This window comes from Sarcophilus harrisii, chromosome 4 (assembly GCF_902635505.1).
Source record: "Sarcophilus harrisii chromosome 4, mSarHar1.11, whole genome shotgun sequence".
NCBI lineage: Eukaryota > Metazoa > Chordata > Mammalia > Dasyuromorphia > Dasyuridae > Sarcophilus > Sarcophilus harrisii.
In genome coordinates this window covers 18,271,447-18,415,625 of record NC_045429.1, presented here as the reverse complement: position 1 = coordinate 18,415,625, position 144,179 = coordinate 18,271,447, and the positions used below count along the sequence as shown (strand labels likewise).

Genomic DNA, 144,179 nt, shown 5'->3' with positions numbered 1-144,179 from the left:
TATATAGAGAACTGACTCAATTTTATAAGAATATAAAACATTCTCAAATTGAAAAATGGTCAAAGGTTATAAACAATTTTCAGATGAAGAAATTAAAACCATTTCTAGTCATATGAAAAAATGCTCTAAATCATTATTGATCAGAGAAATGCAAATTGGAGACAACTCTAAGGTACCACTACACACCTTTCAGATTGGCCAAGATGCCAGGAAAAAATAATGATGAATATTGGAGGGGATGTGGGAAAACTGGGACACTAATGCATTGCTGGTGGAGTTGTGAACTGATTCTATCATTCTGGAGAACAATATGGAACTATGCCCAAAGGACTATCAAACTGTGTATATACCCTTTGATCCATCAGTGTCTTTACTGGACCTGTATCCCAAAGATATCATAAAGGAGGGAAAGGGACCCACATGTGCAGAAATGTTTGTGGCAGCCCTTTGTGTGGTAGCAAGGAATTGGAAACTGAGTGGGTGCCCATCAATTGGAGAATGGCTGAATAAATTATGGTGTATGAATGTTATGTGATATTATTTTTCTGTAAAAAATGATATGTTTAACACTTCCCAGTTGTGTGATCCTGGGCAAGTCACATAACTCCAATTGCCTCAGCAAAAAAAGAAAAGAGAAGAGAAGAGAAGAGAAGAGAAGAGAAGAGAAGAGAAGAGAAGAAAAGAGAAGAGAAGAGAAGAGAAGAGAAGAGAAGAGAAAAGAAAAGAAAAGAAAAGAAAAGAAAAGAAAAGAAAAGAAAAGAAAAGAAAAGAAAAGAAAAGAAAAGAAAAGAAAAGAAAAGAAAAACGACCAGCAGGATTATTTCATAGAGGGCTGGAGAGACTTACACGAACTTATGCTGAGGGAAGTGAGAACCAGGAGATCAGTGTATACGGCAACAAGAAGACTGTACAATGATCTATTCTGATCGAAATCCAGGTCAAAACTATTTTTACAATTTAAAAAAAAAGTTGTTTTAATTCTAATCTCACCTGAGAAATTTACTAGTTGTGTGCTATGAATTAAATCACTTGACCTCAGTTTCCCCATGATGATAGTGCACACTTCCCCGAGTTGTGAGGATCAAATGAGATATCTGTAAAGTACTTTGAAAAATTTTAATGCTCTATAAATGCTATTTTTAAGAAAATTCCAATAGTAAATATCAATAAATATAACTTCTATGAACAAAAGTTAAGATAAGTAAAAAATAAAGCAAAAGATAAATATAACTCACATAAACAAAAACTTTGGCGGATCCTCAATAAATTCTAAAAGTATAATAGGGGCCCAAGACCAAAATGTCTGAGAAGAAAACTGGCTCAGAGTGACCAAGAAATATGTCCACAGTCACACAGCAGATATGTATCCTTAGGGTCTTTCCTTCCACTACACCCACTGTTGACCAGCGTCTGACTATAGGGAAGGAACCCAGGCTTAGCAAAGTCCAGTCTCGGCCTTGTCAGACTCCCTTATTGATTAAGACTGCCATTTTATATGCATCTCCCTGGCCTTTCTCTCCAAGGCAGAGAGCATCTCGGATAAATAAATTCATCTCCCGGCCTGGCGTTCTTTGTCCTGATAGAACCCTGGTAAATGAAAGCTCTGTTCCCCAAGCCCCTTTTTCCAGCATAGACCACAGCAAATAATCCTTACTTTCCCCCTACCCCTTCTGCAATTAAGCCTCCCAATTAACTGTGAGAGGATGCCCATTAGTAACCTGTTGATGAAAGAGCTACATTTTCATTAGCTAAAAGCCCCTGGCTGGGGAGCAGCCAGGGAAGAGAGAGGGCCCAGCTTTCTCCTTCTCATCAGTTCCCTATTGGTCTTTATTCACTAATAATGACCGATCAATCTCTTCCAGGCTGGAGGGGAGAGAAAAATCAAAGAATAAGGTCTCCTTTGCTGCCACAAATGTTTAAAGGAACACTCGGAGAGGGGGAGAAAAATCACTCCTGCTCCTGAGGGGATGAAATAATGGTGCATTTCCAAGGAAATCTGAAGCTGTTTTGTAATACATCAGCCGATGAGCGGATACACGTTCATTTGTCAAAAAAAAGAAGTCAGAACTGATCAACTCTTCGGCTCCCATCAACCTGAGAGCTGAGAGGCAAGAGTAAGGGACGGGAGGCCAGAACTCTGAGCCTTTCCTGACTCTTCAGTGGACAGAGCCTTGGATTTGAAGTCCCAGGCCCCAAATTTCAACGCTGACTCCGCTCCTCACCATTTGGGTGGCCAAGGCTTTTGTGGGCTCTGATCCTTGGTTTCTTTAGTCATTAAAGAATGAGATCCTCATTCTTTACAATAAGCAGAGAAGGACTTGGTTCTCTGAGGAACTTTGGTCCTGTAATCTGTGCTTGATCCCCAGCTCCGTCCCATGATTTCTCCTCATCTAGTTAAATGGAAGAATGGTACTAGATGGCTCCAGACTCCCATCTGTCCTGGCATTTCCTGATCCCATCCCATCACTGATTTCAACAACAAATGTCTCTTGGGGCTTGGAGTCAGAGACTTTATGTCCTGGTCCCACCTCCACCATCAGCTCTCATCTGGGGCCTTGAAGAAAGCCTTTCTCCCCTTCTGTGGAGATTATATTGTTGTGGCCTTTCACAACATGTCCATGACAACGGTATCCCCCAGCCAACCTCAGGGATTTGGGGGAAGGATGAATGAGATTATTTTTATGAAACAGCTTCAAAAAGTTCCAAATACTGTCAAAATTAACAAGAAGGCTTTTTGTTACCTACTCAGTGTCAGAAATGGGAGAGCCCATTTAGTTTGGCCCCTCTGTTTGTCTTTGAAATAGGGATCACAATAGCTCCTATCTCTCTGGTTGTTGTAAAAATCGAACAAGATCCTAATTGTACAGTGCTTAGTACATAGGAAGATCTGCATAAATATTATTAGTCAATCATTTTACAGTCATGTCTGACTCTTCCTGACCCCATAGTGGGATATTCTTGTCATTTCCTTCTCTGGCTCATTTTACAAATTAGGAATCAAGGCAAATAGGGATAAGTGACTTGCCTGAGGTAACACAGCTAATAAATGTCTGGGGTAGAATTTGAACTCGGGCTCAATGCACTATGCATTATGGCACCACCTAATGTCCTTTTGCAAAAATTTGGCACCTACTGAATTCTGAGGGAAAATGACAGGCTACCAGATTTAGATAAGCATACCTTGTTTGTTGAGTTCTGTATTATGACAATGAATAGTTATTGAAATTTTTACAAATTGAATGTTTTTAGCAACCCTGAATGGCTTGAGCAAATCTATTGACATGGTTATTCTTTTTTTAATATATTTTATTTTTGTGACACCATGTGCTCATACCATGTCTTTATGTCACATTTTGGTCTTTCTCACAATGTTTCAGACATCTTCAGTATTATTATATCTTTGTAGGAAAGCTATGATGGGTGATCTTTGATGTTCCCATTGGAACTGTTTTGAGGTACCACAAAACTCGCCCATACAAAATGGTGACCTTAATCAATAAACACCATATGTGTTCTGACTGCTCCAGCAATCTGCCCGTGCCCCCTCTCTCTCCCTCTGTTCTCTGAGGTACAACAATATTGAAATGAAGCCAATTAATAGCTCTCCAATGGCCTCTAAGTGTTCAAATGAAAGAAAAAGTCAGTTGAAGCTATGAACTTCATTGTTGTCTTATTTATTTTATTAAAGCTTTTTATTTTCAAAGCATACGCATGGATAATTTTCTCAACATTGACCCTTGCAAAACCTTGTATTCTAATTAATCCCCCCTTCCCCTCACTCCTTCCCCTAAATGACAAGTTATCCAATATAGGCTAAACATGTGCAATTCTTCTATACTTAATTCCACAATGATCATGCTGCACAAGAAAAATCAGATCAAAAAGGAAAAATGAGAAAAAATAAAAAGCAAGCAAGCATTGTTGTCTTATTTTAAGAAATTGCCCCAGCCAGCTCAGCCTTCAACAACTACCACCCATCAATCAGCAGACAGCAGCATCGAGGCACGACCCTCCACCGGCAAAAAGATTTGGATTCACTGAAGTCCCAGATGACAATTAGCATCTTTTCACAATAAAGTATTTTAATTAAGTAATTTTATTTTTATCTATATAAATTATATATATAATATATAATATTATTGCATATTATATATAATAATAATATATAATAAAGTAATTTTAATTAATTAAATCCATTGCCTTTTTAGACATAATTCTACTGCACACTTACTATGAGTATAGTGTCAACACAACTTTTAGACGCACTGGAAAACCAAAAAGTGTGTGGATTCACTTCATTGCGATATTCATTGTTTGAAACCAAATCTGCAATCTCCCAGCATTCCAAAAACTAGTAACCTCATAAAGTCGCTCATCCCCAGGCGAAGAAGAGAGACCTCAGAGCGTCCTTGTTTGCTAACAGGATTAATATTTTCACATGCACGAGATCCTTTGAGGAGCGATTGTGTGGGCGACATGTGGCCTAAAAGGCTTCAAGGATTGGCCCTCAGAAGAGCTGGGCCCCGAGGCCCATCCCTGCGTCCTGAGAGCCTGGAAACAAGGCTGGGCTTCTGGTCTGTGAATCAGCTGCTCCTGCTCCCTACTGCCCCACCCCGACATATTCTGCAGGTCCATGGTCACTGGGAGGGAGGAAGGGGGTTAAAGACAAATATAATCTTTTTAGCTTGGGTTAATATCTGTCAAAGTGGGAAAATCATATTCGCACTATCTCCATCACAGATAAATCTATGTCATATCTATATGTTGTGAGGAAAATGCATCATACAAACCTACAGGAGTCTCAGATATCATTGTCATCATAAAATATTAGTAGATAAAGCACTGGTCCTGACATGAGAAGGACCCGAATTTAAATATGATGTCAGACATTTACTAGTTGTGTGACCCTGGACAAGCCACTTAATTTCACACACACACACACACACACACACACACACACATCAAAAAGCCAGTTGTTAAACATTTAACAACATGCCCTTCCATGTAATCCAACCTATCCCAAGTAGGATTCCCCTTTGCAATCTCCCCAACCCCTTCTGAAGAGATCCAGGCTTCTCTCCTATAGCTCCACCATATTCGCTTGTATCCTCCTGCCCAATGTTACTCCTGAACATCCAGGAGAGAAGGGTCCCTTTCCCCACATTAACCGAGGTCCCCCAGGAAGATCACTTTATAACACAGAATGTCAGAGCCGAGAGGGACCAAAGAAAGAGCATGGACTGCCAGAGCCTAATGTTTAAAGGCTGGAACTGGGAAGAGTCTTGGAGACCCCACTCCTCCATTTTACAAAGGTTCCTGTTAGAATTTTGGCAGCACTATAAAGTTTACTTTACATAGTATAATCACATATGTTCCTCCCCATATATATAACCCCATGAAGTAGATGCTATCATTATCTCCATTTTACAGATGGGGAAATAGAGGCAGAGCAGGGTAAGGGATATGCCTGGGGTCACACAATTTCTGAGGCAAGATTTGAACTTAGCTTCCAATGTCCAAGTTCAGTACTCTATCCACTGTGCCCCTTAATTGTCTCATGAGGGCCTTGAACTCAGAGAGGAAAAGCAGCTTTCCCAAGCTCCCACAGTGCAATATTGCAGGATCAGGATGAGAGCCAAGGTAGCCAGACCATTTTCCACTGGTCCCACAGATTCAGCTTCATGTTTTTAATGTACAAGGAGTCAGAGGACTGAACATCTTCCAAGAGGCAAGCAAAGCTGAAACGTTCTGAAGAGATCTGAGCGCCCTACAATCTTCTCTGTGTTTGGCTGGATGTTTCGTTATGGAGTTCTTTCTTTCTTTCTTCCTTTCTTTTTTTAACTAAGGAGAACAACTGGTACACATTAGGAATCAAAAGCGAGGATCTACAGGGGGTCCTTAATTACGAATTAAAAACAAAGCAATTTCTAGGGTAGCATTTCCCCCAAGTCTCGTGGCTTTCTAACACTGCAGAAATACCCTTTCGACTCCTATTATCCTCTAAAAGACCCATAACTAGCACATGGGGAAGGGATCTTGGTCCCACGGCACCAATATGGAGCATGAGGGAGATGACGCTTCCTTCCCACAGCGACAAACCTTCTCTCCCTGGGAGGATCCTCAGGAGGTAGGCAGCACGCCTCCTCGGGCCTCTGGTCCAGGGCCTCCTTCCTCATGGCGCCCGTTTCCTAGGGTTGAGCCTTGGGATGTTGGGGAGGATGGCGACCCCCTCGTCTGCCCCCCAAGTTGCCATCTTCATCTGTATCTCTAAACCCTTCCTTCCCTGTCTCCTTTTCCTCCTCCTCCTCCTCCTGAATTTTTCCCGACACAATTTTTACCAGTTATGGCTCTGCCTCCAAAAAATTCATTTATAAAGCCCCACGTAGGACAGCTTTGAAAGTTACATGATGAATTTATTAAATGCTCAAAGAGAAAGGGAGGCTCTCCAGAACAGAGATTAGCACGTCTTGTCTTGCCGACGTGAAAGGAACATATAAAAAGAGCTCTTTTTAGTTACTATTAAGGTCAGAATTTCCAAAACAGAGTAAAATTATAATTAAGAAAAATATGATTAAAGTTAAACTATAGTAACCAGGTAACACACCCTGAATTCAAGCACCTTGACTGAGGATTCTCAGAGAACACTCCCATTGTTGGTCCTTCCAGAGTATCCCATAGATTCAAGGATAGAGTAATCAACCCTGTAGCCGCTCACATCAATTAAGTAGTCAGCAATGATTCCCTAATCAACAAGGGTTTATGGAGTGATACACTCCTCAGTTTCCATCTCTAGGTCTATGATCGCATCCCCTTGGATCAACAACACTCTCTGGAGCACCCACCAGGTGTCGGAGCACTCAGTGCGGGGGCCGGAGGGCAGGCCAAAAAGCCCCAAATTTGAACCTATACTGAACCTATACCCCACTTCTGAGCCCCAGCTGTGTGACTTTGGACAAGGCATTATTTAGGTTGCTTTTCTTTTATCTGCATCATATACCCATTAATCTCAACGTGTCCAGGCCTGAACTCATTGCCTTTCTCCCCAAATAACCTCCCTTCCAGCAGCAGTACCACGGTCCTCCCAGTCCCAGACTCACAACTTAATGTCATCCTGGCCTCCCAGCTCTCTCTGGCCAAGGCCTGCCAGTGTCATCTCCTCAATGTCCCTCTAATGCGCCTCCCTCTCTTTTCTGACTTCGGCTCTGCCCTTATTATTTTACACCTGTATTATTGCAATAACCATTGGTGGGTCACCTGCCTCAGTTTCTCCCCACATTTTCTGGTCAGCCACTAAAGTGATTTCCTAAAACTCAAGTCTAATCATGTCACTCTCCTTCTCAACCAACTCCCGTGGCTCCCTACTGCCTCCAGGAGCAAACACAAAGTGCTCTTTTCATAACTTAGCCCCTCCTACCTGTCCATTCTTCTTACACCTGATTCCCTAACATGGGCTCTTTGAACTAATGTTACTGCCTGCTGGCCCTTCTTTTGCACATGACCCATCATTTCCCAGTGCTGTTCCCTTTTAAGTGATCGCCTTCAATGCCAGAAACTTCCTCCCTCCTTCTCTCCACCTCCTAATTTCTCTGCTTCCTCCAAGTGATAGGTGAATCACCCTTCATCAAGAAGCCCGTCCTGATTTCTTTTAATGCTGGCATAAAATGCCAGTAGAACTATCCATTATTTTCAATTTATCTTTTCATAATAGAGCGTCCCTAAAGTCTTAGTGCAGTTTTAAGTTTTAAGAGCCTCAGAAATATAAATACCAGCAGTTTACAAAGAATGTCATTTTCAAGATTAAGTATTCAAATTTCTTGTTAACTTATTGTGAATTCTGAATAATCAAATATACATGAATTCTGAAGAATATATGATAATATTTAAAATAATAAATAATATATATTCTGAACAATATAATATGGGTAAATTCTGAATAACATATAACAATATAATATATAATGATATGTAATATATATAATTATGAATTCTGGATACTCTAATATGTGTGGATTTTGAATAATATAATAATTAATAACAAATTCTTGATAATATAGGATAAATTATGATCATGTCATGGATTAGGGATAATGCTGTGAATTCTGAATCTATAATAATAAATATTTACATTGTAAATTCTGAAAAATATTTTTTTAATTTTAATATCAACAAGATGGAATACCATTGTTAGATACTGTCTGTGGGGCAGTTTCTGGCTGACCCTTTCTCAGACTCAGAGAGGTGGAAAAGGTTTTCTTGCTCGGCCACTTCTGTTACTGATCCGAGCTTATGGGATCCCAGAACGGTCACAGGCATCCATATCTTGGGGTTTGGATGATTGGAAGGATAGGATTAAAACTGGAATCAAATTTTAAGGCACTTCAAAATGTTTGTGGCCGCCCTCTTTGTAGTGGCCAGAAACTGGAAACCGAGTGGATGCCCATCAATTGGAGAATAGCTGGGTAAATTATGGTATATGAATATTATGGAATATTATTGTTCTGTAAGAAAGGACCAGTGGGATGATTTCAGAGAGGCCTGGAGAGGCTCACATGAACTGATGCTGAGGGAAATGAGCAGGACCAGAAGATCATTATACACTTCAACAACGATACTGTATGAGGATGTATTCTGATGGAAGTGGATTTCTTCGACAAAGAGAAGATCTAACTCTGTTCCAATTAATTGATCAATGATGGACAGAAGCAGCTACACCCAGAGAAGGAACACTGGGAAATGAATGTAAACTGTATTTTTGTTTTTCTTCCCGGGTTATTTTTACCTTCTGAATCCAATTCTCCCTGTGCAACAAGAGAACTATATGGATCTGCACACATATATTGTATCTAAGATATACTTTAACATGTTTAACATGCATAAGACTGCCTGACGTCTAGGGAGGGAGTGGAGGAAGGGAGGGGAAAAGGTGGAACAGAAGTGTTTGCAAGGGTCAATGTTGAAAAATTATCCATGTATATGTTCTGTCAATAAAAAGTTATAATTTTTTTTAAAAAATCTCAAATGGGGTCAAAAAGTGTTGGAGTGGATTAAAGGGCAAAACTATGTATATGTGCATAAAAAAATAAAAGGAGATTTGCCTCAAAAAAAAAAAAAAAAGGAAAGTATCTTTGGCTCTGTGCATGAAAACTGTCTATCAATTTTAGCTTAATAATGGAATACTTCCAAATGGGAATGTCCTATCATAAGCAAAAATGGTATGGCCACTCACTGGGGACTGCGTAAAGAGAATTCCTACTTTCAGTCAGAGGGGGATTAAATGATCCCTGATTTCTTTCTTATAGTTTTATTGAAGTCTGTTGTGTCAATAGTCATGTCCCAATGTAGCCCATTATCACCTTTGGTGGTGAGCTTTTCTTGGTCCCCACAGCTGCTAGATATGTCTCTTCTGAGATTACCTTTCATCCATTTTGTATGTATCTTCTATGCAATTATTTACTTAGTCACATGTTCTGTCTCCCATTAGAATGTGAGTCCCCCGAGTGTAGGGTGCCATTTTGGCTTTCTTTAAATGACCCAATGGACCTCAATTTGAATCCTTCCTTGGACATTTATCATCTGTAGGACTCTAGGCAAACCATTTAATCACTATAAGCTCAGTTTCTTTATCTGTAAAATGGAGATTATAATAATAATAGCACCTACTTTCCAAGTTTGTTGTAAAACTTAGCATTCTATAAACATTATCTATGCTAAGTAGCAGGAGAATCCCCTAAGCTTAGCACAGTCTCTAGTCCACAGGATGTACATAGTCACTGTCTATCGACTGACTGATAGGACTTCCCTTCTAACACAAGAAATAACAGCTAAGGAGAACCAATGATGGCATCTGATAAAGGGGAGGATATTTCTCATTCATGGACCTCCTACCTTCCTACTGAGAGGAGTCATCCAGTGGGTTTCGGGTGCTCATTACAATGGATCAGAGTTGCCTTTGACTGTCTTTTTGTCATATACTTTTTCTCATGGCTCATTCTAGTCCAGAAGAGAAAGAAGAGGATGGAGAAGCTGGGGATGGAGACATCTCACAGAAGGAAAAGGTGGGGAGAAGTGAATGATCAGAAGTATCCCATGCAGCTGGATAAATGTGGCAGCATGAGGGCCGAGGGAACGAGCTGGGCCAACTTCTCGATTTTCCGGACTGTGGCCAGCCTTACCCTCAGACCCCACCTCCACCCTCGGGTCCCTCATCTCTGAGACAGGCAGAAGCCCTCGTTGGCTTTAGCCGTTCTCCTTCCCAGTCTTGGAAGGCACTGGCTTTGGGGAAAGATTGGGATCTCGGGCCACCTGACAGTTATAAATGATGCGTGTGGCCCTCCTGACAGCGGCTCAGCCCGTGACGGATGAGCCACTGTCCTGAGGAGCTAAGCCCATGTATTTAGCAAATGACAACACAGCGATGCTGATCGAACCTGCCAGCATGGGCAGCGGGGGGGACGGGGGGGGGGGGGGGGGGGGGGGGGGGGGGGGGGCAAATACAAGTTTCCTAGAGTAAATGTGTTTGATGGAGAGATGGTCTTGAAGGACACTGTTTGGATTCAAAACCATTTGTGCCCAAATGGCCATTTCATTCTAGGAGAGAGTTCTGCTCTTCCCAAGCTTTCGGTGCCCTGGAAGACCCCGGCCTTCCGAAAAGAAAGGATGCAGGGTGCATGAGAGCTGACCTTACTCTGTTCAATTCAGCAAATCTTTGTGGAGGGCCTACCCCGTGCTAGGCACTGGGAGAGACCCAAAGATCACCAGGGAAGCAATGTAGGGGTACAGTGAAAAAAAGCACTAGATTGGGAAGCAAGGAACCAGATTCTAGTGCTAATTCTGCTATTTACTACCTGTGGGACCATAGGAAAGTCACTTATATACTCTCTCTACCTCAATTTCCAAATCATAAAAAGGAGGAGGGTAAGGAGAAGTGGGTTAGTGGACTAAAATTGGAGTTCCTAACCTGGTACCAATGCATGGATAGATTTCTGGGAGCCCGTGAACTTGAACAGGGAGATAATGGTATCCCTATTGGCATCAGCTGTTGGTTTCCTTTGTAATCCTATGGATTTTATTTAATGCATCTAAAACTACAACTCCAAGAAACAGTCCATAGATTTCAGCAAATTGATCACCAAAAGGTCTAGACATAAAAAGCTCAAGAAACCTTGGAGCTCCCTCAGGTCCTCTCTAAGGTCTCAATGACTACACTCAGTTCTAAATCCTTGGCTCTGAGGTCCATCCCATGTTCACAGGATGTTGGATTGGGGGCTAGAAGGGTAATTTTAAGAGCCATTTGATCCAGGCCTATGCTATTCTGGACAAGTCTCGAGGCCGCCATTTCCATACCAGTTCTGGAACATTAAGTTTGACGTCAAAGAAAGGCTGCAATCTTGGTTGAAAGCACAGTAAACATTTGGATGTTCTCTTAATGTCTCTAAAATGCCAGTAGAACTAGCCTTTAGTGATCCCTTGCTCTTACCATATGACCAGAGCATTTTCTTTTGGATCATCCATTTCCCTGATGACCCCCCTTCTTTCAATCACTCCACAATCAACAAGCAGATACGAAATCCCTACTAAGTGCCAGACACATTATAAATCTGCCTGTGGATTTCAGCTTAAGAAGGATTCTTCTAGTCACTGTACTAGGTGCCAAAAACACAAAGAACAAAACACTCTCTACTCACAAAGAGCTGACATTACAACAGGGAGACAACAAATCCACACGTCACTTCAGCTCTCCAATCTGCTCCCCCTTCCATACCAGACATCTTGCTCCTTGGAGGACAAATCCACCCAGAGGTTATTCTCTGATTGGTGAGTCCCCCAAAATCACAACATGAGGAGTTCCAGATATAATGATCATCACCTCCCCGCCCCAGCCTACTTTCTCCTCTTCTGCCTTCCAGCTCCCCTCTGCATTTTGTCTCTTTTTAGAATGTAAGCTCTTCAAGCACAGGAAATGACTTGATTTCGTGTTTCTGTATGAGCAGCTCTTAGCATAGGAACTGATCCCATAATAAATGTTTCCTCCACCTATCTATTATCCATCTCTCTAAATGCATACAGAATAAAGGAAAACAATTACCTACCAATATAAGGTAGCTTGGCAGGGAAGACTCTCTCCCGGGTGATTCCTTATTCAAAATGAGGTACAACCTACTCTATACCAATCCAAGTCTTCATTGCCCTTTGGGTGATTTCAACTTTCATTCCTAGGGGTCTGGGGTTCCATATGTAATTAGACATCCTTGAAAGGATGCCGGCAACCCATTAAGGTGTTCAGTCAACAAAAAGCAAATTCAACTAACATCTAATGCTATAACTGGGAGCAGTGTCCCCTAAGTGGATCCAGAGAGAGCTCCAGCCCTTACAGAGCCCATGGGCCAACAGTTTATAGTCTCACATTTATAATCAGGCAAGCAGTTAACAAGCCTTTTTTCAAGTGCTTACTGTGTATCAGGCCCTGTGCTAGAAGCTGAAGATACAAAGAAGGTAAACTAATCCCTGCCCTCATGGAGTTTACAATCTACCCAGATACATCAGAGTTGGATCCAAGATAGAAGAAAAGTACTTCTGCAGCTGGGGAAACTGGGAAATTTCATTAATTAATAATAATAATCCCATTTCAATAACTCTTCAAGATGGATCGAGCCCTTTCTTCACAGCAACCCTGTGAGAAAGGAAATGAAAGTTCCCATTTTAATGCTCCATGGTTCCAATGGATCTCCAATCTCTTGGTATGAGCTCTCCCTTCACTGATACAGATCACAGCCCATCTCTAAATTTCATGTCCACAAGTTTGCCCCAGGGGATCCTCCACACACCGGGACCTTCCTTGAGGTTCTCCACACTTCAAGGACATCACCTGGGTGTACCAGCTGCACCTAGTTCCATTTCTCACTGGAGCAACCATCCCGTGAACAAGTTCATTTAAAAATTATATGATATATGACAAGTGCATATGTCACCTTTTTAAAAAGTGCTCTGTGAAGTCTGAGGGGTTTAATTGATATCCACTGGTGATGATTGATGATCACCTAATAGGTGACTTCCCCAACTCATTTACATTTTAACGGCAGACAATGAGTTTACCCAAAGGGATGAACATCTAATCAAAGGATTTCAGGTACAACTAGAGGCTCCTGGGGGAGGTATCTGGCCCAGCAAGAGAGAGGGAGGAGGGAAGACTACAACAGGCCTTCCCAAGACCCTTAACATGGCATTATGGGGGCAACCCCCTACGTCACTCACTGTGGGACCAGACACTCGGACATTTCTAAGCCTGAATCCCAGGTTCATCTCTCCCAGTGAATCTCTGGGAAGGCAAACCACTGGGCTTTCATTTGCTTATTTATAAAAAGAAAGAGGATAGGAATCTCAATATCCCGTTCCTTCTCTAAGTCTCCGTTCTATGTGCTAGTCTGTTTTTCTGGCTTTTAACACCCTCAGTGGAGCACTCTCTACCACAAAGTTCCTCCCAGCTTTCCTATTCTATGGTTTTCTATTGTTCCAGGACCAAAATTAAAATTTCAAATTATCCAAAGCTTTATTTTATGCTTCTGCATAAGGACACAGAGCCTAGAATTCATTTGTTCCACTTGGGTGTTTAACCAAATGGGCCAAGGAGCACGGGCTAAGAGATTTAAAGGGGTAGAGGACGCTAAAGGACATCAAGTTGAACCTCCTAGTTTTACAGAGGAGGGAACAGATGAGGTATAAAAGGGGTTAAAGGATTTGCCCTAAATTACACAGAAAATATCAAAGGTAAGATTCAAATCCAGATCTTGCTGATGCCAGATCCTCTATTCTACCCATTATCCCACCCTGCCTCTCATGTGTGCGACAGAGTAACTAACAGGAAGGATCTGAGAAGCCAGACTGGAGAGCCTGGGTCCTGTAGTCTCTGCCCCTGACCCTGTCCCTGAGCTCACCTTGAATCATCCTCATCCCCATAATAAGTCCCCAGTGATAAAATAGCCTCTCCCTGGCAGATGAGGAGGTGGAGGTCTGGCTACCAGAGGATTAATGAGACAGGATTTGTAAAGACCATTAAGAGTCTGGAGGCAATCAAGGCTCTCTGAGGAAATCAAAATATTATCTAGGGTGGACCACACCTCCCTCCGTTCAAAGTGCCAGTCAATACCCCCCCAGCCCAACCCCCACCCCAAACCTTGCTGCTTTGCCTTAGCAGATAAGTCTTAGTAATCTACCTTACTTTCATTTGTATTGAGAACTTGCCCAGCTCCCTGGAGAAAAGGTCCAAGAGATAATGCATAATTCTTTGTTTTTAGCATTAAAGTGACTTAGGATCAAAGTGCTCAGAGATGCAGGAAATCTTATAGATCACCAAGTGAAACCCCCTCATTTTACAGATGGAGAAACTGAGGAATAAAAAAGATTAGTGACTTGCCCTCTCTTTTTTCCTTTGTATTTTTCATACAACTCCCAATTGCTGTAGTTGTTGAGTCAAGTCTGACTCTCTGTGCCCTGATTTGGGGTTTTCTTGGCAAAGATACTAGTGTGGTTTGCAGGTTCATTTTACAGATGGGGAAACTGAGGCAAACAGGGTTCAGGGACTTGCCCAGGGTCACACATCTAGTAAGTGTCGGAGGCTGGATTTGAACTTATGAAGAGGAATCTTTGACTCTAGGACTTGTGCTTTTTTCACTACAGTGCCCCCTAGCTGCCCTGCCTGGCATACAATAGTAGAGGGTTAATAAATGCTTATTGGATTTAATTGAGTTGAACTGGACTAGACTGGGCTGAAATGAACTAAATTAGATTGAATTCAACTAAATTGGACTGGACTGGACTGAATTGACTGGAATTAAATCGCTCAAGTTTACCCTGGTTGTGAGCAGCAGGCCTGGGATTCAGAGCCAGGGCCAGTAATTCCAAATCCAGCCATTTGTCCAGAGTCCTGCAATCCCACAGGAAAAGGGAGAGCCCGGGGGGTTGTCCTGAGAATCACCTTTCAGCTCTCAAAGCTTTCTCCGTCCCTGAAGGTCAAGTCTCCACAAGGAAATCTGGGCTCCGTCCCAGCTCAGTCACAAAGTCACCGCATGACCTTACAAAAATCACACTGAGTTTGATGCTGGGAAAAAACCTTTGGATAGGCTGAGATCTGGCCAAAAGTGGAAGGGGCTTCCTGGGTGAGCAGTGAACTCTCCTTCCTCGGGGAGCTTCAAATCTGGATATCCATGGGGGCTTTTTGGATCAGAAGGCCAGAGGTCCCTGCATAAAACCTGTGTTTCTTATGTTGATTGGATCAAATAAAGCTTCATTTTCCTCATTTATAAATGCATAATATCATGTATCTAGAGCTGGAAGGAATCTCAAGGGCCGCTGGTCCAATTCCCTCATTTTGCAGGTTGGAGAACTGAGGCTTAGTAGATAATCACCCAAGTAGAAGCACTGAAGGTAGGATTTGAATACAAGATTCTTGATTCTAAAGTCAGTCTGGCTCTTTTGAGTCCTAACTTTCCTCCAGATTGGAAATTTCTTTCATTCTAGGATTGTATTTTCCTCATGATGATTTTGAGTCAGAAGGGGTTCTTAGCGGTTACTCAGTCAATCCCACCCACCATTTACAGATAGGTATTGTCCAAGGCATCCTTTCTACCCTTTTGGTCTCCTGGGCTTGTAACCTTAGCATCCTCCTCCTCCTTCTGTCTCCTTGTTTCCTTCTCCATCATCCCACTCATCCATTTCCTTGTCACATCTTAACATTTCTCCCCAAGTCTGCCCTCTGCCCTCCATTCAGATTCCCATTCCCTCAGTGTAGAGACTCATCGCCACTCACCTAGACGGGCGTCAAGGGCTCCAGACTGGTCAACCTGTCTCAAGTCTCTCAGTGCTCCAGTGTCTTCCCTATGCTGCTGCCAAAGGAGTTAGACCTGATCAGAGACTCCCTCACTTAATTGGCCCCATTGGCTCCCATTGCCTGGAAAACAAAATATAAGCTCCTCCTTTTAATTTTTAAATCCCTACATGTTATAGTCTATGAATGTTATGGAATATTATTGTTCTATAAGAAATGACCAGCAGGATGATTTCAGAAAGGCCTGGAGAGACTGACAGGAACTGATGCTGAGGGAAGTGACAGAACCAGGAGATCATTATATGCGGCAACATCAATACCATATGATGATCAATTCTGATGAACGTGGCTCTTCTCAACAATGAGATGATTCAGGCCAGTTTCAATGATCTCATGATGAAGAGTCATCTGTACCCAAAGAGAGGCTGTGGGAACTGAGTGTGGATCATAATATGGCACTCTCACTCTTTTTGTTGTTCACTTGCATTTTTTTTTTGTTTTGTCTTATTTTACAGATGAGGAAAGTGAGGCAAAGAGATTTAAGTGACTGAGGCCAGATTTGAACTCAGAGAAATCTTCCTAACTTCAGGCCCAGCACTGGACACTCAGAGATGGAAAAGATTGGCAGATGGCAATGTCACATCTGAGGCACAAAGAGAAAGTCAGTGGAGATGACCTTACAGGTAGGAAGAATAGTAATACAGGAATAGATGAACAAGAGTGGAATTGAAATAATTGAAATGAAATTGTTATTAAAAATAAGAATAATAATTGAAATAATTCAATTATTAAATAACATTTAATACTTATCAAATAACTAATCAATAATATTGATTAAATAATAATCAGTTATCAATTATTAAATCATTAAGTCCAAAGAATTAAATTATTAAATAATTAATTATTGATAACAGTAATGATCAGTGAGTGATATAATATAATAACATTAGAAAGAGCGACATAATGAAGCTGGGAGGGAGGAATCTACATTTTATCCTAGTGGTAAGAGAAAAACAATGGATCTTATGGAATACACGGGAGATATGGTCAGATCTATGCTTAAGACAATCCCTTTGGCAGCCTTCTGGGGGACGGATTGGAAGATGGAGAGACTCGAAGCACAGAGACCAATTCAGAAGCCACACTGATAGTCTGGCCAAGAGGTAACGGTCACTGTGCACGTAGGGAAAAAGGGGTGGAATGTAGTGGAAGTAAAAAGTGACGAGATCCGGCAGCTGGTGGGAACTGATGGACAACCAACGCCCCGCTCCTTAACATTGAACAGGTCAGGAAATAATCCCGTCACCCCCAGCTGTTCCCCTTAGCAGACCCAAGAGCTCTGCTGGGAAGTGATCGTTGAAACGTTCAAAAGCATCCCCACGTTGCCATTTTCCAAAGGCCTGAGAGTTGGGCGATTCGCAGAAGATGGAGAATGAAAGGTCTGGGGAAGAGAAGAGGGCTCCGTCCGTGACCCCAAAGCCGCCCTCCACGCCTACAAGAGCCGACTTTGGATCGAAAGGCCGGCTCCGTTTCCTATTTCACCCTCCACGAATTTACAGCTGCTTGTGTTGTAGGGATTAGAGAGGAAAAAAGATATAAATAAAAAATCCTTCCGCCCCGAGGCAGAACAATGGCAACCCGGGGTGGCTGGGGAGGCGCTTGGTCTAGTGGTTTGAGAAATAATGAAGGTGACATTTAGGAGGTGGTCTCTGCCTTCCTGCCACCCAAACCTCATAATTAGTTTAGCTGCGGCGGTTCTAGCTGAACTTTGCAGCGCCGTCAAAGGGAAGCGGGGTGTTTCCTTCCTTGGTGGCTTATTACAGATTTGGGGGCTCTCTCCTCTCCTCCCCCCACGTTCACCTGAAAGCGTGTGTCTGTCCTGACTGTGGCAGCTGAAATGCCAGCCAAGCCCGGGATCATAATTAGTTCTGTCGGCTAGTGGGGGGAAAGGTGAGAAATACAAACGATCCGGGAATGGGGGGAGGGCGACAGAGAAGGCTGCTTAAAGGTAAGCCCAGAAGTGATGAGGGTGACAACTGAACTCTGTGTGTGTGAGAGAGAGAGAGAGAGAGAAAGGGGGGGGGGAAGAGAGAGACAGAGAGAGACAGAAAAAGAGAGAGACAATCATACGACAGAGACAGAGACAGAGAGACACAGAGACAGAGACAGAGAGACACAGAGACACAGAGACAGAGAGACACAGAGACAGAGACAGAGAGACAGACAAAGACAGAAAAAGAGAGAGAGAATCAGACAGACACAGAGAGAGACAGAGACAGAGAGACAGAGACAAAGAGACACAGAGAGAGAGAGACAGAGAGACAGAGACAGAAAAAGAGAGAGACAATCAGACAGAGACAGAGAGAGAAAGAGAGACAGATAGACAGAGAGACAGAGAGGGACAGAGAGAGACAGAGAGACACAGAGAGAGACAGACAAAGAGAGACAGAGACAAGTAGTAAAGATCCTAGATTCTGCAGCTCAAGTCCCCCCTTGCCAGCTGTATGACCTTAGGCAAGTCATGATGGGGAGGGAAGGGAACCAAAGTAAGAGTCAGAAGACCTGGATTCTAGTTCATTCCTGCCATTCATTAGCTACATGCTTTTGAGTGACTGGGGGTACTAGGAAGGAGCCCTGGACACTTTTTATGGTAGCAAAGAACTGAGAATAAGGGAGGTGTCCATAGGTTGGGAAATGGTCACATAAGACATGGTACAGAAATGTAACAGACGCCAGCCCGGAAGTCAGGAGGACCTAAGTTCAAATCTGGCCTCAGATACTTAATGCGTCCTGGGTATGTGACCCTGGGCAAGTCACTTAATCCCAATTGTCTCAGGAAAAAAAATGTAATAGAATATTACCACAAGTCAGAAATGACACACATGTTGGACAAATCACTTGAGATTTCTCATTTTCTTATTTGAACAATAAAGAGACTCTGGGGTCCTTTCACTTTATGATACTATGAATATGAAGAATTTGAATAACATGGAAAGGCCGGCATGATCAGGAGCACAGGCAAACAAATTAAATCCAGAAAAAAAGCAGGGTGGATGGTGACCACATGTAAAGAGAAAGAAGGGAAGAAATGCATTGGAGTTCCATAAAATTATGATGGTCAAGCTTGGCCCTGGACAAGAGATGAAAACGTGGGCTTCCCTCTTTTGAGCAGAGAAGTGAGGGATGATGGGTTTGTAATACCTCATACCCAGTCAAGTCAAGTCATTGCACTGTCTGGTGCTTTAAAGCACTGGTCATTGTTTTAAGGTTGGCCAAGCACTTTTCAAACATTAACTTATTTAATCTTCATGACAAGCCTGTAAGGTGGGAGCTATTAATATGCCCATTTTACAGATGAGACAACTGAGGCATGACTTGTTCAAGTCACACCACTAGTAAGAATCTGAGGCTGGATTTGAATTCACATCTTCCTATTTCCAAGTCTAGCACTCTACCCCATGGACTTCCTAGCCACTATTTGTAAATGAATATAATGTTGCTCATGTACTTCTACCCTGTTAAACAAATATTGGACTACCTGCCATCTAGGGGAGGGCATGGGGGAAGGAGGGAAAGATTGGAACACAAAGTTTTGCAAGGGTTAATGTCAAAGAATTATCCACACATATGTTTTGAAAAATAAAAGCTTTAAAAATATTTTTTTAATTTAAAAAAATAAAATAAAAAAGAAATAAAAAAGAAAAAGAAAAAGTTTTAATAAAAAAAGAAATTAAAAAAAAATAATATAATGTTGCTGTTGTACTTTTTTTTGTTTTTAAAACCTTTCTATGGTAAAAAATATTAGCTACAAATATTCTTCCTATTATGGGGAAGACATTTGGTAATTAATATGCACATACATACATACATATATGGTTAATATATACACGGATATATGTCTGCACATGCACAGCGATGGGAGGGTGGAGGATTCACTGCCCACCATCCTGTCCCAATTAGGGTTCCAGAAAATAAGAGGCAGATCAAAAGGTGCCAGACCTCCTGTAACACCGCGTCCAGGGCCTAGCTTCCCTTTGCAAGGTGTGAACAAGCTTCCTCCTGATTGAATCTTCCACATCTTATTAGTGGCGATTCTTAAAAGGCCAAAAAGCACCAGTTCTGCAGACAGTCCAGGCTTGGAACAAATGTGTAGCCTGTGGCTCCCGCATCTGTAGGAGATGACAGGCCCAAAGCTGGGGAGGGGAAGTTTCTCTCCTTTCCCCCACTGTCCATGACTCCCATTAGGGGCATGTTCATTATTTTGGGAGTTATTTAAAGCACCTGAGGCTTTAAGACCAATATGGCAAATCAGGAGTGACTTTAAGGTAATCGTTAAGTTGGGCAGAGGCTGCCCTCCGGGATGGTGGAAAGTAAAAATACTGAGGAAATCCCAGGTCGTGTTCAATACCCACTCCCGCCTCTGCGCTCAAAGCACTTTGAACTGATGGGAATCAGGTGATTTTGATGAAGTAGTCTGGGCAGATCCTCCTAAATCATTCATTCACTCATTCATTTATTCAGCAAATACGTAAGGAATATTCACGGAGAGCCCACAGCTGTACAAGGCGGTTTCCAGGCTTCTGACATGGTGAAACTCTGCTCTTGCCTCTTCCCTTCCCTGCTTGTCCCAGACAAGTAACTACAGAGCATTTGAGTTCCGCAGGTTACTGAGCCAATTGCACAGTGCTCTCCAGGGTGATGTGACCTAGTCCCAAATAGCTCCAAGGGGAGCTCAGGGACTGTTTGGGAAAGGACCCACTAATTTGTGTCTGTCTGTGGTCACTGGGAAGGAACGAAGATGCCAATCGCAGGATTAACTTCTAAGAGTAACAAACTCTCGCCGGCCTCCATGGAACCATTTAGTAAATGACTCATCCAGTTGCCCACAAGCGTAAGTGGAAAGAGTTAATTCACCTTCCTAGCAGGGGATGCACCAGTGGGAGCTAATTAATCCTCGGGCTGGATCAGCAGGAGAGCCCAGGCGTGTTAGTCTTGTCTTAATGAAGGGATGCCGAGGCCCAGCAAGGGTGACTAGCTCCCGCAGCATCTCCCGGGAGAGGAGCCGTTGACAGCTTCGAGGCCGGATCCAAACCGTGATTTTTCTGTGAAGCGCGGAAGCCGAGGGCGATGTGGGCAGGACCATCCAAAGGTCAAAGGGAAGAAGGCAGAAGCAGGGGGAGAGGCTGGAGCCGGCAAATGGCTCCTGGTCCCATCAGCCTAAGGAAGGAGGACTATTTGAGGGGGGATCTCTAACTCACAGAACGTCTTGGGTCTGTTACAAGCTGGTGGATGGCAGAGGAAGCGATCTGCTCCTACTTTCGCCATCCCTCTGACTCGGACCACTGCTGTGGGGTGGCTCAACCAGGGAAAGAAACGGGCCCAGGGTGAGCTGGATAGCTTTTGCCAGTGTAAACTCTCACAACGGGTGGACAGTTCAAAATTCAGGGCTCAGCACATCACTGACTGGGACCCGGAACTGATGTAGGGATCCTAAACCCTCCCATCTCCCCAACCCCAGGATAACTTAGTGAAGGGAGCCTCTGCTTCCAGCCTGGGCCCAGAAAACACAGACTCCGAGGAAAGGGGAGGCAGGTCCCCTGGAGACGCGGGGTCCTGTCATCCTGCAAGATGCTCCCTGGACTTGGAGCTAGAAGATTTATATTCAAGCCCAATATGGAAACTTTTTCATTGTGTGACTACGAACGAGTCGATTCATCTCCTCAGCCTTAGTGTCAGAGTCCAAGAGAGGACATATGGTAAGAGAGTTGTGGACAGTTAGAAAGACAGATGTGCTTGGACTATGGACTCCAGCTTCACCTCTGACCCTTCCTCACCATGGGAATCTGAGCGAGTCAGGCTTGGGGAACCTCATTTTCCTCTTCTGCAAAATGGGAAGAAATAAAAGCTCTCACGGCTCAGGGTGGTTGAGGCCCAAATGAAATGAAAGTTTAGGCCATAAAGTGCCAATCTCAGATAAAAGCAGTAGAAATAGGGATGGGGCTCAGGCTGTGATTTCACTGAAATGGTAACATCCAAGTGAGGGAATCTCTCTTATCCCTTATAGATCTGGTCTGTACATGTTTATTTTTAGGTAATCTCCCCATTAGAGAAGGTCAGCACCTTCTCTACACATGTGGTCCCACTAGAGAATTGCTTAGGGCTCTGAGTAATGAGGTGACTTGCCAGGGCCATACAACCATTATGGGTCCAAGACAGGAATTGAATCCAGCCTTTTCTGGCTTCAAGGATGGCTCTCAATCTCTTGGTTTCCACTGCTTCCAGGAGTAGTTATGGGAACCATCCAATAGGGGTCACATTTATTCCCATCATCTTCCTCAGCTTTACCTGGTCCTCCTCAGATGCATTAGGACATATGGTCTCCAAGACTGGGTGAAATATATCCTTGGGCGCTGAGATAAAAAGTTCTGACTTAGGGTCAGATAATGGACTGGATGCCTGTAGATCTAAGACCAGCCTACCGAAGTTCACAGAGGTTGGCCACAGACCACACAACAACCCTCACCACATCATCCAGCTACTAAATTGTGGGGGGATTGTGGGACGGCAAGCAGCGTCTAGCAGAGCACTGAGTATGTCACTTTTCAATAAAAAGCATTATCGATAAACTAAGTCTTCTAGAGACATGAACTTTATGATTGGGTTGAGATTTTTAGGTCCCTGGAAAAAATAACCTTATAGTCATTCAGTCAATAGTACGTATGGCATCTACTATGGCTGGCATTGTGTTAAGTGCTGGAGATATATATTAAAATAAAATAAAATAAAAAAGGCAAAAAACAGGGGGAGAGGCTGGAGCCGGCGAATGGCTCCTGGTCCCATCAGCCTAAGGAAGGAGGACTATTTGAGGGGGGATCTCTAACCCACAGAACGTCTTGAGTCTGTGGAGCCAGATCCACTAGGAGCAGATCGCTTCCTCTGCCATCCACCAGCTCGTAACAGACCCAAGACGTTCTGTGGGTTAGAGATCCCCCCTCAAATAGTCCTCCTTCCTTAGGCTGATGGGACCAGGAGCCATTCGCCGGCTCCAGCCTCTCCCCTTATTTACTGGGGAAGACAACCTGAAAATAACTATATATAAATATAACATGCAAATATATAAAAATGACTAAATACAAACGCAATCTATAAATTAGGGATAATACCTTAGGATGAACAAATTCTAAACAATAATTTTTAGAACTAGATAAGGTCTCAAAGGGCATCCTGTTCAACCCTACCTGTGGCGTTAATCCCCTCATGAATATACCAACAGTGCTCATCTAGCTTCCAATGAAGATTAACATTTATGGGGAACTCACGTTATCACCACCATCATCATCGTGATAACGTAACAATAATAAAAATAGAGATGTCGATCGCTTGGAAGCTTGAAAAAATGCTTTCCCTATAACATGTCTCATGAAGCAGACTGGTCTGTTTTTGAAAAGTCAAAATCACGCTTTTAAATGCACAAACTAAAATCCACAGGATTACAACAGAAAGCAGTTCTAGTGTAATGTTCATTTTGTGCAGCACAAAGCATCTACAAGGGCACAAGTGACAGAAAGAATTAATAACCAGGGTTAGAAAACTCTGCCAAGGATTAAACTTTTGAAGAAAGTGAATGAGAGGCAGCCGGGGTAAGGGAAAAAAAGCCAGCCCCAAATGATGAGTGACACCCCCTCCCCTGAGGATGGGAGCGGGATCCAGCGGAGAACGGCTGCACAGTGACCTCTCGGAGGGTCTCTTCATTACTCACGCAGCTCACATTCAACGTGAGTCTGAGGACAACACGGCTCAGCCAGGAAACAATTCTCTGGAGCCTCCCGACCCAATACAGATCAATGTTGCTATAGGGGAAAGAGAGAAATTTAATTACCTCTAGCCCAAGTGGCCTTTCCGAGGGCTGGCTGGGGGCTCCAGGGTGAGGGCAGGGGCTCAGCCACAGAGTGGCGCGGGGCTGGGAAGGGCCAGCGTTTGGCCGGGATTGAGACAACACGAGAGGAACGCGGAGAGTCCCTCCGAGAACCGCCCAAGTGCGTCTCTGTCAGGGGCAGAGGCTGCTGCTGACCCAGAGGCCCCGGGAAGTTTGGAGGAGTAGGAGCGGAGCGGGAAGCTCATCTTGCACTTCACGTGTTCACGGGAGCATCAGCACAGGCCGGCTTCTGGGCCGTGTATTCAGGGAGCCCAGGTTAAGGCTGGACTAACAGGAGCTGCCACTGGTAAGCAAGGCTTTGTGAAGCACTTTCCCCAAACAACTGCAAGGTGGCAGCTCAGCCTCCATCCGACCAGGAGTGAATGGAAGCCCAGACTGTGCACCCAAGTCAAGAGCCCAGAGCTGGGCCTGGAGACGGGCTCAGAACTGGGCCTTCTAATCTCCCTCCAGACCTTAGCCCTTAGACCTTAGCGTGGTTTGTGGGTAAAGTGTGGGAAAACTTCTGTTCAAATCTCACTCCTGACACTTCATTGGGCAACAAATACTTGTCAAGCGTCTCCTTTGTCTGGGCTCAGGCGCTGGAGCTACGAGAACCATAATGGATAATCCTTCAGGAGCTACTTGTATAGCTGTTCTTCTGGAGGATCACCTGCTGCCTTCCTTGAGCCTATAGAAAAGGAGGATCACCATGCTAATTATCCAGCGAGGGAGCACAATATCTAGAGAAAGCCTTTATAAATGGCTTTATCAGCTTGTCCCTGGGTCCCTCCGAGTATTCCTCACCGGCCAGCAAAGGGAGCTCACTTGCTCCTCTTCCAGTCTAGCCAAACCCAAGCTTTGACAAGCGTACCAAGTTTCGGTTAATTCTCTCTGGTCGTATGGAAAATTAATCTTGGTGATAAAATGAAACATTGCCCGAAATGTTCAGAGGTAAACTGTTATCTCTAGTTGGTTCACAACATCCTGCCCCACATGGGCTTCTCTCTTTCAATTAACTGTATTCCAAGGATTGTATCCATTATGTTCAATTCACCGTATTTATAGGATTCAATGTCTTCACTGTCACTTTCAGTAATTTATCAGATATAGAATAAAATGTTACTGTGGATATTTCAGAACATATTGGACCTATCTGCCTTTGACTTCCTCAGTACATCCACACAGTGGCCGGATCATGAGGTAAAGGCTATTAGAAGGTTTCCACTCATTCCTCACACATTTCCTAATGGACTTCCAGAAGTCCCAGCTGCCCCAGTCACCAATCAGCATTCTAGTCATCCTCCAGCCCTTCCAACAATAGTTGTTTCATCCTTTGTCATCTTTGCCATTTACATAATGTAAGGTAAAGCCGGAGCTGTTTTCTCTTACTATTAGCTGTGAGTGTTTTCATGTGGTCATTTATATTTTCACTTCTCCCTCTGAAAACTCTGCACATCCTTTGACTAGTTACCCATTAAGGAATAGGTTTCGGTATCATTTGGGCTGTCAACTCCACACATATTTCAGGTATCAGCCTTTTATCAGTTAAATAGGATGCAAATCCATATTCTCATTCTATCATTTCTCTTCTATCTTCATTGATTTTTTCCTCCAGCAGCTTTTAAATTTTGTTTAGTCAAAATCATCTTTTATCTTTTATGATCTCCTCTATTCCTTGTTTAATTAAAAATTGGCCCCTGGCCATTATTGTGAAAGGTGCACTTCTATTTTTAAATAGCAAAGTACTGAATGACAAAAAAGAAAATAAACCAACGACTCCTGTGTGAAGGCAAACAGCTGCTAAACCTCCTCCCTCCGCCCTCCCAGACTTCTAAGTTTTGTTCCAAGGAATCCTGGCCATATGTCCCCAAGGATCAGGGAAAGGAATGAGGGAAGGGCTATTCATACCGGCTCTCAGGGTGGTGGACGAGAACCAAGACAAATCGCAAAAGAGAATGAAAGAAATCATTCTCTCCCCAGCTCAGCTGTCCAGGGACAGCCTTCCTCACCCCTCATGGTCTGCCCCAGGATCAGAACTCCCTTTTCCGTACCGACCTCTGATCGCTTCACTCTGGGGCTTTGTGGCTTTAGGCCACATTCTTAGGGCCTCCATTTGGGCCTTCCTGCGCTTTCCTGCCTCTCCCATGTTCCTTAAGGAAACTCCATGAGGCCCATCTCCTATCAAGTAGAACACAGGTGGTCACTCCCTCCCTGACTCCTCAGAAAGGCCGAGAGTCCTTAGGGGAGATGGAGCCGAACCAGACACTGTCAGCAGGTTCCCCCTGGGCTGAAGGGTCTAACACCTTGCCCAGAGTTCCCCCACTGCCTGCGGCCTCTACAGAAGCCAGGAAGTTAGGAAACAGAAGGTCAGGAAGCCAGTGAAAGACACAGCTCACAGATCAAGTCTCCTTTGTTCCTACCTTGAGACTTCCAGCCTTTTATGAGTGAAAGCTCACAGAAGAGGAGGAGGAAGATGGTGAAGAGGAGGAAGAGAGAAAAGGGGAAGGGGAGGAGGAGGAGGAAATCAGAGCTTTGTGCATCAGAAAGTGTTCTGCTAGTCAATATCTGGCTCTCGGCTCTCTGGCTCTCTCCTTCTCCTCCTCTATTTTTTCCTGTTTTATTCTCTCATTCTCTCTACTTCTTTCCTCTCTCTCAACATCTCTGTTTCTTTACCATTCTGTTTCTTCACTTCCCTCTCCCTCCTCCTTCTCTCTCCTCTTTCTCTCTGTCTCTGTCTCTGTCTGTCTCGTTGTCTCTGTTTATGTCTCTGTCTCTCTCCCTGTCCCTGTCCCTATCCCTCCCTCCATTCTTCCCTCCCTCTCTTTACCTCCCTCTCTCTCCTTCCCCTTCCTTCCTCTCTCCCTCTCTCCTCCTCTTTCCTTCTCTCCTTCTCTCTTTCCCTCTCTCCTTCTCTTTTTCCCTCTCTCACTCTCTTCCTCTCTGTCTCTCTCTTTGTGTTTGTCTCTGTGTGTGTTTCTGTCTGTCTCCCTCTGTGTCTGTGGGTGTGTCTCTCTCTCTTTCCATGTCTTTCTTTCTCTCTCTCTCTCTCTCTCTCTCTCTCTCTCTCTCTCTCTCTCTCTCTCTCTCTCTCTCTCTCTCTCTCTTTCTCTCTCTCTGTCTGTCTGTCTCTCTGCTACCATGGATTCAGCAGCCAGCCTATCATGTCTAAGAAGCAGGTGACTCATACCTGGAGCTGTAGCCCTGCTCTCTTACCATTTAGAGACAGTAAGGTTCAGTGGAAGGAGAATTCGATCTGGATCCGAGGCCCCGGTCCCAATGAAAGGCTCGCCCCCATTGACCTCTGAGCTCCTTCCACTTCTAAACCTGTTGTCTCATAACCCTCTGCTCTTCAGCCCACTCTTGGCTCGAGCTGGATCTTCCTTAGCCATCCCGGGCTCAACATTTCCCAGAGACCTCCTTGCCTTTAAAGCCCCCCCTCCTCCTGACTTCCCATTTCTCCTGAGACCCCGATGTTGCCAGGGGCCGTCTGCCCTGTGACGCTGGCTCTGATTTGAGCAGCCCCAGCACTTGGGGCAGTGTTCCCCAACACTTAGAGACCGTGTTCCCGCTCAGCAAACACACATGAAGGCTCCCACCGTTGGAACTTCCAGGAAGACCAATGCCCCCGGCCTCTGCCTGCCACCAGTGGCTCAATAACGGCGTTCACTATAAATCAGAGACCTTCTTTATCAAGAGCACAGGAGCACCTGGGACCGATTTCGGCCCGTCGTGACATTAATCATCGGCGCTTCTTGGAGAAGGATGATGGGTGAAGCTCAGAAGGGATCATTCAGATGCTCCCAGATCACTGACCAGATAACCAGAGTTGCAGGAGAAGTGGGGCTGGAAGTTGTAAAAGCCCCTGGAAACCCATCCTCCTGCGGCTCAACTTTGGATACTTGGCAGGGCTTGGCGATGCAGAGAGGAAGCCATAAAAGGGAGAAGCTTTCCGGGGCATCCGGCCAGGAGGAGGACGTTCAGGACGCTGGGGGCTACATCTCAGGGAAGAGAAATAAACAGGAACCGTCCTCTCCGTGCTGGACAAACTCCAGAAGCAAAATGCTACTGGAGGCTGTGTCTTGACAGCTTCCTCCAACCCCCCCCCCCCCACTTTAATCAACTCCTTGAGAGAAGAGTAACCTTCCTCTGTGCATTGTCATCTTCAGGGAGAGATGCAGCTTCCTCTGCTGACCTGGAGCTACCTCCCACAAACTCCCCCCTTAAAAGATTCTGAGGGGCAGCTAGATGACGCAGTGGGAGAGCACCAGCCCTGGAATTAAGAAGACGTGAGTTCAAATCCAGCCTCGGACACTTAATACATTCTAGCTGTGTGACCCTGGAAAAAAGGAAGGAAAGAAGGAAGGAAGGGAGGGAGGGAGGGAGGGAGGGAAAGAGGGAAGGAAGGAGAAAGGGAGGAAGGGAGGAAGGGTTGAAAGAAGAAAAGAAAGAAAGAAAAAGGAGGAAAGGAGGGAAGGGAAGGAAGGGAAAGAGAGGAAGAGAGGGAGGGAAGAAAAAAACATTAATTAAACTTTTTTTCATTGGAGGAACAGAGGCCATCAGAGTCATGTGGGTACTATGATGTACCGTTTAAAATATACTTTTAAACCCCAGCTGAACATCACAGATTCGCGGTTCCACCTTCTTTGCTTTGGGGAATCCTAGCATTTGTGGATGTCTGTCAAGCTGGTAACTTTCTTCATTAGGCAGCAGCAAGGGAAGGCCATGTCCTCCCTGCCCCTCCGCCTCTGGGCCATTTTCTCGCTCCCATTTCCCTGAGGACATTCCCAGCTTGGCACCAAAGCACACACCTTGCCTGGCAGTGAGCCCCCGCCAGCTCTGCGCCGCCCAGGTGGAGCTCTCGTGCCCTTTGGCTCGCCCACAGTCTCGATTGTGATAGATGATGATGATATTCAGCCATGTGCCATCATATGGCGAGCACCGGCGGAGGCATTAAATGGGTCTTGGCAGCAGGAAGCAATTGGGGAACACTGAATCTAATGCCCAGATTCCCTGCTCTCCTTTTTTTCCTGTTCAATTCCTTCCTATTCAATTCTGAGCCCAAATTTTCCATTTCTAATATCTGCCGGTACTGAAGGACTGACTCAATGGGATCTCTTATCAGCTGTGTATCATAATCTGAGCAATATGTATTCTTATTTTTAAAAATCCCTTGTTTTTTTTATCAAGACTGAATATAATGCAATTTTATGAGCAAATTTGGTCTTAGATTCAAATTGATAAATGTACCTTTTTTTCTTTCATGGGCAATTGAAGGCTCTTCCCAACAAAAGTCTTCCCTATAAAAAAGAGTTAAAGTTAATTGAGGGGGAAAATCTGCCACATGAACCATATCAAACTGCCCATGTCTCATCCTGTGCCCAAAGTCCATTACCTCTCTGCCGACTATACTCCATCATCAGGCCTCTGGAAGCAATATGGATCCTTCCTCCAGTCGCTTTTCCTACATGTATTATCCAAACTCTTGAATGGCCATGGATGTCACTGAAAAGACCCGAAGGATATGATCAGAGGCTCAGTGCAATTAGCACAATGTCATCTGCGAAACAAGAACAGCTGGAAAACTCATCATCAATAGCCTACATGTGTTGGTACAGAAAATAAAGTTTAAACCACCAAAGGCATTCATCTTGAAGAGAAAACAAGCTCCCAACGTACAGCATTTCCCATGGGTGCGGTCCCTGGATCTCCATCACTAAGCAATGCTGGGATTCAGAAGCTCATCACCTGGAAATAGCCATTTTCATACGAATGCATGTGGACATTCTGGCTCTCTTCCCATGTTTTCTGAGGAACAAAAGAGAGGCAGGGAGGGATTCAAGAAGTTAGGATCGTGCAGTGGTTAAAGTTCTACATTTGGACCCTGAGTTTGAATCCTAGCTCTGACACTGACTACAAGTATGATTGTAAGCGAATCATCGAGTGACTCTGAGCTTCAGTTTCCCCATCTGTCAAATGAGGATTTGGGTTCCTTCTCACTCTAGTTCTGTTTTATATGAATGACTATGTCAGGTTTCTCCATAAAGACATAGACATAGAGAAATGCATGTTAAAAAAAAATTAACTGATTTTACTACACACACAGCAAACTGACAAAGATGGCAAAAGATGGAGTTCATCTTTGTAGGAGGGACAGTGGAAAGCCAGGCTTCCTGCTGGTGGGGCTGAGAAGTAGTCGGAGCATCCTGAAAGCCAATGTGAATTATGCTAAAAATCTCACTCCCATAGTCCTAGAAAGCCAAAGCCAGGAAATTCCCATATACACCAAAATATTCTTTGCAGCACTTTTTGGGGTAGTAAAGAACCAGAAACAAGATAGGTGACTACCAAGTGGGGAATGACCAAAAGAAATGATGGATGTGAATGGAATGGAACACTAGTGTATCATAAGAAACAACAAATAAAGAAAATTCAAGGAATCAAAAGAAACACGGTAACAGATGTAAAATGAAATGAGCAGAACCAGGAACAGAATAATGCCAGTGACTGCAACAATGGCAATGGTAAGAATAAAAAGAAGATTGAATGATGTGTCATTATAATATTAAGCTTGACTCTAGGGAAAAGGGGGGAAATGCACACTCTTCCTTTCATTGGTGAAGGAGGAACTTTGGATGCAGAATGGCACAGATACTGTCAGGTACAGTTGGTTTTTCTAAAGTGTTTTTTGTCCCCGTTTTCATTTTTGTTAAAAGAGAAGGAAGACAGACACTTAATACTTCCTAGCTGTGTGACCCTGGGCAAGTCACTTAACCCCAATTGCCTGAGGGGAGAGAGAGAGAGAGAGAGAGAGAGAGAGAGAGAGAGAGAGAGAGAGAGAGAGAGAGAGAAGAGTTTATGGGCAGCGAAAAGTGGAGGAATATACTTGAAAATGATGGTGATGGAAAAACAAAAGACAAGTATAAGACATCCATGGTAAGAGAAGCATTAGAAGCAGAGAGCTGAGGTTGCAGAAAAGGATGAGACTTAGAAGATCTATGTATTCTTAGGGCCGAACTAATAGTGATAATTAACATTGACACAGCATCTACTATGAGATGGGCAATATACTAATTGCTATAATTACCATTTCATTTGATCCTCATACAACCCTAGGATATAGGTGCTGTTGTTATTTCCATTTTAGAGATGAGAAAACTGAGGCATAGAAAGTTTGAGAAACTTGGCCAGGATCACACAGCTAGTGTCTAAGGATGGATTTGAACTCAGGCCTTCCGGATTCTAAGCCCAGAATTCTATCCATTGTACTGCCTAGTTAGAACCACTGGCTGGAAGGTCCAAAGAGACAATGTTTGGCTATTCTCTATCTTGAACACTGAGCCCAAGTTTGTGGCTTTCTATTGTATAATGAATGAATGGATGGATGGATGGAAATAGTCTTTATTAATTGCCTCTATGTACCAAATACTATGCTGAGCACTGGAAGTGCCAACAGAAACACAAGTCAGAACTGGGCCTTATCTCCCAAAGGGATCTTAAAGGAGGGAAAGGGACCCACATGTGCAAGAATGTTTGTGTCAGCCCGGCTTGTAGTGGCCAAAAACTGGAAACTGATGGATGCCCATCAATTGGAGAATGGTTGGGTAAATTGTGGTATATGAATGTTATGGAATATTATTGTTCTGTAAAAAATGACCAACAGGAGGATTTCAGAGAAGCCTGGAGAGACTTACATGAAATGATGCTGAGTGAAATGAGCAGATCCAGGAGATCATTATCCAAACAAGAAGACTATGTGATGATCAGTTCTGATGAACGTGGCCCTCTTCAACAGTGAGATGATTGAGGCCAGTTCCAATTGTTCAGTGATGAAGAGAGTACACCCAGAGAGAGAACCATGGGAACTGAGTGTGGACCACAACACAGCATTTCCACTCTTTCTGTTGTTATTTCCTAGCATTTTGTTTTCCTTCTCAGGTTTTTTTCTTTCTTTCTTTCTTCCTTGAGCAGCAAGATAACTGTATAAATATGTATACATATATTGTATCTTAAATACAATATATGTATACATATTTATACAGTTAAAGATATACTTTAACATATTTAACATGTATTGGTCTACCTGCCATCTGGGGGAGGGGATGGGAGGAAGGAGGGGAAAAGTTGGAACAGAAGGTTTTGCAAGGGTCAGTGTTGAAAAATTACCCATGCGTATAACTTGTAAATAAAAAGGTATAATAAAAATCAGTCAATCAATTAAATCATAAACAAACTTGGGCTGCAACTCAGGAAAAAAAAAGGAAAAACAAGTCAGTCTCTGCCCTAAGAAGCTGGGGGAAGGTGGGGAGACGTAGATGATGATGGATTTCTTTAATGTAACTTACACTAACAAAATCATACCTATTTCTCATGCTGCCTGAGGAGTCCAGGGAGCAGGGATCTACCTTCCTCAATCTCTAGTGGTTGCAGACCTGCAGATAGCATCTTGCTTAGGGCTGATTCCCTGGACAATGGCAGAAGAGGAAAGGGGCTAAGCTAGAAGCAGGGTTAGGGGTCTGGGGGCCATGAATCTGCCTGGGTCTCTTGGGTTCTGGGTCCAGGGCCTTCTCCTTCAGCAGCTGAGAGGAAAGGGTATATCAGTGTTGATTTGCCTCCTCCCATCTCTCCAACTGGGCAAGGTACCTTGCTGCTTCCTGACTGTCTGCATTTCTTCTCTGTGTTTAGTATTTCTAATTTGCAGTCACTCTAGGACATCTGCAGGATTTCACCATGTGCTGACTAGCCCTTCTTTCCTCCGCTGGCTCTCTCCATCAAGATAATTTTTGTTATCATAGCTGACATTTACACCATACATTACTTTAAAGTTCACAAAACATTTTGCATATGTAAGGGAGGAAAGTTCACTTCCCCACTTCAGCTTATGTAATCACAGAAGGCCCAGAACATATTTACAAAGTGTAAAAGAAGTGATGAGGAGTTTTCTTACAACCCCACAATAACGTGTGAATAAGTTCCTTAATCAACTGAGAGCAGTTTAAAGCCTTGGCCACTGGATGAAGGCAGCCGACACCGCTCGGGAAACATATTATGATTTTCTGAGAGAAATCAGTCCTATCCCTTTGGTCTATAAATAAAAGAAAGTGTTTTAGCAGTTAAGGAGTTATGGAGAAAGTTTTGTAAAGAGTATGCATCAAAGAGCAACAAGGAGGAATCACAGCATGAACAGCACTAGATCGATAAGAGACACTGCATCCATGAAGAGAGTATTATTATATTATTATTAAATATTAATAATATTTATTATTAAATAATTAGATATTGAAAAAAAATTATCAACCAAGGGAGAAAGCAATGACTGAAAGTAGGACTGACTGAGAGAGGTACACACCCTGACACCCCAACACAAAGACTCTAGGATGTAAGAAAAGACTTTCAGGTTGGCAGGACCAGGAGCTGCAAGTTGCCTCTTCCACATATGTCTATTACACAGACATCTAACTACCATTCTTGGGAAATTGGGGTTTCAGCCCCATTTTCCTGCGGTGATGAGTGAATGTGTCCCAGATTTATGTCTTGTGACTTTCTATTCATACTATTTCATCTTAGTAAATACCTTTGCCAAGACCTAATTGAGATTACTGGCTGATTGTTAACAAGAAACACACCAGTGGGGGCTCATATACTCAATAACAAGAATAGCCATCAAAAAACAAAACATAACAAAGGCTACCATCCAGAGTCTTACTCCTAGAGTCCACAGAGGCTGCCAATATGGGCGGCCTTGTCTCTGAATACAAGCACAAGTTGGGAAGAACTGGGAATTTAGGGTCCTACACATATATTAACTGATTTGACCTCCTCACCTCTCTGAAAGTCAGTCACCATTATGTCAACAGCAGCACAGATTCAAAGCTGGAGGGGGCCTCTTCTAGCTCAATTTTAAGATAAAGAAAGTGTAAGAGTTAAGTAACGACCAAGACCAATCTCAAAGTCAAGAAATAAACTTTAAATCCATCTTTCTTTCCACTGCAAAATGCAGCCTCCCCATTCTAAAGAGGATGAAAGATATCGAGTTATTTGTGTCCGGTCACACAGCCATCAATAGCTGGGGCTGGATCCATCACCAATAATCCCAATTCTCAAACTGGCACTTTATCCATGACCCCTGGGATGCTCCGTGAGCCGTCTCCCTCATGATTTCATTTTATTTTGGTACCATCTCTCTCCTGCCCCAAGGACTCCAACAATAGCATCAATTCTGGAAAACTGCACCCCATGCTAACAAAAAACTCTAGATTTGGCTTGTTCTAAACACAACATGATTATATTGTTTCCACTTTTTAAAACATTTTATACTACAAATTCTCTTAAAACTAACACAGCAGGAGAAAAGAAACTGTTTTGGGGAAAAATACATAAACATGGCTCTTTTTTGGTTCTGTAAAAACAAGTTTTGAAAAAAGCCTTCTGCCAATAGTATCCCCAAATAGACTATCATTGCTAATGTACACAAATACTTGCTCCTTGGCTATTCTGCTTAAACATGTGGGTTGTAACTTTAAAAATAAAAAAAAATCTCAATCGGAGCCAAGCTGATTTTCACCATGTTGGGCTGAGTAGGGTGTTTGTTTTCTGGGGGCGGCCGGGGGCACTGATGGGGTTTCCTTCCCAGTAATTAAGTCAAGGAAATTTCTCACTGCACATTAAAGAGCACTCCAGGCCCAAATAAAATACATTTTATGAGATGATTAACAGGATTTTATCCTTCAAATGTATGAATATGCTTAAAATGGACATTTTTATTGCTCATCATAAAATATTATTAAGATCACTGCTTTTACGCTAAGGGGGGAAAAAGCTACCAGACCTGAGTCTCAGGGGAGGGGAGAACAAAGACTGAGCTCTGGTTCTCCCCTCTCTGAGTGGGATGTTAGCAATGACAGAGAAGATCCTTACTCACGGTGGGACCTGGATCATGGCACTCAACTAGAGCCTCAGTTTCCTCTTATATAAAATGAAAGACTTGGATGAGATGACCCCTCCGGTCGCTTCCAGCTCTGAAGATAACGGTTCTCAAACATTAGTGGCTGAGAGAGCCCAAGTTATGTGTGGTTTTAAAGTACAGTGTATGGACTTAAACATCAGGAGGTGTGAGTTCAAATCCTGCCTCAGAAAGCTCTGAGCTTAGGTGACCCTGGGTAATGACTTCACCTCTCAATCTCCATTTTCTCCTTGTGTGATGTGGTGATTCTCTGATCATTACAGAAAAATATGAATTAATATCAAATCTCTTTGGGACTATTGAGTGGGCAAAAACAAGCAAAAACTGTAAAGAGAAATATGGCTGAACAAATTGTGGCATCCGAACATTATGCAACATTATTATGCCATAAGTAATTATCAACTTGAGGAAATTTCAGAAAAACATGCAAATCAATTTATATAAAGTGATGCAGAGAGAAAACCCAGAATGGGAACAACATGCGATAATAATGGTATCCAAGATGGCATGAAAGGCATTGATAAGAGATTTCTTGCAATGACCTGGGAAATGAGCGTTCCTCCTCTTCACAGAGAGAGGCAGGGTTATGGGGGTGGAGGGCTACTTCCCTGGCAGCTAAGGTGGCTTTGATTGGCTGGTTTTGCTTTCTATTTCCTTTGTTATAAGGAATACTCTGATGTCAGCAAGAGGAGATGGGGAAGTGAATGTATACTAGAATCTAAAAGCATGACCAAAGCCTAAAAAAATAAAAATAAAAAACTTAAAGGAACTGTCTTCTGGTCTGAATCAAACTAAAAAAACATTATTAAAGCTTTTTATTTTCAAAACATATGCATGGATAATTTTTCAACATTAATTCTTGCAAAACCTTGTTTCCAATTTTCCCCCATTATTCCCACTCCCTCCCCTATATATATCCAATATATATTAAACATGGCAATAATATGTTAAATCCAATAAATATATATGCATATGTAAATATGCATACATATTTATACAATTATCTTGCTGCACAAGAAAAATCAGATCAAAAAGGAAAAAAAATGAGAAAAAATAAAACACAAGCAAACAACAACAAAAGGAGTAAGACAGCTATGTTGTGGTCCACATTCAGTCCCCATAGTCCTCTCTCTGGGTGCAAATGGCTTTTCAATCACAAGACCAGTGAACTGGTTTGAATCATCACATTGCTGAAGAGAGCCACGTCCATCAGAATTGATCATCACATAGTCTTCTTGTTGCCTTGTATAATGATCTCCTGGATCTGCTCACTTCCCTCAGCATCAGTTCCTGTAAGTCTCTCCAGGCCTTTCTGAAATTCTCCTGCTGGTCATTTCTTACCGAACAATAATATTCCATAACATTCATGTACCACAATTTATTCATCCATTCTCCACCTGATGGGCATCCACTCAGTTTCCAATTCCTTGCCACTACAAAAGGGCTGCCACAAACATTTTTGCACATGTGGGTCCCTTTCCCTCCTTTAAGATCTCTTTGGGATATAAGCCAGCAGAAACACTGCTGGGTCAAAGTGTAATGTGTGTTTTGACAACTTTTTGGGCATAGTTCCAAATTGCTCTCCAGAATGGTTGGGTCCATTCACAACTCTACCAACAATGCATCAGTGTCCCAGTTTTCCCACATCCCCTCCAGCATTCATCACTATCTTTTCCTGTCATCTTAGCCAATCTGAGAGGTGTATAGTGGTATCTCAGAGTTGTCTTAATTTGCATTTCTCTGATCAATAGTGATTCAGGCATTTTTTCATATGACTAGAAATGGTTTAATTTCATCTGAAAATTATTTGTTCACATCCTTTGACCATTTATCAATTAGAGAATGACTTGAATTCTTAGAAACTTGAATCAATTATCTACATGTTTTAGACATGAGACCTTTAACAGAATATTTGAAAGTAAAAATGCTTTCCCAGTTTATTGCTTCCCTTCTAATCTTGTCTGCATTAGTTTAGTTTATACAAAACCTTTTTAACTTAATTTAACTTAATCAAAACTATCTTTTTTGTGTTCAACAATGAACTCCAGTTATTCTTTGGACACAAATTCCTTCCTTCTCCACAGATCTGAGAGGTAAACTATCCTATGTTCTTCTAATTTGTTTATATCACTCTTTATGTCTAGATCATGAACTCATATTGACCTTATTGTGGTATACAATGTTAGGGGTGAATCAATGCCTAGTTTCTGCCATACTAGTTTCCAATTTTCCCATTAGTTTTTCTCAAATAGTGAGTTCTTATCCCCAAAGCTGGGGGTCTTCAGATTTGTCAAAACAAAGTTTGGTTACTATAGTTATTGACTATTTTTTTTGTCCTAGGAACCTAACCTATTCCACTGATTGATCATTCTATTTCTTAGCCAGTACCAAATGGTTTTGATGACCGCTGCTTTGTAATATAGTTTTACATCTGGCACAGCTAGGACACCTTCATTTACATTTTTTTTTCATTAATTCCCTTGAAATTCTTGATCTTTTGTTTTTCCCGTTGAACTTTGTTATTTTTTTCAAGATCTGTCAAACAATTTCTTGGGAGTTTGATTGGTATATCACTGAATAAGGAGATTAATCTAAATAGTATTATCATTTTTAGTATATTTGCTCAGACTACCCATGAGCATTTGATATTTTTCCAATTGATTAGATCTGACTTTATTTGTGTGGAAACTTTTATAATTGTGTTCATTTAGTTCCTGACTCTGCCTTGGCAGACTCTCAAATATTTTATCTTACCGACAGTTATTTTGAATGGAATTTCTCTTTGTAAATCTTGCTATTGGACTTTGTTCGTAATACATAAAAATGCTAATGATTTATGTGGGTTTATTTTGTATCCTGCAACTTTGCTAAAGTTGTGAATTGTTGCTAATAGGTTTTTAGTTGATTCTCTAGGGTTCTTTAAGTATATCATCATATCATCTGTAAAGAGTGATCATTTGGTTTCCTCGTTACCTACTCTAATTCCTTTAATCTCTTTTTCTTCTCTTATTGCCAAAGCTAGCATTTCTAATACAATATTGAATAGTAAGGTGATAGAGGGCAACCTGGTTTCACCCCTGATCTTACTGGGAATGGGTCTAGTATGTCCCCATTACATGTGATGCTTGCTGATGGTTTGAAATAGATGCTTCTGGTCATTTTAAGAAAAACTCAATTCATTCCTATACTCTTGTGTTTTATATAGGAATGGATGTTGGATTTTATAAAATGCTTTTTCCCCATCTATTGAGATAATCACATGACTTTTGTTATTTTGGCTATTGATAGTCAATTATGCTAATAGTTTCCCTAATATTGAACCAGCCCTGCATTCCTGGTATAAATCCTACTTGATCATAGTGTATTATCCTGGGGGTGACTTTCTGTAATTTCTTTGCTAATATTTTAAGATTTTTGCAAAAATATTCATTAGAGAAATTGGTCTATAATTTTCTTTCTCTATTTTCATCCTACCTGGTTTAAGTATCAGCACCATATCTGTCATAAAAGGAATCTGGTAGGACTCTTTTCCTATTTTTTTCAAATAATTTGCATAGTATTGGAATTAATTGTTCTTTAAATCTTTGGTAGAATTCACATGTAAATCCATCTGGACCTGGAGATGTTTTCTTATGGAGTTGATTAATAGCTTGTTCTATTTCTTTTCCTAAAATGGGACTATTTAAGTAATTCATTTCCTCTTCTGTTAATCTGAGCAATCTATATTTTTGTATTCCTCCACTTCACTCAGATTATCAAACTTATTGACATATAATTGGGCAAAATAACTCCTAATTATTGATCCAATTTCCTTTTCATTGGTGGAAAGTTCTCCCTTTTAATTTTTGAGAGTAACAATTTGATTTTCTTCTTTCCTTTTCCTAATCAAATTAACTAAAGATTTATCTATTTTGTTTTTTTTTCATAAAACCAACTCTTAGTTTTATTAATTCAATAGTTTTCTTACTTTCAGTTTTATTAATGTCCCTTTTTATTTTCAGAATTTCAAATTTAGTATTTGTTTTTTTTCCTAGTTTTTAGTTGCAAGCCCAATTCATCTGTCTTCTCTGTCTCTATTTTATGCACATAAGCATCTAGAGATGTAAGATTTTCCCTAATAACTGCTAACAAATTTTGGTATGTTGTCTCATTGTTGTAATTCTCTTGGATGAAATTATTGTGTCTATAATTTGTTGTTTCGCCAATTCATTCTTTAGGATTAGTTTCCAATGAATTTTTGGTCTATTTCCCCCTGGCTTTTTATTGTATGCAATTTTTATTGCATCATGATCTGAGAAAAATGCATTTATTATTTCTGCATTTCATTTTGAGGTTTTTAATGCCCTGATACATGGTCAATTTTTGTATAGGTTCCATGGGACTGCCAAGAAAAAAGTATATTCCTTTCTGTCTCCATTCAATTTTCTCCAAAGGTCTATCATCCCTAACTTTTCTAGGATTCTATTTGCCTCCTTAACTTCTTTCTTATTTATTTTGTGGTTCGATTTATCTAGTTCTGAGAGAGCAAGGTTGAGATCCCCCACTAATATAGTTTTGCTGCCAAATTCTTCTTGAAGCTCTCTTAACTTCTCTAGGAATTTGGATGCTATACTACTTGGTGCATATATGCTTAGTATTGATATTACTTCATTATCTATGCTATCTTTAAGTAGGATGTAGTCAAACTCAAAATTAAAGTTTATACACAAAGCGATTTTCTTCCCTTTCAAAATAAGTCAAGGAGCTACAAATAGAGGTTTTCAGATTCAATCCAAAAAAACCCAATTATTAAGAAGCTACTCTGCTAGAAAATAAAAAGTCACAATCTGGTGGGGAAAATATGTGTCTTTAAAATACAGATGGAACAATCACCAAAATGAATCATTCTCTAGGACAGAAGAAAGTATAAACAAGTTCATAATGGTAGAAATATAAAATACTACATGAATCATGAAAATAGTAGGTAAAAATAATCATCTACAAGGAAAATCCAACAAAAGAGGTAAAGCCCATAGAGACCTAAGAGAATGGTTGTTGAATAATGCTCAAGTAAAGGGCTAAATAACAAAAACAGGAAATTATATTCAAATTAAAAAAAAACAGGAAATTATATTCAAGACAACAATATAAGAAGAGTAGAACAACATTCACAGTAACAGCTAAACTATTAGGGGTTATAATTCAAACAGTCATAACAGAAAATAGGAGGGCAAGCAAAATAACAGGATAGAGAGGAATCAAAGAATCTATTTCATTGTTTTTTTTTTCATAAAACCAATTCTTAGTTTTATTTATTAATTCAATGGTTTTCTTACTTTCAATTTTCCTGGAATCCTGGAAGAAATGGCATGTGAATTACATTTCTCATTTTCTCATGAATAATTCTTTGGCTTTTTTCCCAAATTCTGGGATGAAAAGAGGAATGCTTATGTAGCATCTTCTCTGGGACTACTCCCTAAATTTGCAGGTAAACCCCATTTGGGGTCCCTAGAGGATCACTATTACTTCTCATGGTTCTAGGGGTAATACCCAACATCTGGGTTTCTAACATCATATTCATGGATAATCAGTCAATGATTCAAATAGCTCTTAACAAAGATCTTTTCTGAAATCATTATGGTAAGAAGAATTGTTAGGAAACATGCTTCCCTCCTCCCAAGATCCACAGGGAAGACTAGGCTCAAAGTCAGAGGACATTGGTGGTAAGACACGTTGACCTCTGGTACTTTATAGCATGGTATGGTACAAAGGATCATGCTTCTCAGGGCTGACTTCCTCCTCGGGTGACAGTCCTGATCTGAGCCCAGTTGTCCTCAGTTTACCAATTTGTCTCTGATTGGATATGTTGTCTCCTTCTAGTTCTGATGGGAAATGACAGATTAAGACAGAAATAGAGAAAAAGTCTGCCCTACTGCTGCTACAAACCCCAAGCAATCCTCAAGGATTGGAGTCCTTGACTCTTGGATTCGAGAGTACGACACCGCCAAATGGCTTCATCATCTGACTGGCAGATTCCAATCTGGTTGGCTCTTTTTATCTATGTGCTCTCAACTAGACACAAAATGCTTTCAACTGCCATTATCCAAAGCTCAGAGAACTCACCATTCTTTCAAATTAAGAGTTCTTTCACATTTAACAGGTTATAGGAAAGCTCTTTAACACCTGGTTGACTGGTGATACCAGTAAAGCATTTGTAACTATTTTTATTATTGTAGCTTATGAGCCCCCGTTGGTATGCTTCTCATTAGCAATCAGCCAATAGTCTCAATTAGATCTTAGGAAAGGCATTTACTAAGAAAGTATAGTATGAATAAAAAGTTTCAAAATATAAATCTGGGATACGGTCTCCTACGCATTCACTCACTGCCATGGGGGGAGTGGGCTGAAACTTAAGAGTACAACAATGACCAGACCCAAGTGTAAGACACACATGCGATAGCATAATTCCCAGGAAGGGACCAGGATTACGCCACTAACATTTCTATGCAAGTCACTACGAACAAACTACTTCCTTCCTTTGACTAATTTGCCAATCTGCAAAATGAAGAGTGGTCCTGGAAACACAGCAGATGCCCTTCCATGGGGGAACAATCAGTGACAGCTATGAAGAACTCAGAGAAGCACAGTGACTAAAACAGTGTAAATGGGGAGGAAAAATAATCTGAAACTGGATACTTTGTGATGATAATGATTCAGTGAGAACACAGCAGACCCCAGGTATGGAACAGGTACATAAACTGTCTTGGGTCAGCCTTGCTGATTTTTGATCTGAGGTGGGGAAAGAAAAGCTTATTAAAAATGACGATATTAAAAAATTCAAAAGATATTAATTTTCTAAAAAATAAAGTTCTGGACCAGCTGTGTCACCCAGTGGGCAGAATACTGAACTTGAGACAGGAGGAGAAACCTGCATCACATCCTGCCTCTGACACTTACAACTGAGTCATAAGTTAATTCATGTCTCTGAACTCATTTCTTCATCTGTCAAATGCAGAAAACAGTATTATTGTTACCTACTGTTGTAAAACCAAATGAGAAAAGGTATGTAAAGTGCCTTGAAAATTTCAAAGCACTAAATGATGTTGACGATGACAAGTGGTGGTAATTTAGTGACTCTTACTGAAGATGGAAACAGAGGTTTGGGATCCTCATAAAGTCCTATGATTTGTATGTAATTCAGCCTCTCTTATTTGTATGTGTTGGAACAAGAGAAGCTGGTTCCTTTAGATCTGAAATATTTATATCATTACCATTCGAATTTTTCAAAATAAGAAGGGGGAGGGACATACCCTACAAATGAATGGATGAATTAATGAAAGGAAAGAAAGGAAAGGAATTTATTTATTAGGTGCTTATTATATATCAAGCACCACCCTAAATCCTGCGAATACCAAAAACAAAAAATAGACAGAGATCCTGGCCACAGGGACCTCCCATTCTCGTTAGTTCAGAGTACAAGTTTATTAAGGTCAAATTCATTTCATGCTATTTTTGCCAGTTTTAGAGAGAAGTTAGAGACTGGTTATGAATAGATCATCAGTGTAATGTCCAGGCTAGCTCTCTGGAGGATCTCAGTACCAGCCCAAGTCCTTGATCCTAGTGAAAAGGGACTCTTGTGGATGGTCAAGCATGGAGTGATTTATTCCAAATTCTCTCAGCCTTATATACTTAATACCCTTATATAACTATAGCACACCGTGCACATGGGACCATATAAACAACATGCTATTATGTGTGGATGACTCTTTGCCACTTGGTATCACTCTTTGCCACTTGGTATCACTGCTTTAATTACAACACAGGTTGTCACAACCCCCTGAGTTCTCAGGAAGACTCCAAGTCTGTAGGGAGATATGGGGAGGTGAACCAGACACTCAGCAGGATTCCCCACTATCTTTGGCCCTCTACATTATGATTTCTTTCCCTCGATACAAAGATAGCAGTTTCACACAAATACTTATCTAAAGCTTTATGTTTTAGATTTTTTAAACAATTTTTAAAACAATTGTGAAATATTAGGATCCCAAGCCTGAAGTGATTTTAAAGATGATATATTCCAACTCCTACATGCTATAAATGGAAAACTAAACCCTAGAGAGTGAGTTCCTAGAGTTCCTACCCTGGAAGAATAATGAACGGTGAGCACTCCAAACACTTTTATGCCCCCCCTTCCAGCTTCCTACCTCTAGCTCTGGGAATAGCGATTAAATCAGTTTCTGGAAAGGCTACATCCTTCAGTGACAGTTTGGTCTGGTTAATAACTAGAACCTTTTTGACCACCCCTTCTATGTGTGTAGACTCTCTCCATTAGAATGTAAGCTCCTTGAGAGCTTATGTATGTATATATGTATGTATGCCCAGTGCCAGATATATCATAGGAACTTAATGTTTGTTCATTCATTCATTCAAAAGATTTGCCCAGGATCAGACATGTAGGAAGCACAAGAGATGAAATTAAAATGTAGAACCGCAATCCAATGCACTTCTAATCCAACCTCACACCATGCTGAAATAATTCATATTTATACAACATTTTGCCCTTTCAAAGGATCAAATGAGATTAGTATGTTAAGTTCTTTGCAAAACCTAGAAAGAACCATGCATATTGGTCAGGAGAATTTGGTTTTTCTTTTCAAAATAAGAAGGGGAGGGGTGGGGCCTTTGATTTAATTTTTTTTGTTGTTAAAGAGCTAGATAGCTTATGGATAGTTATGGAGGCAAGACAGCACAGCAGGCGGAGCACTGCTCTTTGAATCAATAATACTTGAATTCAAATTCTGCCTCAATTAGCCATTTACCAGCTATGTGATCCAGGGCAGGTCAGTTTGTCTTTTTGTTTCAGTTTCTTCATCTGTAAAACGAGAGAGAAAGAGAGAGAGAGGGAGAGACAGACAGACAGAGAGAGAGAGTCTTTCTTTTGGATTGGGCCCTCGCTGGAGTCTATGCTGAGCCTTGTGATTTCTGGTCAAAGGATACGGTCATTTTACTCACTCAGATACTTTATTTTTAATACCATTTTACCCTCATATGAAGTGCACTTCCACCAGCTACTTCTCTGGAGCTATTTCTTCTTGTTTAAACAGTGGTCAAACTGCTCACTTCCCAAGGTGGAAGGAGAGAAGCTCTTGGTAAGTAGGGATGCGAGGGAGTTGCAACAATTCCTGCTAACCCCCTGCAAAATGCTTCCCACAATTTCTAGGTGACTGACCCACAGTCCTCCAGCAGTCGTGCAAAGCTGGGACTTCGGCTCCAAGCTCAGGACTCTTTCCACCAGATATGGGGCCAGAGGCCATCTCTTCCCTGGACACTCAGGACATGAATATGAATGAGACTGAGCAGGGGCCTTGTCTTGAGGCATCTTAGTCTGGCCCTCAGACCAGTTTTCTGAGCCAGGCTGCTCGCTACCATGGTTTGTCACTAACTCTAAATGTACAATTTTGATCCCAGACAGCACGGCAAGCTCAAATGTGTGAGAGGGAATGGAAAAGAGTGTGAAACAAAGCTTTCTACTTTTCTTTTTTTTTAATTTTTACCATTGTGTACAACTATGAGGTAGTTTCTTTAAAGGTCTATCCATCATTCTTTATGGCAATCACTATCAATGTAAAATGAACAACAAACCACGGTCAAGAGAAGAAACTAGCATTTATTAAGTACCTACTATGTGCCGGGCACTGTGCTAAACACTTTATAAATATCTCTTTTAATCTTTACTACAATCCTATGAGATAGATGCTATTATTAGTCCCATTTTACAGTTGAGGAAAGTGAGGCAGACAGTAAGTGAATCTGCTCAGGATCACACAACCAATAAACATCTGAGGCGGGAGTTAAAGTCAAGCACGCCTGACTCCAGGCCCAGTGTTCTGCACAAACACACCACCCAGCTGCCAATCTCACAGGCAGCTGTCTCTTCCCTAATTAGCCTCTAGTTACCCTTGACCTTACCTTTCTCTTCCTTATGGGAGGGGCTACCTTTGCTTTGCTGAATAGGGTTAGCCAGTTTGTCTCTCCCACCATCCTCAATCACATCATAATTCTTCCTTTATCATTCTCCTCACCAGTCTCTGACTATGAGTGACAGGAGAATGATTTTTGGGGACCCTAGGGATACCATCCAGGTCTCAGCTGGAGGAAGGCATTGGGCCAGGACTGGGAAAGCTGTCACCTTATGCGTCACCTTAGCTCCAACACCCCAAAATCCACTGGCTTTTTAAGGGGTTTTGCTTTGTTTTCCCGCATCCACAATTTCCTCAGTCTGGAACGATCTCATGAGGAACTCCCTCCAGCAAGGTGGACCAACAAGGCCTCTGCGTCTCAGAGCTGCCCAAAGCACTGAGCATTTACAGTCTGGCCTCTGGTCACATGGCCAGCATGTGTCAGAGAACCACACAAGGCCTCTGGAGACCCTGAGGCTCCCTCTCTTATCTGCAAGGCCATGCTGCCGCCCAGCCATTGGTCTTTAAGGTCTACAGGTGCAACAACAGGAAGTATTCATCTAAATATGAAACCTGCAAGATGTTAACCTCACACAACATTTTAAACCGTAAATGCAAATAAATAAAATAAATAATAAAATGCAAAATGCAAATCAATAAAACCTGCAAGATGTTAACAACACGCAACATCTTAAACCGTAAATGCAAATAAATAAGTAATAAAATACAAAATGCAAATGAATAAAACCTGCAAGATGTTAACAACATGCAACATCTTAAACCGTGAATGCAAAGACATTTTATCAGCACACCAGCCATCTTCACAGCCCACCTTCTCACCCACTTGTTCGCCTTCTGTTGGCATCCAACATGGCTCCTGCCCTGGGGCCAGTCCCGTTGGTGAGAGTTCACTGTGACCTCCCCCACCACGGCAGGCTACACTCTGAGGACAGTAAGCAATGTGATACTACTTTCCTATAAAGGAATCGACTACCAATTGTCCTAGAATCGATCCACGATCTCTGTGAAGTCTCCAACCAAAATGTTCTTCCTTGTCTACCATCCCCTACGTGTTCCTTCTCCTTTTACACTATAAGCTCCCTGAAGCCAAGACCTGGCTTAATTTCTTGCAAGTGTATCTCCAGCCCTTAGCTCAGGATCACAGAACACTTACTAAATGTGTGGTTCTTTCCTAAACTCCAAGCAGAAAAACAACATTTTGGTTACATATATTATTAGTTAACATTTAGGAGTTTTGCTCAGAAGGTCAACCTGAAGTACTTTTCTTTCTGACATCTGGAGAAGATACCTACATTGTCTGCAGACTGAACGCCAGAATTGTGAGCGATGGTGGGACAGAAGGGGAAAAATACGAGTCCTCAGCTGTAAAATTCTGCCATGAGATGCACAGGGAAGTCTAACGGCACACTTTCCAGCTCGCCTCCAGGCAGTGTTCTGTAAACACTTTACAAGCCGAGCACCTCTCACCTAAACTCCCGCTGCTACAACAGGAGGAATGGAGTTGCCGAGAATGGTCCATCGGAGCCTCCGCCCCGCAAGGGCCGCCTTGCATTTGGATCAAGAAATACCTGACAAGCCTCACACAGTCAATCCCGAGATCTATAAATAGACTTTGCAGCTGTCATCCCCACATGCTGATAAATATTTTGCGACTAAAGGAATTGAACAAAGTCAGGACGAGAACTGAATGAGATTTCATAGGACTGGCCTGAGCCCTTCCCACCCCCATCCCCAGTGAACCCTTGAGATGAAGGGTTTTTGGATGGAATTTGTGGGGTGGAAAAGGGTCTGAGGAGGAAGCCTACATCCAACATAACAGTCCCAGAAGTTCTGTCATAAACATTTTGGAAGACTCACAATCTATTATAATGAAACTTTTGCCTCTATGTATGTTAAAGAGCAAATTATGAAATGAATGAAAGACTACGCACTTACCTTTTAGCCTCCATGATCTTCAGTCTCTTCTCAAAGGACCAATATTTAAGCTTAAATTGGACTAGATCCTCTGTCTTAACTTCTGTGACGAGTCCATCTTTCAAATGTAATGAACCAAGTCAACCAAGTCAAGCATTCAGGAAGGCAAAAAGCATAAAACTTAAACTATCTTTAGATACGCTTTCTTTATTGAAGGTATTAAAAATAGAATCAAATATTTTTAAGATTCAGGAACAAAAGTTTCAATATCTATTAAAGGATTTTTAGTAATGCTAGGAGTCCACATGATTTAAACTAGCAGAGTCTTTTTTTTCATTTTATACTGATTTTTTTAAAATAGTGATATATGAAAACAAATATTGCTATGTTCTTCATACAGGCTCTCACATAAAATTTATATCAACTGCCAGTTCTTTTGTCAACCATAAATGTTAATGGAATTGTCTCTTTTTTCTGAATTAGAAGAGAGTCCAATTTATGCTTTTTAACTAATGCTCCAGTGATGTTTTGGTCTTCTTCCTCTGTCACTTCCATAAGATGCTTCACCCTAAGCCTGAAAAGCGTCCGAGGATCTGGTCCAGAAAGCGGTGGGCAGTTACAACTCTCTCTGATTTTAATGGCCTAGGAGGAAAGAGATGGAAACAATGAAATATTTTATTTGGGCCTTTGTTTCAATAATCAGTTCCTAATATACTATACACAAGAGTCTCACAGACTTCCATATTCCGCTATACCTTTTGTAATAAAGACACAAAGGAAACAAAAAAAGTCATGCATAAAATACCATATGTAATTATCTTCTCGTAATCTTCCAGTTCACCTCAATAATACAATTTGAAATAAATCAGTAGCTGCAAATAAGGCAGAAAATGATCTTTTAGAATAAATAAGCTCTCCATGAATACTCTCAAATTTCTAGCCAGACTGCAGATATTTGCTAAAGAAATGACACTCTAACCTTTGTATTCAAATAAAAATCATATAATAAAAACCAGATCCTAGGGGTCTTTTTAATCTTTTCTATTAAACACATGAAGAAAGTTATGTTATTAAACTATTCCTTAAGTATACTCTATTAACTCAGCAGTCTTTTTTTCTTTCTTTTTTGGGCCTAATCCCGAGTATGAATTTGACACAATCTGAGTATGAAGACTTCCTCTACCATTGTTGACAACAGCAGTTCTGCATTTGTCACCGAAAGCACTGTGAGATTAAGTAATCATACCGAGTAGTAGTAGCAGTAACAGCAGCAAACATTTATATAATTATAGTATATTTCGTGCCTGCACTGTGCTAAATGATTTACAAATATTTTCATTTGATCCTTCCGGGAGGTACATTATACAGATGAGGAAACTGAGGCAGACAGAAATGAAGTGAGTTGCCCAGGTCACACAGTCAGTCTGCTACAGTAGGAATCTGAACCCAGATTTTGCCAGCTGATGTCATGTTGCCTTTCACAATGAAAACTGGAGATAACATTACTTAAGGGCCCAAATGGAGCAAAGATAAAAGGTCCCAACTGCAAGGATGTTAGGGGGTAAGGAGCAAGCCCATTTCTATAAGGCGCATATGGGGCAATCCCACAAATCCAGTATTCACAACGTCAGCGCTCCTTTCATTTTCACACTTGGAATATTAACCAGTCGGTTTTCAAACACGGCTTAATGTATGCCTCACTACTCCAAAAAGAGCGCCGGGTTTGACCCAAAACAAATTTTAAAAGCAAAAACACCTCATCTATTTTGAAAAGGTTTATAAATAGTGTAGTAGATTTCAAAAGGAAAGCTTTTTAGAACGCAAAGCTTAAGTTAGCGTTGGCTACATTTGGCCTTCTAACAATCACTTTCATAAATCTCCACTTGGGGAGTGATATTTTTTCCCTCCCTCCTTCCCTCCCTCACTTCTGGCCCTCACGAAAACCTGAACAATCTCACAACTTGCTCTAAAAGGCTCTCCCTTGGATTTCCCATTTTCACAGTAAATATGAGCAAGTAGGCATTTGTCCATCCTGACTCGTTGTTCTGTGAATCCTCGCGCGAAAGCGGGACCCCTTCCCTCCAACATCACACTGCTGGCTTGGCGTTCCATCAATGCCCACACTGCTATTGCTAATTACAGATCACAAATTTCCTCCCTTTCTAGAGCACAGCGAAAGCTACTGAAGAACTGCATTAATGTCAAGTGCCATTATTCCAGGCAAGTTGAAATCCCCAAATCCTTTCTATAAAAAAAAAAACAAAAAACTAGTAATCCTCTTAAACTCATTTAGCACTTTGAAATCTCCAGTCTTGTCTGCTTAATGCCAATCTTCCAATAAGGAAGTTTTCTAATGGCTCGGTTTTGACGGGCGGCCTCCTTGCCCATCTTACCTTCTGCATCCTCACCAACTCAACATTTCTAGTACTTCAAAGACCGAGACTTGAACCCCTCCCACACTGTTGGGTGAATGGCCGCCCTGAGTCACGTGTAGGTGACAAAACATCACCCGAGACCCCGCAGCAGTAGTGAGGGAAGGACTCGGATGAAGTTGGAACTTTATCTGTCCTTTCCAAATGGACCGGAACCAACCAAGCCCCAACTCTGCCAGCCCAGACTGCAGAAATCCCGATCGGTTCCCAGATACCACAAGGTATCGGACCAGGGAAGGTTCCCAGTGCCCACTGAGAGTCACCAAGATCTCCTAGGGAGGGAGGAGAGCTTTGGGAAGATCCCTCTGGTGGCTGAATGGAAGATGGATTGGGGGGGAGGGGGCCTTGGGGCAGGCAGACCCCTCCTCATCACTGCAATAATAATGTGCGGTGATGAGGGCCTGCAGGGGAAGGGGGGTGAGGGTGCAGTGCTGGGGCCAGGCCTGAAGAAATCTAAAAGAACATTCAAGGAGTCTGAGATAGTCTACCCCCCTTCTTAGCCCTGGGATTCCCCCCTCCCTCTTTCTTGGCTGGGCAGTCTAGCTGTCAGCCAGTGAGTTAACGAGCATTCCCCGAGCAATAACTAGGTGCCAGGCCCTGAGCTAAGGGCCCCAGCTCTCAATGAGCTCCTCGTCTAATGGAAGGACCACGGGCAACAAGCAAGGACACACAGGAGAAGCTGCCAGGTGAAGGTGCTAGAATTAAGGGGAATGAGGAAAGAACAGGACCCAGGTGGAGGCAGGGAGAGGTGGGAGGACGGCAGCCAGGGGACCGGTCAAGCCTTCCAGAGATCACAGACACAGGAGATGGTGCATCAAAGGGACGGCGGCCTCTGTGGCCACGGGAGGGAAGAGGAATAAGCCGTGGAAACAACAGTTAGGGGGACGGTGAGAGTGCAAGGGCACCCGAGGGCAGACACTCCCCACCATCAGGTGCTGTTGGCCCAGACTCCCCTGCAGCACAGGATGTGCCCTCACGCTCCGGGACACCGGGCCATTGCCCTTTGGCCTTCCCCCTGAGGGAAGCCCAATGCCCCCTGCACACTTAAGGCCACAGCCTATGGAAGCACCCCCATGTCCCTGTAAATGCTCTAAGAATGACGCTACAGACACCGGCAAGGATGGAACCATTTGTACTGCCCAAAGCCCCAGGGCCCTAGTGAGGAAGAGCAGAGTTCAAATCTAGACTCAGACACGTCACAACTCAGGTTTGCCCTAATTTCCTTATCTGCAAATTGGAAACGATACTAGCACTTGGTTCCCAGGGTGGTGAAGCGCTTAGCCCGGCGCCCGGCATCTGGAAGCCTGGCCGCTTCCTTCTCCCTCTATCATTCTTAGGAGCACATCCATCCCAAAGCTCCTGTTCCATCCTGTGTCCTTTTTCCAGCAGTTTCCTCCCCATCACCCTTTGTCTTTAATCTTTCCCTCTCCCCAGGCCCGTGCTTTAGAAAACCTCCCTGAATCCACCCCTCCTACCAGATACCTCCCACAACTCTTCTCCCTTTAGTCACTCAGTTCCCCGACCAGGCTGTGGGTTACTAAGTAGCAAACATTTCCAGTGTAAAAGATTTCTTTGGGGCAGCTAGATGATGCAGTGGATAGAGCACTGGCCCCGTGGTCAGGAGGACCTGAGTTCAAATCCAGCCTCAGACACCTGATGATTCCTGTGTGATCCTAGGCAAGTCATCTAACCCTGATTGCCTTGGAAAGGAAGAAAGGAGGAGACTTTTAGTCCAAGTCACTTCTCTTAAGTTTAACAAAAACCAGCACTGAAAGATCGCCCAATGATATTTTCAATCAAACACTTTGAATATTCAAGAATGGGCACTAAGAAATAGCTCTTTCACCACCAGCATCACAAGCATTTAAGAAAGTGTCTGCTTGTGAGCATCGGTGTTGTAAGTAAGCACTGTGGGAAGTGAGCTAAACTTTCTTGGAAAAGAATAAACTGTAACCAGATAAAATGCAAGAAAGAAGTTACCTGAATGCCACGGAGGATTCATGAGAGATTTAAAGGTTTCTTCTAAAAACAGAAACTAAGATATTTCAGGGGAGAAAAAAAATCATCTTAGTGTTTAAAAGTGTGTTTCTTTAAAAACACACGTGTGTGTGTGTGTATATATGTATACACATTATATATATCATTCCCTTGGTCCCCTTTTTTCCCCCAAGGCAATTTTTGCTAATAGCTTATTATTCATTTCCTCCTCAAGCAGGTCCTATCACCCCTCCTATAACGTTGTTCTAAGGAGCATTTAGACAACGCTGCTGTCAGGCTCGGTGCCTTTAAGTCGATTCCAAGGCCAATTCAATTACAGCAGCTGCTATGATATTTACCTTTACCCCAACACTCTACATGTCCAACAAAATGAAATTCTGTAAGGTGAACACTGTATGTTTGTGTATATTGGCAATACCCACATTTTACTTAAATGTTTAACACTCTCGTATTTGCTACTCATGAGATGTGTAATATTCATGATTTATGAATTCGCTTTGTCCAATTACAAATGCATAAGAATGATTTACACTGGAGTTCAAAGCCCTTGCCTTCTGAAAGCATATAGGACTCAAAATGAAACGAGATTAAAATGAATCTATTTAAATACTTACAGAAAGTGTTTGGCTATATAAAGATTGAGCACATTACATTTAGACTTTGAGATACAAATTTCATACAAATAAAGATGTCACCAAGATTTCCTAAAATATGAAGAGATATTATGTTTGCAATAATCCCAAAACTAATAAATTATAATAAAATGGTTTTCTGTATTATTCTAATATTCTTTTTTTTTCCCTATCTGAAATCCCACATTCCGAATGCTTCCAGTTTGAAAGAAGGAATTGTGCATTTCTGCCCTGGGTTACTATACAAGTTTCCTTATTTATTTCGCAACTCCCCACATTTCATGTTAAAACAACTCTCACAGGGAAAAGCCAAATAATATCTCTCTTTCAAGGACGAATTATAGTCTACATTTCAAATTTAAAGTCTGAACAGTGTCACTATGGAGCATAATTTTAAAACTGTCATACTATCAAACATCAACAGGTTGATACAGCATCTGTTCCCCAATTCTGCACCCAAGTTGTTATGGTAACCAGAATGCATATGCTATGTATGTCTCCTAAATTTAACAGATTATTCCAAGTAAATAAAATTAACATGATCATTGGTTAATTATCTTCAAATAATATTCTCAGTACAAACCTATATTTACCTTTTTAAATAGCTAATGGATCACTGCATTATGTTTAATACTAGATGGTTAGACTTCTTTCATGGAAGTATTTGGCCAAAAAATAACAAACTCAAACTCTCCATTAATTTATATGTAACTGTTTTTTAGATTTACTAAAAAAAAAAAAAAAAAAAAAAAAAATTAACATATTCTCATAATAATATATAAACAATATGTGCCCAAAATAAATAAGCATTGGGACTTCTGGGTATCCAGGACCAAACTGTTTTGAAGAGTAAATCATCCTGGCACAGGGTTGGAGAGGAAGAACTGGGCTAAAGAACAAGTTCTGTATTCAATATGTCCCATTTGGGGTGAAAGCAAGCTCTCCAAGCACTCAGGGATATAGTATCAGCACCTGGGAAACAGCCCTATGGCACCTCACAACGTCAGCCCCAGATACATCTGCATCATCTTCACAGGGTTGGACCAAAATATGGACAAATCACCCATGAAAAATCTCTAAAGAGAGAAGCAGAGGGGCTGCTGAAGAGAATGGGGGAAGAAGGCTCGTAGGGAACAAGAGAAGGATCAGAATGTGAGAAGAAAAGCCTGCAGAGTCAGCAAAGTTGGGCAGCAGGGAAGGCAAAGGCAAAAGAAGGTGTCATTGGCTCCAAAGTCAAACGGATCTGTTACTTGTTCCTTCTTCACCAATAAAATTCCCACTCATTCTAAAGTGCAGCCTAAGATCCACCTCCTCCAGGATTCGCTTAGAGCTTTCACTTTGTATCAGCTCCCTAAACAATTTTATTTTATGCTTATCTAATGGCTCATCAGGTAAGTTGGGGATCTGTGCTCTGTCACTACATAAGCTTCTATCCGATGGTGACTTGAGAGCAAGAACCATGTCTTCTTTTGGGGGAAGGATTTTTTTTGGAGAGGGAGGGGAAGCATCATTTCTTACATGATGCTTAGCAGATGCGAAGGTTCACTGCTCAGTATTTTTTATTCTTGAGCCCTGTGTTCAGTCCAAGGAAGAATGCTTAAGTATTCTTAAGCATTCATATTTAAGCTCCATAACGGCACACCAAAAAATTAAGATTTTCAACGCCATAGACTTTTATAAATCGTCAGATGAGGCTCCTTTCTTATTATAAAAATTAGTCTTATGTTTACAGGGAATTCCAATCTTTGAGTTATAAGTACGTACTGTAATTAACAACATACTCTTATACTAAATATCAGTTTCACTTCAACCACAAAATTGTTCCCAATGTGATAATAGAATTTTATCACATTCAAAATGAATTCAATCACTTGGGGAAAAAATAGAAAAAGATTACATCAAGCTTCAAAATTATGTTTCTATACTATGTTAGTTTGTTTTGAAATGAATTTGTCTCCAATTCTTTTTTTTTTGTTATCAATCTCCAACATATACAGTTTATGCAATCATTTTTCTTTGTACTCTCTAATCAAATCATTCTTATTTTAAAGGATTCTTCTCTTTGAAAGTGGCAATGAAGCACATTTTCAAAGTCCCCAGTGATGATCTGTAAATATATTTTGGTGAAATTTTACCACTCATAACTTAAGAAAAGCTTTCGGTACAAGTTGGCATTTGTCAACCAATTCAAAGGAAAATTTTCGAAGATTTGAGTTGAATGATTGAAAATTGAAAAGGGGGAGCATTCTAGCAAAACAGAAAGTTCCTGCAGCTTTAAAGACTCCATTAATATTGAACCAGTATAGCAGAGAACTGGAAACAAACTACATGTCCATCAACTGGGGAACAATTAAAGCAATTGTGGTGATGTAATAGATGCAGAGGGATAAGATGGGCTGTGGCTGGGCTAGAAAAGAAGAGGGGGAGGGAAAGGGAGAGGATAGGATGGAACAGTGTTATGCTAGATGAAACAATAAGCATGGTGAATATAGAGAACCATGTGAGGATCCCATGGAACTCATACAAGGTAACATAAGCAGAGCCAAAAAAACAAGAGAAATGGGAGAAAACAACCACCACCAAACAATCAAAACTGAAGGTTGCAAAATTTTGAAGAATAAACAATTCCAAAGGAGAGATAGAAGCCTTGCTCTGCTCTTTTGGACACAGTGGGTTCATAGGTATGGAACACAGAAAATAATGGCAGATTATTTTGATATGTTGATGATTTTTACTTATTTTTCTCCTTTACTTTTAAATTATTTTTTAATTTTTGTCTTTAAAAAAAATTCTTTGTTATAAGAAATAATTTCCTAGGAGGAAATAAAGGAAACAGGAAACACACAGAGGGAAATCTAGCTGATGCAAAAACAAAAGACATCAATTAAAATCCACTAGAATTGTTTAAAAAAAAAAAAAACTGCTTTCATAAAGAATGAATTCCAGGTGAGGGTGAAAGTAATCAGCCAGAAAAAAAAAAAGCATAATGTTTTTACTAATAATTCTGTAAAACACCAAGCTCCAGTGGAATCCTTCCTAAACTTCCTAAACAAGAGTGTCACAGTATCTCTATCCATCACCTGCCTGCTAACAGAAGTTAACAAAATGAAAAACAAAAACCTCGTCACACAACCGGGCTCCTTTTGAGACCTGGCAATCAAGACTGGTCATCCAGGGTCATCCTTCCCCGGTTCCTGATAACATCTAGGAAACATCCGCAAGCAGCCTGACCGCTGTACACAATACATAACTACTAGAGTCAAAAACAGAAATAAATGCATGTGCTGACATCTCAAACCTCTGGGTTCGTTCCCTCTGGTTTGGGAGTAGAGTTCAGGCTGGATGACACTCCACCCCTCCTGGCCCATCCTTTCCAGACCTCAACATTTGTCTCATTCTCTGAGACAAAACAATTGTGGACAAAGTCAACCGCACGGCTCTTTCTTCTTCCAATGGAGAAGGCAGTTGAGGAACAATTTTAGATCAGGATTGTTTGAACCAATTCAATTCCATTCAAAAAACATGAGTAAATGAAAGACACTAAATAGGTACAACACCCGGGCACCTGACCAGGCCTTGGGATACAAAGACAAAAGGGGAAAAGTTCCTGCCCACAAGAAGCTTATTTTCTGTGGAAAAACAAGTACCCAGATACAGAAATATAAAATCTATACAAATGAATAAAAGTTAATGGGAGCCAAGGGGAGAAACCAAGCCCTGGGATAGCAAGGAAGACCTCTAATGGGAGCTGAGCCTTGCAGGGGCCAGAGGTCCAAAAGGCCAAGGGGAGCAAAGGGCCCCTTCTAGGCAGGGGAATGGTCTGTATCAGCGCATGGAATGAGATGGAACGGAGGGGAGCATCAAGCAGCTCATTTTGACCAGAATGAAGCCCAGGGGGTGGAGGTGAAGTCTAATCAACCTGGAGAGACAGCCTGACGACTGAGGGAGAAGATGTGAAGATGAAGCAGTAATGGGGAGCCACAGAATGATTCTAAGCAGCAAAGTGATAGGGTGTGCTTAACAGTTCTAGGCAGATGGACTAGAGAAGGAAGAGTCTGGATAAAAGGGGGACTCCAGGGCCTGGCAATGAATCCCCTTTCCACCTAGGAACCAACTTCACTATGGAGCGATGTGGGCCACTGGTGCCTCCTGAAGACACCTTCTCGCAGCCACAGATCCGTGAGAGATGTGCCAGCGGAGAGGATCCGCCCTGATGACAACTGAAGGATCTACTAGTCTAAATAAACACTCCAGAGAAAGCCAGGCCCATCACTAGCATTCCCCAGTCAGAAATCCCCCAAGCCAATGATTCGGTAAATTCAGTTCAGACCCAGTATGATCAACACCTCGTTTACCTGACAATCCAGCTCCATAAACCCTCCAAGAAAAATGGACTTGACTGCATGCTGAGTTTCCTTGCAGAATCTGCTGGGGATTCCACTTTTCCCCACATTTTCTACCTTTTTGCTCCTCGTGCATCTTCTCCTGCCCTACTGCAGCCCTGCCGCAGCCCTGCCTTTGGGAAAGCGACTCTATAAAATCCCTTAAAAATAAGTTTCTCTTCCGCCATCATTAAACTTACATATTCAACCTTTTCATGGCAATGCTCAATGGCAGCTTCAAGTACAGTGGAAAGCTGGGCCTGGAGGCAGGAAGACCAGAGTTCAAAAACAACACTGACTAGTTGTGTGTCCCAGGACAAGTCTGCCTCAGTTTCCTCCAATGGGCTGTGGTGGGGATCCAATGAGATAAGAACGGCCAAGCACTCGGCACAGGGCCTGGCCCACGGTAGGTTTACATCCAGTTATTATGATTAGCTTGGATAGCTCCTGACAACCTGCCAAATCCAGACTGTGACGTGACCACTGATAACAGAGCTATCTGGTCCCTGGCAGATGCTGACGAGTACCATTTGTGGTGGGCAGACCCGACCTCAGCCTGCAGCCCTCAGGAAGCAAGGGTCAGCTTGAGCTCATGACTCTGGCACAGAAAACAAGGCACTCTGCTCTCCCCTTTCTTCTGGGTGTTGAGTGGGACCCTATGTCTTCTCCTGGGAGAGTTAAAGGTGTCCATTCTAAAGACTTTTAGTACCATCACTCTCCTGCCTCTTGTGTAAAGGCTCCTCAATAACCCAACCTCAGGCTGTCTGCCTGCCCACCTCCTTTTCTGGTCCTAGATGTCCCTGAGAATGTCCTTTGCACCGTTTCTTGAGAATCGCCTCTCCTTGGTAACCACGATGGTCACTTGCCGTTTGGAGTCTCCCGACACTGAGGTAATCTGTGATTTCCATAATATACAACACCAGGAGAAGCAGGAGAGCATCCAGAGGTTGGGGGAGGGCCCTTGTGTCGTGGATTAATTGGTACAAGGAAGTCCTGGCGAGGACGGAGCGCTTGGTGCCCTCGGGGTCTTCAGGAGCGGCCTGTGGCTGCTGAGAGGCCTTGTGGCCAGAGCTGTGACCCCAGACCCCCAGGGTTGCAGCAGTTCCCCGGGCTGGCCTGTCTGCTCTTCTCTGGAGCCTAAACCTTTTCTCTGTGATGTTTGTCCGGACTGAAGGCCTAACTATGGCCTTTCTACTCTATGTCTCATCACAATCTGGGCTAACAAGGAGTAATCTTCTCCCCTTGATTTTCCCTCCACACGTCCAAGGCTCAGCTTCCTGCACAGTCACGGATCTTACTGGAGGCAGGTCCTGAGGGGCTCAAGGACTCGGGGCAATCAGCACAACATCATCCATAAAGCAGAAGAGCATCTAGACATGGGATGAAAGCCACCAACGGCATCTGTCTTAGGGAGAAAATGGACATACAGAAACATGTCCCTGGGGTCCATTTCTGCCTCCCAAGTTTTAAGAATTTCCAGACAAGGAAGCCCCCTCCTCCAGGAATTCGGGGCACACACCAGCAGCTCCATAAAAGGGCAGCAATCCCTGGCACCAACGCCTCCCAAGCTAAAGACTGGGCCTCTGACTTCTGATGGTCTCAAGTGTCCGCTGCTGGGGAGCTCACGGCCGCCTGCTGTTACTGTGCCTTCCCCCCAACCCGGAATTCAGAGTACTTTCTCTCAGGCAGATATCCAGCTCTGAGCTAGGGAGCGGGAGAAAGGAGAGAGAAACATAAGTCAAGGGCCCTGCCCTCAAACTTAGGGAAGTAAGATCCATTTGTCTATGTGACCAAGTGATAAGCTAGGGACAAAGGGAGACAGGGAGGGAAGGAGAGAGGAATGGGGGAGGAGGGGTAGAGAGACGAGGAGACAGACAGAGACAGAGGGGAGAGAAAAGACAGACAGGAGAGAGAGAAAAAAGAGAAAGGGGAGAGAAAAAGAAGGAGGGAGGGAGGGAAGAAGGGAGAGAAAGAGAGAGACAAAGAGAGGGAGAGGGAGAGAGGGAGAGGACTGGGGGATGAGGAGGAAAGGGAGGGAGGAAAGTGCCAAATTAAGGGTACACACAGTGAAATCTATAGGTGTTCTGAGGGAGCGATCACTTGGAGCTAAAATATTAGGGGAGGCTTTCATGAAGATTATGGGACTTTTGACTATGCCTGGAAGGACGAGGCTTAAGAGACAAAATTGGGCCTAAATGATGGGGTTTCTTACATGCACTGTAGAAAGGCACTGGGGTTTTTTAAAGAATCAATAGTCAGATGTGGTGGATGTGCTGGTTAGTGGTGATCAACTATATTTTTCCCTCTTTTTTCCTTCTTCTAAAGGATGGCAATCTGGGTAGGGAGTAAAATATCTGGAAATAAAAGTAACATAAAATCTAAAGAGAACAATATTTTTTTAAAAGAAAAGAAGCAATGTGAGTTAAATGCTTTAGGGAAACTATTCTGCCAGGAGTATCCAGGATGGCTTCTAAGAGCCAAAGCGAGGAGACCAGCAAAAGCCTGTGAGCCTTGTGTGATGGAGTACTTACTGTAGAAGCCTTACCTGGGCTACGGGCTGTAGAAATGGAAATAAACAGTTTGAAAATATTATAAAGGAAGAGACAAGATTTGCTGCTTGTGAGCTCTGGGGAGGAAAGGTCAAAATCAGAAGGGGAGGCTGGGGTCACCTCAGCTATCCTCGGCCTGCCCGTGACCACATCCCGAGGGGATTGCCAACATGCCGAAGGCCCCCCACACCTCTGGTCTCACCTCCAATGGCCCCAGACTCAGAAGCAGCAGCGCTACTTCTGCACACACACACATACACAATCACTCACACACACGTAATGTCCAGGCTGGCTTTCTGGAGGTCCTCCGGACGGACCTTGGTCTCAGCAGGATAGTCACCATGAGGAGGGTGAGGATTAAACTCTTTATTCTTGAATCTTGAGTCTGAGATCGAGCTAGAGCCCACTCATTCTCACACTCTTCTTCACGCAGTCTCTCCTCCACAGTCTGACTCTGACTGATTCACTCTTGATCTTAGTGCAAGAGGCAGAAGCAGGAGAGGCACCACAAGGCTGGACAAAGAGAGAACGTCTCATTGCCAATCCTTCTCAGCCCTTATATACCTTAGTACAATGACATCATTACAGTGTGCTGAGTATGTGTGAACTAGAGAACCATCACCTCATCAATCCCACTGAGTTAACATCTGGTTTCAAGTATGTTTCTCCAGAGTTCCTGGCCTCTATTCACACACATAAACCCTCACACACACACACACTCACACTCACAACCCCTCTTTGAAGACAGAGACGATCCCCCGACAGAGGAGCCCCAAGGGGACGAGCAGAGCCCACTCAGAAGTTGCTGCACTGAAACAGTGCCCCCAAATCAAGGCCACCCCAAGGTCAGCTGTCTAAGAAGTCCCGAGGGATGGGAGAGAAGAGGGAGGGGAACAGAGGAGATGAGGGACTGAGCAGACTGAGCAGAGGATGTTTGTTCTGAGGGACGTTCTGGGGCTGTGAAGTCAGGGCAGAGAAGGTGCTGAGTCTTGCTCGGAGGCCGGCAAACCAGCCCTGCACAGAGCCTGAGTCCTGGCTCTCCAGAGTGTCCTCTGCTGGCAGCTCGGTGGCATAGGGAACATGCTCCGCTGCCCGGTAGATGATGAGGCAGGCCCAGATGTATAAAGAGGTGAGAGTCAGGAAAGGTGGAAGCTGGCCCAGCTCCCTCAGAGGAGGGAGGAAAGTGTAGAGAAGTGAGGGGAAAGAAGGGAGGGGAGGGGAAGGAAACCCTCAAAAATAAAATCTGGAAACACAGGGAGAAATGAGATAATAGCAACAGAGAAAAGAAATATGCTCAACTCTTCGCTTTGTGTCTGCTTTCTCTGTCAAGAAAAACAATCTTTGGACTGGGAAGGAGTTAGCAAAAATGGGTAATGAAGCATTACCACAACAAACAAATCGGGAGCTAATAAGAGCGGATACCTGCCCATGATAAGTTCAAGACATGGGGTCCAGCTGGCCCAGATCCCCAGCTGAAGAAAGCTGGCAGATATGACAGTGGAGTGGAAGAAGAAGGGCTGTGCTCCCATTCTCCACCCTCATCCCCATCCCAACAAAGGGATATGGCATCTGAAAGTCCCAGCTCAAGTCTGATTCCTGGGGAAATTCAACAGCTCCTGGCAGTGAGTGTGGCTTCTTCATGGCAAGCCTTAGGAAGCAACACCATCAATCCAAGAAACAAGAAAAGAGCAAAGACATTTCTTTTATTGCAAATGTTCCTGATAAAGGTCTCGTCTCTCAAATACACAGAGAACTGAGTCACCTTTATAAGAAAAGGAGCCGTTCTCCAATAATGGAGAGTCAAATTCAACTCTCAGACCAAGAAATTGAAGCTCTCTGTAGTCTATGAAAAAATGCTCTGAATCACCACAGATGAGAGAAATGCACATTCAAGCAACTCTGAGAAACCATCTCACACTTATCACATCACCTGATGACAGAAAAGGAAAATGACAAAATCTGAAGGGTGTATGGGAATATGGGGCCACTGATGCATTGTTGATGGAGTTGTAAACTGATCCAGCAATTCTGGAGAGCAATATGGTTCTATGGGTGGGTACCCAAGAAAAAATCGATTTTTTTTCTTTTGAAAAAAATATTTACAGCAGCTCTTCTTTTTGTGGTGGCAAAAAGTTAGAAATTGAGGAGATGCCCATCAATTAGGAAATAGCTGAACAAGTTGTAGCATATGAATGTGATGGAATACTATGGTGCTATAAGAAATAACAAGCATGGGGCAGCTAGGTGGCTCAATGGATAGAACACCAGCTCAGAAGTCAGGAGGACCTGGGTTCTAATCTAATCTCAGATATGTAACACATCCTAGCTGTGTGGCCCTGAGCAAGTCACTTAACCCCAATTGCCTCAGAGGAAAAAAAGGAAAAAAAAAAAAAAAACAGGCTGATTTCTGGAAAACCTGGAAAGATTTACATGAACTGATAGAAACTGAAGTGAGCAGAATCAGGAGATCACTGTGAACAGTGACAGCAATATTGTATGCTGAAGAACTGGAAAAAAATTAGCTATTCTCAGCAATAGAATGATGCAAGATAATCTAAAAGACTCATGAAGAAAAATGCTATCTATCTCCAGAGAAAGAACTGAGTCTGAATGCAGATAAAAGCATACTATTTTTCACTTTATTATTATTATATTATTATATTATATATTATTCACTTATTATTTATTTGTACATGGAGTTTTTTGTGGAGGGGAAGAGAAAGGTGCCTATTTTTTTTCACCACATGACCAGTATAGAAACATATACTGATAACTGCATTATGTATAACCTATATAAAACTAATTGCCATCAGGAAGGAAGAGAATTTGGAACTCAGATTTAAAAGAAAAAAGTAATGTTAAAAATTGTTTTCATACGTAATTGGAAAAAATTACTACTCAAAAAAATGTTAGAAAATACATTTACCAACTATGGATGGGAGATAAGTTCATGACCAAAGAACAGAGATGATCTTAAAAAAGAAAATGAAAAATTCTGATTACATAAAATTGAAAAGTTTTTGTACAAATAAAATCAGTACAATTAAAATTAGAAGATTTTAAGTTAACTGAGGGAAAAATCTTTCCAACAAATTTCTCCAATTAAGTCCAATAACAAAGTTATATAAGGAAATTATTCAAATATAAAAAGATGTCAGTTATTGCCCAATAGCTAAATGGTCAAAATATACAAATAGGCATTTCTCAAAGAAAGAAATCCAAGAGATCAACTGTCATATAAAAATAATACAAATCATAAATAATTAAAAGAAAGAAAATCAAAACAATTCTGTTGAAACAAGACAAGCACAGTGGTGCAGTGCTGGTGCAGTCGTGAATTGGTCTAGACATTCTTAAAAAGAATTTGGAACTACGTTCAAAAAGTTATTACTGCAAACCCTTTGACTCAATGACACTACTACCAGGCCCATTTCCTAAAGATATCCTCATACAGACAAAAATAATTATAATTGTTCTTTATGTAACATCAAAGAACTGAAAACTAAGGGGACACCCATCAATTGATGAATGGCTGAACAAACTAGGGGATATGAATGCAATAGAAATGATTATGCTATAAAAAAAATAAATGACAAAAGGAACAATTTCAGAGAACCCTACAAAGATTTCTATGAACTGATGCAAAGTCAAATGAGCAAAACCAAGAGAACAACTTAACATAACAATACTATAGAGACATAGTAATAATAATTGCTAACATTTATCTGGGCTTTAAGGTTGACCATGAATGTTACATACATGATCTTAATAACTCTAATCAATTAAATGATTAAGCATTATTCCCAAAAACCAGTGATGAAGCATACTTCCCACCTATACACTTTAGGATACAGCAAAGGAGTAGATTTGTTTTGCTTAACTAAGTATATTTATCACAAGGGAAAAAAAAACTAGATTATAAAATAACTTCAATTCCTTTTTTTAAACTAAGTATAGTATATAACTATACTAGTAGAGAACTGATATACAGTTGATCTAAATTTTGTTAGTTAATCGGGGAGCTATAAGATAGGTCAATGGTATCAAACTCACACAGAAATATATCTGTAGGTCACATATTGCCTTTTATTGTTGTTCCGTAGTTTCAGTCATGTTCAAGTCTTCATGAGCTCATGTGGGGTTTTCTTGGCAAAGATACAAGACTGCTTCGCCATTTACTTCTCCAGCTCACTTTACAAATGAGGAAACCGAGGCAAACAGGATGAAATGCCTTGCCCATAGTCCCCCATCTAGAAAATCTCAAAAGTCAGATGAGCTCAGAAGATGAATCTTCCTGACTCTAGCTTTAACACTCTATAAATTAACATTACCTATATTATATTGTGCTTTTATTTATCCTATTAAACATTTCCAAATTAAATTCAGATTCCATAGTTGTTTCTCTGGATGTGGATAAGTTTCCATTATGAGTCTTTTGGAATTGTCTCTGATCTGAGAAGAGCCAAGTCTATAAAGCTGATCATCCACACAACACTGCTGTTACTGTGTACAGTGTTTTCCTGGTTCTGCTTGCTTCATTCACCATCAGTTCTTGTAAGTCCAAGTTTTTCTGAAATCCACCTGCGCATCATTTCTAATAGAACAATAGTATTCCCTTACATTCATATGACAGTTTGTTCAGCCATTCTCCAATTGATGGGCATCCACTCAATTTCCAATTCTCTGTCACCACAAAAAAAGCTACTATAAATATTCTTGTACATGTGGATTCATTTCTCTTTTTTATGATCTCTTTGAGAAACACCCTCAGGAGTACTATCACTGTATCAAAGGGTATGGTATGGTATTAGGCTTTTGGTCATATTTCAAATTGCTTTCCAGAATTGTTGGATCAGTTCACGACTCACAATGATGCACTGGTGTTCCAATGTCCCACATCTTCTCCAACATTTGTCATTTTCCTTTTCTGTCATATTAGCCAATCTGATAGGTATGAGATGGTGCCTCAGAGTTGTTTCAATTTACATTTCTCTAGTCAATAGTGATATGGAGCATTTTTTCATATGACTGAAGAGAACTCTAATTTCTTCATCTGAAAACTTCTTATTCATATCTTTTGACCATTTATCAATTGGTCAATGATTTGTATTCTTATAAACTTGACTCTATACATTCAGGCAACAATTCTTAGTGCTATCTATACATGGAATAATGTGACCAAGTTAAAAATACAGGCCTATTTTGGTTATACCTGACCAGGCAAGCACTAGGGAATCAAGTTCCCCAGTGTTTTAGCAGAATAAATGAAGACTGTTCTTGCATGTGCAGATCTGCAGATTTCCATGAAATAAAATCTCTGCTGATTGGAAAGTTCCACCACCCTAGAGTTTTGAAAGGTGTCATATAATTTGCCTATTACATAGAGCACAAACTGAAGGCTGAACAAATAAATTTCCATTCAGTGGATCCATCATTTTTTTGTATTCTTAGTGATTATTTCAGAAGGTATATTCAACAGGAACAAAGCTAATTTGTGGTTACAGCATCATAGATCTCACCCTGAGAAAATGAGAAGCTGAGAATTTTTTTTTATTTTACCACTTACTATCCTTAATATGACCTTAGAGATTCAACTTTTGAATCATAAGAAACATCATAAAAGAGAGTCGGCGACGAAGTAGATTTTTCCTCATCCCAGGACATGCCAGATAACAGAATTTATTGTAAACAACATGAGAAGAGAAATTTCTGGCCTAAAAGCTTCTGTGCTCACCTGAGGTATAAGTCGGTTCAAGTGCTCAGCTCGGTTCTCATGAGAGGGATGTGTTGACAGCCATTCTGGTAACTTAGGGTCCCCCAAAATCTTATCTGCAAACTCCAGCTGTTGCCAAAACACTGCGCTTGCTCTGACATCCACACAAGCCTGCAAGTTAAATGTAGAAGACCAGGAAATTAAGTTAACTCTCTAATGATACATCAGGGAAAAAAATACACGAAATACAGTATTACAGGACAAAATGTCTATACATAAGGTAGGGGAAGGGAAAAAAAAAACTACATTATTTATAGTAGTATCAATGCATACAGATCATCAGAATATAAGCTCTGCTGACATACACAGTGTATAGGGGAAAATGATGGCCTAGGAGGCAGAAAAGCTAAGTTCCAATATTATCTCTGCTATTGACTACCTAGGTGGCCTTGCATTTACAGTTAACTCCCTTCTCCTGTGCAAAAGGACCTTGGAGATGTCTCTAGGGTCCCATCTAACTTTAGACGACCATGAAATGTGAAGTGCATGGCTCTAAAAGTCATATTTTTAAATATTTTTAAATGACTAGAATATCAGCATAACCTTATCCATATAAAAATGTCTTAAGTATAAAAAAGTCTGTGATAAAGAAGTTACAACATTTTGTATCTGGGACTTTTTCCTTTATTCTAAGACATCTCAGTTCAAAATGATCACAGCACTGGCCAGAAATACAAATCCTGCAACAGTGACAAAGCTGAAGAAAAGTCGCCCCACTGAAAGCTGCAACTGCTCCTGACTATGCACTACCAAAGTATCGTGTACAAAAACATTCAAAACCTAAAGGAGGAAAGGATTTAGAACTAAGCGCAGCACAACATCCTACTTTCGATTTAAATGACAAGATCTCCAATGTCTGTCTGTGACCCAAGTAAAGAAAATACCAACTAATTTCCTTCAACTACAATTAAGCTACTGCTGGGAACAAAGCCTATTTTATACACAGCTAAAATGCAAAAAATAACCAGATTTGTTCCTTCAAATCCAGCTCACCCACTTTTCCACTTCCCAAGAAAGTCACAAAAACACCATTGGTACAAAAGTGTAAAATGCTGCTTCCAAAAGTTTTCATGAAACCAAAAGATGGTATATAAATAAGTGACTAGATCATAATCTCCTATTTCAAAATCTTGTTGATCTAGGACAGCACAATACTATGTTTTTAAAAATGCCTGGAAAAAAACCAGGATAATCAGTAATCCCGGGCAGTTCATGAGCCTCCTGAGTGGACCAAGTTTGTCTGGTATATCCCAAAAGGACGTCACTATATTATCCATGTCTTGCTCAGCACACAAAGAGTTAATCAAAGAATAACTAAATTATGTCACTGTTTCAATCTCTAACAAACACAGCTGAAGACAATCTTTAAAGTAATACTTGGTATGCAAAGTACATCAGAGGAACAAATTAATCATCCCAACACACTAAGATTCCAAAAGGAACTGAGACATCTGTTTGAAAATTAAGATGGAGGTATCCTTGTATCTCTATACTTTGCAAAACTAATTACAAAGACACACTAAAGGAAGGTGAAATTTTGAAAATGAATATGTCACTTATATTTATTCTCTCCATTTATAAAAAATAAAAATGGCCTGGATTAGGTACGAAAATAGTCATTTTTAAAATGAAGTGACTGCTTGCCACCAGTTCAATTCACTTTTCTAAATAGGAATTGGAGGATGTGAGGCACAAGTGAGAAAGTCTCCACCAACAAGTGTGGAAATCATAAGAGGGGAGGAAGAATGAGAACCAATTTCCCTCTTTAAGCTGGGGGCCAAAATGATCCCACTATGACCTCTATATGAGGAGGCCTTTTCCTTTTCGGGGCACTCACCCTGGCCAACAAGCACAGCCCCAAACCAGTGGGCCACCTGGTCTTGTCACAAATGATGATGACGTGGATGGGATAAGCAGGATGCAATTTAAATCAACCTGGATTATACCCGGGGCCTAGAATACTCTGCAGTTTGTCTGATAAATTCAGAATTCAGTGGGCTAGCATCATCAGGCTTGAAGCCAGTTATCTAAGAGCAGCAGCGCACAATACCTGAGGAGAGTGAGTGAGAGCTCCGGAAGTCACACGTATGGCTACTTCAGACAAGCACAGGCTACAGCCAGAGAAATCTAAAAAGGGCAGCTGCCCCTGCTTCCCTAGGATGGCTTCTGCCCATCTTCCACCCCAGGTGGCCCCCAGAAGCCACGCAGCAGATACCTGCCCCCTGTCACAGGCTCTGGTAACCTTTCTGTGGTTTTACCTTTACCAGCTCCAGGGAAAGCACAAAGCCTGCCCTTCACTTCAGCCTCCAAACCTCAAAAAGGCCTGAGGTGCATCCTACGCCACCCCCGTTCTTTCACCAAGGAGGACGCTGATGGCCACAGAGTCTCACACACGGTGGCAGAAGCTCATTAGGCAGCTGAAGTGAGGAAAGGCCTGAGCCGGGAAGCTCTCTCGGGTCTGTTCCCCGCAGGTGTCGCCCCAAGCTAATGCACCCGAGGAGGGGAAATTCCATCCAAGGGGGAATATTCCAATGCAGGCAGGAAATCGGAAAAGAAAAAGTGCTGGGATATTGGTACATCTGAGTTTTATTCCTGTTCAGAGGCAGCCATTTTCTCCCCCCATCGGAATCCTCATTATCTGTTTTATATCATTTTTGCAATTTCTAGTTTACCTGATCAGCCCTTCTGCAGGACACATATCCTGCAGGACAAGTGTCCACTCTGGGCGGGGTCATATGTTTCTGGCTAGTCAGATGATAGCTTTTGGGGGGCAACTACAGCATTAATAATGAGAGTTACTTCAAAGTCCGACTCTTTTTGTACAGCAAAATAACTGGACATGTATAAATATATTGCATTTAACTTATACTTTAACATATTTAACATGTATTGGTCAACCTGCCATCTGGGGGAGGGGATAGGGGGGAAGGAGGGAAAAATTGGAACACAAGGTTTTGTAATTGTCAATGCTGAAAAATTACCCATGCATATAACTTGTAAATAAAAAGCTATATTAAAAAAAATGAGAGCTACTGACAAATAATCATATCTATTTGCAAATCACAATCAACGTTTGCTGACGCTGCTCTTACAACTTAAAAGTTTAGATCTATCATATCTAATTCTAGAATAAAAATTCTATTTGCACCCAGTCTGGAAGGGACGCAAAGAACCCACACTAGGGGTTTTGTAATTCATGCCATGTTAGTTTTAAAGCCCGCTTTGCTAGTTAACCATCTATCTCATTCACTATCACGGCAGCACCTAATCGAGCCAATAAACATCTCTTAAGTGCCCACAAAGTGCCAGGTACTGTGCTAAGCACTAGGGAGAGAATCCCTAATTGATACAAGCGAGATTTCAAGAGGACACAAAGAACCTTAGATTTAATGTGCGATTGATCTAGATCATCCACCTCAAAGCCACGAACGGCAGCTAAAATCAAAGACGTTCATGGGACCATCTCATTTCTCTGGCTCCCTGAACAGTCCCCAGCGGATGTTACCAATCACCGGGAGCTGTAGAACATGACTCTGTCACCAGGGAATCTACAACTATTAATCAATAAAATGCCCTCCCTGGGTTTCCTGCCACACACAGACTGATTCCCCAAGCTGGCTCCGGTCTGTGACAAGCAAGCTGGGACCAGGAGCGAGTCAGGGCCTGAGAGCCTCGGTTTTCCCTCTCTAGAATGGGGACACAGGTGGCAAGGCCTGGACCGTCTCCAGGGCTGCGGTGGATTCCTGAACCTGTCCTCCACTTCCCTCCTCTCCTCACTAGATGGTGCTATCTTCACAGTTTTACAGCCCTGAAGGAGCAGAACCAGCGCCAGGTTTTCTACCTCAGACGGGAGGGAAGACTCTGAAGGCCATTATAGGACTCCAGCTGGTGCTCACGGCCCAGACGCTGTGGGAAGCCCACGAGCCCCAGCCTGACCCTCACTTCCTCAGCACTGGGCCGGCTCCCAGATTTCCTCCACGCTAAGTGGGTGGCCCTGAACTAGCTCCTTCACTCTCTGAGAGCCTGGGAGCCTGCCCCAAACTGGCTGGAGGACGGCAGGTAGCAAGTGGTGACACTGGGCTCCCCGAGGCTGTGTCTGCCAGCCCGGACAAGCACGGAGGAAGCAAGGCTGAGCTGGGGCCGCGGCCTTGTTCAGCAGAGAGAGCAGCCCTGGCAGTGGGGTCCAGGGGCTCTCCAGGAGCAGACTTTTCATGCCAGGACAGGGACACTCCACTCACTGACAGCATCTGCTCAGAGGAGGTGGGAGCCATGATGGAGGCCGAAGGTCCCGGGTTAGGGATGAGCACAGGAACCTGTGCTCAGAGCCCCTGATCCCCTGCACCCCTCGGGCAGCTCCCAGCCCTGCCTCCAACAAGCAGACCCGACTGCTGACCCCGTCCAACACCAAGCGGGCCGAGCATCTCCTGCCTCTGCCGCCAGTGGGGGAAAAGCTTCTCTGCCAGGGCTCCCTTTGGCTTGCCTTGTGACCACAGGGAGCAGAACTGCACGCCAATGTGAGGCAGGGTGGGGCAGAACATCAGGGGCACATAAGGGACTTTTCAATCTGGACATTACAGAAGATCACTTTCCAAGTTATTTAAAGACAATGCTTCAAGGGAATCTGCATTTATTGTTTAAAATGTACATCATTTACATTCTCATTCTTTTTGTTGTTGTTTCTTTGCATTTTTTCTTACTCATTTTCTTTCCTTTTTGATCTGGTCTTTTATGTACAGCAAGATAACTGTATAACTCTGTTTACATATATTGGATTTAATATATATTTTAACATGTATGACATATAGGATTGCTTGCCATCTAGGGGAGGGGGTCGGGGGGAAGAAGGGGAAAATTTGGAACACAAGGCTAGGCAATGGTCAGTGTTGAAAAATTATCCCTGCATGTGTTTTGAAAATAAAAAACTTTAATAAAAAAATAAAATAAAATTTGTGTTATATGCATAAGAGTTGGTGTTCACTCCTAAAAATCAATCATCAAAAAAAAAAAGGTGTTCCTCAGGGAAAAGAGGAATTATCGTTCCAGACAAGCACCTGCTTTCCCTCAATAAATACACAAGGGCCTCTACTGGACAACATTAATCCCAAACCACAAGGCTTGTCAGCCATGGCCCAGTCAGAACAGACCCTGGGCACGACTCCTTCTCAAGGCCACAGGCACATACGGACAATCCTTGGGGCAGCACCATTTGGGCTGTAACTAATAACCCTGTAGCCACATTTGAAGATATTCCTTACAAACTACAAAAGATAAGGGGAACATGGATTCTCCACTAGTTCCATAACCCAGATTCTTTTTTTGGGGGGGGGAGGGGGCGGGGGGGAGAAATGGGGAGAATAAGAGAAGTAAAACTTGTTTCACTTGCTGGGTCATTCTAAACTTCATATTGATTGGATGGAGTAACTTGAGAGTTCATCCTGCCTTGGATTATTTGTGCAAGACGTGAACAACCTTGGAGAGGGATTGTTATCCTCAGGAACGAGTAACAGATCATCTACAAAATAAAATCTAAATGTGGAGAGGCAAGAGGCTGCATGAAACAGTGGAGAGAGCATGGGGCAGAGAGTCCTCAGATGGGGTCTTGAGTTTACTGGAGAGGTGACTCAGTCTGCTTGAGACATTGCTTCCTCCCCTGGGAGGGGATGGGAATGCTGGTAAATGCCCACCTACTTTCCAGGGTCATTATGCTATAAAATGTGAGTCTGCATAAGTTAACATTTATGCTAATGTAACCCATGACCCTTATTTTAAGAGAAATTAAATAGAAGAATGATACAATTCCATACTTGTCTGGCTCTTGATGGCTCATCAGTTCTTTTTTTCTTGTTTCTTTTTTATTCTCCTTCTCTCATTCATTCTCTCCTCCTCTCCTCTTCTTCCTCCTCCTCCTTCTCTTCTTCCTCTTCCTCTCTCTCTCTCTCTCTCTCTCTCTCGCTCTCTCTCTCTCTCTTTCTGTCTCTCTCTCTCTCTCTTTCTGTCTGTCTGTCTCTCTCTCTCTCTCTCATTCAGCTGATGGCTGCTGCTGTTATTCTTTGTCCTCCATTCTCAAAGACGGCCATGACATCAGTAAGGTTAGATTTTAGCGAGGGAGGGCTGGACAAAGTCACCAGCCTCACTTTCTCCTCCAGAGCCATCAGGGGCCAGTGTCCAGATAGAGGTCATATGACTAAAGCTGGTGTCATAGTGCCTGAAGAGCTGAAAATCAGCTCCACTGAAAATCAATGCCGACCTGAGTTCAAATCCAGCCTCAGACATTCACTACCTGTGTGATCTTGACCAAGTCACTTCATATCTTTTCTGCCTCAGTTTCCTTATCTGTAAAATGAGGATAGTGAAAGCACCAACCTCCCAGGGTTGTTGGAAGGATCTAATGAGATTATTGTAAAAATATTTACTTAACACAGTGTCTAACATATAGTAGGTGCTATTTAAGTGAGGAGGGGAAGGAGGGAAAAGGAGGAGGAGGAAGAAAAGGAAGAGGAAGAGGAGAATGAAGAAGAGGAAGAGAAGAAAGAAGAAAAGGAGGAGAGGATGAAGAGAAGGAGGAGAAGGAATCTCATCAGCTCCTATAGGTTCAATGATCATTTCTATGCAAACAACTCCCAGATGTACAGAAAATAATCAATAGATATTTATTGGATTCATTTCCTGTCTGTCTCTTGACTCTGGTCGTCCATCACCAACTCCCTACTGGACATTTCAAACCAGATATCGCAAAGACACCTCCCCTCCCCCAGACCCAAACTAAAATTCATTATCTCTTCCCCAGAACCCACAGCACTTCTGAATTTTCCTCTACTGCTGAGGATGCCCTACTGTCTCCTCACTCGGCTTTGCAGGTTCTCCCTCTCCAGCTGGCTGCCGAGTCTTCCCCATCTGTCCCCAGCTCTGCCCTTACCCAGCCACCTCTCCTCAAGGCAGAAACCAGTTCCTGCGGGACATTGCCACCTCGGGCCTCTGCCCTCTCAACAGAAGGGCCAAAGCAAAATCCCCACAACACCAGCCAGGCCATGGCAGTGTCCTGCTTATGAAACACCAATGAAACTTCCTACTGCCTTGAAGGTCCCCTTCCAACCTCCTTCTGTCCCCTCCCACCAGACCAGCCTTCCTGCTGAGGCTGCAGCATGTTCTTTCTCATCCCCAGTTCCCCCCTCCCTGCAATCACCTTCCTCTTGCTCATCTCGATTTCTTCCAGTCCACGAGAACATCCTGAATCCCACCCCCAGGGCCAACATGTCCTCAGAGAGGCTCAGAATACACTTTCATGTGTGTTCCTTGTCCCCCCTGGGCAAAGGCAAAGACACGACTGCCTTCATATCCACCAATTTCAAGGCCAGTGCCTGGCACTCAGTAGGAACTAAATAAATGCTCCCTGATGTGGGTCTCACTCAGTGCAGACTTGGGTAAATGACTTAGGCACAATCACAGACCGAATAAGTATTTGGGGCAGGATCTGGACACAATTCAGCCTGCTCCTAAGTCTAAGATTTCACTGATTCCACCCCACTGCCTCTGGAGACACTGCAAATATCATTACCTTCAGTGCCCAGAAGGGACAGTGGAGGGCACAAGTTCATGAAGCACCCTCCTTGCCCACGGTGCCCCAGGCAGAGAACTCAAACTGATCTTTGACAATGCAAACTCAGAACGCAGAGTCCTAAGCATAAACAATGAACTAACTTTAAATTGACAATTTTTAACTCTGGTAAAACTCACTTTTGGACACATCACCTCCCTCTGGAATGAACATGGAGGTCAGAGCCAGACTGTAGAGGCCCAAGGAGACAGGGCTGAGGAGGCTGTATTTCTCTGGCAGGCAATGAGGGACACTTTAAGGGCTCTGAGCACGGGCAGGACTATAGAGGGAGGGACATCATGACTGTAAGAGAAGGTTCTGGCCACTAGAAAGAGTCATTGGGCAATATCATGTCGGATGGACCAGGCAGGGGAGGAGAGAGGTGGGACCCCAGCAGCAGAGGCCTGGCCAGAGAGCACAAGGTCTGAACTCAGATGTGCCAATGGTGTGTGACGACGGAGTGTCACACACTGATGACTGAAGTGTGATGACAGAGGGGAGACATGATGAAGAGAGAAGGGATGGGACCAGAGCACAAAGTGCAAGGCAGCCCTGAGTAATGGACCCTGCTGGCCCTAAAATCAGAGAAGCCACTTCTGATTCTGGGACCCTGAGCAAGTGTGTGCCTCAGTTTCCTCAGCTGTGAAATAATGAAAACAGCGCTGCAGTACCCCCCTCCAAAGCTATTATAAGCAAATAAGATAAAGATGCTGAAAAAGATACCAGACATTTCGAAAACCTTCAGGCACCTGAACAGTGGCGGTACAGATGACCCTGAGCATAGCCAGGGACAGTGAAAAGCTAAAGATCACGCAGAAATTAGGGCTTCCAGGAGGCGGAAAGAACAGAAGAAAATCCTATTTAAAGGCAAACCACTGACTATTAAAAAATGTTATTTTCACAACAAATGTCTACATACAGAAAAACCCAGTATGCACAAAATCTCTTCCCCTAGCAGAAGTCTAATACTCCTGCTCCTAGGACGACATCCCTATTTATTTTATGCAGGACTCATTCCAGCCCCAGGTACAGATGGGAACTTAATAGATGTTCCTGGGAAATAATGCTATAAAACTACCTTTAAGTACCATAAGCTTTATGACCTACAAGCCTTTCCAAATAAGAAAATCTTTCCTCTTGAAGCGTGACTATCAGACTGCACTCCTGCTCGGCTGTGACCCTCCCTCTCATTATCTGGGGGGCCCCTCCGCCATTTGCATAAGCATTGGTTCCACCTACCTTTGCGGCAAACTGCAGCCCGACTTTGTCAGCTTCCACCTCCAGGGTGCGACTATAGGGTCTATCAAATACATACTAGGAGAAAGACGACATAAAATCGGTTACAATTTGCATTCATAACGTCAGAGAAACACGATTCTTCCTCATCAGTACTAAAGGGTATTTTATTCATTTTAACAGATACTTGAGGCGTGCAAGATGAAATGTGTATATTCCTTATGAAGATTTAACATTTCCTAAGCATCAGTAGCAAAGGAGAAGGGGGCAAAGTCTGTGCTGCAGCCTTCTTTCCTTGATCAGGGAGGAATATATATTGTGTTAATGATAGGTGGGGTCATTTCCAAAGGGAGAATAAAAATTCAAAGAGAAGTAATGCCTTCAGTCCATTGAGATCAAGCACAAAGAGAGTGTCTGTCTCTGTGAGGCAGAGAAAACAGGGCTATGTCAGAAGAACCCAGTTCGAGGGCCACCACTACCTTTGACTCTCTGTGGAAACTGGGTCTGCTAGAGATTTTACAGCATTAGAAAAATGACAAGTAGTCTCTCTTCATATGCATTCAGGAACACTTGATTTAAGGGGAGGAAGCTCAAAAACAATGCTGGAGGCAATCCAACTTTATTTTCCAGAAAGCAATTTAATTGTTTAGTAGTAAGACGTTCTGGGTTCTGTGACTCTTCCTTAGTACACATTCTCAAGCCATTAAAAAAATAAAATAAAAACAAACAAAAAACTCATTCACACTATTGGGACTAGGTGGGGGAAGGCTAAATCAAACCATTTTGCCTTTGTCCTCCAGAGATCAGGTTCTACAACCCAACCAAAAGCTATCTTTTTTTTTTTCCCTTTAAGAACTTTCAGTAATTATAAACAAAGAAAATGACATAACATAACATGAATGTATGCTTGATGCTCAATTTTATTATCAATTTATCTCATTGTGTTTCGTGCCTTAGATTTGGAACAGCACCCAGATGGCACTCGGATGGGCGCTCTACAAATCATTAAATAAACAAATAACAGATTGTAACTAAATAGTCAAATCTCCCAGGACAAGGGGAAATATTTGGAGAGAAATGTGAAATAAAATAATTAATCACAGTTAATCAAGCAGTTAGGCACTCCCAGAACTGAAAGAACTGCATATGGCACTTCAGTAATCACAAAGGTGGCTACTCAATAGAAGATGCTGGAAGATGACTATTACACATGAAAAAAAAAGAACAAGAAAAAATGAGCATTAAGGTTCAGCCCCATTTACAAAGCAACATACTGAGTGCTGGAGGGACCAGGGAAAGCCTTATAGCCTGACTACATTTTTTCTAAGGACGAAAAGTTCCATGTCGGATTAAAATGAAAACATCCCTTGGAAGAATCCCATTTATCAAATAAGAGCTCTTTTGTAGTTCCTTTGGCTCATAGGCTAGATATGTGAGTGCTCATCAGGCAGATAGAGGGGCTGGGGCAGGCAAAGGATGAGGGAGAGAGAGATAAAAAGGCCCTAGACAAAGATGGGTCTATATGGCTCCTCTCCACATATCCAACTGAGGTGCCATAAAAATCACCTCCCCCTTACTCAAACCCAACATTACCCCAACATTCTCTGAACCAAGAGTTCATAACCTAGATTCACGTACTTCTTTCACAAAATATTTTTTAAATTACTCCAGAATAATTTGTTTCCTTTGTAATCCTATGTATTTTATTTTATGCATTTAATCATCATAACAATAGCTAGATTTTATATGGCACCTACAATATGCCAGCCCTGTGAAACATGGTTTTTAGAAGAGTCCATAGGCTTCCCCAGAGACTAACTGCCCAAGGGATCCATAACAAAAATTGCTAAGGACCCATCCTAAACTCTTTCATCCCCATTGGTTATAAAGAATAACCATTTTGTGGATGTCAGTTTCTTCGGCTTCATCCCCAAGGAAGAATGAGGAATGATGGGAAATTACAAAGAGGGAGGATCAAACTACCAACCTGGAGCAGATCACCCAAGGAGATAGTGGATCCCTTTACTAGAGGACTTAAAAGAGAGTCTATAAAACCAATCATCGGGGGTGGGGTGGGGGACATCTAAGATCCTTCACAACTAAGGCTGTGGGATCCCATGACCTCAAGGAAACAGTGATGTTCGGCCCCAGTGTTGGCTGGGCTTCTGAACAAATTATAGCCCTTCTTTGACATCCCACCTGACCTTCTAAATGTTGTGCAGCTAACAGGCTTATCTGCCTGGGGCTGAACAAGTGGGGAAGTCTCCAGAGTACACTGGGCTGGCCAAATGCTGGACACAAAATTGGACACTGGGCCCGTAACTGAAATTTGCCACCTCGGTCTAGTAGCTATCAAAGTGGAGGCTCCAGGCACAGCCTCCAAAAATGTGGCCTTTTTTGCCTCTAAGATAAGGTAGAGACAAATGGCCAAGAGAAAAAGAGCATTGAATGTAGGCAAAAACCAGGGTTCAAGTTTCACATTTAACAGCCTGCAAAACCTCAGGCTTCTATGAGCTTCGGTTTCTTTCGGTTTCTTCTGTAAAATGAGGTTAATGAAATAATCTCAAGATTCCTTCCAGCTCTAAACCCATGATGTTTAATAAGAAAAACCCACATTTCCTAAGGACAAAACGTAAAATAATATTAGACTCCATTTATCTACAGTAAAATCACCAACGCCCATCAGCGTCAGCACCACCAGGCAGTCTCTGGTTCTCCCTCACTCTTACCTCCTTCAGTTTAGACTGGATCCACTGAGCCAAAACCGCCAAACTATCTCGAGGACAGACGGCCCAAATCATCGCGAGGATAATCAGGCCTAGGAAGTCCCACAAGTGAACCAGACTGGCCTTCTCTGCCTGAGGAGAATGAGGAGAACAAAGGGATCAGACTGGCTGTGGTGTCTCATCCACGAAGTCACAAGTGGCCACCCCAGAGCAGCCGTGCAAAGGGCAGCAGGAACCCAGGTCTCGACCTTCCTGGGCCTTCTCCTTCCTCCTCAGCCTTCACTCAGCATATGCACACACAGGCTAACTGAGCCTGGTCTCCCATAGGGAAACATGCGCATCATCTCTCCAAATGCAAGGTGGCCAATTTTAATAAAGATCATATAAAAGTTAAATATTTGAAGGGAAAAAACATATTTTAACCCAAAAGATTTTTGGTGATGAAAGGAAATTAGAATAAAAAGTTTATCTCATAGAGATCATAAGGTGTTTATATGCCATAAAATTACATGCACTTATTATGATGACCACGTATTTTAAAATCAGCAGGAGTTAGGAATTCAAGTGAAGGGAAAATCTTCAATCTTTATTCCTTGTGGAGGTGAAGGGGGATTGGAGGTGAAGGGGTATCGGAGGTGAAGGGGGGATCGCGATAGCAACGTGTGCAGCTGTGACAAGAAGCCAGCCAGCCGTCTCTCCCCGCCTCTCTTCCTGTCTCCCTGCCTCCACCCACCAAAATCGTCATTTCCTATACAACACATCAGGACTAGCACAAAGATTGGTGGAGGGGCCATTCTTTCTCCAAGCATATATATTAATAGAGTATGGTCCAATTACTATTTAGCCTCACATGCTTGGGACCTCAGTGCATCAACTCGAGCTTCAGCCCATTACAACTTATATACATACATTTTTACTAAATACCAAATAACAGCTAATATCTGAAGGAGATAAGAACAATTAACAACTTCATGTTTAGTTTTATATTTCTCCTTCCAAAGTAACTGTTTATTTGCTTAAATTAAGCCTTTTGATGTTCTCTAAGGTTCCCAAAAAATGGAAAATACATTTTCCATTTCTTGAAGTGTGTCTTAGTTTCAATCTTGGATTTCGCATCAGGGAAAGAAGTTCAGCCAATCCTTTCTTTTGCTTATTACAGAAGTTACTGCAAAATGTTTGACGTAAATATCAATGACCTTTAAATTAAAGGGTAAACCTGCATTCCATCTGCTGAGATGAGAATTCTCCTGCCCTGCTGCAAAGAACACGGGTGTCCAATAAATAGCTATTGTTGAGGATTCAATGATGATATTACCAGTAGGAGCTTGGCTGAAAACAGTCGGGAGAACTGAGCTGCCTCTTTCTCAGCAGCCCCTCCTGGGAGCTGTTGAGACTTCCCAGGATATGACAACAGCCTGTGCTGCTACTTGCTCTCACCCATTGTACTATAATCTTTGTAACCTTTGTAAGTGGCTTGGCCGGGTAATCGGCCAAGACACAAACTCCTCACTGCTGGACCTGTAAATGGCACCTTTCTGACTTGCTCACATTTATGGACTTTGAAAAAACCAGGATCAGCCTCTCCCATGATCAGACTTTCAGATCTTTAGCCAAAGAAGCCAGAAAAGCTCTTGCTAAATACAGAATTATGTCTGAACACAAATATAGGCAACACTGCCAGTCAATGGCCTGCTCAGGCCGCATGGTCTGTTCCTTGAACAGATCCTTTCAAATTCCTTTCCTTTCTGACTATATGCTCTCCCAACTCTTTCACATTTGCCACTCCGGCTACCTTTTTTACCTCTTACTTTGTCTGTAACTTCTTCTTCTAAATAAACATTCATTTTGGCCAAAAAAATAAATACACACACACACACAAGTGTGTGTGTGCATTATGTAGAATTAGATAATTGTTGTAACAAAGTAATAAAAAAAAAAAAAAAAAAGGAAAAAGAAGGAATGGAGAGAGAGGGAGAAGGGAGTCAATGTGACACAGCAGAGTGCTGGGCTTGCAACCAGGAAGAGCTGAGTGCAAATCCTGCTTCAGACACTTACTAGCAGAGTGACATGGGTATGTCCCTTCATCTCTGTGAAGCCCAAGTTCCATATAGGTCAGATGGGACTAAGAGCCTTTATCTCCCAGGACAGCAGAAAGGATCAAATGAGACAACACACACAAAGCACTTTGCAAATCTTCAAGTGCTCTACAAATGTAAACTAGCATCATCATCATTATTATTAAGTAAAATTGGTTCTGAAAAAGAAAATCTTTAAAGTGTTGGCAACATTTAGGAAATGTGCAAAAGAAATATTAATATTTTCAGTCTTCAAAGCTGTTATTTGCTATTTGATGTCTCCTCTAATGATTGTAATTGCTCATTTCTTTATTGATGCTCCATGGTAGAGATCACGACAATATGCTGAATACAAGGCCCAGGATGCGGTGCCAGACAGACAGATGTCCTGCATATTAAAATGTTTCTAAAGTGATGGATGACCAAAATTGACTGAGCTGTTATGAAGCAGCCATAATGGACCAGGCAACATAAGCTTCACAGCCTCGAACGGAGGCCAAGGAATCAAAACTCCTTGTCACAGAACCCTTGATCCAGGAGACTTAAGAAAATTGGATCCTATGTCTAGTAACAAGTTGGAAGGAAGAAAGGGAATGCAATTCATTCTGCTTTGCAGAGTAAATAGCTTTGATCACCTTTTTTTAAACTCTATTTTGGGAATGGAAATTGAGGTTAATCTAAGGGATGTGAAACCATTAACACTCGTCTACATAGAAGAAAAATCGTGCAGCTCCTCAGCTCTGCTAAAAACCGTTAGGAATAGCCTTGAGAGAAAGAGGATAGCCACTTGTTACGTGTGTGCGCTGTAACGTGGCACCTGAGGTTCCTTCCTTCCAAGAGTGTTAGACAACCTTTTAGTTCAAGACTAATATTGCTATAATATCTGCAATAAAATACCGAGCTGACTAGTAAGGTCAGTAAAAATAGAATTTAGGAGAGTCAGGCACATACCTGAACTCAGATTGGAAAAGTTATGTAAAAAAACAAAAAGAGTTATTTTTTTCTTAATCTAGGTAGAGCATCAAAGAAGAAGAATAAAAGTTGTCTTCATGGGGGTTAAAAATAGCACTGAACTTCTATGAGGGGTTCAAAGTCATACCTCTAGTATTTACTGCTTATATGGCCTGAAGCAAATCCTTGGCCACCTTGGTCTCAATTTGCTCCCCTGTCACATTAGGAACTTGGAATTCCCCCATACATTGTCTCAGGTAGAAAGAATATTTCCCACAAAGAATCATGGAAAGAAAAATAAAGGCTATTTTGGCATCCACCAAGCAAGAAGTAAGCAAACAAGTCACATTAATGACTAGATGTGTAAGAAAGCTTCAGCACTTGCACTCCATTTGCTCTGAAGGAAATCCGTGGTTAGTGTGGAGAAAGAAACCCTCCAGATTCAGCAGCGGCCTCTCAGATCTTTTTTTGGCTTGTTTATTTTTGTTTTTGTTTTTGTTTTTTTTATTTTAGTCCATGTTGCTTTATGAATTTTGCTGGGAGAGAAAAATCAAAACAAGAGGGAAAAGCCATGGGAGAGAAAAAAACAAGAAATAAAAAAAGAAGTGAATGTAGCATATGTTGATTTACATTCAGTGTCCTTAGTTCTTTTTCTGGATGCAGATGGCGTTTTCTGTCTAAAGTTTATTGGGATTGCCTTGGATCACTGAGCCACTGAGAAGAACCAAGTCTTTCACAGTTTATCATCACACAATCCTGCTGTTACTATGTACAATGTATTCCTGGTTCTGCTCGTTTCACTCATCAATTCGTATAAATCTTTCCAGGTCTTTCTAAAATCAACTTGTTCATCATTTTATAGAACAATAATATTCCATTATCTCCATATATTCCAGCTTATTCAGTCAGTCCCCAACTGATGGGCATCTACTCATTTTCCAATTCTTTGTTACCACAAAAATAGCTGCTACAAACATTTATGCACATGTGGATCCTTTTCCCTCCTTCATGATTTTCTTGGGATACAAAACCAATAGTGGGCACTGCTCAGTCAAAGAGTATACACAATTTGATAGACTTTTGAGAATAGTTCCAGATTGCTCTCCAGAATGGTTGGATCATTTCACAATTCCACCAATAATATATTAATATCCCAACTTTCCCACATTTCCTCCAACGTTTATCATTATTTTTTCCTGTCATCTTAGCCAACCTGAGAGGTGTGAGGTGGTACTTCAGAGTTGTTTTAAACTGCATTTCCCTAATCAGTAGTGATTTAGAATATTTTTTATATGAGTATAGATGGCTTTAATTTCATCACATGAAAATTGTCTTGTTCATATCCTTTGATCATTTATCAATTGGGGAATGACTTGTATTCTTATAAACTTTACACAGTTCTTTATAGATTTTAGAAATGAGGCATTTATCAGAAAAACTGGCTGTGAAATTTTTTTCCCAGGGCTTCCCAGCTCTTAACTACATCAGAGCCAAAGCAACAAAAACAGCCCTGATCAGAGTGCATCTGTCAAGGATAAGATGGAGATGAAGATAAAGACTCCCCAACAGGAGAAATGGACCAACTATCCATGTACCGCCACCACCTGTCTCTTCCTGTTTCAATAAATGGATTCTCTTATTATTAAATACTCCTGCTGTGGCAGGGAGGGCATCAGAGGCCACTCCTGGGAGCAGAGGAGGCTTGCCTACAGGTGGGAGACGGACTTGGGGCCATTTCTCCTTTTTAAGTCTCTTAATTTTTCCCTCAGCTTTCTTCTCAGAGACTAGTTTCTTACACATCATCATGAGCTGGCAGCTAGAAGGGAGTGGGACAATTCCTCTGTGAGATATTTTCAAGGTGTGGATTAATTTTATAAATTGCTCTATAAAATTAGAGCAATGAGCTGCAGCTTCAAAAAAGGAAAATGGGGCCTGATGTCAGGAGAAACTCTCGCATAATCCTGATGACAAGCATCTCCTCTCCCAGGAGAGCTCCCTCACCAGAGGCCTTCTGGCAAAGCCAGCTCTCACTTATCATATGTTTATAGAGACTAGAGTCCCTTCCAACCCTGAAATGCTACTATCCTGTGAATCCTAAGAATTTTTTTAAAAGTTAGAAAGGATTACACCAAATAACTGTCAACTTCTTCACAACATTCTAACATCTGTGAATCTTAAAGAGAGAGAAGTAAACTTAGAAATAAGATAGGGCAACACCTTCATTTCATTTAATATTCACTAATACATTATTGGTGGAATTGTGAAATGATCCAACCATTCTGGAGGACAATCTGGAACTATTCCCAAAAGTCTATCCAACAACTACAGAGAAGGACACCGAAGTCCAGAGAGGTAAAGTGATATTCCCAGCCAGTTGGAGGCCAAAGAGAGGCAGGAATCCTGACTCCAAACCTGGCGCTCTGTCTGCCATCCGGCATGGTCTTCTTGTGCCAGTCTCTAGATAGTATAATAAAACTGGTTGTGTTTCACCATTCTCTCCATGAAAAAAATGAACATTAAAACATTATGCACTTTTTCAAGGCAATTAATTCATGATGATGACAAACATTCTAACAACTAAATGCCCAATGTGAAGTACTTACAGCATGTCCAAGCACCGCGTGAGCGATCTCATGGCCCAAAAGGAAAGTCAACTGGTGAATATCAGTGACAGCCTCGAGAAGCCCAGTAAAAACAAACACCTGCCCGTTCTGCACACACACAAAAAGAAAGAACAACTGAACAATGAGCTTCTGGAGCCACTGAGAAAAGAGAAGTCATCAATCTAACACTAGGGGAAATGTACTTACAGGAAGAACAAAGGCATTTATGCTGGGCTTATCTACCACATGAATAATCCATTTGAACTCTGAGATGCCCGGGATGTCTTTGTTGCTTTCTACCAGATGCTGTAAAACTTTCTTCACGGCCAGGTACCTGGGATCTTTCTCAGTCAGCAGGTCATTTTTAAATTCTTCCATCCACTGCATATTAACAAAGAAAAGGGGTTGTAATTTTAGACAATTTTAATGTTATCAACAGTTCAAAAGGTTTTATGGGAAAAGATTCTGCTGCCAACAATTCAATATTTTAATTCCACTTTTTAAAGATGTATGCAAAGATCTACATACATTAAATCACAGTTCTAAATTCTTGAAATCTGAATTATTCATGCTAAATTAATATACTTCATTATCTTGAACAACTGTTAATGATTAAGATTTTTTATCTGAATCATTTTAAATTAAAATGAAATTCATCTTTTTTTATTTATGCATATGAAAACAAGAAACACATTTAAATGGTTTTTTCTTCTACTAACTGTAAAATAATGTATGAAATGAAACTTTGTATGGAGAAAACATTTTGTCATCAGGAGAAAAATGAGTATCACGGAGAAAAGTGAAACACAGAAGATAATTATTTTTATGGCTCAGTGGACTGAAAATACACCGAACCTAACCAGGTTTGGGGGAGGAAAAGAGGGATCCTTAAATGTATCATTAATTTAAAGTTTTATTCACACACGCTGACGGAAGATTATTGAAATTTCAGTATTAATAGATGTGCCATTTTCTCCCCAGGTTACTGATGAAGTATCACGATGATTAAAAATACTTCCTTTCTTCCATAAAGCTAGATAAGAGTTTACTTTGATAGAATTCAGAATACTTGGGGTAGATAATTTCATCTATTTAAAACAAGATATGAATTGTCCTTATAAATACATATATTTTCAAAAATTTCCTCTAATATGCCATATTTTTAAATGGATGGCTTTTTCTTTTTACGTAATCTTGACATATCAGACGATATATTGAACCTTTTCTTTCCCTCCAAAAAAAAAAAAAAACTATTTCAAACTTGAGTAAACTTTATGGTTTGTTGAGGGTCTTTTTTCTTAATATTGAATACATTTTATTTCACAAATATTCTGGAAATGAAATAAATGAAGTCTATTAACACTAATTCATAGTTACTTGTAACAATTTATCTCAGGGTATGACACATATTAAAATACAGACTAAATAAGGCAATTATATTAACCTGGTTTGAAGTAGGTATTCAAATGAAATCACCATTACTGGGAGAAAAGCTCTCTAGCGCTAAACACAATGTTAGCACCTTCTAGCTTTATGATAATATTCTCTTACAGACATTCATGTTTGTTTTCTTTAATCAGTCCTTGGGACACCATTAAAGAAATTTCACTGTAAGAAAAACATCAGAATAGATAGCAGCACCAGTTGAAATAAATTCAAAAGCTACTTCCATTCCAGAAACTATTCAACATTGTATCATTCATAATACCATTTGATTTGTGGTTAGCAATGATTTAAATGTTCATTATTTAGAGTATTACTATTAAATTATACATAAATTAATAAAATAAACATGAAATTAAATGTAAAAAATGACTTTAGAGTAGCTTGTGTTAACCAGCCTTTCAGGTTAATGCCTTTCTGCATCTACACTTACTACTTCAAGAGACCCCGATTTCATCAGCACACATATAGCCCCTGAAATCAAAATGGCAACTATCCTACGCATAGGATTTTTCGAACTGCTGCTTTGGGCAAGATAATTCATCAGTCAATAGATATCTTTTTAATAATCTGCCTTCCAAACTTACTTAGCCTGCCTGTTTCTCTGATAACAAGGAGGTCTCTCTTATGCTTTCTCCATGAGCAGCAATGAGGGGAAAATTCTATCTCCTAAAGTCAGCCTTCTGGCCAAGAGCTTCTCCAAATGCAGCCAGGTGGTCCCTTGAAGAACAGACTTACACAGCTGGTTGCTACCAGGTCTAATCATAATACTTGCCTACTCAAGAACCTCCACGGGCTCCTTCGTGCCTCTTTAAAAGCCTTCAGAGCCTGACAGATGGCTCCAACTGACCTTCCAAGGTTTCGAGCATACTACTCTCCTCTCACGCACTCATTCTGTTTCAACCAAATTGGCCTATTTGCTATTCCCTCTAGGTGCAGTTCTGGGTCCTGTCTCTCCCTCTGCATCAGTCTATCCTCTAGGCCTGGAATCTACTCCTTGCTCACCACCTCCTCCTAGAATGCCGATCTTCTTGCAAAAAACCCATGTCCTGATGCCTCCCAAAAATTACTTTGAATCTCCTTCATATTTGAATGTTGGGTCCAGACATGTGCTATGTACACTTGAAGCAATCTGGCCACATTTCTTATCTGTGTTCCCTTTAAGCACAGCCCTGCAAGTATGAACAGGACTGTCACTTTAAGGTTCAAGCATGATAATTCCTTTCCTTTCCACTATTCTTGTTTTGTTAACTTTACAATCTTTTCCATTTTCTTCAGTTTATTGTCTTCCTTCCATTTTCTTCATTAAATGTCTTTGGGATGCTTTTGCTTTTGAGGATCTCTTGCCAAACTTTCTCTAAATCTGCTTTTACTTCTATTGCACCAACTTGTTTTATGAAAAACTACTGCTCATAATTATTCCTCCTTGTAACCAGCAATTTTATATTCAAAACCAAAACCTTTGGCCTCCATCTTTTCCTGCTTAGCAAATAAGTGAAATGTCTGCAGACTGAAATGTTTTCTAGGCTTTTTTGATCTCATGGTGGTGCCTGTGGGTATGATTATTTTAGAAATGATACGGATGGATGATAAAGTCAGTTCTTAGAGATGGAGTAAGTTGTCCAACATCACCAGGCAGCAAATGTCAGAAGGCCCAAGTGAATTTCAGTCTCACATCAGAATGATCTTTACGAGGAGCTCCTCACCCAAGCCTTTGGGAAACATATTTTAAGCTTTTTAGAGACAGGAAAAGCAAATAACACGGCAACCTAACACAGACTTCTTGACCCAACTTCACAAAACTTAAACCAATTAAACAAAGAGATCCAGGAGGACTGGACTAAACACTGGGAATACAAAATATAAAAGTGAAACAATCCCTAACCTCAAGGAACTTAAGAGTCCACGAGGAAGTCTAAGAGGAATAGAAGGTATTCTGCTAACATGTATGTGGGGCACCTTGAGAAAGCAGAGAACATTGAAGAAAGTCCTAGAGATGTGATATCTGCCTCTAGAGGAGCAGCATGGACCTGGGACAGCTCCCGGCTTCCCAGGCAAACCTGGCTGGGAGAGAGGAAAAGTCACCCAGACATTTATTAGTGGAGTTAACACTGGGGAGCTTGGGTTTCATCAGCTGCACGCCCATCCCAATCCCTGCCTCAAGACTGTTCTGAGAATTAAACAAATCGAAGGACAAAAAGAACCTAGGAGACCTTGCAGCTTTCTATCAATACGTGTACCTGTTCATCTGTTACTCTGTCTATGATGAAACTACAAGCATTTCTGAAACCCTGAAGACTTTTCAGCAAACTGTAAGCCCTGACAGCAAGAGAGATGCCCCGATTTACCTCTGTGGACCCGCAGCAGCACCAAGCAAGGCCATGAACACAATGGATGGTTCCAAAGTGCAAGTGAATTGACTCAAGACAAACTTTGTTAAACACAGTACAGAGGCCTGCACTTCCCCAGATGCAAGCCTCTTCTATAAAATACCTGCCCATGGAAAAATGGGGAATGATCTTTGCATTTATCTTATCCACCTTTAATGTACAACTAAGAAAGTTTTAGCTCTTTATCCATGCAACTCCCTAGCATTCAATGGCACAATTCAGAGAACTAAGGTTTCTAAAAACAAGGACCTTTCCCCAAAAAAATCAACGAAGAAATCAATATATTTTGTTTGGAGGATAGAAATGAAGGCTCAGAACTGGCAAACACAAGCAAAGAGACCCAGGCCCACAAAGTTCACACCACCTCCTACACAGGCCCTTCCTAACTTGCTTTTTTAAAAAAAAAAAAAAAAAGGCTATATCAGGAACATTCTAAAAGAGGATTTGTCACTGTTTACTACTTACTGTATCATATTCCATTTGTGATAACATCATGAATTGTTCTTTCCCCAACACTAGTAACTTTTTCCGTCCTGTGACAGGACTCTCTTCCAGGTGAGTAAAATAAAAGACAACAAATAATACTCCCAAACTACTTAAGCCCAGGAATAACTTCCCTTTATTCTTCTTTACACTTTCTTTAAAAAGCTCTTTCTTGTTGGGAGGAAGGGTCTGCCACCATTTTCTTATGCCCCTGTTGGAAAGGAAAAAAATTACAAATTGCAAGGAATAAATAATATCCAGTATACGAAGTAAAGAGCAAATACTTTTTGTTAGAATTAAATACATTCAGGAGATTGCAGCTGGTTATTTTTTGTAACATATTTTTCTACAGTGGTTATTCAACTTACAAAGCTCTTAACTAAAAGATAACAAAGAACCAAATAATGCATAATTACAGTGTTAAAGCTTATTTTAGAGTGAAATTGTTCAATTATTCTGAAGCAATTCAAATTTATTAAGAATTGGATAATGAATCTCAGATCAGTTGAGATTCTGGGAAACTGCTCCCTGAATCAGAGGTTGCCAAACATCTGGGAGGTTTCCAAGTCCATTTGGCTCCTTGGTCATAGGCAGAGCCTCAGTGCAGCTACACAGCACCATACCACAGACCTAAAACTGCTTAGTAATACATTCAATGTGAGGGCCTGGGATGGGTTTTGTTCCACACTCTGCTTAAAAAGTGGTCAGGGGACTCAGAAAATTGAGCAAACAACTGACAGCTATTACACACAAAGAGAAAGAAATTTCCCAAGCACTGTGAATTCCCAAAAAGATCCCTGAGACTTGTTATCTATCAGACTGGGAACATTGCAATAACAAAATATAACACAATTAAAAAAAACTAATTCCATAAAAATACATTTCTAAAATTATAAATTTTATATATCAAATATCTTTGACAAGGGTTTGATATTCAAGATATAGAGACAGTAAACACCAATCCATGAGCAAAAGCCATTCTCCAAAATAAAAGTGGTCAAAATGCAGTTTACAAAAGAAGAAATGCAAACTATTAACAATCATGTGAAAGAATTTTTTAAAATCTTAACAAAATCAAATAGAAATAGGGGTTAGTAGGGCATACATAAAGATTTCTTGTAGGCCACATGTTGACTTAGAAAATCACATGTATTATCTATGTTTTATTATGGTGTTGCTTATTTTGTTAAATATTTCCCAATTACATTTTCATCTGCTTTGGGCTGCACTGGGGAATATCATACACCATATGTTTGACACCTCTGTTCCAACTCATCGATAATATGAGAAATGTAAATTAAAACAATCCTTGAGGTTTCACCTCACAGCCAGCAAAGTGACAAAGATGACACAAAATGGGAACAGTTCATTTTGGAAGGGTTGTGTGGAAAGACAGGCACATAAATGCATTACTAATGGAGCAGTTAAGTTATCCAACCATTGGATGTGTGCAAAAAAAAAAAAATGCCTCAGAAGTCCATATACTTTGAGTTCACTGGAAAGGCCACATAAACATCTAAAATTAGGTAGCAGAACTGTTTGTAGTAGCAAAGAACTCAAAGATGGAAGACCGTGGATGTGAAATTTCACACATAAAATCAACTTTTGATGACATGTTGGTTAGTTTTGAGGAAATATTGTTTTCCTTTCTCCTCTTTTTGTTACTCTTTCTTATAAAGGATGGTTTTCTGGGATGGATAAAATGCAAGAGGATATGGAGGTGATATAAAAACAAAAGATATCAATAAAAATTATTGAATTTTCTTTGAAAGGTTTGATTTTGTCTTCATATCCCAGGCATTCAGCACAAAGCTTCACACTTAAGTAGTTAATAAATACTTTAGTTTGTAGATCTGGTCTTGTTAAGTCAGGAACAATTCACAGCTATACATGACAAGTCTTTAGATAAAATGTATGAATGGATATGGCATAAATCTTATTTTGAAGGACATCTACAATACATTTTGAAATACATCAAATAAATCTCATATCAGAAAATTACAAGTCTAAAAAAATGCTATCTACATTTTCTTTCTTTAAAAAGTTCACCAATATTTCTATCCCAGTAAATGCTAGGATTAAGTTTGTTCTTTCACTGCTATCAGTCTTACTTGGCTAAGCAAATACTGTTTTTGACATTCCTGTTTCCAGTGTCCTTGAAATTAATGTGACATTGCACATTAGTAGACATTCACACACAACTCTTGAAATTAGGTTGGCTTGTCTCCTCTGCCTCAAATGGTGGCCCACATATCATAAACCAAAACATAAAAAAAGGAACAAAGCTTCATGTTATTGCGAAAGAACCAATGATTGCCACTTCTGTGATATAATGGTTTCTGAGAATACATAAGTGAATGAAGTGTGTATTTATTTCCTTAGGATTTCCAACCAAGCTTTTAATGGAAAAATGCTAAAATGTCAGTTTTACTTCCCTGTATATTATGACTGATGCTTTTGAACAGAGACACCAGCCAGCGTTTCTGATGCTCACGGAGCCACAGCACTCAACATTGATGAAAACTCTCATATGAGTGAGTAAAGACAGCAAGAAAAAAACCCAGAGGTTTCCTGGGCATTGTGAAATTATTGGAGTGTTAACTGGGAGGCTTCAATGACAGGGACTTCTCTGTCCTGGATGTTCTTTATCTCACACCCACTGACTCCCAAACTGCAGTGGAAGAGTCAAAATACTCCTTCTCACCTTCCTTAATCACCTGCCTTGAAGTTCAAATTGCACCTTTTTGGCTCTTACCTATTTTCCTTCCTCAGTGACTTCAATGCCTGCTTCACAATTTTTCTCTCCTCTTCATCTCCTACCCTAATATTTGGAGATCACCTCAACTACCCTAATTTCTCCCACAACCAACTCCTTCATTCCACCCTAGCTACACAAGATGGTCACACCCTTCACTCTGCCATTATCCACAGCATTTTACTTCCATGTTCATGAAGTCTGGAATTCTTTCATCTGACTACAACCATTTTTCATTCCATCTTTCTCATCCTTTATGACCCCACACACACACACTATCCCATACTTCAGTCCTACCATGCTGTCCAATCTCTCCCTCTCTCTGCTTTCCTTCACCATCAATCCTGAACTGGCTATTGTACTCTCATCCCCTATGACTGACTCCTTGATTAGTCAACTCAACTCTATACTATCCTCTATTCAAGATTCCCTCTGCCTTTGTCCTACTGGACTGCTCCAATCCTGGACTGCTGCTACTGCCAACTTCTTGATTCCTTAAAAAAAGACAGAAGAAATCACAAAACTGCTGAATTTGTCCTCCAAAAATTTATATAATCTGATCTCAACAGGGGTCTTACAATAGCAAAACAAATATTCTATTCCTTCCAAATTGATTTGTTCTCCTGTTTTCCATAGCAGCTTTCCAAAACTACCCATCATCTCACCTCCATCCTTCCATAGCATCTCCTTCCCCTATTGTCTTAGCTGAGGACCTCCCCTCATACATCACTGAAAAAATAGCACCCCTGCCCATGTAGTTCCCTCCCCTCTTCCTCTCACATATCTTGTACTTCTGCCCCCAATATCTCCTTCTTCATTCCAGTCTCAGACAAAAAGGCAGTGCTTCTGTTGTCAAGGCAAAGTCCTTGTCAAGGACTCCTGTTCTTGAGCCAATCAATCCCCCTCTTGACTTCTCCTGCAACTTGCTTCCATTCTCTTTCTGTTATAATCATTCTCTACTTCCCAGATCCTTCCCAGAGACCTACAAGCAAGCCAAAATTTCTCCCATCCTTAGAAAACTTTCACTTGGTCCCAACAATTCTACTAGCTATTGTCCCATATATTTCCTTCCCTTCTTGGCTAAAATCCTTAAGAAAGCCATCTATACAAGTGTCAGTGAAACCTGAGAAAACTTGTATGAAATGATATAGAGTTAAGAGGTTGGAAACAAAAACAATTTATATAATTACAGCTCCAGAAAAGCAAATAACTTTCAGAGACTTAAGATCTCTGATACAATGAACAACCATGATTTCATATACTGATGATGAAACGTGCTACCCATTTCCAAAGAAGAGAAATGGGGGGGAAGAAGGAAAGCAAAGAGAGAAAAAAATTGTGTTCATTTTCCAAAAATCAGATTTAATTAAAAAGTAATCAGTGTGATAAATGGGCAAAGGATAAGATAATTTTCAGATGAAGAAATTGAAACTATTTCTAGCCATATGAAAATATGCTCCAAGTCATTATTAATCAGAGAAATTCAAATTAAGACAACTCTGAGATACCACTACACAACTCTCAGATTGGCTAGGATGACAGGAAAAAATAATGCTGAATGTTGGAGGGGATGTGGGAAAACTGGGACACTGATGCATTGTTGGTGGAATTGTGAACACATCTAGCCATTCTGAAAAGCAATTTAGAACTATGCTCAAAAAGTTATCAAACTGTGCATACCCTTTGATCCAGCAGTGTTACTACTGGGCTTATACCCCAAAGAGATCTTAAAGGAGGGAAAGGGACCCGAATGTGCAAAATTGTTCATGGCAGCCCTTTATGTAGTGGCAAGGAACTAGAAACCGAATGGATGCTCATCATTTGGGGAATGGCTGAATAAATTGTGGTATATGAATGTTATGGAATATTATTGTTCTGTAAGAAATGACCAGTGGAATGAATAGAGAGGCTTGGAGACACTTACAGGAACTGATGCTGAGTGAAATGAGCAGGACCAGGAGATCATTATATACTTCAACAACAATACTATATGATGATCAATTCTGATGGACGTGGCCCTCTTCAACAATGAGATGAACCAAATCAGTTCCATTTGTTCAATAATGAATAGAACCAGCTACACCCAGCAAAAGAACTCTGGGAAATGAGTGTGAACCACTACATAGCATTTCCAAGGCCTCTGTTTTTGTCCGCCTGCATTTTTTTATTTCCTTCACAGGTTAATTGTACATTATTTCAAAGTCTGATTCTTCTTGTGCAGCAAAATAACTGTTTGGACATGTATACATATATTGTATTTAACATACACTTTAACATATTTAATATTTATGGGTCTACCTGCCATCTGGGGAGGGGGTGAGGGAAAGAAGGGGAAAAGTGGAAACAAAAGATTTGGCAATTGTCAATGCCGAAAAATTACCCGTGCATATATCTTGTAAATAAAAAGCTATAATAATAATAATAAAAAAATCAATCAGTGCCACAACATAGTATTTGCACTCTTTCTGTTGTTGTTTGCTTGCATTTTTGTTTTTCTTCCCAGGTTATTTTTACTTTCTTACTGAATCCTATTTTTTTTTGTGCAACAAGAGAATTGTATAAATATGTATACATATATTGTATTTAACATATGCTTTAACATATTTATCATGTATGGGGGGGTTGCCTGCCATCTAGGAGAGGGGGTGGAGGGAAGGAGGGGAAAAGTTGGAACAGAAGTGTTTGCAAGGGTCAATGCTGAAAAATTTACCCATGCATATGTTTTGTCAATAAAAAGCTATCAGTGTCTCTACCTTCTTTCCTCCCCCAATTCAAAACCCTGCACAGCCTGGCTTCCTATTTTGTCAATCAAATAAAATTTCCAAAGTTACCAATGATCTTTTAATTGCCAAATGTAATGATCTTTTCTCAATCTTGAATCTCTATTAATATCTGACACTTTCAATAAATCAATTAATCAATAAACATTTACCAAGTATCTACTATGTACCAGGCACTGTGCTAAGTACTGGGATATTAAAAAAAAAAAAAAAAAAAGGCAAAAGACAATTCCTGCCCATAAGATACTTACAATCTAATGAACTAGACCACATGAAAATATATATAACTTAATATATATGTATAGGATAAATAGAAGATAATTAGCAGAGAGGAGAGCATTAGAATTAAGAGGATGTAGAAGGCTTTCAGGAAAATATGGAGTTTTAGTTGGGACTTAAAGGAAACTAGAGAAGTCAGTAGTTGGAGCAGAAAAAAAGCCTTTCCAACAAGAAGGACAGATGGAGAAAATGCTCTGAGCCATGGGATAGAGGGTCTTGTTTGAAGCTATGTCAGGGAGCAAGGTGTGAAGTAGAAGGGGGTTACATTAGGATAGATTTTAAAAGCCAAAAAGATTTGTACTTGTATTTGATCCTAGAGAGGCAATAAGAAGCCACTGCAGTTTACTGAGTGGGGGGAGGAGAGAGAGGGAGTAGGGGAAAGATGATTTGTTTAGACCTGTACTTTAGGAAAACTATTGGCTGAATGGAAAATGGATTGGAGTCAGCAGCAGATGCTCCGGCCATGAGGGGCTGTACCAGCGGGGCGGCAGCACAGAGAAATGCTGCAAAGGTGCTTGGATGGGGGGAGAAGGAAGGATCCAGGATGATATCTAGGTTGGAAGCCTAGGAGACTGGGAAGATAGTTTTGCCCTATCCAATAATGGGGGAGATTAGATTTAGGGGAAAAGGTAATGAGTTCTGTTTTCGATAAGTTGAATTTAAGATGTCTACTGGAGGTGCAGCCAAATGGCGCATGTCATTAGCTGCTCTGGTTTATTATCTTGAGCTTCTTGTGGATGACTCCCTCCTTGATACAACACTAGTCTGTCTCCTTAGCTACAGTCAGTGCATTTTAAACCGAATAGTCCATGTGCATGTCAAACTCAACATGTGTAAAAGTTGAATTCATTACTTTCCACTCAAAATCCTTCCCTCTTCCCAATTTCCCTATGACTATAGAAAGCTCCATCATCCTCCCAGTCACCGAGGCTCCAACCTCACACTGACTCACCCCACAGAGCCAACCCATTGTCAAATCTTGTTGTTTCTACCTTCAAAGCATCTCTCATCCACCTCCCCTTCTTTCCACTCAGTCTTATCTTAGTCCGGGCCTTCATTATCTCTTACCTGGTCTACAGCATTAGTCTCCTTCCTAAAAGGGATCCCTGCCTCAAGTTTCTCCCATTCCTATCCATCCCCCTTTCAGTTACACAAACACACACACACATACACACTCTATTAATAAGGAGCTCTAGAGGCTCCCTACCACTGCCAGAATTCAATAAAAACTTCTTTGACATTTGATCATAGCTAGCATTTATATAATATCTTAAGATCTGCAAAATGCCTTACAAATTATCTCTTTTGAGCCTCACAATAATCCAGGGATATCCCCGTTTCATAGATGAGGTAACCAAGATAAATAAAAGTTCAGTGACTTGTACAGTCACACAGCTAATAACTATCTGAAGCTAGATCTGATGTGAGTATTTAGGACTCTAACACCTTATCCACAACGCTACATGGGGCCCTTTAACCTACCTCTTTCTCATGTTTCCTACATTCTTGCATCTTATTCCCCTCCATACTCTTTCACAGGCCACTCAGTCCTCCATCTCTGTGCCTTTGTAGGGCTGGCCTCCTAGGCCTGGAATACCCCTGTGCTCTCACCTCCACCTCTCTTTCTCTCATTTCTTTCAAAGCCCATCTTGCTGAGGAAGCTTTTCTCAGAGCTCTCCACCTTTAAAGTTTTTCCTTTCAAATTACTAAGCCCAAACTGCCTCTAGACATGTCTGGATATAAGCCATTATACCTCCACTAGAACTCTTAAAGCTGGGTTCAAAGATATGGGACAGGAGAGTGGGGAAGGCTAATGACTAAGAATGGTCCCAAAAAATGAATGGTTTTATGCAGACCCTGGTTAGTTGCTTCTAATCTGCCAGGGTCAAAGAGAATTAATTAAAGAAAGAAACTATAGAGAGTAATATAAAGAAGAACTTTTTAATTATAAGGATGATTAATCATTAGAACAGACACTAGAAAAAATTACATATTTCTTAAAATTAGACAGAAACCATTCATCTCCAGTGGTTTAAGAGGGAACTGAGTAACAATAACAATGTTTAAAAAAAAAAAAACCTACCTGGAAAAGGCTGCAGCACTTTTTGAGGGACAGGATCACTGAGAGTTACCCCAGCAAAGAAGCAGTAACAAAGCAAGAAGCCTCAACAGAGAGGGACTGATCCAAGACACGAAATGGCTGAGCTGGTGAGGAAGTTGCAAAAGGATGTGTTTGTTTTGCTTATTTGTTACAGGGATTGTGTTTTTCGTTTTTGTATTGAGGGGAAAGATTGGAAAGCAGAGATAGAATAGCCAAGAAAAAGAAGGAAAAAAAATAGATTATTGGAGCATCTTTAAAAATGTAATGACAAGAACATTAGTTAGTTCAGAAAAAAATGCAGATAAGAAGACAATTTTGAAAGTAAAATGTTGGATTTATTACATATATACATATATGTGTAGACATAAATATATGTGAGTATACATATGATATGTATATACATATATTTTAAAGCAAGCTGTACATAATAGTGATATATGGTTTCATACAGCTTTCTCTTCAGTTTTACATATGAAAATGTTCTTTTTTGACATTCATTAAAATCAATACAAAAAATTTTAAGGGAACTTAGACTGAGGTAGGTTATGTGAGATAAACTATTAAGATGCCTTCTATTTTTATGATTCGTTATTTCCAACTTCCATATGCTAAAAAAGCATTTGAAAGGGAGAAAGGGAACAAGCCTTTATTAAGCAATAATATATATTATGTTCCAGACACTGTGCTAAGTGCTTCCAAATGATGATCTCAACTGATCCTCACACACCCCGTAGGAGGTAGGTGCTATTATTATCACCATTTTACCACTGAGGAAACTAAGACAGAATTTAAATGACTTGCCCAGAGTCACATAGCTACAAAATGTCCAAGACTGATTTTGAACTCAAAGCTTCCTGACTCTAGGTTGGCACTCTACTATCCCACCAGCTGCTTTGTAAGCACTCATCTAACCAAGGAGCAGCAAAACTGATATTTCTTGTAATTTTTGTCTGCACAGTCTAAAAGCAAACCTTAAAAATAAAGTATTCATTCTGGAGACATGAGCTGAGTCAAACATTTCTATGCTATAAATTTCTATTTCATAAATTCATGGTCAAGAATAGACGTCAATCAATTCTAACAGACTTCGCTCTTCTCAGCAATACCCTGATCCAAGAAAATTCCAATAGACTTGGGATAGAAAATGCCATCTGCATCAGAGAGAGAACCATGGAGACTGAATGTGGATTGAAGCATACTATTTGCACTTTTTTTGGAGGGAGGAGGGGGACTTTGTCTTTTTCAGGGTATTTCCCTTTTGTGCTGATTTTTCTTTCACAACCTGACTAATATGGAATTAAGTTTAAAATGATTATAAAGGTATAACCACTCTCAGACTACTCAGTCTTTGGGGAAGGGGGAGGGAAGGGAGGGTGGAAGAAAAAAATTTGGAACTCAAAATCTTACAAAAATGAATGATTAAAACCATCTTTACTTATAATTGGAAAAATAAAATACTATTAAATATATATATATATATGTATATGGAAATATATATAGATGTAAACTTTCAAAATACCTATTTCTTTATGAATCATATTGGGAGAAAAAAAATCAGAACAAAAGGGAAAAACCACAGAAGAGAAAATAAGCAGAAAAAAGAAATGAATACAACATGTGTTGATTTATATTCAATCTCCATAATTCTCTTCTGGATGCAGATGGCGATTTCTATCCAAAGTTTATTGGGATTGCCATTAATCTCTGAACCACTGAGAAGAACCAAGTCTTCACAGTTGATCATCACACATTCTTACTGTTATTGTGTACAATATATTCCTGGGTTCTGCTTGAGTTTATGTATATCTTTCCAGCTTGTTCTAAAATCAGCTTGTTCATGTTTTATAGAATAATATTCCATTATCTTCATATAGCACAATTTATTCAGTCATTCCCCAACTGATGGCCATCTACTCATTTTCCAAATCTTTACTAAGACAAAAAGAGCTGTTACAAATATTTTTGCACATGTGAGACCTTTTCACTCCTTTATGATTTCCTTGGAATATAGACAGTACTGGCAATACACTATTGAAATTTATATACATATATATAATATACAATATACATATATATATACATACATACACACACATTATATATATATATATATATATATATACACACAACATTATACACACACACACACACACACAAAGAACCTTGGGAAAAAAAGAGTGGATATCAAATGCAAAAACTTTAAATACAATATTAGCAAAGAGATTACAACAATTTGTCACCAGGATAATACCCTCTGACCAAGTAGGATATATGCCAAGAACGCAGGGCTGGTTCAACCTCAGGAAAACTAGCAATGTAATTTGACCACATTAATAACCAAAATAACAGAAATCATCATTATCTCAATAAATGCAGATAAAGGTTCTGATAAAACATACCACCCATTACTATTAAAAACATTAAAGAGAACAGGAATAAATGGAATTTTCCTTAAAATGATAAGCAGCATCTATCTAAAACAATCAGAAAGCATTATATGTAATGGGATATGCTAGGAGAATCCCCAGTAAGATCAGGGGAGAAACAAGGATGCCCATCATCACCACTATCATTCAACATTGTACTAGAAATGTTAGCCTTAGCAATAAGAGAAGAAAAAGAAATGGAAGGAATTAGAATAGGCAGTGAAGAAATAAAACTATCACGCTTTGCAGAGACATCTGCCCATGAGCCTGCTGACACTGCCTGTGATTTCAGATAGATCTCACAGAACATGAGGGCCATGGACCTGGAAGGGGACAAATGAGATCCTGAATCTGGGGACAAATGAGATCCTGAATCTGGAGACGAATGCTAGTAGGTTTGTCTTTGATTCCTGAAAAAGATTAGAATCCAGTCCTGAAGAGATGCTTAGAAAACCAAGGCACTAAATGACAGTTAAGATCCAAAAAGATTCTAACAGGCTACAGCACCAGGCTAAATCTAACTACATGATACCTAGAAAAAGAAGCACCTCTATCGGATTACTTGTTGTCTAGGGAAGGGGAGAGATGGAGAGGGAGGAAGAAAAATTAGGACACAAGGTTTTGCAAGGGTGAATGTTAAAACCATCTCTGCACTTATTCTGAAAAATAAAAAGTTACTATAAATTCTTTAAAAAAGAACAAACAACGACCACAACGACAAAAAGACAAAGAAGCAACAAAAGGCCAGCACTGTAAGCGGTATCAGGGCGGGCAATGTCAGTCCTATGTCCAGGTCTTTTTTCACACACAGTGCACTTCACACATGCACACACATGCGGATGCTGCATTCATATGTGTGTACAGAAACCGGCCATGGCAGACTATGTTCCTTATTCTGACAGTTACCAAGCTGGCTAAAAGGGAGTAGGGAGGAAATGCTCTGGCTGAGTCCACCTGGACTGTAGCCAAGCACTGCAGAAAAGCTCAGGTTGTCATTGGGCAAGAACGGGAAGGGGGTGGGAGAGGTGACCACAGGCAGACAGAGAAGTCAGAGCTGATTGCTCGGGCGGAAGCCCCGTGAGGTACCATGGAGACAGTGGTCTGTATTCAACAAAGCCTGAATTCAAAATCTGCCTTGGTTTCTTTGTCTGAGAAAGGAGGCAATATGGACACTTCTCACCCGGATGGTTGTGAAGACAAAATGAGATGCTTGTAAAGTTCCCTACAAACTTTAGTGATGAATGATACTTCAGCATGGCTCCATGCATAGCCCTGAGTTACTGAACATAGTTATCAGTGATCTGGATAAAGGAAGGGACAACCAAAGTTGGGATGGAATATCAGTGCCCAAAGACCTGGTGTCTTCAGTAGGCAGCAATCTCAAGGAGTCAAGGGCATGCAGCGGCCAAACCAGCCCTCTCAGCGCCCTCAAGAGGAGCACAGTGCCCAGGAATAAGGAGGAAGCTGGGACCTGGGGGACCTCCCCTTCTGGAGACTGAGGGTCTGGATCTGGGCCCCACAGGTCAGGAAGGGCACTGATAAGCCAAAGAGATCTAGAAGAGAGCAGGCAGAGGGTGAATGAGTGCCAGGACAGGCTAGTGACAGTCTTCAAGTGCCTAAAGGGCCATCAGGTGGAACAGAGATTAGACTAGTTCTGTTCTATAGCTCGGGAGCAGCCCAAGAGCAGGGTAGAAGGTCCAAGGTAGGCAATTCAGGCTGGATGTCACTCAGAACATCCTGACAATTAGAGAAAAGGCTCCCTAGGAAGAGTGGTTGCTCAAGAGGAGCCTTCAAGGGGAATCTTCAAGCTGCCCTTCCTGTGCTGGGGAATCTTTCTCCAACCTAGGTCGGACTACTTCTGAAAGTCGCAGAATTTCAGAGCTGAAAAAAATCTCTACCTTTGTGGTCCCTCCTATTCTGCAAATTCTGATTCTTTAAACTTATTTCAACAAGAGAATCAATTGGCATGTATTAAGGACCTACTATAAAACTGCATAGTCTTATCCATCAATACCACTACTAGGGCTATATCCCAAACAGATCCAAAAAAAATAAATAAATAAATGAAAAAGGACCTATTTGTACACAACTTTTTCTAGCAACTCTTTCTGTGTTGGCTAAGAACTGGAAATCAAAGGGATGCCCATTAACTGGGGAATGGCTAAACAAACTGTGTTATATGGTTATAATGTAATATTAGTGTGCTGTAAAAAATGACAAGCAGGATAATTTCAAAAAAAACTAGAAAGACTTACATGAATTGATATGTACCGAAGTAAACACAAGAAGGAGAATGTTATATACAGTAAAAGCAATATTGTTCAACGGACAACTGTGAATGACATGGCTGTTCTCAGCAATAGAATGAACCAAGACAATACTAAAGGACTCCTGATGAACCATACTATCTGTCTCCACAGATCTTGAGTGAATAGACTGAAGCAAGCTATTTTGCACTTGCGTCCCTTCATTTTTTTCTTCTCTTCAAGTATTCTTGTACAAAATGACTAATATGGAAATATTTTATGTAACTGCGCATGTATAACCTATAATCTGATTGCTTATTATCTCAGTAAGAGGGAGGGGAGAGAGAGAGGGATAGAATCTGGAACTTAAAACTTTAAATATATGTAAAAAATTTAAATAAAAAAGCAAAAAAAAAAACAAAAAAAAGGACCTTCTAATTGCCAGGAACTCTGGGAAAGAAAAAAGGTCACAACAGTCCCTGCCCTCCAAGAACTCAGTCTGTCTAATGGGAAGACAGCACACAAACAAGCTAAACTAAGGCAGTCTCCAAGAGAAGGTGTTCAAGTTCAGAGGGATCAGGAAAGACTTCTTAGAAGAAGGCAATATTTTAACTGAGACTTTGTGCAACCTAGGACAAGGATTGAAGGTAGAGGAGAGAAGGGAGAGAATTCCAAGTCTGGGAGCAGCCAGTAGGAGGCCCTAGGTCAGGAAATCGAGGACCTCCTTCCAAGAGGCAAAGAAGCCAGAGTCACTAAGACATAAGGAGACTAGGAGGGAGCTGGATTATGGAAGGTTTTGAATGTCTGGATTTGAGTCTAGAGGCAAGAGGGGGCCACTGAAGTCTATTGGTTTGGGGGGGGAAGGGGAATGACATGATCCAATCTACATTTTAGGAAAATCTCTTTGGTGGCTGAATGGAGAATGGACTAGCAGGGAGTGCTCTGAGGCAGGCAGACCAGCCAAGAGTGATTGCAACAATCCAAATGTGAGGTGACGGGAGCCTGCATCAAAGTGATGGTAGTGCCAGAGGAGAGGAGGGATGTTACAAATGCAGAATCAACAGGATTTTACAACTTGCATAAAGGAAGTTGGAGAAGTGAAGGGTGCAGGATGATTCCTCCATTGTGAGCCTGAGAGATGAGAAGGATACTGAGGACCCCCACAGAAATGGGGAAACAGTTCCAGAGGATTCAGGATTAAAAATGTCATCCATCTCCAGATAGAGAGGTCACAGGTTCAGGGTACAGATTAAGGCACTCTTTTTTTTTTTTTTGGACATGGTTAATGTGGGAATTTGTTTTCCTTGACTATTTAATGGGTTTTATTTTTCTTGCTTTCTCAATATGTAAAAACATATTATTTCTCATAGAAAATGAGAGAAGTAATTAAAGACTGAAAATACAATAAAAATGAATTTTAAAAGGGAAGTTAGAGAGGAGAGTTGGGAGAAGGAAAGATAATGAATTCCAATTGGAACTTCACTCTGAGATTCCTTTAAATGATAATATTCTATGTTTCTAAGCACTCTCATAAATAATTGTATAAAATTATATAGGATCAACAATAACTTAAATTTGTACTATGTGGGGTTAGCTGAGGTATTTTTCTTTAAAAAGCCAACTTTTCCTACACTCTAAAAATACAAGAGTAAAATAAAAAACAGAGTACTTCACCTGCCAATAATGATTGCAAGAAGTTTCTGTATTGGCTTAAGAATAATCCAGAGAAGAGGAACAGGTGCAGCCCGAAGCCTCGATGATGTGTGGAAACTGTGGACATCTTTCATCCCTTTCACAGGAACCAACTTCCTGGGTTCAAATGCTGAGAGAGACAGGACAGCACCTCTCTCCATTGAGTCCTTCCTCCAAGAGAAGTAGGGCCACCCAGAGCAGCTGCTCATACTCTTCCAAGTTTCTCTGCTCCGGCCACTTAAAAGCCATCTCTGGCTGTTATTATAGGTCCTAGCAAAGGGAGAACTTCCTCTCGACATACAGTTCTTCCTCAGGCTTTTTCCTTGGCATTTGTCCCCCACACAGTTAACTAGTACCTGATGATGACTCTTTGAAGGAAAAGACCAATATGCTCTGAAAGAGTTTTTCCAGTCAGTCAGTGAAGTTAACCTAAAGGAAACACAGTTTCTACTAGCAGACTGTAGGCCACAGATGGTGTTCATTTTTTCTTTTGCTTGATTATCCTAGAATACAGAAAGGAAACTATAAATATATCTGAAAAATACCTGCAACTTAAAGTGAGAATCGTATTTATGTAACAGGTATATTGGGTTCACTTAGCACATTTCCAATTAAAATGACCCAAGTGTTTCCCCACTCTGCTGCCTTCAGGCAAACCTTTCAATGACACAAATGATAACAATGGAGTATTTCCCAAACTGTTTCCAAACTGTTCTGATCACAAAACATTAGAAAGGTTATAGAGTCTGGGCCATGAAATAAAGAGGAAGAGAGAGGAAAATTTGAGAAAATGAAAAAGGAGCCCATTGTCATACAGGAAAAAAATGGTCCACGTAATAAGTGATCTGGCTATGTAGAGAATTCATATCTTGGCTTCCCAAGATGTTCCCTCCTCTCCCTAGAGAGCTCTTGGTGGCTATGGACAATACTCACTTTTCCCCTAATCTATACTATTATTCTCCCACATAAAACTAACAGGGAAACTATTTATCACAGAGTCACAGGAGGTCCCCTAAGAAAGCCCCAAATGGTGAGATTTATGGATGAAGTAGAGTGGGGTCTGTGGAAGGGCTGGAGAATGGCCAAAGAGACCAGCCCAGTCCAGCTGCATGCAGTAGAGTTCCAATGGGATAGACCAGGTATAGGGGCCCTGTTCTGAAAAACCCCAGAGGGTCAGCATAGGACTAGCCATCCCCCTTTTCATCCCCCCCACCCAAAAGGAAGAATGGATGCTGGCCAACCCAAAGGTTCAGATGAGGAACTAAGATTGAAGAAAACACTGACAGTACCAAAAATTATTGCCAATCTAAAGATCTGCAAAAAGTGGTGAGTAACTTTCTATGTCAACTGGAAACAAGTCTTGGGCACAGCAGAGACAATGATGTGCTTCCTCCCTGGGAGCTCCCAATGGCATCAATATCTAACTCACTACTGACAATTATCTGCAACTAGAAGGATAAAAGCCCCTGAAATATTCAGCCATTTGATCTATTTCCCCCCCGTTTCCCCTTCAGTCCACACATGCACAGTAAAGAGAGACTTTGTTCAGTGATATGTGAGCCCCTCCCTCTGTTCATCCCAAATATCACTACCCAACCTATCTGCTTTTGCCTGCATAACTTGGCTGCCATCTGACCCTTTTCTGTTCACAAAGCCAACATCAACATCACCATCTCTCCTACTTTCCCTGATTGGTCTCCCAGGCTAGTGTCTCTCCCTACTTTCTGCCAAATCAAGTATCTTAGATGTAGAACTGTCAGTGCCACTAAGCCCCCGGAGTTTGCTGTTGCCTCTGGGAGAAAACCTCAACTCCTCAGTTTTGCTCAGAAAGCTCAAGCCCTTGGCCCAGCCCATCTTTCTAGCTCCACTAGACTCCCTCACCCCTGAAGCAGCCAAACTGACCTTCACTCTGCTTCTCACACACCACTTTCCCTTTCCATCCATGGGAAGTTTTCACACTGAGAGCTGAGCCCCAGAATGCTGTACTTCTTCCTTCCTCTGCAAATCCTCTTCCTGCAAAGTTTTTCTGATTGTCCCAAACCACCCTGGATTTAATGATGGCATTGCTTCCCTTCATACTTATCTGGCATGCACACTTACAGAGTTCTGTGCTGTGGCCTTCCTAGTTAGGGTGTGAGCTCCCTCAGGGAGGCCTACCTCCCCAGCAGCTGAGAGCAGTGATTTGCTCCTTGGTTGATCACCAAGTAAATATAAACTCTGGCCCAATCTCTATGGGAATGACTAATTCTACCAACTACAAATTAGTAGGATTAAAAATACTAAATTTGTACCATATTTAAAGGGTTATTTCCCATAGTTTTAATTTTACTTTTTCATTTTTGAACATAGAGTAAGCCACATTAGGGCAAATCTGTTAGAATCAAACAATGCTATATGGTCACACCATCAGTAAATTTAAGGAGCAGAGAAGCTACCTCTCACAACTCTGGTGGATTGAAAGTGTCAAAGGCAACAACATGGAGTACTGTGATCATGTAAAATTGAAGTTTCTGTACAAACAAAATAAGCATTGTCAGAGTTAGAAGGGGAAAAGTTAACTGAGGAACAAAAAAGTTTGCAGTAAATTTCTCTACTCAAGATCTAATATCCAAGTCTAGAGGACACAAATAAGAACTATTTCCTCAATAGAAAAATGAGCAAAGACTATATAAACAGGCAGGTTGGGGGTGGGGGGGAAGGAAGTATCAGTAGCTACATGAAAAAATATTCCCAATTGTGAGTGATAAAAGAAATTCAATTAAAACTCTGAGTTTCAAGCATGGCCAGGAGATCATTATATACTTCAACAACAATACTATCTGATGACCAATTCTGATGGATGTGGCCATCCTCAGCAATGAGATGAACCAAATCAGTTCCAATGGAGTAGTAATGAACTGAACCAGCTACGCCCAGAGAAAGAGCTCTGGAAGATGACTAAGAACCATTACATTGAATTCCCAATCCCTCTATTTTTGCCCACCTGCATTTTTGATTTCCTTCACAGGCTAATTGTACAATATTTCAGAGTCCAATTCTTTTTGTACAGCAAAATAACGGTTTGGTCATGTATACTTATTGTGTATCTAATTTATATTTTAATATATTTAACATCTACTGGTCATCCTGCCATCTGGGGGAGAGTATGGGTGGAAGGAGGGGAAAAATTGGAACAAGAGGCTTGGCAATTGTCAATGCTATAAAGTCACCCATACATATAACCTGTAAATAAAAGGCTATTAAAATTAAAAAAAAAAAAAACTAAGTTTCCATCTCATTCCCATCAGACTAGCTAAAGCAGAATCCCAAAAAGGAGAGAAGACAATTGCTGGAGGGCTGTGAGAGGGCAGCCTCAACAACTTCCTGCTGGTAGAAAAGCAAATTAATCCAACTATTCTGACAAACAATAAAGAACCATACCTAAAAAACATCACTGGCATGTGACTGACGACCCTAGGCCTTGGTCTTACCACACCTAGATTTATATGACAAAGGTATCAAAAAAAAATAAAAAATAAAAAAAGACTAACAGGAACAAAATATTTGTTGTAGCAAAGAACTAGAACCAAAGTGGTTTTCTATTAACTAAATGGGATGAGACTAGACAGTTACAGAACTGAAAGGGAACTGAGAGTCCTTGTGCCATCAAAAATGACAAGGACACATTCTGAGAAATCTGGGAGAATTCACAGGGACTGATGCCAGGTCTTCTGGCAGAATCAGAACCAATACAAACTGTGTAAAGGAGAGCAATGCTGAAAGACTTACAGAGGCTAATCAATGCAATGACCAATTAGAGAGAACAGAAAGTGAAACAAACTTCCCACTTCTGACAGAGGTGATAGAATAAAGGTGCCAAATGAGACATATGTTCTCAAATACAACCCATGTGTGAATTTGTTTTGTTTGATTATACTCATTTGTTACAAAACAGGACTTCTAGGCTTTTATTCTTGGGGAGCTGGGAAAGGAGGAGGAGGGTGAAAGGATACAAAAAAAAATTAGAGAAGAACACCAACAAAACATTTAGAAAAATACACAGAAAATAAAGAATTGGTTTTTTACAACATCATTGATATGAAAATATGTTTTATGTGGCTGAACATGTATAAACTATATCAAATCGCTTGCCTCCTCAATGAGGGTAGAGGGAGAAGGAAAGGAAGAGAATTTGGAACTTAAAAATTTTAAAGCAATTTCAAAATGTGTTTTTACACGACACTGAAAAAATAAAATATTAATCAAATTTAAATAAATGAAAATAAAATTTTTGAATAATCGAACATGCTACTTTGAAAAGATTGGGGCTAGAAAACATAAATTCCTCAAATCACCTTGCATTTATTTGCTTATTTCTGTATATTTTATTCTTTTAACTCCAGGTTAAGGTCAAGGGCTTTTGGGGGGGGAGGGGGGCAAGGCTTCTAAGGTTAAGTGACTTGCACAGGGTCATATTTTGTAGTATTAAGTATCTGAGGCTGGATTTGAACTAACATCCTCCTGGCTCCAAGAGGGCACTCTATTGTGCCATCTAACTGCCCTGAGGGCTTAAAAAAAATAATAATCTGCACACAGTAGGCACTTAATAAATGTTTATTGAAATAAATGGACTAGGGGCAGCTAGGTGGCACAGTAGATGGAGCACCAGCCCTGAAGTGAGGAGAACCTGAGTTCAAATCTGGACTCAGACACTTAACCCTTCCTAGCTGTGTGAGCCTGGGCAAGTCACCCCCAATTGCTTCAGGGGAAAAAAAGAAAAGAAAAGAAATAAATGGTCTAAGGATAGAAAAATATGCCGGGGGGAGGGGGGGGAAGGAGGGGAACAGAAAAAAACTCAAAAGGAAACTCAAGAGGGCAGTGCTATAAATATTTTGAATTTCATAGACTTTTTCTTAGAAGCTATACTTAAGAGAGATCTTTTTCTGTTCTTTTCTAAGAAAGTCATGTTTGTTAATGGTTAGCAAATTCATAAGAAGAAACCAAAAAAAAAAAAAAAAAAGAAAAAAAAGAAACAAAAGGACTCAGTCCAGGAATCCTAAAACCAAATGTCATAGAACTGGATTTTCTGAGAGCCTCCAAGGTGCTGAGCACGGCTGAGACAAAGGAAGTTTAGCTCACACCCCTGACCCTCACAGATGTAAGCATAAAAATCCATTTGAGCCAAGACCCAAAGTACCTGAAACAATCAGCCAAAACAACAAAATGTGACGTCACACGAAGTCCTGCTAAAGGAGCTCAGGAAGGAGGATGATACAGAGGCCAGAGGAATGGCAAGGGAGCTGTCTGTTTTCCCACATGCTTCATGGACACCGTCAATGCTTCAGGATGCACATCTCTCAGAGGCCTTTCCACTGATGCAGGTCATCACCCCTCTACACCTAAGCAGACTCCTTTGTGAGTTGTTCTGGCTGAAAGACATGTAGAGACAGACCATTGAGCCATGTCAAAAGGGGTAAAAGTAGGCATGGTCTCTGAACTCGGAGTTCATCAGCACTTTCCACCATGGATATGTTAGGCAGGATAAAAGGCCAAAATTCCAAGGTTCCTGAAACTCTGCCATATTGGAAAAACCCCAAATGTGCCCACGTACTAATCTGGAGGGTTCCTGGTTAGCACAGCTTCACCAGAGCAGACTATTGACATTAAGCGTCTCTTTGCTGCAGAGTCTGTTTAGACCAACTGAGTGACTTCTGAATCCCACATGGCAGGTTTTCCTTAATCCTTCTAAACAGCAGAAAAATCACAGGGAACCCCAGACAAGATTGAATCCCTGACTGAATCCAAGTTTGATTGTAAAGAATTGTCTAAAACATGGAATTCAAGGCCACAAGAAGGTAGCTCCCTTCGATTTCTGCCCCTCAGCACCAACATTTCTGCTTCTCTCCACACTCTCATCCTTCCCACCTAAGGATTCCCCTCAGACTTCTTCACTCAAACCATATCCCTTCTACCTTCAGTAGTACCTTCTTTCCTGCCAGAACGATGATGGGCTTGGTGCAGAATGGGATACTCGTGCCTCTTTTGGGTACTACCAGTCATTTTGCATGACTATTTGTAACAAGGTTTGGCTTGGGGAGGAGGTGAGTGGGGGAAAACTGATTTTTGTTCACTGAAAAAAATTAATTAGAATTTGGTACAATAGGAAACAATTTTTGCAAATGCAGTAAAGATAGGGAATGCTGGACTTAACAAGAGAAGATGAGGTTCTCAAGTCCCAGCTCCAGATCTAGTTAGCTACGGTCAAGTCATGTTGCCTCTCTGAGATTCAACTTTCTCATGTGAAAAATGGGATCCTAGACTGAAATGGCCCATGAGAGCCCATCTGAGAGCATGAGGAGAAGACTGTCTTTGAAGCAAAGCCTGAAACTGCTAAGTGAGTCATGAGACTTCCCTGGGCCTCTTTCTTCACCTGTAAAATGTAAGGAAGTGATCTTCTACTCAAAATCATGGATCCTATCTCCAAAGAAGGTTTAGAAGAAAACATTGTATGAACTCTCTTAAAGCACGATGTGAGTTGTCAAAACTAAAGATAATCTGATAGCAACAAGGATCTCAGTGCCTGCTAGAGAGCTAGGGAAAGCACAGTTGGAAGCTAACTGCGTCCCAGGTATTGAAGTGAGTTCATATGCTATATAAAGTCTGATGTTTCAATGAAGAAAGGGACAGTTCTCTCCCATGAGACAAAAAGACCATCCCCTTCTCCCTAAGACATTCGTCTCAAGTAGGGATTCTTTATACATGTGCTTCCAGCACTAGCTCCATGTCTGGTACACCAAAAACAATTTTAAAAAGTACTGTTAGTTACTTCCCTAGGCAGGGGCACGATTTTTTAAAAATAGCAAAACTTGTAATCCTTTATTTCTAATTGTTAATAGATTCACCTAAATGATAATCCTAAATGTTAACAATACAATGTTCTAACATGCACTTACAACTGTGGGGGAAGACTTCCCACAGTAACATGCACAAGCTAAAAACTGGCCAAAGCCACAAAAAAGCTCCATCCAGCTCCATCTTCTAAGAAGGCATCTCTGCCCTGGCCTTCTTCTGAAAGGGGAAGCCCTCCCAGGGAACAGTACTGCAGGAAGAACCCAGGCCATCAATCTTCTCAGCTCTGTTCTGGGACTTTCGAGACTTTTCCACCTTATCCCATCCCTCTACTAGGTCCTTTGTGGAGTCAGACATACTGTTAAAATGTAAGCTTCTGGAAGACAGAAAAATATCTTTTTTCCCCCTTATATCTGTATTTCCAGCTCTAAACACAAAATCTGACACAGGACAAAAACTTAAAAAAAAAAAAAATGCTCTACCTAAATATCCACAGATCTATGTATCTACCCCCTTCTCTATGTATCTATGGATTTCTTATCAGGCTAAACCAAGCAGTCACTTCAATCAAGATATAACCTCATTTCCTAATTTAGGTGGAATGTTCAGCACTTCTGGTGTGAGGGCTTTACCCGCCCCTTTTTCAGGGATGTTCATTTACCTTTGGTGTCCACCTTCACCCAACTTTCACCCGTGACTCCAAAAACCTTTAGCACCCACAGCCAGCACATCTGGGTAAGCCATCAGCTAAACAAGGCTGAAGGTAATCAACAAACCTAAGACCCGTCAGTCGCATTAGGGGATATACCCCAAGCACATGAAGACTTTCCCTGGCAGAATGGGCAGACGCGACAATTTGTTCCGACAGCCACAAAGGAGGCTGAAGCAGCAGGCACTGTGGAGCACTTAGAGCTCGGTCAGCCATCAGAAAGCAAGGTCATCAATCATCATTGCATCCCAAACCATCGCCAGTCATCCTGACTTTTGTCACACCACTGGACTACTATGATTCAGGAAAATTAAAGACATCCCTCATGAAGGCATCCATCACTTCCAAAACAAAGGACTAAAAACAAGAATCTCCATAGCAAGACAAGAAAGCCCTATGTTATGCTAACCACTTCTAAAAAAGACTATAGAAAAAACAGAAGAATATCCCTATTTGGGGAGAAGGGTTCAAGTTCCTATTTTGTTTTCAAATAGTCACCCTACTTATCCCTCCCAAAAAGCAGCCTATCAGATTCTGGGAATGAAAGTGCAATGGATCAAGGTGTATCTAGAAACACAAGAGCTTTGTGAAATCCTAACTCAGATTCTCATCCACTTTGAGATCTTAGGCAAGTCACTTAACCTCTGAAGGACTGTTTTTTCATCTGTAAAATAGGGGTAACAATAGCACCAACTTCTCAGGATCACTGTAAAAATGAAAGAACAAGATGATTTAAGGACCTACAAACCTTAAAAGTAGATAAATGTAAGCTATTACTACTTAAATCTCCTATTCTTAAAGGAGATGTGTATTTGTAATGACCATCACAATGTTATTTTAAAATTTAAATCTCTTCCCACCCATAAGTTGACATATTCCTTTGAGAATCTAATCAAATCTTAACAGGCCACCTTCTGGGTTAAATCTGAAAGATGAAAAGTATCGCTACCACTTTTCCAGTTTATAATTTTGAAATCCTTATATAAGATTAAAAAAAATAATTACATGACAAAATAAACATTTTATTTATGGGAAAGGAAATGGGAGGGGCTGACAAGTGATTTATATACTACACTTTCTCTGACCTCTCCAGTTTTCTTCAGAACCCTTATTTAATTTTATTAAGCACTTACCATATTTGGTACTATGCTACATTGAGGGATATAAATACACAATCGAAACAGTTCCTATCCTCAAGAAGCTTACATCCTTTTGAGGGAAAACAGTCTAAGGACTTAGAAAATTGCATCTATAATATAATCAAAATAATTTCTGAGGTAAAGACATTAATAGCTAGGAAATTCACATAGTCTTCCTGAAGGACAAGGATTTTGTGGTCAATTGACCCTAAAAGGGTTCTAAGAACATGGATCAGAAAAATACTAGACCTTTATTTTCATTAAACTCTAGCTGAAATTGAGTATTTCTTTCAATTATTTTCAGAACCTGAAGGAATCCAAAGGCTTCCCCAAACAGCCAAAGAACCTCTCTTCTAAGAAAGTATATCCCAGCTGAGTTTTCAAAGAAACTAGAAATCTTAGCAGACAGAGATGAGGGGGGAGACTGTCCAGCAGGAGAGGCAGTCCCTGGAAAGGAATAAAGGTGGTAGATACTGGAAATAGAAAAAAGGGGCAGGTAAATGGAGGAAAGTCCTCAACCACAAGCTTGGAAGGGAGCTGGAATCAAACCACAAAAGGCTTTAAAAGCCAAAGTAGAAGCTACTCACAAGAAGGAATCCCTGAAGCTTCTGGAGCAAGGAAATGACTGCTGGCACTGTTCCTACCTCCCCTTCCTATATCTCTCTCTCTTATATATCCAGCAGCTGTGTCTTCATGACATCTTCCTGGCACAAGTTCCTTGAGGGCAAGAACCAGGCAGTAATCAGGACTAAGCACAACGCTTTGCATTTATATTATAGGTGCATAATAAATGCCTGCTGCACCATTCTATTGTACAGAAAGATCCTAGGAACACCATTTGCAATGCCTACAAGCAGGGAATAGCAGTATTTCTTAATTTATAATCTTTCCTTTATTTGAGGAAGAAATTTACTGCTACAGCACCAAATACCAGATTATACATACTGATAGAAAGATGTAAGGCTTGAGAACAAATCAAAGGCTTCCATAAATTTACATCAAAAGAATTCTAGAAGGCTAACTAGCAAAGCTGATGAATTTGTAAGATTCTTTGTTAATTTAATCATTTTAGCTCATTAAACAATTGAATCTTTATGGTCTTTGAGAACATTTTAGAGCCTTAATTTTTAAAAGATTATTTCAAAATGAGCCTGTCCAACACTGCCTGGCATTCACAGCTGAAGCCTCGAAGACAGGTTTAACAACTCTGCTGAAAGCGCCTGTCTCTTCTCCAGTTTCTATGGAAACAGCTGTCAGATTGGCAAAAATAGGACAGTACTTTAAATAATCATTCGAGCAAAGTCCACCCACCAAGGAGGGGCCCCAAACCCACTTGAGCAGACCTCAGTCTGTCCTGCTACCTGGCTCAGGTCTGAGGTAAGGGCAGGGGTGCCCTTGCTCCTGCCCTTTGAGGAAGGCCTCTCTGCTCCAGATCCAGCCTGGCCCACAGCTCCCGAGGCTATTTTCATCCCCCCTGGAATTCCACTCCCAGGACAGGGATGCTGGCTGCTGTCCACTGGGCTTCCATTTCACTGGGGCAGTATTGTGAGGTGGTAGATGAAAAGGCTCTTATAGACAGGGTCCTGAGTTTAAAAGGATCTAGAGCAATTGAATTGAGATTTTTACTTTATTTACTTTGGAAGCTTATGAATTTGTGGTGCGTTAATCATTGGTGGACTTGAAACAGGTTGGATCGGTGACTAAGGCCTTTTCCAGACCCTGAGAAAAAAGGAAAATGTTTCAGGGACAAGGGGGGAAACACTGATGGACACAATGCTTCTTTATGAAGACCAAAATCGACCAAAAATCAATCTCCAGTGCCATGGAAGTAGGCTGGCTAAGGCTGTGGGAGCAGGGGAGGACTTTCCAGACTAAACACACAACTGGCCCTGATCCCCAGCACCCAGACCAGTAAAAGAAAGTGCAGGAAGTCTGGTTTTTCTACATTGAGCCTGACCTGGGACAATTCTTGGCTATAAGACCATCTTGGAGCTTCAGGTTCTCTCTATAAAGAGGTTCTAATACCCAGGACCCGCCTTAAAGGCTACTGAAACTGCTTAATAAACCTGAAATGCTACCAAAAAGGGAGCAATTATCTCAAAATTCCCCTTCTGAGCCCTTCATGCTTGCTCTCCTCCCAAACCCATTCTCCTCTCCCCTCCACTTCTGAGCCCTTTCCCTTAGACCCCTCACAAGAGCTCAACTCAATATTCATCAAGCAACTACCCTATGCCAGATTTCAAATCAAGAGACTGGAGTTAAAATTTAGCTCTGCTAATTACTGAGTGACCCTTCCCCACCCCCAGCAGCTAATATCCTCCCCCTCAGTCCCTTCCATCTACCCTGTACATATTATGTATATTTATTGGGTTGTTTACATTTAGTCCTCGATCTCCTTAGGAGAAAAGCCCTTTAAGATCTGCAAAACATATTTGGGTTTTCTTCCTATCCTCGAAGCTTATCACAAAGTTCGTCAAATAGAAAGTATTTAATAAAAGCTTGTTGACTGACATCTCTTATGGGCTTTTCAATAACCTGGGGAGGGAGATAGTGCAGATATCATCTCCATTTTAGAGATGTTGAAACTAGGGCTTAGTGATTTGCCAGGAGTCACCAACTAGCAAAACGGAAGGATTTGAACCCACACAGTGTGCCCCCCAGTGGGGAGCTTTCCTGAGAAGTCCATGGAGTATGAAGAAAAAAGAATTCATTTCTTTTCCTAGCCCAACCTGCAAGCTGAAATCTCCCTTTCTAGACAGATTCCCTCTCTTCCTTAATGCTGCAGTCAGGACTGAACCTCCAATGTCATTGGAAAGGGGGACTCTTAGTCAAGGTGGATCAACTTTGGCCACAACACAGTCTTTGGAGGAGCTTGAATCACTTTTTACATAGCCAGGATATGTGGGAGGCACCCAGGTCTTCCAGGCTTGAGGCTGACTATCATTATCACTGTCATCATTATGAATTACTATTGCTACATGGGGGCAACTAAAGAGCACCATAGTGCATTGAGTGTCAAGCCTTGAGTCAGAAAGACCCGAGTTCAAATTCAGCCTTAGATCTTTACTAGCTGTGTGAGCCTGGGCAAGTCATTTCAGCCTCTCTGCAATTTTCTTATCTGTCAGATGGACTGGAAAAGGAATGGCAAAAACTCCAGTATCTGCCAAGAAAACCCCAGATCCCAAAAAATTGGACAAGACTGAAACTGAATGTTGCTATGGTTGCTACAATGTTACCGCCACACACTATGCAAGGATGTGTCCTTCACTACTGTTGTTACTATTTTGTTGCTACAATGTTCCCTCTACTCAGTGGGCCACACTGTGTCCCTCACTATGTTATTGTTGCTACAATGTCACCACCATTCACTGGGCTACACTGAGTCCCTCACTACTGTTATTGCTGCTACAATGTCACTGCCCCACACTGAGCCACACTGTGTCCTTCATTACTGTTATTACTGTTACTATTTTGTTGCTACAATGTCCCTGACCCCATTGGGCCACACTGTATCCACCACTGCGGTTATTGCTGCTACAATGTCACTGCCCCACACTGAGCCACACTGTGTCCTTCATTACTGTTATTACTGTTACTATTTTGTTGCTACAATGTCACCGACCCCATTGGGCCACACTGTATCCACCACTGCGGTTATTGCTGCTACAATGTCACTCCCCCTCCTCCCCCCCACTGGGCCACTCAGCGTCCCTCACTACTGTCACTGGGCCACGCTGCGTCCCTCACTACTGTTACTGCTGCTACAATGTCACTCCCCCCTCCTCCCCCCACTGGGCCACACTGCGTCCCTCACTACTGTCACTGGGGCTACATGTCACTGGGCCACGCTGCGTCCCTCACTACTGTGCTACACACTGGGCCACTCAGCGTCCCTCACCACTGTCACTGGGCCACGCTGCGTCCCTCACTACTGTTACTGGGCCACGCTGCGTCCCTCACTACTGTCACTGGGCCACGCTGCGTCCCTCACTACTGTTACTGCTGCTACAATGTCACTCCCCCTCCTCCCCCCACTGGGCCACTCAGCGTCCCTCACTACTGTCACTGGGCCACGCTGCGTCCCTCACTACTGTTACTGCTGCTACAATGTCACTCCCCCCTCCTCCCCCCACTGGGCCACTGCGTCCTCACTCTGTCCTGGGCCACGCGTCCCTCACTACTGTTACTGCTGCTACAATGTCACTCCCCCCTCCTCCCCCCACTGGGCCACACTGCGTCCCTCACTACTGTCACTGGGGCTACATGTCACTGGGCCACGCTGCGTCCCTCACTACTGTCACTGGGCCACGCTGCGTCCCTCACTACTGTCACTGGGCCACGCCGCGTCCCTCACCACTGTCACTGGGGCTAACTTGTTACTGCCGTGGCTGCAATGTCACTGCCCCCCGGGGACCCTCCCTGCTCCCGCGGCCGGCCGGAGCCCCTGCGTTTGCGCCCGCGGGGCTTGGGGCCTTCGGGAAGCCTTACTCCCTGGTTCTTATGATCGGGTCAGGAGCTCTCCGAGTCCGTCGGGCCCGAGCCTCTCCCTCAGACATCGGAGGAGACTGAGGCTGCTGAAGTGACTTAGATCATACGGGAAAACGCTGAATTCGAACCCAGCACTGCCCCGGCCCGGCTCCTCCCGGGCTGCGTGACCCCGAGCACGTCACTAGGAGACGGTCTCCCGGCGCCTGCCCCGCGGGCCCCGCCCCCCGCCGGCCCCCGGTCCCCTGCTACGCGGACGCCCCCGCCCCTGCCCGGTCAGACCCGCCCCCACGGTCCCTCGGGCCCTCGCCGGGACCCCCGGCCCCCAAGCCAAGCGACGAGGCGTCGCGCCGTCACCCCGAGTACTGACCCCGACGTGCCCGGTTCGGAAAGTCCCGCGCGCAGGCGCAAACCCGCCCTCCCCGTAGGGCCCAGGTGCCCTCGCGACCCCAGGTGCCGCCCCACCCAACCATTTCCGGTCCCTCCAGGGGGTTCCGCCCCCATTTCCTGCCCTCTGGCTCCGCCTCCCCCCTGCCTGCCCTGTTCTCTTCGCCATCGCGCGCGCGCGCACGATGCCGCCTTGAGGAGCGCCGGATAAGGAGAGGAGGAGCTGCCGCGGCGCTCTGGCGTCCCCTGGCGGCGGGAGGAGACGGTGGCGCCCAGAGCGCCTCGGAGGAGGCTTCCTGGCGCCTGTCTATCCCCGGGTGCCCAGGTGTGGCCCCGCGCTCTGATGCCCAGTCTGGGCAAGGCCCAGAGCTTCCCCTCTCCAACGGGGAGGGGGGCGCCTGCCGGGCCTAGTGGGGCCCACGTCTCCGAGGGTCCAAACGAGCTCATCTACATTGACTGATCCATCTCTTGGGTCAGCGTTGTGCCTTTCTTTGCATCACCAGACCTGGCACACAGTCGGGGCTTAATAAATGCTTGTTAACTAATCAGGAAGATCCCAGGTCAAATCCAGTCTCGGACATTTCCTAGCTGCCTGATCCTGGCTGTCTGCCTCAGTTTCCTCATCTGGAACATGGGGATAATAATAGCCCTACCTGCTCACATTCCACAGAATATTGAATGAGACTTTGTCTGTATGGAGCACTTTATAAGGGGATCCTTGTAGGGAACAGTGATTTTTTTTTCTTAAAGCTTCAGGAAAGAATTATTTCTACCATCCTCAGGAACAAATTTGTTTACTCCTCACCAAACATTTAGCACAGTTTGGGGCACAGAGAAATAGTAACTGTTTTTCAGTTCACAAATTTAATTAACTAATTAATTAAATTTAATAAAAAAGCCCCATCCTTATGCAGCTTCAAATAGTTACTTGTGTATAGACACAGACTGCAGATAATGGGATTTTTAGGGTAGAAGTAGATGGGATCAGAAAGGTCATCCAGTCCTACCCCCTGATTTGACAGATCAGGAAATTCAAACCCTTGAAAAGTCAAGTTGTTTGACTAAAATCACACAAGCAGAATGTGCCAGAGAGGGATTTGAACTCAGATTCTCTCCCTCCAAGTCCAGTATTTTTTTTTCCACTATGCCGTGCTAACTGATGCCGTGTTCCATGACAAGAATTCCCCTGGTCAGAACCCTCTGGAGAGATCTCCCAGCAGGGTACAGAGGGAGGAACCTCTGAGCCACTGAAATGCTTAAAAGATGGGCATGGCACTGAGGCAGAGCCAAGGTTATCCCATAAGAGAAGGAGATAAAATGGTAGCTGGGACCCAGATGCCTGCCTCCTTTACATGGTCCCTGAAACCTATACAAAGAGTTATAGGGAAGATCTGGTCCAGGGGCCAAGAAGCCCAGTGCTCCCCAAAGCTGCGTCAGACTCCTCCAATGACTTTCCATTGGAAGTATGTCTTCCCTTTCCACCATATTAGAAATAGAACAATTAATGGGAGCATAGACAAGTGCTCCCCAAGAGATACATGTGAAGGCAGTGGTCACTTGAGACTAAATGCGCACAGAACTACATAGCTGATCAAGTTCCTGTTTCCCCCTAATTATTACTTGTTGATTGACTGATCTTCTCAACAATCTGGTGAAACACTATAGACATCACGCCCATCTGGTTGGCCCTTAATAAATGCTGGTTGATTCACTGGCAATGAAGATATAGATCCTCTTGAAGTTAAAAGATAGTCTTTTTTTTTTTTTTTCAGCAGATGATCTTTGAGTAGAAGGTCCAAAAACTGAATTCTCCAGAGCCCAGCACAGCTCGGCTCCTCTCTGACCTCACATTGATTGGTCTAGGACGGCAGACGCATAAGCCATCATCAGGAAGGTTGCCAAACAGTTCAGAATATTTGCATTTCCAGGAAGCAGATCTAAAAAGCTGTCAGCAAAAATCAGTTTAATTAGAGATTAAGGCCTAGTTTACTATTAATAGCTAAAATTTGACCATTATTTCTGAGGATGTTGAAAGCATTTATTCCTGACAACAGAAATGCTTGCATGTTGATGATGGAGCTGGTATTTATCGGATAAAATTAGAAAGATGCCAAGGGCCTTGGCACAGGCCTGCTTTCTGGCTGATAGTTTTCAATGTTCTATTAAATAAGGGTAATTTTATTTCCAGCATGGGACTGAATTCTACAAAATATAAGATAGCCACAAAATTTTTTAAACAATAATAACAATAGCTAACATGTATAAAGCACTTAGGTAGATGGCAAAATGGATAACTGATCTGCCATTAGAGAGACCTGAGTTCGAATTCAGTCTTTGCAAGTCACTTCACCCTGTTTGCCTCAGTTTCTGTATAATGGCAAACCACTCCAGCATCTCTGCCGAGAAAACCCCAAATGTATTAGAAATAATCCACAACTTTAGCAAGGTTGCAGGATACAAAATAAACCCACATAAATCATCCACATTTTATATATCACCAACAAAATCCAACAGCAAGAAATGCAAAAAGAAATTCCATATAAAATAACTGTTGATAGTATAAAACATTTGGGAATCTATCTGCCAAGGGAAAGTCAGGAACTATATGAACAAAACTACAAAACACTTTCCACACAAAATCAGATCTAAGCAATTAGAAAAATATCATGCTCTTGGATAGGTCGAGTAAAATAATAAAGATGACAATATTCCCTAATCTATTTATTTGCCCCGTGCAAAATTTTCCAATCTTCTCCTCAGACTGGCCCCCTGAGCTTGAACTAGATTCTTTCCTCATCTTTCATTCCTTAGAATTTTTATCTTACTTCAAAGATTTCTTTCACCACTGAGACCTTTTCTGTTCCCCCCAATTACTACTACTTTCCCCCTGACATCTAATTGTTTCAATGTTGTACTTCATTTTCTAGATACCCATTGCCAAAGAGGACTGGCAATAGAGCAAGTGCTAAACTGAGAGTTTGTGGGAGGGTGATGTACGAGGCCTCCTCATTCTGGCAATCGTTTTCAATATCTAGGATGCCAAACTAGGATATAACCGGGCAATTATACCACATAATTAGTGAGAGGGAAGAAGTGTAGAACCTCCATAAAATACATTTCTTGATTTCCTTCTCTCCACAGAGTCAGATGCAACTTCCTTATAAGTTAGCGATGATGATGATGGTCATGTGTCCCCACCTCACTTCCTCCCACAGGGTCCAAATCTCACTTATCTTTGAACAACTACACACACACATACACACACACACACACACACACACAATCTATACCAGGCTCTACACATTTTAATAAATATTGAGGATACAAAAGGGAAGCTCATATCTGGTCTTACGTGTCCCCATGAGAAAGTCTGTTTTCTGTTAGAGATCTACCCTCCACCCCCCAAATACAGCCCCGTGTCTATGGCAAGGAGAGGGGAGGGAGAAGTCGCTGGGAAAACATGCCTGATCTCTGAATGCTGACCAGGGAGGGCGGTGGGAGAGACAATCTGGAAATCTTCAAGCCCCTGTGGGCAGGGCACCAAGAAAGTGGTTTTTTCTCCAAGGGTCACTAGGGGGTGCAATTACCTCTTCAAGGACCCAATGCCTTTTTCGTTCCCTCCAGGTGTCTTTAGCAAATATCCTCCCTCCCATTCTTATTTCTAAAGGATCCCAGAATTTCCAGTGGGAAGGGACCTCTAAGACCATCTAAATCCATTCACAACATTCTAAGCAGTGGGATTTTGCCCCTGAGCTCCAGGGTGGAAAAAGTGAACTGCTTGGGGATAACTCTAAATATGCCCTTATTTAAATTTAGCTTTTGGAGATTCCTCCCATAGGCTCCTGCTTCTACTTTCTGGATCCAGCAGAAAAAGTTGCCCTCTGAGGCTGCCTCTCTATCCTCTATGCCCTGATACACCCTCATCCTCATCCTCATCCTCATCCTCCTTATCTTCATCATCCACATCTCAATCCTCTATGTCATAGAACTAATTTTTCTTCATCATCCTCATTGATTTCAATCCTCTATGTCATGGTACTAATTGTTCTTATTTTTGTTATTATTCTATCCTTGATGCCATGATGATCATGATAACAATCATTGTTATTGCTATTATCTCTATGCACTTTGCTATTGCACATGTTGACGTGAGTTCTTTGAGAACAGAGATGGATCTTGCTTGTCTTTGTGCTTCCAGTGATCAGCATGATACCCTTCTAAATGACAACCCTTAAGTCAAACTGCTGCTTTGCCCTTCTCCTCTCCATCCTGAAGTCTTCTATTCTCCTGCTTCCCTCCCCAAGCTTTGGGGCCCTTCACTAGCCTGGCTGCCATCCTCTTGTTGCTCTCCAGCCCTTCCTCAAACCATAGTTCCCTCATCTGACTCCACCACAGCAGAACTACTCTATTCTAATCCATCCTGGGAGGCCATAGTTCTCTCCCCTGAGATGATAATAAGCTTTTTTTGTCCACCATATCTCACTGCTGGGTCATTCAGAAGCAGACATTATGCTTCAAGGTTACAAACCTTGAAAGCCAAAATAGGAAGGGACAGCAAGACCTTTCATCATTAAAGATCAAATCCTTTGTGTGTCAGCAAGAGAAAGAAGTTCCAGTAATGGTGGAATCTTTACAAACTGTTAAGTCATTAGAGTTGATAGAGACAATAATTATCTAATTTAGCCTGGTTCAGTATGATTGATCTGATCCTACAAGGAGATGTTATGGGCCAGAACTTGAAACAAGGTACGAAGTACAACTGATAGACAATAATGCTTGGTTCTAAGAGTCCTTGCAGCTTTGTCCTTGGCTTCTGCCTCTGCTTTCTTCAGCCTCCAGCCAACACCAAGGTGGAAGATGCAGTGAATCTCTCTTGCCTTCGAGAGAGGGCTTCTGGTTCTCAATCTCCCAGAGTGCTGAATCTCCGACCCCTGGGAAGGTTCCCAAGTAAAAACTCTCAAGTGGCTCACTGAAGCTCTATTCAGTAAGACAAGTTTACTCCCCTCATTTCACACATGAGGAAACTGAGGCCCGAGGACAGCGCTAATTTTCTGTATTAAAGCTTTTTATTTTCAAAACATATGCATGGATGATTTTCAATATTCACTTTTGCAAAACTTTGCGTTCCAAATTTTTCCCTGTTTCCCACAGACAGCAAGTAATCCAATATATATTAAACATGTGCAATTCTTCTACACCTATTTCCACATTTATCACACTGTACAAAAAAAAATCACATCAAAAAGGGAAAAAAAATGAGAAAGAAACAAAATGCAAGCGAACAACAACAAAAAGTGAAAATACAATGTTGTAATCGGAGCACTCAGTCCCCACCTCTCTCTGAGTGCAAATGGCTCTCTTCATCACAAGATCATTGGAACTGGCCTGAATCATCTCATTGTTGAAGAGAGCCATGAGGACAGTAGTATTTTACCCAAAGTCACACAAATAGCCTCCAAAATGAGATTTGAACCCAGGTCCTCTGCCTGAAAAATCAGTGCTCAAGGTTTCCTTCAAGTTAAACAGTGAAACCAATTTTTAAAATAGAAATAAAACAAAAAAGACAAAACAGTTTGTACCTGTGGTTTTATTCCTCATAAGAGGAATGTTAGATGTTAAAGGAAGAGAAATTGTTTTTAAAGTTAGATTGTCTAATCCTCCTCCTTACTTACCTGATGAGGAAACTGAGGTCCAAGGAGGGAAAGTAACTGGCTTGAAGTAAAATAGGAGTTAGAGCAAGGACCAGAATCTAAGTTTCCTCATTTCCAGGCTTTCTTCCACTGTCTCTTTTCCATCGTTGGGGAGACAATGCCCAAACTTAAGACATGGATAAACCATCCTCCCTCAACACCACCAATACCTCCCCCACACCCTCTCCCATCAATACCCCCCTCACCTCAAAGGTTTTGGAAGAACAAGAAAATGATGGAAAGACACAGAGATCTGAGGTTTCTAGCGCAGCTTAGGGTTTATGGCTTCATCTGTGGTCTGATGAACTGCAAAGGAAGCATGTCCCTTTGTGGAGATAGAAAATCGTAATATTACAGATTAATTTTTTTTAGTGAGGGAAAAAAAAAGCAGTAATTGCTTGTACTGGGGGATTTGGAAAAAGCCCCTTTGGGCTGATCAATGGGAATACTTTGAAGAGGATAATTATGCATGTGGAGGATGAGGATTATTACTTTAATAGTATTAAAAGACTGATTAAGACTAAAGGGATTTGGAATCTGTTTGCTAGTTTCTTAACCAGTCCCTGAAGAAAAGGCTTAAAATGTAAGAGATCTGGGTAGCACTGGACCCAGGAGGGAGAAGGAACTGGCTGGACTCCAATCTATTCTCTGTCACTGTTGGCCTTCCTGGACTCTGGCTTTCTGAAGTTCAAGGCTCTGAGACTAATATGGCAGCCAATGTGATATAGCAGAAAGAGTTTGAGATTTGGAGACAGAAAAACCCCCTCTGGCTTCTCTCACCTAAGGTCTGTATGACTTTGCACAAGTCACTTAACCCTGTTTGCTTCAGTTTCCCCATCTGTAAAATGAGTTGGAGAAGGAAATAGCAAACTGCTCCAGTAGCTTTGACAAGAAAACCCCAATTGGAATCAAAACAAGTCAAAAACAGTTTTGTAAGGATTCTCTCACCTAGTCTGTCTGAACTGCCCCTTGTGAAAATGGAATGGTTCATGGTGTTTACCAGTCTCTGTGATTTATTTAAGCTTCCTTAATATCCAGAAAAGGCCAGACTGACCTGGGAATCAAATAAAACTGAGCATTCCTTGTTGGGTGTATTACAAGTTCTTTGCAGGATTGGCATACTGAATCCAGAACTGCCCCCAGATACTGAATCTAGAACTTCCCCCAGATACTAAATCCAGAACTGCCCCCAGATACTGAATCTAGAACTTCCCCCAGATACTAAATCCAGAACTGCCCCCAGATACTGAATCCAGAACTGCCCCCAGATACTGAATCCACAACTTCCCCCAGATATCTTGCTAGATAACCAACTCAGATTGATTCATATCAACTCCCATTTCTGAAATACAACCCAACCCAAAGAGGACGCCATACCCCTCACCACACCTCCCTCTTGATTTTTCTCTTTATAATCCCTCTGCCTATGCCCACCTGTAGTTCAGTTCTAACTGTGCACCCCTGTAAACTTATGAGGAATAAAACCACAGATACAAACTAACTGTTTTGTCTTTTTTATTTTTAATTTTTTTCCCCCTGAGGGAATTGGGGTTAAGTGACTTGCCCAGAGTCATATAGCAGGGAAGAGTTAAGCATCTGAGATGCTTATTTGAACTGGGGTCCTCCTGACTTCAGGGCAGGTGCTCTACCCACTGTGCCACCTAGCTGCCCCTGTTTTGTCTTTTTTAAATGGAACTGGGGGAAGGGGGAGCAGGAGGGAAGGTTGACATCCTTCTGCTTAATAGAGGCAAGGGCTCTAGGCTCATATATTATGTTTTGTTTTTTAAAATTGTATCCAATGTGGCTCTCTTCGACAATGAAATGATTCAGACCAGTTCCAATGATCTTGTGATGAAGAGAGCCATCTGCACCCAGAGAGGGAATGTGGGAACTGAATGTGAACACAATATAGCAGTCTCACTCTTCTTGTTGTTTTTTGCTTGTTTTCTTTTTTCTCTTTCTCTCTCTCTCTCTCTCTCTCTCTCTCTCTCTCTCTCTCTCTCTCTCTCTCTCTCTCTCTCTCTTTCTCTCTCTCTTTTTTTGCTGAGGCAATTGGGGTTAAATGACTTGCCCAGGGTCACACAGCTAGCAGTTATTAAATGTCTGAGCTAAGATTTGAACTCAGGTCTTCCTGACTTCAAGGCTGGTGCTCTATTCACTGTGCCACCTAATTGCTCCTTTCTTCTTTCTCTTTTTTTTTTTTTAACATTTTTGATCTAATTATTCTTGTGCAATAAGATAATTGTATAAATATGTATGCATATGTTGGATTATATATATATATATATATATATATATATATTTTTTTTTTTTTTTTTTGCTGAGGCAATTGGGGTGAAGTGACTTGCCCAAGATCACACAGCTAGAAAGTGTTAAGTGTCTGAGGTCATATTTGAACTCAGGTCTCCCTGACTTCAGGGAAGGTGCTCTATCACTGTGTCACTTAGCTGCCCCTTAACATATATATTTTACCATGTTTAACATATATTGGATTACTTGCCATCTAGGGGAGGGGATGGGGGAAGAGAGGGAATTTGGAACACAAGGTTTTACAAGGGTCAATGTTGAAAAATTATCCATGCATCTGTTTTGAAAATAAAAGGCTTTAATTAAAAAAAAATGTATCCAAGTAGAATTAAGATGCTACTTATAAGGGGACAAAATTGTTATAAAGCACAGAGAAGACATAATAAAGTAGCTGATAACTCCGTTTAGGTTCCAGAAACTGACGACTTCCTCCCATCCAGCCAAGGAGTGACCTGAGCATCCCATACCCAGCCCAGTTGCCCTAGATTGGTCATCATCAGCCCCACAGCTTTTACCTGAAGGCTCCTCCCTCATCTTCCCACTCATTTCCACCTTCAGGAATCCAGCTGCCTTTGTTTGCCTCCTTAAACAAGCTTTCCCCAGCCAGATGGAGTCATCAGCCTCTTCCAGCCAGAGGATGGTTTGTGGCGGATCTAGACCACACAGAGTGATGTGCTCATCTTTGTATACAATTTCCATTCCAAGGACCAGACTCCCTACTTCCACTTCACCAGCCACTTTGCTGCTTCCCTTAGCTCCCCTTTTTCCTCTGACCTTCCCCGTTATAGTCCAGCTCCTTTTTCCACTCGGGAATAGCTCCCTGCCCCAGTGACCTTCCCACTCTGGAAGATGCCTCTATTCCTTTGCCCCCCCCCCCCTTCCTCCTCCTATTGGGAATTCCTCCCCAAAACTCCTGTTTCAGGAAGGCCACTGGCCCATCATTTCCCCCTTGTCTTCTGGCCCCTCAGATTTGGCCCCTTCTAATCTGTTCCCTCCCATTTAACTCCCTTTTTTCTAATCCTCTTCTACAATTAGAAAACAATCTCCCCGAGGGCAGAGTCTGCTTAATTTCCCTTTTTCTAGTCTCCCGGTTTCCCACAGTGCCCTTAGTAAAGGCTTATTGTCTTAATGACACGGGGACACCACGATCTGGAGATTTTCACCCTTTCATCTGTTGGAACTTCCGCCCAGGACTCCAGACGTTCAGATTAGAAAGTGGCCCTCTTGACTCACTAGTCCAGGAAGGCCCAGGGCACACCATCTTTACTCCCCATCTTCAGGCCATCTTTTGGAAACCACCAGCCAACCCCCTGGCAGTGCCTCATGTGCCCTTTCCAAGTCCCATTCTGCTTCATTTCTTGAACCATGCTCAAATCAATTCTGCCAGGTGCATGTCAGACTCTACTCACCATCCTATAACCTCCAGGTGCAAAGTATCCCTCCTAGGTCACTGATGCCTTCCATCCCTCTCTTGGGATATAAGTGGCTTGAGCACAGGAGCTGTCATTGCTTTGGTGTTTGTACCCCTAGTCACCTAAATGCTTTTCCATTTATTCATTCATTCATTCCTCCTACTGGACTGCTTTCAGCCACCTAATGGACACTGAGCTCACTGCTGGACTTGTTCTCATCCTTCCCTGTGCCTTTCCTCCTCGTCTCTTAAATCCCAACCCTAGGGCCCCCATTTTAGTTTAGGAAGTCTTCAGGGATCAGCGGGGACCTTTCTGGAAAATTCATGTGTCTGGTGGGGAGAAGGCGGGGAAAAATTGGAACAAAAGTTTTGGCAATTGTCAATGTTATAAAATTACCCATACATATAACTTGTAAATAAAAGAGCTATGAAATAAAAAAGAAAAGAAAAGAAAAGAAAATTTCATGTGTCTGTGATCCTTATTTCATGTGACTATTATTACCTCAGTATATGCTTTAACCCCAGAAGGGCAGGAGGAATGCATCATGTAAACTATGTCCCTAACACCTAATGGGTCAGCCCCAAGAAGCTCATTTATTCATGGCAGCTAGGTAAACTAGCCAGGAAGAATCCAGTTTGAAATGGAGAAAAAAATACCATTATTCAATGGCTCATATCCAAAAGAGATCAAAGAAATAAGAAAAGCTCTTCTACATCCATAAATATTGAGAGCAAAAATGGTTTGATTTGTGGCTAAAAATGTGGAAACTAATAAGATGCCCTTTCAACTGAGAAATCCTTGAATAAGCTGTAGTGGGACGAAATTGTGCTGTAAGAAAGGAGGAAATAAGTGATTTCAAAGAGACAGGGAAAGACTTGAAGGAGCTGATACAGAGTGAAAAAGAACAGAGGAACAATTTTAAAAAATAACATCAGTATTAGAAAAACGCACAATTTTGATAACTTCTATAAACGGATGAAGAATAAAATGAGCAGAACTGGAGCAGTTTAGCTAATGATACCAACAACACAGTAAAGAGAAATAACTGAAAGTTGTAAGATTTTGATGAATACAGGGATCATCCATGATTCCAGAGGGTGAAACAGGTTATCCTTCTGACAAAGAGGGAAGAGGTACAGAAACACACGCACATGTATACATGTATGTAATGGGCAAGATACATGTATGTGCATGTCTATTTATATATAATCTATTTATATATTATTTATATGTAATTATATATGTTTATATATAATCTAGAAATGTTTGCATAAAATAAGAACTCATTAATAAAACTATATGAAACCTTAAATCTCTATAAATTTAGAAGTTACTATTGTTATTATAAATATTTATCGATTTGATTGATGAATGGCCTCCCCCAGTCCTCTGTATTCCCTCATCAACAAACTTTATGTCCTGCTTTTGGTCTCCTTTTATAATCCTGGTGTTTAATGCAGCATTTGGCATACCGAAAGTGCTTAATAAATACTGATTGTTGGTTGGTGGATTGACTTGAAGTAGCCATTTTGGCCAGCTAGCTTGTGACTGTCTAGATTGATCCCATGGTGTATTGAATCTGAACCTGTGCAAAGAATCAGAGGGACATGGTTGAGGGAAAGCCAAAGCTAGAAAAACTTGAGTTCCGGGCCAGTCCAGAACCTGACATATCCTGACTCTATTACTCTGAAGAAGTGACAGCCTTAGAGATCCCAGATCATCAAGACTTATGCAATAATTGGTCATCTACATGGGTGGAGGAAGCTTCCTCACTAGGAGTTCCCCATGCCAAAGAAATTATAGGCCCATTATGTTTGGAAAGACATGTTTGAAATTTAGGGTTGGCAACCACAAGCAAGCTCTGATCCTTTATATATATAAAATATGTTTATAATGTGTGTGTATAAAATATATAGATATGGAAAGTTAAATAATGCTTACTCTTAGGAACAAAACACTTTAAAAGACTCATTGTCTGACTCCCACCTACCTCCAAAGTCTAGCCTGACTATCATGCTGCCCTGCCATCTTGCCTTGGTAGGGTTCTGCCCTTAATTCACCATCGTCACGATGACTTTGGAATTCTTTGCCCTTGTTGCTGAAGATCTCTTAGATGTTTATTCATTGGCAGATAAAATATTGCCCTTAGCAAATATGTGAGAGCTTTCTGCATAATCAGTGATGTCACCATCCAATACATTGTTGTGTGAAATTCCAACAGGGATGCCACCTGGGGAACAAGGAAACAGATAAGAGAAATATCCCTCTGTGCAGATCTATTAGATCTAATATCGATTATTTGCTATTCAATTACTAAGGAACTTGACTCATTTAGAAAAACTTAAGGGTTTGTTCTTCAATCACATTGGTTTGTGACCTCATTTGGGGGTTTTCTTGGCAGAAATACTGGACTGGTTGGCCATTTCCTTCTCCAGCTCATTTTACAAATGGGAAAATCAAGGCAGACAGGATAAAATGACTTGCCCAGGATCACACAGCTAAGTTAATTGTCTGAGGCTATATTTGAACTCAGGAATTCCTGACTCCAGGCCCAGAACTGTTCAATTGTACCATCTAGCTGCCAATAATTACTAAGATGATCTGCATCAATATATTTAGTTACCTACATATATCAATCACATCAACATATACATATATTGTGCTAGAGAAATTTGCTATTTCTTTTTACATGATTAAATACCATTATTGAAGTCTTATTGTTTTCCCTCTACATTTTTAAGCTTCTGAGGTAAGAGTAGAAATCCTATTGAGAGTGCCTCAGTGATCATCTGAGCAGGAAAGGGGGAGTCCATCTTATGGATTCTCAGCCTTTAGAATTTAAAGATAAGAGTCTCACAGACCCCAGCCCAAAGCTGTGAATAAACAGGAAGGTTAAGCATCCAGCTCTATGTCTGTCTCTGTTTTAACCATCTATTGCTTAGAAGCATCATAAGCATTTCAAATATAAGCATAGTAAAATGAAGATGCTGCCATCCCGTGACTTGGGTTTGGGGCACTGGCCCTTCTGTGCTGCTGAGGGTTGATGCTACACTTTATTTACAATTCACAACTTTTATCTGGAAGCAAGTAACTCACAGAAACCATGTTCTCTGCTCTTTTTTTTTTTAAATAGCTTTTTATTTACAAGGTATATGCATGGGTAATTTTTCAGCATTGACAGTTGTTAAGACCTTTTGTCCAACTTTTCCCCTCCTTCCCCCACTCCCTCCCCCATGGCAGGTTTACCAATACATGTTAAATATGTTAAAGTACAAATTAAATACAATATAAGCATACATGTCCTAACAGTTATTTTGCTGTACAAAAAGAATCAGACTTTGAAATAGTGTACAATTAGCCTGTGAAGGAAATCAAAAATGTGTGCTCCACTCTTAAGACCTAATTAACTAGGTCTTCAATAAATTTTTCTAGTCAACATAAGTTTTGGGCATAGGCCATCCTTCATTCCTGCCATTCATGCTGGCAGATTTATTCCATAACCACCTGTTGAAGAGAATTTAGTATTAAATGGCAGTGAATGGATAGGAAAGTTTATACACTTATCCAGCCTCCAAAAATTAGCCCCTCAAACACAGAACAAGTCCTTTACATGTCTTACCCATTGCTATTTTTTAAAGAATTCTCAATGATGTTCTGGTCTCATCAGAATTTCTTTTCTCTGACTTCAGTTACTACCAAAAATTTGAGGATTTACATATCCATTGGAGGAAGAAATGATATAAGCCATTCAATGGCTCTCTGAGGAAATCAAATCCCAGATAGTTCAGAATTGCCTGATAGGGCAGAGGTTTTGTGGAAGAAAGAGTAGCAGCCTTGGATTATAAGGTCTTGGATTGAAATCCCATCTCTGATAGTTATTTACTATTCACATTTCCTCTCTGTTCTTTATTTTCCTGAATTATGAAATGGGAAAGAAGTAAAAGCAGTATTTTGTAAGCTTTGGAGCTCTCCAGATAGTGGAACTCTTACAGACAGGCATTTTTTGGATAACCTTCATTTTAAAAGACTTCATGAAGCTTTACCATATCTCGGTGACAAACTGAGCTAGCTCTGTACCCAAGACATGAGGGAGTAGGGGCCCTAAAGGAGGCAATTTAGGGGAACACAAAGCAGAATCTCCAAGATTTGTAAGAGCTGCTGCAGAGGAAAGGGTGAAGAACCAAAAGAACGATTTATGCAATGATTCCAGCATTATAAAGGAAAACATCAGTACAGAGCTTAAGGACTCTGATCAAGGCAATGACCAATTATGGCCCCAGAAGACAGGTGCCGAACCCTGCAGCCCACTTCTTAGAAAAGAGGGAGTGAACAAGAGGTGCAGAATGAGACATATACTATCAGCCATAATCAATGGATAAATTTGTTTCCCTTGACTATACTCAATGGTATAAGAAACCCTTTCCCCCAACCCCCTTTTTTTAAAAGGGAGAGTTGGGAGAGAGTGAGGAGTTTTGATAGTGACACTTTTTTTTAAGATAAGAAATAAAAGAATATCAATGAGTCACTAAATAAACAAAAAAGAGAACAAAAGGAAATTGAAAAGGAAATGCAGACAAGCCAGACAGCATTGGAATGAATCTGTTAAATTTGACATACACTTAAAAATAAACAAACTGTATAAAATGGAGACTCAAGCACAATGTTTTTCAGTTCTTTGATGGGGAAATACTTGAGTTTGTTGATTTTTTTTTTTATGTTTAGAAGAATAAAAAATATTTTTCTTTAAGTGGACTGGATCAAGAATATGGTTTTCTTTTCTTGGCTCTTGGAATAATTCATATTTTGACATAGAACCTGTCATCTTATTTCTCAAAGCTTTTGGATACACCTTTGCCAAATGAGGGGGTTGGGCTCAATTATCTCTAAAGCCTCTTCCAGCTTTGAATGCTCCTATGATAATATAGAAAGGATGAGAAATGAGTGGGTGGGACTATATAATCTCTAGCTCTAAATCTCTGATTTTGTGGTTAGGATTGGAGGTACAGATTTAGGAATTTCCCAATCAGACATTTAATACTATAATGCAGAAGAGCCCCCTGGATTGTCCTTCAAAGTCCACCTCAATTAAATCATCCCTCATGATTTCTGCCCTCAGGAAATGCTATTTTTATTCAGTAATGTTTGGTTCTTTGAGATCCCATTTGAGATTTTCTTAGTATAGATACTGGAAAGATCTACCTTTTCCTTCTCCAGATCCTTTTACAGATGAAGAAACTGAGGCAAGTCCAGGATTACACAGCTAGTGTCTGAGGCCAAATTTGAACTCAGTTCTTCCTGACTTTTTCTTACCATTCTATTCATTTAGCTGCTCCATAAACATTTATTAAGTGCCTACTATGTAGACACTACCATCCCACACACTGAGAAAAGTGCTGCAGTTAGCAAGTGTCAGTGCCTGGATCTGAATGCTGGCCTTCTTCATGAGTGAGGTCCTGGGTATCCAGATGTGTAGTAGCAGAGAAAACCTGAAACACAGATGGGATTACCTCAGCCTTAAGTGGGCCTTTTATGCAATTGAACTTTGGATTACAGCCTCACCTCAGGTGGAGATCTCTGGAAATCCCACCTTTACTGTATCCAGTCAGAAAGCCAGGTTATGATGTCAGTCCTCCAGGTTGTATTTCTCCTATAAATGACTTAACAATACCTCACCAACTCACTAAGCATCTTTTTTTTTTTTTAATTAGCTGGCCATGTACTCCTACATCATGGCATCTTTCTCCTTGTTATAGCTAAAATCTTTTTTTTTTTTTTTATTTTGAAGTTAGTCTGCCTTCTAAGCCATCACAATGGTCCTATTAGGACCCACAGTTCCTTTTAGGGTCAGCTCATAATTTCCCACTTGCCATGCTTTAATGGCATCTTCCTCCTGGTTAATTATGAGATACATTAAGGAATTTCTCTTTCTTCTTGTTAATTGTTAAGTTTTCTTGGAATTTAGCTCACTCTTAGCAGCATAATAAAATCTTAGTCCCTTGATTTGAAGGTCTATGTTTATTAATTTTTTTGAGATGACTTGAGACACTGATCTATAACCTCAATATGCTTTTAGGGTATCAACCTGAACTTCAACATCCCTGCGTCTAGAATTGGACATGGTAGGAAGCTGCAGATTGGGATCTCGTACCTACCTCTTACAACCTGTTTGATTTTACACAAGTCAACTCTCACTGGACCTCAGTTTCTTCATCTGTAAAATGAAAGAATGGGACTAGTATCTTAAAACTTTTCCATTTATGACCCTCTTTTTGCCCAAGAAAGTTTTATGTGACCCAGGGTATATAAATATATAAAATAGGTAGATAAATCAAACATTTATTTATAATAAATCATAATTTTGTGACTCCACATTGGGTTACAAGCAATCCACTGTTTAAGAAGCTAGTGATTAGCTCACTTCTGAGATCTACATTACACTTGCAGTGTTGACTATTTGTATCCCTTCTCCCAGGCCCAACCCAGTGGTCTGAACAGAGAAAAGGTTAGATAACTATTTATTGAATGAATAACAGAATCTCCTAGTAGATCCAATGGATAAATGAGCTGGGAGAAGATAATGATACTAAAGAGTTAACACTGATCTAATCAAACTAAGCATTTTCCCAGTTCTCCAAGTGAGACTCTTTCTTCCCCTCAGTTAAACAGCTTGTTAATTCTTTGTCCTGACTGTCACTGTAGATTATCATTTCTACTTCCTCCCTCACAACTGCTCCCTTGAAGCTTCCCCACCCCCACCCCTGAAATTTCCATTTTAATTGAGTAGGATATGGATTTGCTCAGGCAGTAGAAGGTTGAAGGGAGGGGGGGCTGGCTTACAGGTCTTCCTATTTCCCAGCATCTTTTGTTCTCTCCACCCCCAACCTTAAGTTGCTTCCTTGAGCTAGGGTAAAAAACCATAATGAAGCCCCTAGTGGCCTTTAACAATGACAGAAAATGGTTACCAACCAGAAAAAAAGTCCACCAGGATTTGCTATTGATTGGAAAATAAATCAGATCAGGTCCAAAAAGGCCCTTTCAGAAAGCCTCTTTTTTGTTGTTGTTCCATTTCTATGAACACAAACTCCATCCGCAATCTCTTCCCTTGATTCCCCGCTTCTCCTATATCCTTTCCTTCACTATCTTGTCCATGCTCATCATATGATTCTATGAACTCTTTTGAACTACCTTAGCTCTGCATCAGAGCGGAGAGTAAGTAAAAGAACATGGAATGGTTCCTTTCTCCCCCAACCTTACTTCATTAGTGGCAACATTTCATAAGTGGCATATCTCAGCTTGAACTCCTATTGTTTCTTTAAAAAATAATAGGTTGAATAAATCAGCCTTTTGTTTTTACATCACAATCATTTCCAAATATATTCCACCTTCTATGGACCTACCCTATCACAAAAAATTGGTTAAGCATGCAGTAAACAATTCCAAAATGCAATGAATCAACAAGTCCTCACAATGTACCAATTAGTAAATATTCACTGCATATGAGGGAGGGAAATAGTCCATCATTCTCAGCTGATTTTTGTCCTATGCTGGGCCTGATTGCAGGCCCCAAAGGAGATTTATTTAGAGGACAATGGAAACATATACTCCACAAAGATCCTGCATTGCGCACTGGGGACACTTTGAGTAGATTCAGTGCATCTGAGGTGTTCATTACATAGAGTGCTGCCCATGGAATTCCCTGAGGCTTTTTTTGTTCTCTGGAGCCAACAGGAATGATACTATTAGATTGAACTTTGAGAAAAATAACTTACTGGACCCCAATCTATTCCCATCAGTATTATTCAGTTCAGTGTGATTCCATAACTGGAAGCAATTATTAGTGATATGCTCATCTAGTAATATGCACTTAGTCTAATCAACTAATATTAGTACAAAATAACATTAATGCATATATTACATGTCATCTAGGAATAAAATAGGGATAATTAGAGAGATTCATTCTTATACTAGGTCTCAAACTTTAAAACTCTGATTTAACTGTTCATCGCTCATTTACCAATTATTAAGTTTATTTAAATGACTACAAGAATGCTGACCAAGGTCCTTTCCCTCTTTTTGCTGCAATCACAGTAGGCAAACCAAGCATGGTGAGACACTTTGGCGTAATACAGATGTGACTTGACAAGAGTCACACAGCTAGTATGTATCTGAGGCTGGACAAACATATTTTTGTATCTCTGGACCACCCTCTCATGCCAAATATAAAGAGGAGCCCATATTATAATCACTTAGTCAGCAGAGATGACCCCTTCTTTGCCCATCCTGCTGATACATCATTTCTTACCCTTCTAGGGGATCAGAATCAAATTCGATCGACCAATGAGATTTCATATTTTACTTTCTGAATCTTAGATCTTAGATGAGGTCCATTTTGTTAGAGGAGGATAGAGATCCTTTAATAAAGTCCTATTACTCCACCTCAATGGTTTTTCTTGCAGATTGGACATTTTGGGACCTCTACATCATGGAGACTCTAAATGGGCCAGTGATGTATGGATCTGTACCATCTCCAAATTCTACAAGCCTGCATACATCTCTCCAATCTGAAGATTGGTGTGTTTGCCTTGATTTATCTTAAATTATTTTTCTTTCTTTAAAAAAAAAAAAGTCCCTGATTGGAATAAAAGGGACTGTTTGAATTTACAATTAATTTGTTTGAATTGATAAGTTCTGGAGCACTTAAATGAATATTTACAAAAACTACAAAGCCATGATTTTAAAATTTTTCCTCTATTTGATTTTATTTTATTAAGAGTAGGGAGATTCAATTAGCAATAAAACTCCTCATTTTTAGATAGCTAGAAAAACTTTCTTAGTAGAGCTAAAACAAGTTTTTGCCTTTTAGAGAACAGTTTTCTTTTCTTTTTTATTTATTTATTTTTATTTTAAGTTTCTTATTTTCAAAATGTACATGTGGCTTTCAACATTCACCTTTGCAAAAACCTTGTGTTGCAATTTTTTTCTTCCCTTACCCCCTCCCCTAGATGGAAAGTCAACCAGTATATGTTAAATATGTGCAATTTTTCTATACATATTTCCACATTGTTACACTGCTCAAGAAAAATCAGATCAAAAGGGGAATAAATGAGAAAGAAAACAAAATGCAAGTGAAGAATAAAAAAAGGGGAAATTATCATGGCGTGATCCACTCACAGTCCCTAAAGTCCTCTCTCTAATTGCATATGGCTCTATAAGAAATGACCAGCAGGATGATTTTAAAGAGGCCTGGAGAGACTTACAGGAACTGATTCTGAGTGAAGTGGGCAGAACCAGGAGATTGTTGTCCACGGCAACAACAAGATTAAACGATGATTAATTCTGATGGATGTGACTCTCTTCAACAATGAGGTGATTCAAACCAGTTCCAATGGTCTTGTGATGGAGAGAGCCATCTGCACCCAGAGGGAGGACTGTGGGATCTGACCGTGGACCACAATATATCATTTTCACTCTTTTTGTAGTTGTTTGATTGTATTTTTTTTCTCATTTTTTCCCCCTTTTTGATCTGATTTTTCTTGTGCAGCATGATAATTGTGGAAATATGTGTAGAAGAATTGCACATGTTTAACGTGAGTTCGATTACTGTCTGAGGGAGAAGGTAGAAGGAAGGGAGGGAAAAATTTGGAACACAAGATTTTTGCAAAGGCAAATGTTGAAAATTATATATGCATATGTTTTGAAAATCAAAAGCTTTAATAATTTAAAAAAAAAAAAAAACAAGGGTGTTCACTCTGAACACCATGAGTAGCCATAAATAGCAAGGAGGGCATCACCTGTTAAGGACTTGGTGGAGAATTCATAGAAATTACTTTTTTCTAGTAACCTAGTTAAGGTCAACCAGGACTTTCTTAGCTCCATAATCCTGGAAACCAGGTCTGTGACTAGATCTTCTGAAACCTCTCACAAAGGCTTAAGGGGATTATGGCTCTCTAGGACAGGGAACCCTACTCCCCAAAACACAAAAATAAAGGGACTAGACACACAACAGTTTCCAGAGACCAACCACCTGATATTTACTATTTTACTATTCAATATTAATAAATTAATACAAAATTTTGATATGAATAAAAATAATGTATTTAATAATATAATAATGACCTTAGGAGGTTAAGTCATGAATTTCAAATTCATGACTAGAGAATTTGAACTGGAGAACTTGCCAAAAGAAATCCCTGAATATTTGTTTAAGTGTAGGAAAGAAAATTGTGGAATTTTATTGAGCAATTCCTCAAACCAGTTTAGAACAAACGAACCATTGACAATGTTAAATCCTTCATCTTCACAATATTTGAAGATGTTTACTTCTGTGGAAACTAGGTAGGAAGATTTCTCTAAAAATTTTGCTATTTCTATTTGATTCTGAAATTGTGTACATAAGATTTTTAGTCAAAAAAAGAGAAAAATTCATAAAGAAGAAGGTAAGAATTGGAGAATAATTTGTAACCCTAGAAAGCAAGTCAGATTGGCAGCCATAACTTGTCTTTTCTATTAATAAAGACTAGAATGATGGGACATGTCAGCTTCTCCTTAAAGGGTCCATTTGTATAAGTGCCCGTTTTTCTGCTATGCAATCCATGCTTGCTGCTAACCTATAGACAACAGATGTCTTACTTATGCATTTTCTGTTAGTATCATCAACTAAAAGAAACAAGCTGTAAAAAGCAAACTGTTTTAAAAGGCTTAAAAGAAAACAAATCTCTTTTTTTCTTGTTTCTAGCACTGGCCATGTTGGAGATGACTGAGATGAAAGACAGATAAAGAAAATCAGAAACTACAAAAAATTCATGAAAACCAAATTTTGCAAAAAAATGAATAATTAATTTTTTTCTTTCTAAATTATAACTTGAATGTCTTATAAAGCATTTTGATGAGCTTATGAGATGCTAGCAAACTCTATAGTTTAATGAAAACAAGCAAAAATCATCATGGATAAGTTATTCCATAAAGGGACTTTAAAAATGACTAGAGATTAAGTTAAATTAGGTTCCAATGAAACAGGAATTTGTGTTAAATAATGTTAAATAAGAAAAACTTTGGAAATAGTATAGGAAAAATTAGAATAAGTAATTCTATAACTCAGAATTCAAAAAGAAACACTATTTGTTAAACCTGAAGTCAATCTCCAAGTCTGAAGTTTTAGGGTATCAATCTGTGAAGTTGTTTTTAATTTTGGTGTAGAATAAAGGCATATTTAAACTGTACTTAAAATTAGGGCAAGTTTATTGTAGGAAAGAATTTTTATTATCAGAAGGCAGACTAAGGAAAATTTAGAGCATTTTCACAAAAGAATAAAAGTGCATAGAATTGGAGCCCATTTCTCCTTCTGTTGTTTACTGTTTTTAAACAACCAACTTGAGGGCACCAAACAAGGCCTGATTTGGACTCCCAATGGAAGCCAAAAATCCCAAAGTGCTCTCAGAACAAGAAAAGCTTTTTTCAAAAGCATGAAACTGAGAGGATAAGTGAAGCTTAATGATGCTACTATAGTTTAAATCAATTCATTAGTGAAAAGTTCAAAATTGTATAAATAAGTATAGTTATATTATATATATAGTTATATATATATATAGTTATATATATTGGATAAATAAGTAAGTTAGGGAAAGAATTATGGATAATAGAATAAAACAAGAATTTAAAAAGGAAATATGAATGTAAATAAATGCATACATACCTAATAGTATAAAAGATCAAATTAAAGTGAGCATATGGCTTAGAAAAATATAAAAATACTCCAGTTTTGACAGAGCAAAGCAGAACATACAAATTATTTATAAAAATAGAAATATTAAATAAAGAAATTATTATACTACAAATAAAAGGATGTTTCTAATTCAAATAATTATCACATATTTTAAAGCATGAGTACATCAATGATACTGAACCCTGAAATTCAAAATCTTAGCAGTGTAATGGACTTTGTGAAAGTTGAGATTTTTAAAGTATTGAACTATATTTCATTTAGGTCAATTCAAAGTGAAATTATTGTAATAAAAATTTGTCAATTTGTAACCAGTAGGAAATTAGCTCCTTATAGAATTGTCACTTTTTGTTCATTTGGCTCTTTTTCATGGTTTTTTTTTTTTCCTTTTGGTCTGATTTTTCTTTTACAATCTGACAAACATGGAAATGTTTAAAAGGATTGCACATATTTAACCTATATCAGATTGCTTGCTGTCTTGGGCAAGGGGGAGGTGAAGGAGGGAGGGAGAAAATTTTAGAACCCAAAGTTTTACAAAAATGAATATTGAAAACTATCAATATGTATTTGAAAAAATAAAATGCTATTAAAAGTTTTAAAAAAAATAATTCTCTGGAGGAGAAAGTATATATATGACTTTTAAAAATATTTAATCTTCATTACGAATGTTTTGCATAATTAATAAAATAGCAAAAATTAAACAAAATAAAAAGGAATGGAAATTAGCCCCTCTTTTAATGAGAGTCAAATGTACAATTCCTAACATGTAAACCTACAATTTTGAAAACTATCAAAAAGAATTAAAATCAATATCCACTATTTCCACTGGTATTATGAAGGCAAGAAAAACTTTTAAGACAAGTTACTTCCCTTTTTTATTCGAATGATCATAAATATTATGTTATAGAGTGTAACAAAAATGTTTGAAAACTGTTAGTATTATAAAGACTACCACAGGTGAATGTTTGTCCCTGGGAAATCAAAAAACAATTTTGTGAAGGTGAAGATGGGATTCTCTTGACCTCATCTTGATAAACAAGACATTTTCCACCTGGTTAATCCTGAGCTTTAGTTATGATATCCGTCATACAATTGACTGCCTATGATATGTACCTTAAATCAAACAGTACTAATGCTGTAGTGTTCCTGTCTTTTTCCTCACATAACAAAATTTCATTGACAAGGACAGAAGTAAAAGATGAATCCTCTCGATGATTTCTGATTAAGTAATTTCTGTTAATGTAGTTCTACTATAAGTGGGGAATCATTTTGAATTGACGTATTTTATCAGAGTTTTTTTTAAGGGAAAAATCTCTTTATTGTGATGATTTGTTAATATATATCATATATCAATCATTTAATTTGACCTTGAAAAGATCTTTACATACTCAAAACATAAAGTTTTATTTTGACAATAAGTGACTCAAGAAGGGCCTTTATGATAAAGCTAAGGATACAGGTCTGTGTCTTAATACTCTTAAGAGGTAAGTCATGAAAGGACTAAATAATAAATATGTCAAGTATGAAAAGCACCAAGACAACATTTTGGGTAGGAATCAGAGTTCAATAATTCTTATTTCAACATAAGCCTACTAACAGCAAGACTTGAATGATACTTCCATAAGATAGTCTAACATCATAAAAAAAAAAATTAAGGATTGGGACAAGAAATAATCAAAATATACCCACTTAAAAATCATTCAAAATAAGAAATTTCTAATGTATCTAAAGATTGATTTTTAAAAGATAATAATACCTCCAGCGTAGTGTCCATATATGATTATCCCTTTTTTCCTAGTTTCATTTACTTCGTTATTAGTTACTAGCAGTCCATTCATGTTTCGCTGCTGACATATGAAGATAAATATAATAACTAAATCCCATTAATTTGTGCTTGTCAGAGATTTTTAACAGAGAAGATGGGCTCTGCTAGTGACCTGAACTAGAGAAATAAATCCATGAGAAGCTGCTCTGAAGCCCCACTCATCCCAGTATGCCTAAGAAGAGATCTCCAGAGGACCAGGGGACTGCATCAGTTTCAGAAACCAGACAACTACATGAGATGAGAAAGCTGAACTTTAAGATACAATAGACTGATGAACTGGACAGTAGGAATGGATTATTAAGAAACAGATTGCACCACTATCCTCCGGAAGGCTTACTTGCCAAAGGGCACTGCCCCCAGTGGCTTCTGTCAATGTCTAGGTCAATCTTTCTTCCTTTCCTCCTCACAATGCTAGCTACATGCTTTGGTTTTCCATCACCCAGAGAGGACTGCCCTTTATGCATCTAGATTGTCTTCTTTGAATTAAAGTTGGGAATGAGAGAAAAGATTAATTTAGACTCTGTTTTATTACAAACTTATTTTTAAATTGATATTAATCAGTTTAGTATGATTTATAGGGGTAATAATTATGAGCAATTATTAGTATTATACATATCTATTAAGATACATTTAATCCAGTCAACTAACATGAGCATAGGACATATATTAATACATATTTTATATATCTTGGATATAAGAATAATTAGATAAGGTTAGATAGATTATTTCTTATTATATGACCCAAATTTTAAACTGTAACTGTAAGTTCACTGTTCGCCAACTTAGTACAAAGTTCATTTTCCTGATCCTAAAAATGCTGACTAGAGGACTTCCACTTTTTTGGAACGTGAGTGTGTGACCATGTCCAGCATGAGTGGGACATCTTGATGTGGTATGGAAAGTCCCTCAAGTTATTTTTGTGTCTCTGGACTACTCTCTCTTGCTCAACATGAAGAGGGGTCTATCATATGACCGTTTAGTGGAGATGATCCCTACCTTGTCCATTCTGTGATCACCCTTGCTGATCCATCATTTCTGGTTCTCCTATAAGGTCAAAATCAAGATCTATCATCTAATGAAGCTCTATTTTACCTTAAACCTTAAACTGATGTTAGGTACCATGAAATGAAGGCCCTGGAGTTAGGGAGCATCTCACACAAGGAGGAAGATCTGGGGTCTGCTTCATTAGAAGGAGCCATGAAGCTTTTAAAAATATGCTATTGGCTTGAAGCTCTGCCTCTGTGGTTTTTCTTGCAGATGTGACGATTTTGCACCCCACAATATTGGGACAAAATGAAAAACAATTAAGTCATTCAACAGTTAAAAGACTTAGCTGCCTATGGAAAAGGATATACCATAGGGATCATGTATGTGTATAGAAGACACCCTGAGTGGATTTAATTAATAGAAGCTCTTTTGCCTCTGAGGTGCTCATCAAATAGGGTGCCTCCATGAAGTTCTGGGAGATTCTTTTATACTCAAAATGATACTATTAGACTGAACTGTTCATCTCTTTAAGTCCAGTCAAGTCTCAGGAATAATTTGAATCCTTTTAAGGAAATTTGGCTAATTTGAATGGGATAGTCAGTCATCAGTCAACAAGCACCTACTAGGTGCCAGTCACATTGGGTTTTTGTGAGTATCAAGTGAAATAATATTTGTAAATAAACCCTTAGCATACTACTTGATACATAGTAGGCTCTTTCTAAATACTTATTCTTCTTCCTCCTTCCACATCTACCTCCCATAACCAACATGGAACCCAGTGGAGGTTTTTAAGTAGAGTGACATCATGGAGTCACAGAGAAAGATTGGATTCTAAATGTGAATAGATTAAAGAAACTGATGTCATAGAACTGTGTCCCCTGATCTTTGTGGAGGGTGGGCCACCTGGCCTGGAGAAATTCCTAAAAATGATCCCCACCCACCTGAATCTCCCTTGGGAAAGCTACCTGATTTCCCACAGGAATTACTCACTTCCAATTAATCTGTGAATCACTTTGATCTGAAAAACAATCACAACCCTTATTGATTTGAAAATTAGCCCTTAATGACTCCCTAACCCCAAACTACAGAACGCTAATTAAGAATGACTCTGTACCCCAAATCTTTGCTAATTCCTATCAGGATCTGGCCCACTGAGGAAGTTGTTTCTCCGTGAATAGCCCCCTTTTTACCCCCAAAAAAACCTTGCCTACAGATTGGGACTGCGAATTCTTTTACAAAAACCTGTGACGTGGGCCTGGGGACTCCATTGCTGTTAGGGTATCTCCCAACCCTCATTTCTCAACCCTCAACAAAACTGAGGACGGGGAGAACAAAGTCCTTTCCATCTAAGATCATAGTGAAGTACAAAGGAAATTGGCCCGGACCTAGTCATGTGCTGGCACTGTGCAGAATACTAGACATAAGGAAAGGCAAAAACTGATTCTGTTTTGAGGGAACTCACAAGACACAGTGAGAACAAATATGCACAAATCAGATACACAAAGAGCAAATTGGAGATAAAGAAAAGAGAAAAGCACTCAGATTAAAGAGGGCCAGAAAATAGTCAAACTCTAATATTGACTGCATTAGTAAAGGAAAGAAGAGAATGGAAGTAGCTGGGAGGCAACAATGGCCAGACTGGGTTTGATGGAGCTGGGGGAAGAGAAAGAGTTTGAGATGGCCTTTGACCTTGTGTATCTGAAAGGAGAGGAGCATCATTAATAGGAATGGAATAAGGGAGGAGACAAGCCTACCAGGAGAGGTCAATTCATATTTTTATGCTTGAGCTTGAGAGTCAATAAAAGTGCTGAGGGAGAGACCACTTTCAATTCAATCAAGTTTCTATAAGTTAATTCATTTTTAGTTCTCTTTTCTTATGAGATATAATTCCCTTTTAGCCAACTGAATATTTACCATAGCCTCACCCAAGGCTCAAAGGAACCATTGAGTCCCTTTCTTTGTCTTTACTCTTCTACAAACAAGGAAATGCAGACTCCCTAGGCCTTCCCACAACCACCTGCTCTAGGAAGGAACAATGGGCATAGAAATATTCCCAACAAATAAAGATTGGAGTCCTCCTCCCATCTGCAGAGACAATGGGTGTATACGGGCTCTTCCATCCTTCTTTAGAAAGGTGCTCCTCTGTTGTCATTTTTCAACTGCTTGGTTTTGGGGTTTTCTTGGCAAAGACACAAGTATTTTGCCATATAGATGAAGAAACTGAGGTCTAGCAAAATTAATTGATTTGTTCAGTCATAATAGGATTAGCAGTAAGCTTTGTTTTTATACATACAAACCCAATGCAGACAAGAGTGGAAAAGAAGCAGAAAACTGGGGGGGGGGGGGGGGAATTTTAATATCCTGGAGTTCTGATAAAGGCCTCATTTGTAAAATATATAGAGAATTGACTCAAATTTATAAAAATATAAGCCATTATCCAATGGATAAATGGTCAAAGGATATGAACAGACAATTTTCAGGTGAAGAAATTAAAATGATTTCTAGTCATGTGACAAAATGCTCCAAATCACTATTGATCAAAGAAATTCAAATCAAGACAACTCTGAAGTACCACCACACACCAATCAGATTGGCTGAGATGACAGGAAAAGATAATGATGAATGTTGGAGGGGATATGGGAAAACTGGGACACTGATACATTGTTGGTAGAGTTGTGAATACATCCAACCATTCTGGAGAACTATATGGAACTATGCCCAAAGGGCTATAGAACTATATGCATCTCCTTTGATCCAGCAGTGTTTCTTCTGGGCCTATATCCCAAAAAGATCATAAAAAAGGGAAAAGAATTCACACAAGCAAAAATGTTTGTGGCAGCCCTTTTTGTAGTTTCCAAGGAACTGGAAACTGAGTGGATGCCCATCAACTGGGCAATGGCTGAATAAGTTATATGAATGTTATGGAATATTATTGTTCTGTAAAAAATGATCAGTAGGATGATTTCAGAAAGGCCTAGAGAGACTTACATGAATTGATGCAAAGTGAAATCAGCAGAACCAAGAGATCATTGTACAAACATACAAACAACATTATGTGATGAATGTGGATCAAAACATAGTGTTTTCATTTTTTTGTGGTAGTTTGTTTGCTTTTTGTTTTTTCTCATTTTTTTTCTTTTTTGATCTGATTTTTCTTGGGTAGCATGATAAATGTGGAAATATGTATATAAGAATTGCATGTGTTGTGTATTATATGGATTAGTTGCTGTCTAGATAGGGTTTGGGAAGAGAGGGAGAAAAAATTTGTAATACAAGGTTTTGCAAGCATGAATGTTAAAAAACTACCTTTGCATATATTTTGAAAATAAAAAAGTTATCATAAAAAATTAAAAAACAAAAAACAAAACAAAACAAACAAAAAAAGCTTTTAATCCAGATCCTCTCATAAGTACTTTAATTCAATACATTTTTTTTAGCCTCTAAACTCCCCATATCTAATCTGTTGCCAAGTCTTGATGTTTCTACCTTTGTAACATCTCTCAAATATGCCCCCTTTTCTTCTTAGACACCTGCTTCCACCCTGTTGTAGACCCTGATCCTCTCATGCCTGAACTATTAAGGAAATAGCTGCTGATGGGCACCTGACTCAAGCCTCTCTCCATTCCTGCCATCTTCCAATCAGTCACCAAAGGGATTTTCCTAAGTCACAGGTCTGATCTTATATGCCTCTTCCCCACCCCAAAAATTGCAGTGACCCCTATTGCCCTACAGGATCAAATACAAAATCTTCTTTTTAGCTTTTAAAGCCCTTCCATGGTTGACATGTGAGCCAATACTTCTTGAACCCCTTGTTCCCTATAGCCACATTCATCTTTCAGAAAGCTCCTGTCATCAGAGATTCATTCAATCCTTTTTGTCTCCAAACAAGATTCTGGTAGTTGTTATATGTTGCCTCCCTCCCGGAACCCTCTTCTTCCTTCCTTAAATGCTCAGTGGTTAGCCCACAATCTTTCCAGTCTATCTCCTGCCTTCATATATAGCAACAGTCCCTCAAACGCACTAAAAGTTTCAGTTCCTCAATTTACTTATTCTCTAGGAAAGTATTACTTCACCACACCCAGAGATGTTTGCCGGTGCTCTTGCCATCACCCACACATTTTTGTGCCACAGTTCCCTTTTTTGTCCTGCCTTGGTTTCCTCAAATTGTTTTGCCTCAGTTTCCCCAATTGTTCTGCTTCAATTCCCCTGGTTGCAACCCCCCTTTTCTGCCCATTAGAACTGAGATGATTAGGGCTGCGGAGATCTGACATTTTAGAAGATAAGAATCCGGATGCCCTATCTCAGATACCTAATTGACATTGTCTACTTCTCTAATTCCCAGACTTCCTGGCTCTAGTTGGACATCTCCTAAATCCTCCTAATTTGTAAGAATTTATGGTCCTACCCCCAACCTGTTAGAACCGGATTGATGGTCCCCCTTCTTGGAGATTCCTGCTCACCAGAGTTTGGACTCCACACACCCCCCCCTTTGTCTATCCAAGCTTGGAAGTGTGTGTGTGTGTGTGTGTGTGTGTGTGTGTGTGTGTGTGTGTATGTCATTGGGAACTAACATTGGCTGCTGGATTTTTGAAGACGATAATCTCATTCAGCTCTGGGATCAAAAATGAATTTTTTCGGTCCCAGTAAATCTCTCTCTCTCTCAGAAATTCAATAAAATATTAAAAACTCTCTAATCTTTCTCTTGCCTCAGTTTCTCCAGCATTACAATGTATTCTGCTTCCATGTTTATGAAATTCCTTTACTTGATCACTTAAAAAATGATTTCATCTTTCTTGTAATTGTTCTTTATACTTTCTATGACCTCTAATCCCTCCACCTTTTTAGGTTTTTCACAGACCATCTCCCTGGTACCACCTCTTCCCTCCTCCCATTCTCATCTTCCCTCCTTGACGAACCAATTCTCATTATTCTACCACTAAATCACTTGCCTCCTTTTTCTGATCATTAATAATGCTCTGTCAAACTCCAATCTTGAATTATTTCCACCATCTAATATCTTCACTTCTACACACATGATGCTGAGCAGAGCTGGAGAAAAATCATAAAATCATGCTGACTGGATTCACTAGAAAGTTATATTATATAATCTCAACTGAGTCCTCATTGTATCAAATTAATCCTTTTTTATCTTTCTAATTGAGTCACTATGCTATTCACCACATGGGCTTTTCCCAACCTTCTCATTCTTCCTGCAACTTTCTGCCCTTCTCCCCCACTTTGTCAGCTAAGAACATTGCCTCATATTTCACTGAAAAAATGGAGATCATTCATCCTGAATTCCCTCTTCTCTCCTCATTTCACTCTACTTAGAGCCTTTCTATCACCTTCTCCTCCTTCACCTTAAAAAGATAGCCTTACTTTTTGCCCAGGAGAATCTTCTGCATGCATAAGTGACCTAATTCCCTCCTTTCTTCTCCAGCAGGTGACCCACTCTATCATCCCCATCTGTCATTTAATTTCAATATCTCCCTGTTTATTAATCTCTTCTCTACTGCCTACAAACATGCTCATTCCTCCTTCATTCTCAAAAAACCTTCACTTGATTTATCCATATCCATTATGGCAACAATCCTTGAGAGGGTCACAGACAATTCTGGCTTTTTCCATCTCCTTTTCTTTCATTCTTAAGACTCTGTAGCTTCTGACCTCATTGTTCAAATTAAAAGGATTTCCTTTGTAAATATATCTGGAGCCATCTTGTTTTTCAGAGCTAAGACCCAGCAAGCAAGCTGAACTCTGAGCTTGGTATAACAATAATTCTTTGCACTCACCTTCTGGATGGTCTCACTCTCTGGCAAAATGTATTGCTTTGACCAGCACCGGGTGTTCTCTGAGGAAGTTATGATTTTCATATTAATCAATAACTATTTAGAGTTGTTGGAGCTTCTCTATTACCCAGGGACCTGAGCTCCAGAACAGCTGATGTGCTGCAGCAGAAAGTTATCAAACTTCCCGACACTGAACAATTCCTGTGCTCATAACTGCTAGGTGAACCAAGTCAGGTTCTGCACTCTTGTTCCCGCCTTGCTAACTCTGGTTATATACTCAGCTGAATGATCACAAAGCTCAACTCTACTCTTAAGACTTGAGACAATCAACTTAGGGCCTCTTCCCACGGGAACTAGAGATGCTTATATTGTCTCCCAAATGCCCACACACATGGGCCTGCCATGGGAATTGCTTACTCTAAACCTAAGGAGATTATGTTGTAGTCCTGTCTTTTCTGGTTTTTATTTTAAAAAGTCCTCTACCTGCCATAAATCATAAGTCTTCCTTCTCAGGAGGACTTCAGTTTGCAAAGTTTTCTTCACTTTGAAATTAAACTTCTGTTTGATTCTTGAATCTCCTGTCTCTGGCCACTGACAAATCTGAGACAGGTTCAGGTCCAGTTATCACTCTCAAGTTTCCAATTATCTCTTAATTGTCCAATCTAAGGACCATTTTTCAGTCCTCCGCCTGCTTAACCTATGCAGCCTTTGACATGGTTGATCACCCTTTCTTTGGGAATAGAAATAGAGTCTTTTTTTTTTTTTATTTCAATCCCTAGAACTTAGCA

At 41.0% G+C, this 144,179-nt stretch overlaps 1 protein-coding gene across 6 annotated transcripts; it reads right to left on the bottom strand.

The window, feature by feature from the left end:
- Window positions 1-46,755: 46,755 nt before the first annotated feature.
- On the bottom strand, window positions 46,756-113,721 carry OMA1 (OMA1 zinc metallopeptidase). 6 transcript variants are annotated; one of them, XM_031969027.1, is made up of 11 exons: window positions 110,152-111,849; window positions 109,378-109,507; window positions 105,291-105,522; window positions 100,097-100,617; window positions 85,818-86,046; window positions 81,727-81,900; window positions 81,520-81,627; window positions 75,894-76,022; window positions 73,168-73,242; window positions 64,296-64,445; window positions 46,756-47,210 (listed from the first exon to the last, which is right to left on the bottom strand). In XM_031969027.1, the coding sequence occupies exons 4-11, from the start codon at window positions 100,594-100,596 to the stop codon at window positions 46,989-46,991; spliced, it is 1,587 nt and encodes a 528-aa protein (XP_031824887.1). In that variant the 5' UTR covers window positions 100,597-100,617; window positions 105,291-105,522; window positions 109,378-109,507; window positions 110,152-111,849; the 3' UTR covers window positions 46,756-46,988. The 6 variants fall into 6 exon arrangements, with proteins under 6 accessions (XP_031824887.1, XP_031824885.1, XP_012403031.1 ...); XM_031969025.1 differs by lacking the exons at window positions 109,378-109,507; window positions 110,152-111,849 and adding an exon at window positions 113,646-113,721; XM_012547577.3 differs by lacking the exons at window positions 109,378-109,507; window positions 110,152-111,849 and adding an exon at window positions 113,279-113,480.
- Between the last annotated feature and the right edge of the window lie 30,458 nt (window positions 113,722-144,179).

Coding starts and splice junctions, on each gene's coding strand:
- OMA1 (XM_031969025.1), bottom strand. CDS start 100,596: ATGAACACCATCTGTGGCCTACAGTCTGCTAGTAGAAACTGTGTTTCC. Junction 86,047..100,096: donor CTTGCAATCATTATTGGCAG/GTGAAGTACTCT, acceptor CCTTTCCAACAG/GGGCATAAGAAAATGGTGGC. Junction 73,243..75,893: donor TCCAGTCTAAACTGAAGGAG/GTAAGAGTGAGG, acceptor TCTTTCTCCTAG/TATGTATTTGATAGACCCTA.